Raw genomic sequence first — 140,583 nt, forward strand, 5'->3', positions numbered from 1 at the left:
TACGTACATGCCCTATTAAGTAGCAAAAGTTTACGCAAATACCCTTCAGGTATATTACAATAACTCCCCTTCAAGGGGTACGTTGATTGTATATTTTGGACCTAAACTATATCAAGAGACGTCAATACAATTTACCCAATGAAATATCCATTATGTTTCAGTTGACGAGATTAATTTATTTATAAGTAAAATTAGAATTCAAAAAATAAAATAAAATAAAATTGCATTACTAAAATAAGGAATGAGTGGGAACATGAAGACTGCTAGCTTGGAAATTATTCTGCTATATATATATATATATATATAAATTAAATATTCTTGAAGTAATTAAATTAAAATCCAACTAACTACAAATCCTCCACATGGAAATTTGTGCTATTTAATTGTTATTTTGCAACATACTTCAACATATATTATCCATTATCTGAAACTCAGTCGTTTTATCTTGACTTTCATGTCCTCTTCTTCCCAATCCAACTAATAAATAATTATTCTTGCCTAATGTGTGTACAAATATTTATAAAAAATAGTCCTCCAAATCTACATTAATTCCTTTTCTATACCATAATACCAATTACTTGACATGTGTTGATTCAAAAAAGGTAAATATCTATTTTTATATTTTGCTTAAATGAAGATTATATATGGAAAATGTGGGAAGGAGACTTCAAACTATTAATAGGTGCATTTAATTCCTATAAAAAAAAAAGGTGCTTTTAATTTAGATCAAGTTGATCATGGGAAATTTCAAAACCAAAAGTTTGTTTGGGGGGGTTGAAAAATAATTCGAATAATATTTTAATTGTACTTTTATTTATTAACTAAATAACTAAATATAGTAATTCGATACCAAAATCAATTACACGTACAAGAAAAATTATAATTTTGATTTTGGATAAATTGATTTTCATAGTTTAGTCCTGTAATTTTAAAAAAATTAGCAATTTTTTGTCCTTTTTGGCCGGATGATGCATGTTTTTGGGCACATGATCCTTACAATTGGGGCTATCTGGCCACATTGGTACAAAATTGTCAATTTTTTAAAATTAAAAGACTAAATTATGAAAATCAGTCAGTGCAAGACCAAAATTGTTACCTCCTTAAATTACAAGATGAAAGTTATAATTTTACCTTTTAAAAACTCTTTTTTTTTGTGCTGAAAATTTTACTATTTTTTACTCCCCAGAGAGAAAATAAATTAATAAGATTTATAATTAAAAAATTAGAGCCTTAAAAACATATTATTCAAGATTCGCAAATCAAAATGCCCCTCGCATGAGATTCGACAAGGGTTGTGCAGGAAAAGTTGACTATAAATTTTTTTTTTTAACTAAAATCCCATATATTTTTTTACTCTTCATAGAGAAAATAAATAAGTAAAATCCATACTTTAAAAAAATTAGTCATAGAAATATAATTTTCAAGCATAATAGACAAAAAATAAATGAATAAAGTTCATAATTCAAAATATTAGAACTATAAAAAATATATTTTCAACAGGGTGAACATATGGACTTAAAAAGTGGAAAGGTTACAATTTTTCATCTTATAATTTAGGGGTGGCAATTTGGATGCATGAATTGATTTTCACAATTCATTTCTATAACTTTGAAAAATTGGCATAATTTGCACGAACAACGACTAATGATCGTTGCAGAGCTGTGATTAATTCGTAAGATTTTTTTTTTTTATCATAGTACTTGCTAATATTGAAAAATCATATTTCTTTTAGTGTACCATACATACCGATACAGTTAAAGCACCTACAACATATAGCTAAAAGTTGGTTAATTACTATTTAATATTTATTTCATTACTCTTAATTATAGTGATGAACTGATCAAATATTGATGTATATCTCAATTTATTACGAAAAGAATATAATTATATAATTATAGTGTAAAGTATATATATATATATATATATTACCTTGCTGCATTAATAACAATTACTTGATCATATAATAACTCCGAATGCACCAAACTAATCGAAACACACCTATGAACGCTCATTCTGATAAGCGTTACATCAAACTGATCAGTACATCGGTTCGATCAATACACTAACATAACAAAAAATAATTAAACGAACCATAATAAATTCACATAAAGCAAAATAAATACCAAAAAAATCGATGAAATTATGGGTCATAATTTCGAAATTGTTTATCATAGTTGATTTTGAGTGTTAGTACAAAAAATGTGGTGTCCATTAGTCAAAGCGTTTTCTTAAAGTGATTGGAAGTGGTCATATAGTTTGAAATATTTGAGGCTGCAATGAAATTAGTTTCCGCTTTCCCATTGCCATAACACCAAACTATTTCAGTCATCTTCTTTAGATCAATGCAACATGTAATTGATGGGTCCAATCTTACATTTTTTGTACTTTTGTTAGGAGTTGGCTGCTTATAATATGATACATATGTATGTCACTATGTTTTTGTATTATTATTATTATTATTATTATTATTATTATTATTATAATATATTAAATATTTAATTTAAATATATATTAATAGTTTTAATATAATATTTTATAAAAGTTTTAATTATTTTTATATTTATTTATTAAAATATATTTAAATTAAATAATAATTTAATTTAATTAGTAATATGTAATATTGCAAGTGTTCTTTATTTATATTCAAATGAAACTATTTAATTTAATAAAATTTAAAAATAATAAAAATATTAAATATTTAATTTAAATATATATTAATAATTTTAATATAACATTTTATATAAGTTAAAAAAAATTGATGTAATTTTTAAGTATTGTTATATTGATTAGTATATTTTATAAATAAATATTAAAATATATTTAAATTAAATAATAATTTAATTTCAAACAAAAAGGACAAATTGGATATTTGCCCACTTAAAACCCTATTTTTGTGTAGTATATTTGTAGGATGATGTTAATTGTATATGTAGTGGAGGAGAAGGGAATTTTAGACCATTGCACTACCAAAAAAGCTGGCATAGGATAAAAAAAAAAGGCCCCTACTCTCATTTCCACCGTGTGTACAACACCTTCCGTCAGTTTTGGATGGAGAGGGTCATTTTTGCAGGGTTTCAAAATTTACAGGATTTTTTGTAGCTATTTATTTAACACATGTAAGTTTTGTTCAATTTTAGCATAACATAGGGGGTATTATGCAATTTTTCATATTCTTATCACCAGTTAACTTACAGTCTTGAATGACTTAGTAAACTCATCAAGATTTTCTTCAATGTTTTTACTAGGAAGAGAAGTTTCAATGTAAAGTTATTCAAATTTATTCCAAAGTTCTTTACCAGAATTTTGTTTTCCAACTTTTCTAATTACAGAATCAAACAAATTAAAAATAATAGAGGAGTAGGCATATTCATCATTTTCAAGCTTTTTATCATCATAAACGTTATCAATGTATTTTTCATCAATAACTTCAAAAAATATTGTTGTATTAAAATGCATTTCTTTTTTTGTTGCCATGTTGAAAAATTATTCTTACCATCAAAATGTTGTAAATTATAGACAGCCATATTAACAGAAAAAATAATCACAGAGCACAGGCTAATAAGGAGAAAAAATTGATAGAATATCATATTATATAGTGCAGAATAATAGCATAAAGATCAATAATTTAATAACAGAGAAATGAGGGAGCCTCACTACCCCTCAAACCAGATACCCATCGGCTTCAGGGTGCCCGACCAAGCGAGGAAAATAGCAAGGATTGATCTTGCTTAGAGAATAATAAGAAGTATTAACATATTAAGAAATAGATATCACAATTAATATAGAGTTATAAATTAGTAACAGTTTTACCGTTTGAGTGCGATAGAGCCAGAGACTTAACCTACGCTCTGATACCACTGTTGGGTATATAGTGAATACCAGGCTCCAGCAAAATATTACAAATTCTCGAACTAAATTATAGATATCACTGGATTTACAGATCTATAAATTACAACAATAAAGAATCAAAATAATATAGATTAAACATAAAATTAGATATCTGAGACAATATCAGAATATAGAACAGGAACAAAGTTAGTATTAAAGCGCGCACGCGAGAGAGAGAGAGAGAGAGAGAGAGAGAGAGAGAGAGAGAGAAAACAACAATTATGGATTAGGGTTCGGGTTATGAGAGAAAGTGAGAAAGAGTTAGTTTTTAAAGCAGTCGAACCGGGTCAAACCTACTGGAGTATACCAAGTGGGTCACCTAAAGTGGAGTTGGCCTAGTAGTCTAAACCATCCAGTGAGATGTGCCTAGACCATTTCGGTTTGGGCCACACTTTTATTTACAATTTTCACCTTGGACCAAATCCAAGATGACGGATTTTAAAATGGGCTTTCATCAGAACCTGAATATTCAGGAGTCCTGAGAGATACCTGCAAAAATGACAAGAGATAAGACAAAATATGCAGAGAATAATAGTTTATAACAAATTGAGTATGTCAAGACAATTTTTTCATTTTTCAATGGGGAGTCACTTAGTGCCCATATCAGCTAGGTTATCTTCAGAACTGATTTTTTCAAGATTGATAATTTCTTTTATGACAAATGTCTCTAATGAAATAAAAAGATTGGATTTTTTTTACACAATTGGATCCCTGATAATTGGCAATCAGTGAAAACTATAAGTGTTTTTATTTACAAAATTGATTTCTTTTAATAACTCTTCAAGCAAAATAGCTTTTTTAAAAGCTTCAGTTGCAGCAATATATTTAGCTTCAGTATTAGAAAGTGGAAAAATGTGTTGAAGTTGTGATTTCCAGGTAATGCATGCTCCACACAAAGTAAACACATAATAGGTAGTTGATTTTCTTACTGTCCCTATCATTTGCATAATTGGAATCCACATGACCAACCAATTTTGCACCTTCAAATTATTTTGAGAATTAATACCAGAACTGATAGAGCCATTTAAGAGCTTCCTAATGAGGAAGACCTGGATTTGACATATATCTACTCAAGCAATTAACAGCAGATGCCATATCAGGTTTAGTACTAACTAGAAGATACATGACAGAACCAATTGCATTTGAATAAGGAATATTTTTCATGTGTTCTTTCTCATAATCTGTTTTTTGGAATTTGATCTTTACATAGTTGAAAACGAGCAGCCAAAGGAATAGAGAAGGTTTTGAGTTTGACATAGAAAAATTTTCAAGCACATATTTTATATAAAAAAATTTGTTTAGGAAAATCGTAGAATTTTTTCTATCCCTTTCCATACTCATTCCCAAAATTTTTCTTGAATTACCTAGATTTTTCATTTCAAAGTTTTTGCATAAATTCTTTTTTGAAAACATTTAATCATGCTTATGCTAGGACTGACATTCATCATGTCACCCACATAAAGTAAAAGAAATAGAGGGACGTGATTATCGTATTTAAAGTACAGACAAGGATCATAGGCGCTATTTTGGAATTTTTGAAAAATGAATGAAATGATCAAATTTCTTATTCCATTGTCTAGGAGACTGTTTTAATCCATAAAGTGATTTTTCCAATAAGCACACATAATCTGAATTTTTTGTTATTAACAACACCAAAAGGTTGACTCATGTATATTTGTTCATCCAAATTTCGATGCAAGAAAGCAGTTTTTAACACCCATTTGTTTGAGGCCAAGATGTGACGTATATCTACTGTACCAAGTTTGGAGGAAGATGATTGAAATATATACTTTCTTCTGTTTTGGTATAGAAACCGAAAAGAAGATCACAAACGTGAGAATAGATGTTCTGATCAGAATCAAACTCATATGCTCTAAAAAGAGGGAAAGCACAGAATTCTTTAGGTATTTCTCACTTATTCTACAGCATGTGGACTTTGTTACACGAACTCACTCCTTGTAGCTCTCAGTATTTCATATATTTTTGGAAATGAGAAGTTCATGTATATGTGTGGTTTCAAAGGGGAGGACGTTGCCAGTGTGGTACAGTGACGAAAAGAAGGTGGAAAGAATAGAGAAAATTAAGAGGAAATAGACGAAAATTATGCGAAAATAAAATTTCATCTCAACCATCAACGTGGGACTGCATTTTCTTGGAGAAACCTTCCTTTTACATCTTTCTGACTATGACTTCAAAATTCTAAGGCGCCTAACTTTTAATATCAGAAAAGCTAAAATTCTAACAGAATATTCTAATTTACAGTAGGCAAGACTCCTCATTTGTCCTCGAGAGCCTCGTATTCAGAATCACTTGAACTCATCAGGTGGATAGTGGTGCGTACAATTAGGAAAAGCTCTTGTGTTGAGAACTTGAGATCGTCTTCAATAGTGTTAGGTGTTGTACGGAAAGCCATTTCCCTCAAGTATGTCGACTTCCAATTGCAATCTTTCGATCTAATGTCAGCCTGTAAAAATCAAAAGGAAAAGAATGAGAAAAACATGCAATCTCTCTACATACTCGTCCATGAAGGCTGAGGTGTTTAGAGTCTTTATTTGGTTTGCAATATGTGCTTACTTGAATAACCTCATGTTCCTAAGAGTTGTGTGGACGTTCAAAAGATTATTGTAAGAAACTTAAATACTAAACTAAACACACATTGGCTAGCTCAAAGGATGCACCTTGACAACATTTAAAACCAAATGATAACCTATGTAACTACACATTTCTCTCTCACTTTTCTTACTGAATAAGAAGTCCATGTTCCTATTTGTTTCCTCTATGTCAATTTTTTTCTCATATCTGAAAATCAAGTAAAGTTTAACGCCATTGCATTTTCCCTTTGTAAACTTCAAAAACCAAAAGTCCCCCGATTTCTATTATTAAAGCTCTACGTTCTCGCTATTATAATCTAGAAAGAGTGGGAATACAATCTTTTGAGGCCTTAGAGAATACTGCGGACGCAAGTTGGAGAGTTGAAGCCTAAATTGGAGAACAATTCTCCACTGATGTTGCAAATTTATTCTCAATTATTCTTGTGTTAAGTTATGTTCCAAGATTTGCCTTTTTAGAAATTTTTCGTTGTCATAAATTTAAAATTTTGTACAAATTTTACACAACACCATATTTATTCATGTTATTGACAGATGAAGTTTGCAAGTGACCCACAACAAAGTTTGCTAGAAAATCATTATTGTACAAACCACAACTTATTTTACTTGTAAACATCAATAATAAAACATCATATACAAAAATATTGAACGGTTGTCTACATGCCAATTTAATTCATTTATTTTTCAAATAGGTGTATATTTATACTGGCAAATGTTAATATAGTTAATAATGTCTCTTGTTAATTAGTGTCTTCAAAAACTTATAAAACATTTAATACAAATGTGACATTTCATCCATTCAATCAAATGAATGATTTTGAAGTACTTTTTACAATTATAAAAGCTATTCATATTTAGTATCATTACAACAAAAATAATATATAGTTTTTCTTGGAGGTCTAAATATGCGACCATATCATGCACTTAAGGAAAAAGAATTATTACATAGATTTTATACTTAATTATTTATATATTTATAGATACAGATATATAGAGATTTTTTAAAAAAAATTAAATAAATTGTGCAATCTAATCTCTTGCTGATTTGAAAACAAAAGAGTTGATGGTGGAAGAACATTTTTTCATACTAGCAATTGGACAAAATTCATGCATATGCAAGTAGAAAGCTTGTAGTAAATTCACTATTTTAAAAAACAAAAGCATTTGATAAGACAAAACAAAAGAGTTGATGGGGGAAGAACATTTTTTCATACTAGTAATTGGACAAAATTTATGCATATGCAAGTAGAAATCTTGTAGTAAATTCACTATTTTAAAAAACAAAAGCATTTGATAAGACAAAACAAATTTGTGAAATATAGACTATAGTTAATTCCTCAAATGCAAATCATATGATTTCTCATGTATTCGACTATTATAGTTACCAAAATTCAATGTTCTTTAAAATCGTTTCACAATTTTGCAAATTAGATAATATTGACAAAGACGTACTTGGCATGTAGACAACCATCCTATATTTTGATATAGTGTTTCATTATCAAAGTTCACAAATAAGACAGTACATGATTGAATAATAAAGATTTTCCAACAAAATTTTATGTGATACACCTGCAAAGTCGAAGATGTCAACAACATGAATAAACATGATGCTTGTGCATAATTATACAAAATGATAAAAAAATGACATCAAAAAACTCCAACGCAAGCCCATGAACAAAACCCAACACAACGAATAAACCAAGATAAATTTACAAAACAAATGGAGGTTCGTTCTTCAATTTAACACTCAACTCTACAGTTGCATTCTCGTATTCTAATATGCCCCAAAAATTGAAATTCCTATCTCTTCCAAATTACAACGATGATAACGTTGAGCTTTTCATAGAAACCAGACAGAGCTTTAGGTTTTGACGTTTACAAAGTATAAAAGCAATGGTTTCACCTTTATCTCGACTTTCAAATATGGCAAAGAAATTGACAGAGAAGAATGAATAGAAAACATGACTTACCTTTCAGTTAGAAAAATAGAAAGAGAAACATATAGCCACACCGGCCACCATTAAGCTCTAAATATTGTCAAAATACATACTTTTTATAGCCCATGTGTGTTTCAGTTTAGTATTTAAATTTCCTACTCAATCCTTTTGATTCCCACACAATTCTTAAGAATATGAGATTACTTCAGTTCGCACAAAATTGACAAACCAAGTTTAGACTCCAACCCCCAGCATTCTAATAAACGAGCGTAGATCACCTATACTCACTCACATGCTTCACTTATACAATCGAATGAATGCATGTTACACATAGTACCGAAAAACAATTTCTCATGTAAGTTTATAGCCTTCTGTAATTCCATGCTATATGTGTCATGACTCGCCGAAAAAAAAAAAAAAAGAACAAATATTGCCTTCATATCATATAATATGCATTAAGACAGAAATGTAAAGAAACTGAGATATGAAAGTCATTGGGTGCCACAGTGTCCGCCTGTGACTGAAATCATTACTCATAGCATTCTCCAGTCGAAAGGCATAAACATGGCAAAAGTACTTCACGATCAAGAAACGTGTCTAGATGCACTTAAAAGAGTATGCTTTGTTGGCCCGTCAATTCGGCCAGATTTTTAAAGTCAAACTGAAAGACAGCATATAGATGGCCCTCACAATCCAATATATATACACACACATATAAAGTTAGGAGATGGGCTGAAACTGATGGTAACAAGGATAATAGTAGGAAATAAAAACTTACTTATGGCTCAGAAAGTGACACATAAGTTGATTAAAGTCAAGCTGTCACTACATGAGTTCTCATTACCTTCGAGTAGTTGTAAGACCATCACCATGGTATAATTGACAAACTCACATATATAGACAATGGTTGTTTGATTTTTGCTTTAAGTAGTTCAAGATAAAACTCCCCGAACTTGGATTTGCAGTTTGCTGTGAGTTTTCGAACTTTAGAAAAGAAACATTAAAAGTAAACATCTTGCAACAAAGAGTCGGAAATTATCGAATTTCAAGAAGTGCAGATTTTTTTCTATGAAAAATCAACATCTAATATTCGATAGACAGACGAGAGCTTTTCCGTTATTTTTTTACCACAGTACGTGCCCAGTGAAAACAGAGAACGAAATAATATTACTTAGGTTCAATGTTAGGCGAACAGATTTTCTATCTATATTACCAATCAAACAAATTAAGCACATTCATAAGGTAATTTCCAATACTACCAATAAAAATTGTTCTTCAAGATTATAAGAAGAAAAACAAAAGAAGAAACTACAGAATCATTATTTGTGGCAGTTGTGCAGCTACTAGTTGTTATCAGATTAGGTGATGCAAAGTGATGTTTCTCTTACCTTTAATGTTTTAGATGGCCATAAGTGGATAATGGTGCTAATCGGCTTCCCAGCAATGTCCCATGAGGAGAAAGTTTCTGCATCCTGTGAACATTATCAGGCGCTCTAATGCAGCAAATCCGAAGAGAAATCATGATTGTCCATCGTTCTCCAAAACAAGGGAATCCTCAACTAATTCAAACTCAAACAGTCTGCTGAGCCATTCTGTAAAATTAGCCTTGGACATAGAAAGAAATTGTTGTACCATTTACAATCGCAAAGATAAACATGGAACCATTAAAGACCAGCAGTTATATTTTGTTAAAACTTCTATTCTTTCCCATCCCAATCGTGGGAAGATCAACCAAACACCAAGATTACAAACCAATACACGGCCTTGCCACCAGTTTAAAAAAAGAACACAATCACCAAATATTCATATAAGAGCTAGAAGCATTAGGTCATCAATAACAGAGAAGGCTAGCAAACATTTCAATGTAATCAAGTACATAGAGAACAAGAACTCGATGACCATGAAAATCACAGGTGGAGGACTGAAATTCTTCAAGCATAAAATCATTTCGAGAGCTATATATAATCTAACAAATTTGCCTAGAGCCAACTTCATCCACAATCAATGGCAATCAGCCCATAGAACATGGTTTTAGTGCTAGCCTAACCATTGATTAGCATTAAGAATAAGTGAACTTGGCAAAACGTCACATACATGACTGCAAGAACAAGTGCAAAATGTACAATTCAATTGTAAATTGACTTTCAGATTCCACACATTATGAATCAGATACATGTAGTGGGTGATTTAGCATGTCAATAAGTTCATTATGTTGTTAACAAATGAAGTCTGCAAAAATTTGAACAGTGAATGCCTTCTGTTGAGCTAAACAAACTTTATCTTCCTTAAGGAGTAAAACAACCTAAAAGGCAGTCCTACGCCAAAAAAAAATGTTGCTTCTTACGTGACAAATTTAACTTTAGATAAATAAAAATAAACAATAAAGAAACCAATTCAAAACCGACCAAGACTGGGCTGTAACGATAAGGTAAAATAACCTTTATACGTGCTGACATCAATCTAGACTGAAATAAACCAAAAAAACAAAAAGGAAAAGCTAGAAAACACCATAACATACCTATACATGAGCCTTTCAATAGAATCTTCTTCTTTCATCCTTAGAAGAGAGTGTCGAGTCTCCTCCCCAAGCGCAGACCAGAAGTCCACCAAAGTCTCCACAGACAATCTGGCAGTATGAAGAGCACATGTTTCTCTTGTTCCATGACCTCTACCATATCCTGCAATTCCTTGGCTTATCCATCCTCGTCCACCTCCTCCACATGCATCTGGATAAAGCAATTCACGTTCCCTTTCCCTTGCACAAGCACTGTCAAACACGTGATTCAGAAGAAGCATGTAAACTAAACGTGCTCATGAAGAAATTATAAGCACAGAGAATCAGTAGCACAAAAAAGAGATTTACAGTTTGAAGCCCCTTTAAAGACTTTGAGTAAAGATAGCAATCCAAGAGCGTGAGTGTCCCATCCCTGGCCGCAGTCAATCCACCCCATGGATGGACAGATGGATCTTGAGCATCATCTTGGTGTTCATTTGCCATACACAGGTCTCCATCACTTTGATTGTCTGTTGCTCTCGCACTGTAGCGGCCACCGGCTGCATCCTGCTGTAGAGACTTCCCATACATGACAATCTGCAAAAAACCTTCAAGCAACAAACCATTGCACCTAGAAAAATACATGTTCTTCCGAGCGTGCTCAAAGAGTGTCTGCTTATCTATCCTAAGAAGATTCCTTCGAGCTTGTGGTGTCAGCTCACACCAAAACTGCGGGAAAATCAAAAACACCTTCCATTACTAATCAAGTTTAACTTAACTTGCAAACTAAGAAACAGGCTTGCCATTAATCAATACTTAAAAAATCCTTTTTGATTTCTGGTTCAATAGCTAATAAAAATAATGTCGTATTCTGAACATACTAGAGGAAGCAGGTCAAGGATATGAGAATGTAATTAGTGATAAATGTTAATATACGCAGAGCTGCCTACTACTGAAAACTTAGTATGTACTTGTGTAAGTGGTGCCTGTGTATTAGCGGGAGAGCTATTCAATGATCAGGCAGACTACCAGAGTAGCAAAGTTCCAGATATGCACACTACTGCAGAGAACATGCTAATTTAATCCGCTTGTGTAAATTAATACACTCTAGCTACAAAATTTGTCTACCTTCCAAATTCCACAGCACCAGATTAATAGAATCACACATGGTTTGGACGGGCATTCCCTCTAGAACTGATTTCCCACGAGATCAACAAAACACAGAACAAAATAAAACTACTTGTATTTAAATTCCGCAAGATGAACTAAATTGGATCTGTCCAAATGTTATAGGAATGACTTCCAGTGCAGTTACAATCTTAAGATTTCAACTCTATAACATTTTTTACGCGCAAGATCCAAATTAAACTCTTAACAATCCAATTGAAAATACCACGAACAACCATTATTTTTGTTGTACGAACAATTTTAATCAAAGTAAAGAATACATGTACACACTTATACTTTCTGCAGCTGATTGTACCTCACATCATTGCGATGCTTTGACCAGAACCCATTACTAGAAACGGATGAACCATTGAAGGAATGGAACGGCAGCGTGCCATTCCCCAACAATGGATTCTAGTAGCCAGTATTAGTATCATTGTTATCAGCTCTGGAATAGTGGGTGATTTAGCATGTCAATAAATCATTATGTTGTTAACAATGATGAATGAAAAATATAAGTTAAGGTAATTAGTCACCTGGGGATACAATGAAAGTGCCATCTTCTTCATTTTTCCCAGAAGTTCTAGAGGCACCGGAGCCTGACAATAGAAAACACTAGAATATTTCCTTCATTTTTGTAATAGAACCACACGAGGCGCCAGCAATATCATATTTAATTCACTACAACCAAAAAGAGAAAAAAGAACCATATCTAATTCACAACAATTTGTCGACCGCAAAGTTTTCTTTAACCAAAGATGAAAATAATAGAAAAACACATCCATGAAAACAGGGAAATGAAAAGCAGAAACGACAGTGAACATCCTTTCAAAGGAAATTAGAGATAATGGCGTAAACTCTTGTAAACAACACCAATTCGTTTGTGGATATTTCCATGATTTAACGTCTCCTAAAGAAAACATGGGGAAAAAAAAACTAAACAAAAAAAGGGAACCGGTTATTTCATCAGACCAAGAAACCATGCGGCACAATGTACTCGCAATTGCAAACCCACATAACAGAACTAAAAACAGGAAAGTGGGTTCGTATTCGAGAACTCCCTGAAAAGCAAGACGCGAATATTATAAGGAATTAAAAGCCAAAGAGTGGAATCTCCACGCAAAACTTCAAGAAAAAATTCAAAACCACACGCAGCGGTTAACGGAACATTTTCAAGAAACCCCAAAAACACCAGCCACGTATATACCTGAATCTTGATCTTTCGATTTCCAATTGAATTCGTCCTCTGGGACTCATTGAATTCTTGCATTGAACAATTCTTGGTAAAAGAAAAAGTGTCAAGAAGAAGAAGAACAGGAAAGAAGTTGTAACTCCAAAGAAATCGATTTCCCCCAGTATCTCACCAAAGTCTGATACATACAGGGAAGAAGGACAAGGAGTTTCACAACTACACTCTCAACGGCTAGAAGACTAAAAGTTGCTATTTCACTAACTAAGGCGTACAAATTCTAATAACAACTTTAATTATTTTAATTATTATTTTGTTAATATATATATATATAATGTGATCAAAAAATTTAATCAACAATTACGATATTTTAAAATTTTAGTACGCGATTCATACCAAATTTAAATATATATAAGATTATGTACATTAGATCATATCAGACGGTTTGATTTAAAATCACATAGCCTGATTCTACGATAATGATTATTCTTATGTTCCAAGTACGATATATTGACATCCGTATATTCAATATGTCTAAAATTTTACAAAATGTATTTTTCTGTAAGTTTGATCATATCTAACGGTATGATCTGAATTTTGATGATCCGATTAACCCATGTTTTTCAACAATGTAAGATGATAGTTAGATCAATGTAATGCTAATATTTATAAATATATGAATTTACTGCAGTTGTGAACATATATTAATCTCAACTATAAAATAGTTTAAATTCATTTCTGCCGTGAAGTTTCTTGTCGTTGATACGCCACCATATGGACAAATCACGGCCTGAGACTACCACCGTTCGACTCCTCTCATCGAGACGATTCCAACGAGGCCAAGCTTTTCCATTTTCATCACCGTCTGCGACGAAGAAGACAACGGAAAGAAGAGAGTTAAACAAAAATTAAGTAAAACAATAAAATGTATAAAATATTTAATTAAATATATATTCATACATTTAAAGATAATATTTTATAGAAGTTAAAAAAAATGATATAATTTTGAATAATTTTCATATTTATTAGTATATTTTATAAATAAATATTAAAATATATTTAAGTTAAATAATAATTTAGTTAAAGAATTTAATTCAATAAAATTCAAAAAAAATAATAATATATTACATATTTAATTTAAATATATATTAATAGTTTTAATACAATATTTTATATAAGTTTTAATTATTTTTATATTTATTTATTAAAATATATTTAAATTAAATAATAATTTAATTTAATTAGTAATATGTAATATTGCAAGTGTTTTTAATTTATATTCAAATGAAACTATTTAATTTAACAAAATTTAAAAATAATAAAAATATTTATATTTAATTTAAATATATATTAATAATTTTAATATAACATTTTATATAAGTTAAAAAAAAATTGATGTAATTTTTAAGTATTGTTATATTGATTAGTATATTTTATAAATAAATATTAAAATATATTTAAATTAAATAATAATTTAATTTCAAACAAAAGGGACAAATTGGATATTTGCCTACTTAAAACTCTATTTTTGTGTAGTATGTTTGTAGGATGATGTTAATTGTATATGTAGTGGAGGAGAAGGGTATTTTGGACCATTGCACTACCAAAAAAGCTGGCATAGGGTAAAAAAAAAGGCCCCTACTCTCATTTCCACCGTCACCTTCCGTCAATTTTGGACAGAGAGGGTCTTTTTTGCAGGGTTTCAAAATTTACAGGGTTTTTTGTGGCTATTTATTTAACACATGTAAGTTTTGTTCAATTTTAGCATAACATAGGGGGTATTATGCAATTTTCCATATTTTTATCACCAGTTAACTTACAGTCTTGAATTGACTTAGTAAACTCATCAAGATTTTCTTCAATGTTTTTACTAGGAAGAGAAGTTTCAATGTAAAGTTATTCAAATTTATTCCAAAGTTCTTTACCAGAATTTTGTTTTCCAACTTTTCTAATTACAGAATCAAACAAATTAAAAATAATAGAGGAGTAGGCATATTCATCATTTTCAAGCTTTTTATCATCATAAACGTTATCAATGTATTTTTCATCAATAACTTCAAAAAATATTGTTGTATTAAAATGCATTTCTTTTTTTGTTGCCATGTTGAAAAATTATTCTTACCATCAAAATGTTGTAAATTATAGACAGCCATATTAACAGAAAAAATAATCACAGAGCACAGGCTAATAAGGAGAAAAAATTGATAGAATATCATATTATATAGTGCAGAATAATAGCATAAAGATCAATAATTTAATAACAGAGAAATGAGGGAGCCTCACTACCCCTCAAACCAGATACCCATCGGCTTCAGAATGCCCGACCAAGCGAGGAAAATAGCAAGGATTGATCTTGCTTAGATAATAATAAGAAGTATTAACATATTAAGAAATAGATATCACAATTAATATAGAGTTATAAATTAGTAACAGTTTTACCGTTTGAGTGCGATAGAGCCAGAAACTTAACCTAGGCTCTGATACCACTGTTGGGTATATAGTGAATACCAGGCTCCAGCAAAATATTACAAACTCTCGAACTAAATTATAGATATCACTGGATTTACAGATCTATAAATTACAACAATAAAGAATCAAAATAATATAGATTAAACATAAAATTAGAGATCTGAAACAATATCAAAATATAGAACAAGAACAGAGTTAGTATTAAAGCGCGCACCCGAGAGAGAGAGAGAGAAAACAACAGTCAGGGATTAGGGTTCGGGTTATGAGAGAAAGTGAGAAAGAGTTAGTATTTAAAGCAGTCGAACCGGGTCAAACCTACTGGAGTATACCGAGTGGGTCACCTAAAGTGGACTTGGCCTAGTAATTTAAACCATCCAGTGTGATGGGCCTAGACCATTTCGATTTGGGCCACACTTTTATTTACAATTTTCACCTTGGACCAAATCCAAGATGACGGATTTTAAAATAGGCTTTCATCAGAACCTGAATATTCAAGAGTCCTGAGAGATACCTGCAAAAATGACAAGAGATAAGACAAAATATGCAGAGAATAATAGTTTATAACAAATTGAGTATGTCAAGACAATTTTTTCATTTTTCAATGGGGAGTCACTTAGTGCCCATATCAGCTAGGTTATCTTCAGAACTGATTTTTTCTAGATTGATAATTTCTTTTATGACAAATGTCTCTAATGAAATAAAAAGATTGGATTTTTTTTACACAATTGGATCCCTGATAATTGGCAATCAGTGAAAACTGTAAATGTTTTTATTTAGAAAACTGATTTCTTTTAATAACTCTTCAAGCAAAATAGCTTTTTTAAAAGTTTCAGCTGCAGCAATATATTTAGCTTCAGTATTAGAAAGTGGAAAAATGTGTTGAAGTTGTGATTTTCAGGTAATGCATGCTCCACACAAAGTAAACACATAATAGGTAGTTGATTTTCTTACTGTCCCTATCATTTGCATAATTGGAATCCACATGGCCAACCAATTTTGCACCTTCAAAGTATTTTGATAATTAATACCAGAACTGATAGAGCCATTCAAATATCTCAAAAGTCATTTAAGAGCTCCCTAATGAGGAAGACCTGGATTTGACATATATCTACTCAAGCAATTAACAACATATGCCATATCAGGTTTAGTACTAACTAGAAGATACATGACAGAACCAATTGCATTTGAATAAGGAATATTTTTCATGTGTTCTTTCTCATAATCTGTTTTTTGAAATTTGATCTTTACATAGTTGAAAACGAGCAGCCAAAGGAATAGAGAAGGTTTTGAGTTTGACATAGAAAAATTTTCAAGCAAATATTTTACATAAAAAAATTTGTTTAGGAAAATCGTAGAATTTTTTCTATCCCTTTCCATACTCATTCCCAAAATTTTTCTTGAATTACCTACATTTTTCATTTCAAAGTTTTTGCATAAATTCTTTTTTGAAAACATTTAATCATGCTTATGCTAGGACTGACATTCATCATGTCATCCACATAAAGTACAAGAAATAGAGGGACGTGATTATCGTATTTAAAGTACAGACAAGGATCATAGGCGCTATTTTGGAATTTTTGAAAAATGAATGAAATGATCAAATTTCTTCTTCCATTGTCTAGGAGATTGTTTTAATCCATAAAGTGATTTTTCCAATACGCACACATAATCTGGATTTTTTGTTATTAACAACACCAAAAGGTTGACTCATGTATATTTGTTCATCCAAATTTCGATGCAAGAAAGCAGTTTTTAACACCCATTTGTTTGAGGCCAAGATGTGACGTATATCTACTGTACCAAGTTTGGAGGAAGATGATTGAAATATATACTTTCTTCTGTTTTGGTATAGAAACCGAAAAGAAGATCACAAACGTGAGAATAGATGTTCTGATCAGAATCAAACTCATATGCTCTAAAAAGAGGGAAAGTACAGAATTCTTTAGGTATTTCTCACTTATTCTACAGCATGTGGACTTTGTTACACAAACTCACTCCTTGTAACTCTCAGTATTTCATATATTTTTGGAGATGAGAAGTTCATGTATATGTGTGGTTTCAAAGGGGAGGACGAAAATAAAAGTGGAAAAAATAGAGAAAATTAAGAGGAAATAGACGAAAATTATGCGAAATTAAAATTTCATCTCAACCAGCAACGTGGGATTGCATTTTCTTGGAGAAACCTTCCTTTTACATCTTTCTGACTATGACTTCAAAATTCTAAGGCGCCTAACTTTTAATATCAGAAAAGCTAAAATACTAACAGAATATTCTAATTTACAGTAGGCAAGACTCCTCATTTGTCCTCGAGAGCCTCGTATTCGGAATCACTTGAACTCATCAGGTGGATACTGGTGCGTACAATTAGGAAAAGCTCTTGTGTTGAGAACTTGAGATCGTCTTCAATAGTGTTAGGTGTTGTACGGAAAGCCATTTCCCTCAAGTATGTCGACTTCCAATTGCAATCTTTCGATCTAATGTCAGCCTGTAAAAATCAAAAGGAAAAGAATGAGAAAAACATGCAATCTCTCTACATACTCGTCCATGAAGGCTGAGGTGTTTAGAGTCTTTATTTGGTTTGCAATATGTGCTTACTTGAATAACCTCATGTTCCTAAGAGTTGTGTGGACGTTCAAAAGATTATTGTAAGAAACTTAAATACTAAACTAAACACACATTGGCTAGCTCAAAGGATGCACCTTGACAACATTTAAAACCAAATGATAACCTATGTAACTACACATTTCTCTCTCACTTTTCTTACTGAATAAGAAGTCCATGTTCCTATTTGTTTCCTCTATGTCAATTTTTTTCTCATATCTGAAAATCAAGTAAAGTTTAACGCCATTGCATTTTCTCTTTGTAAACTTCAAAAACCAAAAGTCCCCCGATTTCTATTATTAAAGCTCTACGTTCTCGCTATTATAATCTAGAAAGAGTGGGAATACAATCTTTTGAGGCCTTAGAGAATACTGCGGACGCAAGTTGGAGAGTTGAAGCCTAAATTGGAGAACAATTCTCCACTGATGTTGCAAATTTATTCTCAATTATTCTTGTGTTAAGTTATGTTCCAAGATTTGCCTTTTTAGAAATTTTTCGTTGTCATAAATTTAAAATTTTGTACAAATTTTACACAACACCATATTTATTCATGTTATTGACAGATGAAGTTTGCAAGTGCCTCACAACAAAGTTTGCTAGAAAATCATTATTGTACAAACCACAACTTATTTTACTTGTAAACATCAATAATAAAACATCATATACAAAAATATTGAACGGTTGTCTACATGCCAATTTAATTCATTTATTTTTCAAATAGGTGTATATTTATACTGGCAAATGTTAATATAGTTAATAATGTCTCTTGTTAATTAGTGTCTTCAAAAACTTATAAAACATTTAATACAAATGTGACATTTCATCCATTCAATCAAATGAATGATTTTGAAGTACTTTTTACAATTATAAAAGCTATTCATATTTAGTATCATTACAACAAAAATAATATATAGTTTTTCTTGGAGGTCTAAATATGCGACCATATCATGCACTTAAGGAAAAAGAATTATTACATAGATTTTATACTTAATTATTTATATATTTATAGATACAGATATATAGAGATTTTTTAAAAAAAATTAAATAAATTGTGCAATCTAATCTCTTGCTGATTTGAAAACAAAAGAGTTGATGGTGGAAGAACATTTTTTCATACTAGCAATTGGACAAAATTCATGCATATGCAAGTAGAAAGCTTGTAGTAAATTCACTATTTTAAAAAACAAAAGCATTTGATAAGACAAAACAAAAGAGTTGATGGGGGAAGAACATTTTTTCATACTAGTAATTGGACAAAATTTATGCATATGCAAGTAGAAATCTTGTAGTAAATTCACTATTTTAAAAAACAAAAGCATTTGATAAGACAAAACAAATTTGTGAAATATAGACTATAGTTAATTCCTCAAATGCAAATCATATGATTTCTCATGTATTCGACTATTATAGTTACCAAAATTCAATGTTCTTTAAAATCGTTTCACAATTTTGCAAATTAGATAATATTGACAAAGACGTACTTGGCATGTAGACAACCATCCTATATTTTGATATAGTGTTTCATTATCAAAGTTCACAAATAAGACAGTACATGATTGAATAATAAAGATTTTCCAACAAAATTTTATGTGATACACCTGCAAAGTCGAAGATGTCAACAACATGAATAAACATGATGCTTGTGCATAATTATACAAAATGATAAAAAAATGACATCAAAAAACTCCAACGCAAGCCCATGAACAAAACCCAACACAACGAATAAACCAAGATAAATTTACAAAACAAATGGAGGTTCGTTCTTCAATTTAACACTCAACTCTACAGTTGCATTCTCGTATTCTAATATGCCCCAAAAATTGAAATTCCTATCTCTTCCAAATTACAACGATGATAACGTTGAGCTTTTCATAGAAACCAGACAGAGCTTTAGGTTTTGACGTTTACAAAGTATAAAAGCAATGGTTTCACCTTTATCTCGACTTTCAAATATGGCAAAGAAATTGACAGAGAAGAATGAATAGAAAACATGACTTACCTTTCAGTTAGAAAAATAGAAAGAGAAACATATAGCCACACCGGCCACCATTAAGCTCTAAATATTGTCAAAATACATACTTTTTATAGCCCATGTGTGTTTCAGTTTAGTATTTAAATTTCCTACTCAATCCTTTTGATTCCCACACAATTCTTAAGAATATGAGATTACTTCAGTTCGCACAAAATTGACAAACCAAGTTTAGACTCCAACCCCCAGCATTCTAATAAACGAGCGTAGATCACCTATACTCACTCACATGCTTCACTTATACAATCGAATGAATGCATGTTACACATAGTACCGAAAAACAATTTCTCATGTAAGTTGATAGCCTTATGTAATTGCATGCTATATGTGTCATGACTCGTCGAAAAAAAAAAAAAAAAAAAAAAGAAGAGATATTGACTTCATATCATATAGTATGCATTAAGATAGAATTGTAAAGAAACTGAGATATGAAAGTCATTGGGTGCCATATTGTCCGCCTGTGACTGAAATCATTACTCATAGCATTCTCCAGTCGAAAGGCATAAACATGGCAAAAGTACTTCACGATCAAGAAACGTGTCTAGATGCACTTAAAAGAGTATGCTTTGTTGGCCCGTCAATTCGGCCAGATTTTTAAACTCAAACTGAAAGACAGCATACAGATGGCCCTCACAGTCCATTATATATACACACACATATAAAGTTAGGAGATGTGCTGAAACTGATGGTAACAAGGATAATAGTAGGAAATAAAAACTTACTTATGGCTCAGAAAGTGACACATATGTTGATTAAAGTCAAGCTGTCACTACATGAGTTCTCATTACCTTCGAGTAGTTGTAAGACCATCAACATGGTATAATTGACAAACTCAACATATATAGACAATGGTTGTTTGATTTTTGCTTTAAGTAGTTTGAGATAAAACTCCCCGAACTTGGGTTTGCAGTTTGCTGTGAGTTTTCGAACTTTAGAAAAGAAACAATAAAAGTAAACTTCTTGCAACAAAGAGTCGGAAGTTATCGAATTTCAAGAAGTGCAGATTTCTTTCTATGAAAAATCAACATCTAATATTCGATAGACAGACGAGAGCTTTTCCGTTATTTTTTTACCACAGTACGTGCCCAGTGAAAACAGAGAACGAAATAATATTACTTAGGTTCAATGTTAGGCGAACAGATTTTCTATCTATATTACCAATCAAACAAATTAAGCACATTCATAAGGTAATTTCCAATACTACCAATAAAAATTGTTCTTCAAGATTATAAGAAGAAAAACAAAAGAAGAAACTACAGAATCATTATTTGTGGCAGTTGTGCAGCTACTAGTTGTTATCAGATTAGGTGATGCAAAGTGATGTTTCTCTTACCTTTAATGTTTTAGATGGCCATAAGTGGATAATGGTGCTAATCGGCTTCCCAGCAATGTCCCATGAGGAGAAAGTTTCTGAATCCTGTGAACATTATCAGGCGCTCTAATGCAGCAAATCCGAAGAGAAATCATGATTGTCCATCGTTCTCCAAAACAAGGGAATCCTCAACTAATTCAAACTCAAACAGTCTGCTGAGCCATTCTGTAAAATTAGCCTTGGACATAGAAAGAAATTGTTGTACCATTTACAATCGCAAAGATAAACATGGAACCATTAAAGACCACAGTTATATTTTGTTAAAACTTCTATTCTTTCCCATCCCAATCGTGGGAAGATCAACCAAACACCAAGATTACAAACCAATACACGGCCTTGCCACCAGTTTAAAAAAAGAACACAATCACCAAATATTCATATAAGAGCTAGAAGCATTAGGTCATCAATAAGAGAGAAGGCTAGCAAACATGTCAATGTAATCAAGTACATAGAGAACAAGAACTCGATGACCATGAAAATCACAGGTGGAGGACTGAAATTCTTCAAGCATAAAATCATTTCGAGAGCTATATATAATCTAACAAATTTGCCTAGAGCCAACTTCATCCACAATCAATGGCAGTCGGCCCATAGAACATGGTTTTAGTGCTAGCCTAACCATTGATTAGCATTAAGAAAAAGTGAACTTGGCGAAACGTCACATACATGACTGCAAGAACAAGTGCAAAATGTACAATTCAATTGTAAATTGGCTTTCAGATTTCACACATTATGAATCAGATACATGTAGTGGGTGATTTAGCAAGTCAATAAATCATTATGTTGTTAACAAATGAAGTCTGCAAAAATTTGAACAGTGAATGCCTTTTGTTGAGCTAAACAAACTTTATCTTCCTTAAGGAGTAAAACAACCTAAAAGGCAGTCCTACGCCAAAAAAAAATGTTGCTTCTTACGTGACAAACTTAACTTTAGATAAATAAAAATAGACAATAAAGAAACCAATTCAAAACCAACCAAGATTGGGCTGTAACGATAAGGTAAAATAACCTTTATACGTGCTGACATCAATCTAGACTGAAATAAACCAAAAAAACAAAAAGGAAAAGCCAGAAAACACCATAACATACCTATACATGAGCCTTTCAATAGAATCTTCTTCTTTCATCCTTAGAAGAGAGTGTCGAGTCTCCTCCCCAAGCGCAGACCAGAAGTCCACCAAAGTCTCCACAGACAATCTGGCAGTATGAAGAGCACATGTTTCTCTTGTTCCATGACCTCTACCATATCCTGCAATTCCTTGGTTTATCCATCCTCGTCCACCTCCCCCACATGCATCTGGATAAAGCAATTCACGTTCCCTTTCCCTTGCACAAGCACTGTCAAACACGTGATTCAGAAGAAGCATGTAAACTAAATGTGCTCATGAAGAAATTATAAGCACAGAGAATCAGTAGCACAAAAAAGAGATTTACAGTTTGAAGCCCCTTTAAAGACTTTGAGTAAAGATTGCAATCCAAGAGCGTGAGTGTCCCATCCCTGGCCGCAGTCAATCCACCCCATGGATGGACAGATGGATCTTGAGCATCATCTTGGCGTTCATTTGCCATACACAGGTCTCCATCACTTTGATTGTCTGTTGCTCTAGCACTGTAGCGGCCACCGGCTGCATCCTGCTGTAGAGACTTCCCATACATGACAATCTGCAAAAAACCTTCAAGCAACAAACCATTGCACCTAGAAAAATACATGTTCTTCCGAGCGTGCTCAAAGAGTGTCTGCTTATCTATCCTAAGAAGATTCCTTCGAGCTTGTGGTGTCAGCTCACACCAAAACTGCAGGAAAATCAAAAACACCTTCCATAACTAATCAAGTTTAACTTAACTTGCAAACTAAGAAACAGGCTTGCCATTAATCAATACTTAACAAATCCTTTTTGATTTCTGGTTCAATAGCTAATAAAAATAATGTCGTATTCTGAACATACTAGAGGAAGCAGGTCAAGGATATGAGAATGTAATAAGTGATAAATGTTAATATAACGCAGAGCTGCCTACTACTGAAAACTTAGTATGTACTTGTGTAAGTGGTGCCTGTGTATTAGCGGGAGAGCTATTCAATGATCAGGCAGACTACCAGAATAGCAAAGTTCCAGATATGCACATTGCTGCAGAGAACATGCTAATTTAATCTGCTCGTGTAAATTAATACACTCGAGCTACAAATTTGTCTACCTTCCAAATTCCACAGCACCAGATTAATAGAATCACACAGGGTTTGGACGGGCATTCCTTGTAGAACTGATTTCCCACGAGATCAACAAAACATAGAACAAAATAAAACTACTTCTATTTAAATTCCGCATGATGAACTAAATTGGATCTGTCCAAATGTTATAGGAATGACTTCCAGGGCAGTTACAATCTTAAGATTTCAACTCTATAACACTTTTTACGCGCAAGATCCAAATTAAACTCTTAACAATCCAATTGAAAATACCACGAACAACCATTATTTTTGTTGTACGAACAATTTTAATCAAAGTAAAGAATACATTTACACACTTATACCTTCTGCAGCTGATTGTAGCTCACATCATTGCGATGCTTCGACCAGAACCCATTACTAGAAACGGATGAACCATTGAAGGAATGGAACGGCAAAGTTTGTCGACCGCAAAGTTTTCTTTAACCAAAGATGAAAATAATAGAAAAACACATCCATGAAAACAGGGAAATGAAAAGCAGAAACGACAGTGAACATCGTTTCTAAGTAAATTAGAGATAATGGCGTAAACTCTTAAACAACACCAATTCGTTTGTGGATATTTCCATGATTTAACGTCTCCTAAAGAAAACATGGGGAAAAAAAAACTAAACAAAAAAAGGGAACCGGTTATTTCATCAGACCAAGAAACCATGCGGCACAATGTACTCGCAATTGCAAACCCCACATAACAGAACTAAAAACAGGAAAGTGGGTTCATATTCGAGACCTCCCTGAGAAGCAAGACGCGAATATTATAAGGAATTAAAAGCCAAAGAGTGGAATCTCCACGCAAAACTTCAAGAAAAAATTCAAAACCACACGCAGCGGTTAACGGAACATTTTCAAGAAACCCCAAAAACACCAGCCACGTATATACCTGAATCTTGATCTTTCGATTTCCAGTTGAATTCGTCCTCTGGGACTCATTGAATTCTTGCATTGAACAATTCTTGGTAAAAAAAAAAGTGTCAAGAAGAAGAAGAACAGGAATGAAGTTGTAACTCCAAAGAAATCGATTTCCCCCAGTATCTCACCAAAGTCTGATACATACAGGGAAGAAGGACAAGGAGTTTCACAACTACACTCTCAACGGCTAGAAGACTAAAAGTTGCTATTTCACTAACTAAGGCGTACAAATTCTAATAACAACTTTAATTATTTTAATTATTATTTTGTTAATATATATATATAATGTGATCAAAAAATTTAATCAACAATTATGATATTTTAAAATTTTAGTAAGCGATTCACACCAAATTTAAATATATATAAGACTATGTAGATTAGATCATATCGGACGATTTGATTTAAAATCACATGGCCTGATTTACGATACATCGACTTGAATGATTATTCTTATGTTCCAAGTACGATATATTGACATCCGTATATTCAATATGTCTAAAACTTTACCAAGTGTATTTTTTTGTAAGTTTGATCATATCTAACGGTCTGATATGAATTTTGATGGTTCGATTAACCTATGTTGTTCAACAATATAAGATGATAGTTAGATCAATGTAATGTTAACATTTATAAATATATGAATTTACTGCAGATTGTGAACATATATTAATCTCAACAATAAAATAGTTTAAATTCATTTCTGCCGTGAAGTTTCTTGCCGTTGATACGCCACCATATGGACAAATCACGGCCTGAGACTACCACCGTTCGACTCCTCTCATCGAGACGATTCCAACGAGGCCAAGCTTTTCCATTTTCATCACCGTCTGCGACGAAGAAGACGACAGAAAGAAGAGAGATAAACAAAAATTAAGTAAAATAATAAAATATATAAAATATTTAATTAAATATATATTCATACATTTAAAGATAATATTTTATATAAGTTAAAAAAATGATATAATTTTGAAGAATACCTAAACTTTATATCAATTTTTTTAACTTATATAAAATATTATATTAAAACTATTAATATATATTTAAATTAATTATTTACTATTCTTTTATTATTCTAGAATTTATTAAATTAAATACTTTACTAAATTATTATTTAAATTATTATTATTATTATTATTATTATTATTATTATTATTATTATTATTATTATTATTATTATTATGGGTCCAATCTTACATTATATAAGCAACTTTTCAACAAAATTTCTGCACCGTGTTATATTTGATTAATTGGCCTCCATTTATGTAATTTTTGACTTGCAAGAACTTTCCCTCTAATTCTGCAATATTTGTATGTTTACTCGTTTTTGCATGATTTTGGACATAAAATAATGACATCAGTACACAAACCCCCCTACTTTTTGAAAATTTATATATATACCTCTTAAGACATCGACACCACTTGAGGGACAAAAATTGGAAGTTATGTAAATCTTTTGTTGATATAAGCATTTCTGTCCAAATCCTAAAAGAAAGAGTATAGTTGTGAATGAAGAATTTTCAGAGTGCAAGCGTAATTTCAAAAGTTTTTTGGGAAAAAATATAATTTCATATTTTTGAAGGAGGTTAAGTGTAGATAACTTCTCGATCCCACAACACTTGTGCAAATTAAGATCATCAATAACCTTAAACAATCACATGCAAAACTATCATATTATTTGATATTATTCGACAAATGCATTATCTCAACATGCATTTTTCCATCAGGAACTAACAGTCTCATGTTGCCTTAACTTTCATCTGTCCTGTCCTCAAAAGTCCCAGGCTATAGAACTAGTAAACATGAGTAATGAATTCATGTCGAAGAACTCGAATCCCATCACAGGGAACTCGACGAAACATACTCAAATAAAAAGGAAATTTCGACGAATTGACTGAGCATGAAATGCTATAATACAAGCAAGAATCACCTGGGAAACTATTTCGGCACGACTGCCTCACTATTTTCGTCGGTCCTGTCCATGGCTTTCCTTATAAGCTCATAACCGGCAAAGTTCATGGCACCAAGTGGAGCGACCCAGAAGAAACGGGGAACGGCTCCTTTAAAGAATCCAAACGGCCCTTCATACTGCAAAATAGACAGTGCTACGACTGATAGTGCCACCGGCTGCCCCTGGGAAGCGGTCATCATCCGTGTCTTTATTACATCGAATGGAGTTGTCAAGACAGCAGTTAGCCCACCAGTTATAGCACCAACAGCAATTGTTTCCCACTGTTTTAGCTCCCGTCCTACCAGCTGCTGGACGGCCTGAAATAGTGCGGGCGGGAATCGGACAAGATTTAATCAATTGGCAAATGGAGAAAATATGTTAAGAAAACCAGTTCACGTGCAAGTTTCAGCTAAAGCTGAAGTGTAACGTTGTGTCAAACTCTACTCTCTGACAACTAATTAACTCAGCCTATTATGATTCACAAATAATCTAGTTAATGAGAGTGCATGAAAAGATGCACAGAATGACACAAATGAACAATTATAAATATACGATGACCAAGAAAAGTGAAAGAAACGATATATCCGTGCCACCAAGTATATAGTTAGGAAGAAATCAAACATGAAAACAAGATAATTTATACCTTCTTGGATTCAGTATAAAGGCCCGTTCCAGCAACATAGAACGGAATCTCTCGGCAGAGAGTCATACCAGTTCCACGGAAAAAACCCCTGAGACCATCTTGACGCCAAGTTTCCACGAGAGCTTCACCCACATTGTCATATAGACCAGCCTGCAATCTTTGCTTCAACACCTCACATGGAATCCGCATTGCTGTTCCCAGGAAAGTGCTAACGAATGACAAAACAGATTGAACCTAAAACCATGCTCACAACAAGCAACCGTTGCCAAAGCTTTACTCAATAATGAACATCAAAGAAAATTAAAATTATTTATAGCAGTTCCGTAGATAAGTTTACTTGTCAACGTGTGGAAAAGAGGTTCAACATAAGAAGAAAAATAAGCCTAGGACTAAAGTAAAATTCGGGTTGCTGGAAACAGACACACAGGCATATAGCTATATGCTGCAAGCAAGAAATACTGCTGATTTTCCAGACTACTGAGGCAAGAACATTTGATCAAAAGTATCCAAAGAAAATGTATATAAAAAATATTGAGAGAAATGAGGAAACTCGAGCATGTGAGCATTGCTAAGTTACAATTATGTACAATCGGAAAAGGCAGAATTATGGCAACATGAGGTTTAGTTTAACCACAGAAAGCCTCATTAGGTTTGAGAAATTACATTTGCCACCCCGGCACTAATAGCCGTTAGAAAAACATAAGTACCTAACATCTTTGAAATAATAATTTTTTTTACCTTTATTAAATAGTACATAATTAGTCGAGCCCAGCCTACTCATCCTCGAGCTCTTTGGGGAGCTGAGCTTGAGCCCTAGTGTTTTTGCTCGCATGAGCTATTTCTACTTTTTTATAGACGATAAGAATCACCAGGGATGCTAGATCCTCGATGTAATTTTCCATATGTAAGAGTAAACTTAGGAAAGAGTGTTATAACGATCCCCAAAAGAATGAGCTAACCAGAAATACAATATCATGGCCATTACCTGTACTTCTGGAAGTGTTGGTGCAACGTTTATCAATACAAACTTGCTTGCTTCGAAAATTCCAGTTCGCAAACCGTGGCTGCATTATTCCTTAATTCAACATCCAGAAGAGGAAGGAATCTTCAAAGGAATCATGGGAAAGGTTACTGAAATTATACCTTGAAAATTGCCCTAATATGGCTGGAATGGATCCCAAGTACAATCCCCGGACACCCAGTTGAGGAAGCTTTGCTAAAATTTCTGGAAAGGAAAGGGTTGAAGCTTGCACCCGTGTCTGACAAACCAACCAGAATAGTGAAATCAGATGACCTGCAATGGCAAAGACTACACCTATTTGCCTCATTCAATTATTTCATTTTCAGTTTTCTTGCATAGGATGTGTTATGTAAGATGTTATACTAAGACCAATCTCTATGAACTCACAACTAACCACCAAATGATGCCAAGGTTGACATTCACCTTCATGAGAAGAAAAATCTCCGTTCGATGCAATTGAACCTACTAACCACATAGGAGGCATAATACCTCAAAAAAATGTAAGGAAGAAGAGTCTTCTTCGAACGACCTAAAATCATGTTGAGACATCCAGCACTGCTATCAGATAAATTTGTCAGCTTAAAGTGCATTCAGTGTGGGCTGTTTGGTTGCTAACCTATAAATATTATTCATTAAAACTCAACCGAAATACTGAATTTCCTGTGACGTGATTCCTTCAACCTAACTTAAGCCTAACCCTAAGGTCCATAACTCTTGGAAAGGCATCCAATATCAATTGATTTTCAAGAAATCAATCATCCCACAATCAATTTTGAACTATCTATTCATCATAATCTATTTCCTGAAATTTAGCCAAACTCGTGAATGGAAATCAAGTTTAATTAGCAGTTCCCAAGATCACCTGTAAGGTTGTTGTCAGATATTACTATACGGTCCATGCCCCTCAGCTAGATTGTGTCTTTCAATCATACTGATCAATGCTTCTTCAAGTGATACTGAGGTTGATATAGAAGACTTCCCGAACATGCTGCTTTATTATTTTTTTTCATTTAAATGTCGGTTATGTGAATAACCTTTTATTACTGATGCTAAGTTGCATAGAATATTGGATTCCCGATTCCTCAAGTTGTCAAGTAATAAAGAGTTTGGAATAGGTACATAGATGTATCCATCCATCTATGTAATAAGATACACTTATAACTGTGTAGAGCAACTAAAACAGCTAAGTTGATCGTGTATCTAATTAAGTGTTTAAAGAACTAATGACTTGATACAAAAATAAATAAATAAACAAATACAGGACTACTATGTCTGGAAGCAGTGGACATGTTAATCTCCCAAGCATACCATCACCAGACATTCACAAAACCATATTTCAAAGCGATACCACAAAGACATCAAATAAAGAACAAAAGACCAATACAGACGGGATTGTGCATGCAATTTCTCAATATTTTACCTTAACTGTGTCAAGAGGATGCATTAAAGCTGCAGATAATGAACAGGAAATCCCTCCAGCCAATGCTGATTTTAGTACACTTACAGCAGGTGTATCCACAGGAGAAGCAGAACCAGCAGTAGCAGATTTGGATGGGATGCTTCTGTACACCATCGTAAAAGGAAAAATCTGTTTTAGTTTCTATTAGAAGCTGGTACATGGAGAGCTGTTCAAAATTTCAAACCATCCACATGTATCTAAAAAACTCAGGTTAGTCTGTATCAGAATATGCATTACATCAGTAGCTACCAGAAGAGGATTATATTCCATGGCTATCAGCCCCACTAGCAGTACACTACAATTGGCCCATATTGCTAAAACTCCTTACAGAAAGAAAGAAAGAATTAAAAAGCAATTAGAATTATACATGTGAGGCATCAAAAGTAAGCTCTCCTATTAATTCCAAGTTCTAATTTTATGACATGATTCTAAAAATAAAAAGGAAAAAAGCTCCAAAGAGAGAAAGTTGTAGTTTTCATTATCAAATGCAGTAGACTAACTCTTGAAATTGGCCGCAAGTAGAAATCGACATCAAAACTTCATGTTCTATAAAAGTTATGTCTAATAACCCCTAGTAGATATACTATTCATGCACTTCCCAAAGGACTCTCCATCTACAGCACGTAACTGTCACCTCCATTCATACCAAAAATGGAATGAGACAAGGAAAAGTCAAGCAGGAACGTAATAAGATGTCAATTTTTGTGATAAAATAATTCTACACAAGACAGAACAAAAAGTAAACCTTAATTTACCGGGAGTTTACTTGGAGTCTGTCTGATGGGAGCAAAAGCATAAAATTCCGAAAATGCCCGTAAGATACAGATTTATCAGTGTTAGCATTCAGAAAATGCATCATGGCAACAGCATTATCTTCATTAGCTGGCAGTCCAGCATTCTCCAGTGATGCCAAAATTTCACTTTTCTGGAGTGTCCTGGACTTGCTCAAACGGAGACTGGTATAAGCCCGGAGAATGGTTGGTTCTTTCTGTTCCATCAAGGACAAGAACTGTTTCCAGCCAAAAGATTTAGAGAACAAGTGATTTCGAGTACGCTGCATGAATTGGTGAGCATATTTGTTAGGCAGTTTTCTGTTTCTCATAGCAATCTCAAGATCTTCCAAAGTAACTTGCCCATCACCATCTCTGTCCAATTCCTGAAAAAACCTTTTCCCTGCAGAAAGAGAGATTTAGATTGGGATCTGCTGTGAAACTGATTGAAAAACATATTATAGCAAGCAGAAACCATCTGAGAACTAAGTTCCGACATCAAGAGTGAATACTTAACAACCGTGAATGGCATTATACGGCACACAAGCTCGTTTTTCTTTGACCCTGCTTTGTAACCAAGAGAACCCTGCATGCTAACTTGACTGACCAACATGTTGAAAGCTTAAATGGAAGTATATGAATCAGGAAGTTCCCCAATAAATTGGCTAAAATTAATCCACCTGTAAGAAAGACTTGCCTAACTGAATTATACATGTTGGTTCAACAGGCCAAAAGTCTTTGGCTGGTTGATCTTCTGCTGCTAGACAACCCTATTTCTAGTGAATAAAATTACAAGGCTTAGTGAGACCCAAAGTTCCTGCTACACAAAAGACCAACTAAGTGATAAATTCACTCTAGTCAAAGTTACAGCTATTCCACTTTCTTATCTGGTAACAAAGAATTTCTGCACAAGCTTTCACCAACTATAATTTACGACAGTGCATATTCATTTCTTCAATCACTGGATTAATTATTTTTAACTTGTCAACAATTTTTATGTTATACAAACAACGGCGGAATCATTAATGCAGTGAACAACCAAATTTTGTGTCCATTCATATAAGCTGAGCCCATGATCAGAGCAAATGAACTTAAATCTTCAGGAAAACAAGGTTAAGTAACCAAATTATTAGGCCACTGGAAATCAAAATGGAAAAGGTGAAAGCTGGGCAATTTCCATAGTCTTGACAGTTATTATGAAAAAAGGTCCAAGATGCCAAAAGTAAAGAGAAAACTGTAAAGGAAGAATCATATTACACACAGGTACCCTAGATAAACAAAACTCGTTTCTGCAAATAAGAACAGATATATCTGTCCTAAAAAAGTGCTTTCTAGTGCTCTATGTTCTTACAATATACTGAAGACAAAGTGCACTGCACATAAAAACAAGTTCATCCAACTATCCAAGGCGAACTCTTACATGCCAATCGCAATATTATCTTCAGTCAAATAAAAGACATTTCAAAATAAAAAACGTGCCTTCAGCTTCTGTGTATCTGAAGAAATCCTGAACCGAGAACTGTTTCTTCTTGTCAGGATGGTCTTCTTTCGAAGATCTCCCTATCTGAGGCAGAAGCTCGATTAATTCTGTCAATGACACAGTGGAAAGTGTCGATCTCAACTGCTCAACATTGGATAATGGAATAGATAGCACCCCATTTGTCAATTTTGGTGGTGAAAGGCCTCCAATATCCTCCTGATTGACACCCTCCTCCCTCACGTCCTCTGTAGAAGGCACTCCAACTATACTTGATGGCATACCTCCCACTTTAGCAAACTTCAAATTCCCGAAGAATCCATTCACATCTGCTCTTTTACCTTGATAAATACTAGTAAGTGCCTTAAAACAGCCAAATTGATTAAAATGTGGGCCTGAGGATTCACGATCTGTATTCCTAGACTTATGATCTAGAATATCTGCACCAAACTTTGGGAAATGACTTAACTTATTGAATACAAACCCTATTAAGTACTCAAATTGCAAATTCTTTTCTTCTATAACCTTCAACTCCTTTAGCTTAGTTTCACCAACAACCCTCTGTTTCACATCCACTTTCACATTTGAGAATGCCTGTAAAAAACCATTAATAAGGGACAGCAATGCCATCTCAAAATGCAAGAAATTCCCATTTCCATCCTCCTTCCCACTACCATACCTCTGCTTCAACCCTTTCTTCCACATATTTTCATTCAATTTCTCACCCCAATCATGGCTAACATTAGTATCACAGTGATCATTACTTCCACATTCTTCTTTAAATATCCCAAGAAGTATCTTCATTGGAAATTTCCCTTTTCTCGGATCATCACCATCACCATTGAAAACCAGACGTTGACCACTCTTGTTCTTCACATTCAGCCGGGCTGCCACCAGCTCACCATCAGCATCATCCACAGCTCTGCTTAACTTCCCTTTTTGTGAAACCCCATTAAAGCAATGCTGAAAACTCCTGGCCACCTTCCGAAAATTTGATTCCAGTGGCGAAAATGCAGTCTTAACAACCTGAACAGAGTTCAAAAATGACTCTAACGGATCATTCCCTGACACCACCATCACTCAAAAATCTAGCTCAATCACCATTCATATGAAAATCTCACAGTTCCAAACACAAATCACTTCATGACCCACAAATCATATGAACCAAAAATAAAAGTCATCGCTTAATTCCCAACCAAAAATATATCAATATATATCCAAGACCCATCAATGAAAAACGACATCTTTTCAACTGAAAAGGGCTGGTGGCATTCTTTGATAAGACCTGTTAGGTGTAGTCAACTCTTGATTTCTCTGTATTACTATTTATACTGCGCGTGACTATAGTTTATTTCTATTTTACAGAGGCAAGTGTATGATTGAGTATGTAAGCATTTTTCCAGTAGAAAGAAAAATATACATAAAATAGATAAGTTTCTGGGGTTCTTGTCAACTAAAAAATGAAATTAACAGCTAAGCTCTTCAATGTATATGGCTAAAACAAAAGGGTTTTCGTAATCTTGAAGTTTTTTCAAGAAAAAATCTGAGGAAATCCCGTAGATCGATCTGGTGATAGTGAAGAAGACAAGTAGAAGAACAAGAGAGAAAAAAAATAACAAGAAGAAGGAATATAGACCTATATATTAATTAACTAATATAAGGTTGGTATCAATATTATTTAGATGAATAAATGCGCTTAATGACAAGAATGCCCTTAACCTTTACCCATATGCAGTTGCACCTTAACTAGTTTGCTTGATGTGAGGGGGGTGTTTTTTGACAATTTGAATGCGTAGATATGGATTGGCTTGTTTCCCATTATATTATGTTTTGAATTTTTAAGTTTTTATTAATTGTATCATATATCTATATCGTATTGAATCCGTATTATTGTACCCGTGTCTATGCATCATAATTTATAAAAGATTGATGCAACTTCATTTCGATATCCATTCTTATGATTTTTGTTTACAATGCTTTAAACTACATGAGCAAGTGGCTAACTCATCAACAAGTTAATAATCTTATTAGGTAGGAAGTTGGCCGAAAAACAGACAAACTAATACACGTTGAATTGAAATCGATCAATAAAATCTCGATTTTGAATTTGATTGTTAAATTTAATAAATTAAATTTGAACAAATGTTTTTGTTCGATAGACTTGTGAGCTCGACTTGAACTCAATTTGGTTAGTAAATTTATAATAAAATATACTTTAAAATATCAAAGTATTCGAGTTTGACTCATTTTTTATCTAATTAAAGTCCGTTTGAGATCGTTGCAACAAGCAAACCAAATCCAAACGCAATTTTTCAAGCTCGATTTTAATTCAAACAAATTTGAAGAATGATGTATTCGATTGAATTCAAATCCCTAGGACTTAAGATGAATTTCAACCAGAAATCATAGGAGGAGACAAATCCCTACCTTTTCTGTGAACATATTCAAGAAACGCATAAGCCAATACTTGTCATAAGAAGACACAAGCTCGGAACGAACTAGCTCATTCAGGAAAGTTAACAAACAGCATAAGATACAACATCTTAGGAAACCAACTGCATATATAGCCATTCTTAGCATTCATAACATTGTTCGGCATTTCTGCATTACAAAATTCTTAGGTTTTGAGACTTTCAGACGACGTTCTTTTACAATTCTGAACATTGAAGGATTCTTTTCTTGGATCTTTGATTCCAAGAATGCAGGAGACCTCAACAGACTCGAACTTCATCCTCAACCAATCAACATGACTCAACATTAATTCATTGATGACCCGTGTTTCTTCTGGTTTTGAATCTTTGGTGCAGCATCAGGGACAAGTGAGACTAAACTCTCAACATAAGCATCAGCTTCAAGAAAAGTATGAAAGTTCGTTATCTTGGGACGATGAAACGCATTGTCCTTCGGATCATACACTATGAAACTCGATCCATAGACCAGCAAGATTTCACCTTTTGCTCCTCTGCACAAGGGAGTCGAGTACGGCCCCTTCCAGGGATCACCAAGATCATAAGGAACAGTCACCAATTTATCCCAAGAATCTCTCTTTCCATACTCCCTCAAAATCCAAACATCCACACTAGTTTTGGGAATATCACACAGCACACACAGGCATCCACCAAGAACTCCCAATGACGGTGAGAAACCACCCTCAATGTACCTCGGCTGCTCTACCGTTCTGCACACCTCACTTCCTAAATCGAACGAGACAATCTCCCACCTAGCATTGAATCCAACCCTCCTTCCCCAATGAAGCTTTCCACTCACAAACTTCCCTTTGTCATCAAATGGAAGGCCATCCTCAAAGACATCAATTCTTTTCCAAGAATTTGCCCTCAAGCTGTAAACTTGCACCATAGTCTCATATCTACCAGCAGTGCAAAACCCGGAAAAGATCCCCAAAACCTTGTAATCATCATTACACTCATCAAAACCAAACCCGTACTTGGTAATGAACAAACCCCTCTTAATCCTTTCATCCGCATCAGGCAATTTCTTGTGCTTTCTCGTAGATGGGTTCCACAGGAAAAAATGTCTCCCGTTAATGGCTATGCAAACAAGCCCATTACAGCAGCCTACAATCCTAACTGAATTGTTGGGATTTTTCATCGGATAATCGAAGTCAACTGCATTAGCCACAGGCCCGGACAGCAGTGAGTTCAAAGAACATTGCTTTAGGCTGTAACAGGGCAGCAAAACAGTTGAAATGATCCTGTGGCGGCCGAAATTCGTGTCTTTTCTTGAAACTGCGAGATGGGCTCTGATGAAATGGTTGCTGGAGATCAACGAGCGCCATGATTTTGAAACGCACCTCAATTTCAAGAGGCACCTGACGGGGAGTCTTGACAGGATCTCTACGATGATTTCTTCGGGGAAAATGGGGATGCTTCCAGCTTCCGGGGTCTGGATACGGCCACGGGTTTTGGTAGTTCTTGGCGGATGATTATGATCGTAGATTGATAATTGTGAGTTTTCTCTGGTTTCCATTTCCGGGTGCGGCGTTGACTGATTGGTTTTGATGAGATTTTGCTATTCCGAGGTGTAATACAATTGGTGGGTTCTTGAAATTGGTGATTGGCATGTTCTGATAACTTAAAAAAAGAGGAGAAGATGGGCAAAATTTTAGATGGGGTCACTCTGCTGTCTATCTGAATAGGAAGAAATTTCGATGATGCTTAGGATAAGAGTCAAGCAATTGGATGTGGATCTTATGTTGTCATGAAATGAAATAAAATGTCGACATTGTTATATGTAATTAATAATTTACAATTCCAGTGCTGAATCTCATCATTATTGATGAATTTTGAAAACTAAGCAGTGGAAGATCCTCCTCTCTGTTATTAATGGGATCCAAACATAGACAAAAGCAATCATTTCAAAATTTAAAGTCTTGAGAAGTTTGACGAAAGAATTATGATATAATGTGGATCGAGATTATAATAGTATTGAGTGCATATGGTCAAGAGGACCTCAATCTAAAAATATTTAAGTTGCTTGAAAACAAAAATCATTTCGCTTGTTTGAAAACTTTCAGTTATAATCTTTCGAAACGTAAATTATTATAACCCATAAATAAATGATCCGAAGAGCTAAATTTATATTCATAAACCAACTCTTGCAATGAATATTCACTAGTATTTATAGCAAGTACCATATATCAAAAAATATATGGATTTACATGGGAAAATCACAAGGGAGTAAATAACAAGGTGATCAATGGTTAAGGGTTCCTGGATTGTCGTGACACGTCGAATCGGGTATGAACCAACCTGCTAAAACGGCCGAATCCTTATCCTGTTTCGCTGTTTTATAAATTCTGAGGGGTATATTCATCTTTTGTGGTGTTTTTACTGCTCAACCCCCATCAAAGAGTTAAGAGGTTACAAGAGCTTTGCATTATGCAAGAAACCTACGGCATGAGAACGGAGTGGCATTTCTTACAGTAAGTCGGACTGAAAAATCTCAGAACAACAAACAGGTTAGAGAAATAAAAAGTTACAATATGCACACAAGAGAAAGGCAACATAAACACAGCACCAGTGTCACAAACGTTTCACCACAATGCCGACCTCTAACTTATTCACAAACATTTCGAACCCACACTCATTTGACGAAGAAGAAAACTCGAGTTGAAAATAAATAAGCCAGAAAACACTTCCCTCAATTGGCAGATGATGTTCATCTCTTGATTCTTTGCGTTCATCTTCAGCATATCTCTTTCGATGTGTTACTCTCCATACATGTCTAGTTTGTTACGAGCGTCCGTTATTAGGACAAGGACCGATCTTTGCGGGAAGGGAATGCCTCCTAGGGCCCGCAACAGGGGAACTCGAGAAAGAGAGCCGTTTCTTTGCAGAACCACCTGACGACTTTTCGGGTGTGCCGACTTTATCTAGTCCTAACCGCGATTTAGCTCTTGCTGATTCTGTGGATGCCATGTAGCTTGGGACGGTAGATGAGCTTGCGAGGCTCTCGTCATCTCTCAGGGATGAACCGGCAGTGCTGTGCCTTCGACATCGTTCTGATTGAGTGCTGTTAATGCTCTTTGAATCCTCATCTGTGCCAATGGTTCCTCTTGGGCTCTGTGGCCTTATTCTACCAGCACCTTTCGACTTGGGAGTCGAAGGGGATTGCCTGCTTGGGGGCCGGCTTTGTTTCTTGGCAGTTGGAGAGTGAATCTTGGCATCTCCAAGAACAGAAAAGGAACGGTTTATGGTGCTGCTTGGAGAAACAAGGTCATTGTTCAGTTCTTTGTCTGCTGCACTTATGTTTTCCCATGGCCGGGCGGCCATCCATCGCTCCAACCAACTCCAACCCCAACGGGGATTATTCGGATCCATGAACGTTTGGTTTGCAGAACTTGAAGAGTTCCTCCATGTTTGCTGATATGAAACATTACATCCAGGTCATTGCTGAAAACTAGTTTTGTAACTACAAGATCAATTGTGAGATTTGATCATAGAAACAGCACAACCAAGAATTCCAGAGAGGAAAAGACTTGGATTCTTGACTATTTCATTTTCATTTTCATTTTCAATACCATGAAACAACTAATGCATGAGATTGAAATGATAATGAAACAGAAAAACGTATTAAAAGCTGAGGTTTAACGTTTCCATAAGTACGTAATCTGACTAGAGATTCTTTTGAAATTCTTGATTATCGTTCTTGATCCTACTTTAAGTACTGCCATAAAAACTTTCATGGTAGCCAAAAGAAATCGGGATAGTTATGTAACCTGATGTGAATATGCATAAGCCAATGCCCTCTCCCTTCTCTTAGCAGCTTCTTGCCTACTATGAAGATTTGCTTCAATCTGCTCTTTAGACCGCAAGCTGTCGTCCCAATTCTCTCCAATCTATATACACAAAATTGTTAAGCCTTAGCCCAAAGCTACTCAAGAACCACACGGACCCAGCAAGCACCAGACTTGCTACCACATGTGCTGTTCAAGTTGAAGGGGAACGAATCAGCTCACATCACTTACCGATACTCCCAGCTTCTCAAGTTCCTTTTCGTGTTTCTGCTGGATTTGTAGCTGAATAGCTGAGTTCTTATCTGACATTCTGAGTCTTCTTGCACGAATCTCGGATTGCACACGTGCCAGCGTCTGCATGCACTTCAAGGTGGCGGCTGATTGACGTTTGGCGGATTTCCCTCCAATCAATGATTTTAGCCTCACAAGACCCCTCAAAGCCCTCAATGCTCTCCTTGCCTAAATTTGAATGTGAAACAATGAGTTAGGAAATTGATGAACAGATTGTGAGTGCAAAGACAAGCAGTCAAGCACACAAAAGTGTTGGATCAATGATTGATAGGCCAATATATAACAACACTGCATTAGGCTCCACACCCGACATAACCGTCGATGTAGATGCAAAATTACTAAAGCTATCACAGGACTTCTCAAAATGCATCATAACTGCTCAAAAGAAAAGGGATAACCGGACCAGGCAAGAACTAGACAACTTCAGTAAAAATGAAATTATTAGTCTGTCTGTGACATTATAAGTATCATCATACCAAGTAACCTCGGAAAGCTGTTTGAATCTTGATAGCAGCTATCTCTTCCTTTGTTTTACCCGAATTACGGGCTGCAGCTCTCAACCGGACAACCTCAGCAGCAGCATGTGCGGCAGCAACTGCAGCCTCAGCAGCCATGGCTGTTACAAGAGCAACCGAATAAGCATGCCTATTCTGTTCACTCTCAGCTTCTTTTAACTTCACATCCTCCGTCGGAGAATGGGCTGGGGGAACAACCACTGTGTCTTCCGCTTTGGAAGAACCCAAGTCTATGCTCCTCTCCTTTCCAAGCCATCTCACCGACTTTCGGCTTTTCTGATCATTATAAAAGAAATAAACATAAGAAAAGAAAAAGTAAGTTGTTCTGCTTTCATCTTCAAACAACACACAAAAAGAGAATTCCAAGAATGATGAGATCAAATCTCCACCTTTTCTCTCTTTTCTTTGGGCTCACAACTGATCGCTTTCTTCACTGCAGAAAACCAGCCCCCTCTTCTCCCCATTTCTGATCAAAACATCTTGGGAGAAACAGAAAAAAGTCAATCATAAGGAAAGGAAACATCCGCAAGTTTCTATTAAAAATCTTGATTATCAATAACTCTGAACTTATAAAAATGATCACTTTCACACAATGCTGAACAGATCCACCTGAACCCACCTCTCTCTATATATGTTCCTTGGCATGAAAAACAAAAAAAACAGATGACGGCATATACAAATATACATGTCTGTATGTGTGGTACGCATTTGCAAAGTACCAAGAGGAAGCTTACAGTAAGAATGTCTCCCACCCCCCACACACACGTATGACATCAAAACTCAGTGGGGAACTAAGAAGACAAAGAGAAATACAACAATGAAGGATATAAAAGGTTAAATATTTTTGTCAAATCCATCATTTGACAACCAAATGCTTCCCCCCCCCCCCCCAACCCACCCCCAGCCCACAGTGCAAGAAAATCAGAAACTGCAGAGAGCCCACCTCATTATACTCCATAATGAAGCTTCTACAAGTCTCCCGAGACAAAATAAACAAGAAAAGCAATCCAAAAAAGCAGGAAAAGACACCAAGAAACACACATACCTGAAACTGAAAACTGGGCACACACTCAATCCTCAATGCAAATTCTTTGTTCTACAAACAAGAAACTGATCTCTTCTCTTTTCTTAACAACCCTCACCAAAAGCAGAGCATGCACGATTTTTCTGTGAAGAAAAAGTAGAATGAAAAAACTCACAACGCGATTCTTGCTTCAGGAAACCTTACAGTTACAGACGTAATTGCATCAGACAAGAATAACGAACGAGGGCATTCTTGGTATTTAGCCCACACAAAACGGCCTGCACAGTGATTGTAATGGATGGGTGGGGGGGCTGTTCGGTGGTGGGGGCCCACCAAATGATGATTCTGACCTGCGGGATAGGGAATTTTGCAAAAGTTAAAACAACAGACAGCTAACGACCTACTTATTGAGGTTTATAGTTAAGAATCTTTCAGTCCCAGTAAAATTATGGTTAATTTAGTTAAGGAAACATCATATTTGTTCGAGGCAAACGAAATCAAGTAGTTAAATTTATGTAATTTGTAATTTGATTAACGTCTGGTTGCACAAAATATTGTCTATTCTAATTTCGTAAAAATTTTATGAATTTATCCTGAAAATATATTTTACTAAATTTTGTGCAAGTGAACAAGAAGAATTAAGAACAGATAGATTTCATGGGATTTCATATCGTGGCATACCGAAAATGAACTTCAAATCAATATTCATCAGGTCTAGTGATTTCGTAAATAAATTTGAGATTATATATTCAAATTCTGTTGAACCTATAAATATTTATTATTTTATATAAAATAATTATAATTTATTTAAAAATAAAATAGACATAATCACGTAAACTACCGCTTCCATAAAAAGAAAAAGAAGACTTCATCCATCACAATTCTCAAATTGGGAAAAACAAGGGACAAAAATACTTGTCAATGCGAATCTTGTCCCACTGCCCCCCCCCCCCCCCGGGCCCCCCAAAAAAAAAGAAAAAAAACAAAGATCATTCTGATTTATGTTGTATAGATATTAGGTAGGAATATTATTAATTTTCTTTTTTCAATTTTACCTTTCTTATTTTTTTTAGTTAGATAGTTACATTTACGCCCTTTGTTTTATAAATTATTTACATAAATCTATATTATTTACGTAAATATAGAAACTATATCTAATAATCAATAAATAGGGATAATTTATGTAATAATGTCGATGTTTTGGGGGATATATGTAAATTTTTTTAAAAAGTATGGTTGGTTTGCCAAAATGATGTTAACATTTCTGGTAAATATACGTATAATTTTTCAAAGTCATGGGTAGTTTTTATGAATAGACCATAGACCCTCTTTTATTTTCTTGAAACTCATAAGAGTACCTACATTTCACGTGATGCTTTTTCCTCCAAAATCTCTCCAACCAGCCAATTTTTCCCGTCTAACATTTAAGATATGACACAAAAAACAATGATTATTTCGAGAAATCTGAGAATATTTCTATAAAAAGTCCTAAAATATAGGATAAAATATTTAAATAAAATGTAATACCATAATAAATAATCTAAAAAAAATATCATATGAGTAGAATTTAATATGGGTAAGGCAGATTGAATTTACAGTTGACATATTTATTTGCATTTGCAATAATAATATGTGGCTTTTGTGACAATGAAAGCAGCAGGAGGGATGTAAGGCAGCGGCATGTTTGGGTGGCAATATTAATTTCTTCACATGTTGGATGTTAACACCTTTGTCCTTTTCTCTTTTCATCACAGCTTTGTCCTTTCCTATAATTAACCAATATTAATTACTACTTATTACCAACTTTTTCACCTAATCTCTGTTAATTCAATCTTTATTTCTTTGACTATTTTTTTTAATTATTAAAAGATTAAGATTAGTTTAAAATCTATTGTAAGTGTTGCAACCAAGGAAATTTAATTGCCCCACTGTTTCTTTTTTTTTATTTTGGTATTTTAATGAGAGCTCGTTCAGATATATACATATATATATATTATTGAATTTGATTGTCGCAACCTTACAAACATAGTGGGAACTGAGTTCAATCTCTATTAAAAGGGCGATTGGCTAAGTTCATAAACCCCTCAAAACATCTAATAAAATTAAATACAAAATTTGTCAAGAAAATAGTTGTCAACTTGATCTTAATGGTAACATATCATTTTTTGTCACCTAATTGATAAAAAGAGCTTATTACGCTAAATACCTTAATATTTTATAAACTTTAATATTTTACTGTGTTCAAACTCTTTAAAAAATTATTTTTAAAATAAGATCCAACGTGTTAAAAGTAAATTTGAAATAATATTCTTCTTCAATTATGTGTAGGCTAACTACCCATCTTTTTTCCTTGATCTAAACAACAAACTAAGGATGTATTAATTAAGGTACACTACTTAGGAAATGGGAAAATTTGGATATGGAATCATGGGTTTGAGTTTGTGTCACTTTCATGTCCAAAAGGGTAGAATGGTCATTTTGGTCAGTTTATGAGTTGGAGAGAGGACTTGGACCATTCCCAAGTATTAAATACCATTTAATGGGGTGCAACCTCTTCACATTTTACTTGGTGACCACTACCTATATATGTTCATGCTTAGAACAAAGGGAAAATAATAATAATTAAAAACAACAAGTAGTTGTTGAAATAAATATAAATAATCTTATGATTCTCTTTGTTTCACTCGAAGGGTGTTTGCCTGAATTTATTTCTAAGATTTTATAAGTTGGTATATTTTTGTAAGATGTTCTTTTTAATTTATAAATATCGGATCTTACTTTAAAAAAAGAGATCATTTTAAGTGTTTCGATAAAATAATATTATGGAGCTTATAATATATTACTAATTGTAACTACATTGACAATCCTAAGGTACGGTACAAATGCATAAATATCCCCCGTCCTTATGCAACATTACAATTACGCTCTAGAGGTTTTAATTGTAATTATAAGTACGTCCCTTATTTAATAGCAAACATTTAAACAAACGTCCCCTAAGATACATTACAGTTACGCTAACGCTCCTTTAGGGGCATATTTATATATTTGCAAAAGATACGGAATATTTGGGTATTTAAACTCAACCTCAAGAATGTCAATAAAATTTATCATTTTTTTTTTCTAAATGAGCTGTAAGTTCCTTACGTTTTATTTTTCAATCTTATAAATTCTTTTCCTAAAAAATTTACCAAACAGGTTGCAATATCTTATGAACTCTGAAAAATCATAAATGTTTTAAAAAGCTTACAACCTCGTACAAAAGGTTTTCCTGAACTACTATCCCCACATACATTTGACATTCTGTCCGGGAATCCTTTTCAATAGCCAATTTCTGAATGAACGATCGTTCAAACATCAACCGGAGAGTGCGAATACAACGAAAAACAGAGAAGGGTTCGATATTTTACATATACAAATGGCAATAGATTCCGCTTCTAGACAAGAAAATATTCCGTCCATCACAATATCTGAAAATGTCATGTTACAAGAGTTGTCGAAGAGCTCCCTGTTTCGTCGGCCCTGGCTCGTTTGGACGGTGGACTGGATTCACTATCGTCCAACTCATGCTCCTCAAGGGCTGTCGTTTCACACGACATTTCTTCCTTGTTTGGAATTTCGTGAGTGCTGGCGTGATCATGCTCTGACGACTCTGCTTTAACGTTACTGACAGAAGGCTGCTTTTCGATGGTTGGCGGTTGAGAAGGCTCGTCTACGTTGGCCGATGAGGCTTTTAGCTTTTCTTCCTCCATCTTCCTCTGCTGCTCAAACATTATCTGGAGGTGCTTCCCTTGTTCTTCGATCCGCAACTGCAGGTTTCTTTGAATCTGAAGGAACAAGCTTTCCATAATAAGTTTAAACCAAGAACATAGTTCTCGATGCACAAGCACTACAAAGGAAATGAAACAGTCACAAAAATTATAAATGACTACGACTTAGAAACCCGGATATCTATCATGTTCAAACAAAACCAATACAAAAATGTAAGTTTTGATCACAGGTAATCAACATTTTGCTATGGTTTTAGTTATGACCGAAATATTTGCCATAATTTTTAGCTACGGCTAATGTTTTGGCATCGCCTACAAGAATAACAACCAGTAGTCATTGTGCAGTCTTGGCTGATTAATCCCTACCACGAATTTTACTTTTGATCGTAATAATTAATCATGACAAAAGTCATTTATTCTAGTGATGTCAACCTATGTTAACGGAAAAAGAACAAAGTATATATGAACAGGCCACATAGAAATTGCACAGACTAAAATTCGTTTATATAAACAGAATCAAACTCCAGGCGAGTATGAATGTTATCAACAAAACTCCTGTAATACACTCTAACTGCTTTACAGGACATCAAGCACCATTTACATACCTCAAGTTGTTCATGGAGCTGCTTTTGGACTTCCATCTGCAATCTGAGTGCTTCGGTTATATCCATCTTCCTGTCGTCAAAAAGTCTAAATTGAGATGTTCAGATTTCAATGACGCAGAAAATTGAGACTTTCAAAGACGAAATCTAGGACATGAAACGCAGGAGAGAAGGTGAATATGATGCTGTGAACATGTTGGCAAAAGATAGAGATAGACTTACGTCTTCAAGTCCAGGGATGTAATCTCAGACACAGTTTTAGACTTCTTCTCTGAGGTTCCTAAAGTCAGAATGGAACAATTAAAAATTCTACACACTATCCAATACTTCAAATGCAAAAGACAACTTGGGAAGCAATCTCTACCTTCTGACGACTCCGGCTTGTACCTCGCAGTTCTATATTTCTGAAATTTTAGAACATAGTGATTAGAAATCTTCACATTTTCACAGGAGGAAAACCGAATTCTCGAGAAAAACGTGCGTTCATACCTGCAAATGGCTCTTTACATGATAGATAGTCAAGCCTTCAACATTCATGAGCTTCAAGACACCTTTTGGTGTAGCACCTGCACAGTTAATATATTGAAGTCGGTAGTACAGAAAAATCAAGTCTTCAGTTTCTCTTGAAATTATGAAACTAAGTATTGACGGACCGAGACACTTACGCTCACTACCACCAAGCTTATTCACAGCATCCACAAAAGCTTCATGAAGTTCTGGTGTCCAACGCATACGTGTTTTGATTGTGGGTGAAGCACAGGGAGAGCTAACTAGAGGACAGCTTTGTGCACTTGACACAGGAGTATGCTGATGCTGATGAATTTGTGGCTGGGACGATGAGACTTCAGGTGGCAACTCCAGCAGCTGTAAACCATTAACAGTTTGAAAAGTTAAAAGACTAACAAGAAGAATGGATTATGAGAAACTAAAGAATAGAGACCCATCAAATTTTTAGCTTGCTCGAGAAAGTTGTGCAAGCCCTGAAGCAGTCTGATTGTCTCAATGAAGTTAATTTAGGAAATAATGTCAGAAACATTATACAAACAATTCAACTATCTGCACGACTACAATTTCTGTGAAAATCAAATAAGAGGTACAAAAAATAACACAGCTGACACGATTCAGAATCAAACCTTGGCATCCAGCTCCGGAACATTGACATCGACAAGGAGATCACTCAAATTTGAATCAAGAGCATCATCAACTGTGATTAACTGATCTGCCCAGTCCTGCCAATCAGTTCTCTTAAAATGATCTTCTGATGCCGTCAGACCTGTACAGGTATCTTCACTATTCTGGGAATGGATATTCAAGGGAATATCAGGAAAATTCTCAGTTCCATCTGTATTCCAGGAGACATCGTTATCCTCTGCAGCATAGCCATCCAATTTTCTAGCTGGAGTAACTGAAGGAGATAGCTGGCTTGATGAGAAAGAAACTCCATCATTGAGTGGCTTAGGAATGAAAGGCAATTTTCTTGGTCGATTTATATCAGGCGACATCAAAGAACCACGAAGATTTCCAGGGTGATCAGAAGCAGAAGAGAACAAATGCCCAATGGTTTTGTTGTTAGATGATAGTGTACTAGGACAAGAGGAAATTACATTAGTAGTCAGTTCCTGAGCTAAAGTAACCTGAGGTGAATCGGGCAGCTTTGGGAACTTTTCTTCTGAAGGAGAGGGCAAGGTACGCAACGATCTAGGCAAAGCTCCAGAGGTTTCCATGTCATTGGGACGTGCTTCACTAGATTTTTTCTTAAATAATGCAGGGGCCATGTTCAATTGTTTATAAACAGATGAGAAACTATAAAAGATCAGCGGAGAAACAGTTCCGAGCTCATTGGAGTAACAACGATTGTTCCCAGAATCCCATGATTGCTACCTCTTAAGCACTACAGCAGTTTAAGGTTATCACTTTTAGATCTGGAAAAGAAAATATCAAGTAAATGTAAATAGAATTTGAACAGAGTATAGATTTTAAAATATCCTATTTTCACACAGCAAAATATGCCTGGTTTATGTGAAAATGGGTTTCAAAATATTGCTGAAACTAGACAAACCAGATAGAATATGTCATGCGAACTGATAAAATCGCGGGTATAGGATTTTCAACATTCAGAACAAAGTACCTGAGATTTTGTTGTGAAGATAGGGTCACAATGAACTAAAACTAAGTTCAATTAAGACAATGCAACTCAAGAAAACAGCTATATTTATTAGCATTAGCCGTGGATGTCGTGTTTAATCACATCAACATATTTTCCAAGCAGTTTCGCTATTCCACATTGTAACAGGTGGAATAAAGTTTTTGAAAACCATGCCACATTATCGAAGTTCAATTAAGAACTTCAAACCTTAAGTTAACCTTAAAATTACATCTAGCCACCATTAGTAACCTCATGTATTGTCCAATATGACCCCCAAAATTCAACGAGACGGCCTAGCAGATATTATTCCTATTGAATGACCACCTCATTGAAAAGTTTAAGCTGTTAAAGAGGAGAGACATTTGATATCGAGTACCTTTAACAATTCCATTTGCAAAGTTCTCAATCCTTGAGCTTCTAACACTAACGGATAGCTGGAGGGGAAACAGAAAAAATTTACGAAGGTGATACCAAACAAGAAGAGCTGTTTCCTTCCATGTATTTGAGAATCTAATCATTCTTTGATCTTCTATCTCGTTCTTTTTCTTTCTTTTTTCTTCTCCTCTTTTTCCCACAGAATTTCACAATTCGTTTTGCAATTGCCCAAGAAAAGTCAGCTAAACAAGTACCCATCAATTAATGGTATTTCATCAAATAGTCAGTCTATTCCGTAATTCACAAACCCAAAGGGGTCCCCCCATCTATCATCCTCATTGTCCAAGCTTCTGCAGAAACTCCATCACCACAGAAAAAGCTTTAGCTTTATCTTTCCCTAGAGAAAGCCACCTCCTTTTACTATAATCCCACAAGTATCAGTTCTTCGGAGAAATTCTAGTCAAACCCATTTCAATTCATGCAATTCACACCACAACACCCCAGTTGATAAACCAAAGACACAAGTTGTTGAAGTACCACACACACGCACACACAAAAGAAAGAAAGAACAAAACTTTCTGCGGACTAGCGGCAACCCAGTTCATCTCAAGGTAAACCAACCACGTAAAACAAGATTAACTACATTGAGTACACGAATGGCAGGAAAACTGAAGAAATCGAAGTGGGCTAGCCAAGAAACAGCAAGAAATCCAAGAAAGACGAGAAACAAACCGGAATATGTATGTCTGGCGGCTGAGCGAGTACATTTTGCACACAAAAACATGAAGACGAGAAACTGTAAGATGAACAGTAACCATTAACAGACAATCTGGTATCAGGAGTTCAGGACTCTGGGAGAGCGGTGAACTACAGAAACATTCTCCCACCCAATGCTGACTTTCCAAATCAAGCAGAAATGAATGATGATGTGAATGGATATGTGGGCTGTGTTTGCTTTCTTGAAATTGTATGATTGTTGGGCGTTTGCGTGTGGGTAAATTTCAGCTTGTCTTGTCTGGGTGTGATCTGGGCCGTGGATGCTGAATCTAAGATTAATAAGAGAGGATTCCATTGCCATGTTGGTTAATTTTCTTTGTTTTTTAAGGATCAATTATGGATAAACACATCATTGGAATTGGGTTTCGTTGGAAAATTTGTGATGTTGGTTGGTCCCATGTAATAGCATTAAAGCTAGCAGCCATTTTTTAAAGAAGAAAACAAGAACTGACCACTTGAGTTCCTTTGAAAGTGAAGTAGTTGATGATGCTTGCTAATTACCTTAAATTATTGGGAGAACTACATTTACATTTCTTTTATATCATCTGTTTATACAAATTATTTCTATTGTTTACATAATATTATATAAATTACTTTTACAATCAAAAAAATAAAAGTAATTTTATGTAATAATAATGACACTTTTACAAGAGGTACGTATAATTTTGGATAAATTACAACAACTTTTCATAAGATTTAATATAACAAGGGTAAAATACACTTTGCCCCCTAACTATTTGTCATGTAATAATTACTCACATAAACTAACAAATGCAACACTTACTCATATAATTAAATTTTTAAATAATAGGGGTAGCTTCTTTCCCGACTCCTAGCCAGCTACCCGTAAGCCCAAAAAGCGTGAGGGGAGCTGGCATAGCTGAAGGGAAGGAGAAGCCCCCAAAGAATGTAGCTAAATGGAGTGAGGCATCCGAACGGCAGACTCAAGTAGCTGCGGAAAGAAATTCTTTTTTAGTAATTTTGTATTTTAAGTTTAAATTAAATTTGATTCTTAATATAATCAAGATTGAAGGAGTTTTAATTAGATCAAACATGAATTGAACTCGACTAATTTGATCTTTTTTTAAGTATATTTTATTATTTTTACACTAATCAAAACGAGCTCAAACAAAGCTTGAAAACTTGTATAACAAAAACTTTTGTTCAAGATTGATTTATTAAGTTTAACAAATCGAACTTAAATGAGTTTCAGTGATCGATTCCAATCAAATATCGAATAGTTTAATTTATTTTTCACCTGCAAGAATAAATACTTAAGTATGGAGACATGATTTAGAGCTAAGTAATCTTTCATTATCATATATATAGTTGAGTTAATCAAATGCTATGCCTCCAACCAAATTTTGATGATTGCTTAATTGTGGGGTCAATTTTATGATGTTGTAATTAGTCAATATTTATATTGGGGGTTGGGGGGTGGGGGGGAATAGAGAAGGCAAGAGTGCAAGTGGCACAATAAAAGTTTTTGTTTAATTATTATTAATATGACTATAGGTAAATGCATTTTTAAATAAAAAAATCATAATTAAGTTTAAAGGTAATAATTATGAAAAGGGCAATTAATCAAAAATAGCAAATGTGTAATTCTTGAAATGTCCCAATTAATATATGCAGTCCATATAAGCCTTCTCATGAAATAACGAGCAAAAAGGAAAATTTTTATTCTTACCAAAAATTAATAAAAACTCCCTAAATTCCTCATATCTTTCCGTGCATTTCTTGGTTTTTTTATCTTTTCTTAAATTAAGAGATGTACTTTTAAATTCTTGAAGGATTATCAACAATAAAATTTTCAACATTTTTTACATGTTGATCCAAAATCAAAATTATGGACGATGTGTATATGTTTGGTAATTTGTTTTCTGTAAACTAATCAATAAAGAGGGTTAGGGTCCAATATGTTCACGATCTAAAATGATAGATCTGCGATACAATTCGTTAGACATAAGGTGACCCTTAACTAAAACCTTCAACTCAATTACGAGTTCTCTTGTAGTGCATTCCGCTTATTGGATTCAAATTTGTAATTTGTCCCTGAATTGATCAAAGTGCCTACTTAATTATTTCCAACTTGATTAAATTTAAGGACTAATTATGGATAAACTTGTCATTATTGAATTGTATTAGCTGGAAAGTTGGAATAATGATTGGTCCCATTTGATAGCGTTGCGGCTACTTGCAAATTCAAAAGTCATCGACATATTTACTTGTCACTAATTCTTTGAACCTTTGGTTTATATTTTGATTAGTGTAATATGATGATATTGAGGGATATTTCGAGTTTACGTATGGGTATTTATCTCATTTTATATGAGATTATTTATAATCTATTTTATTATTATATTTTTTTTATTATTATTGAATATTTATGCACGTCTAGAGATAATTATATGATTGAGTCAATCTTAGCATCAGTTTACGAGATGGATATTAATTGAGTGCATGTTATCATTAGTTGATAGGATGATAGAATCAGAGAGGGTTTGATAAAATACAGAGAATCCTACACTTCAAAATACCATTAGTACTATTAGTAGTCGAGTGGAGAACCACTAAATAGCTCCGGGGATTTAGATTGTGGACGTAGAAGAAGATGATGGACAAAAATTACCAAACCAGACAGATGTTAGATTCATTCGCAGATGCTAGGTTCGTTCGTGATACACGGCATCTCCGATAGGAAGTCTTTGGGAGCACTCAAACTACTTATTTGCAATCAAAGGCGCTTGCCTACATCATACCAATAAAAAGCCATGAATACACGCACGAGGCACACCACATTCAAGTCCGATCCGATCTAAACCTAAGTATATACTCACTATCACAATTTGATCAGTATTACATCAATAATTTACGTAAAATCATATAACTCGATCATGCTTATTAGTACCCATCCTCCGTGCATAAGGTATAATATCTGATGTCTTATAATTTACTCCCACAATTTATACTCTTAATGACCTTATTAATTTAAATATCGAAAATTTATAACAGGGGTCTTTTCAATATCTTCATTATTCATTTAATGACACTATATATATATATATATCGGAACTTTTTTCTTTTATAATATGTAACCATTGTAAAATATTTAATTATAAGAATTAAATTACATCAAACAGTAGAATTTATATCATGGTTTTATACGACAACAATTAATATGCAGAACTGTTTGATACTTTTACATTTTATTCATATAAAAAATCCTATTTTTGAACTCAATTTTTCATAATTGTCAATGCTTCGAGATGTTAAATGTGCTCGGCCACAGTTGTATTATTGATTATAAAATAATTAATCATGAGAGAATTGTTTTTTTTTTTAAAAAAATGATTACAATATTTGGATTCACAATTTTATATTAATTATATGAATATAAATGGATGATAAACTATAAAAATTAACCCTATTCTTAAAGTTAATGAGAGAATGAAAAAAATATATTTAATGGGTATCATGGTAGTAAGATAAAAAATAATTACGTATGAAGAAAAATTGCATTTTTGATCCCATATAATAGGCTCATTTTCAATTTAGTCCCATATATTTTAAAAGATTTTCAACATCAGTTCCAAATAACTTTTTTCATCAAATTCACGGCATTTTTTCGTTCAAATTGGATTAGAAAGTGACTTAGGACTAATATTTTGAAAATTTTTTAAAATAAATAAAACTAAATGTGAAAAAAATCTAACGGATAAAATCCAATTAAAAATGAATTTCATATATGAGACGAAAAATGCAATTTTCTCTTGAAAATACAAACTATAAATTATAGCTTTTGTTAAAAGGCATTATGAAGTTTTGGGGTTATAATCATTTATAGATGTATGGTGTTTTGGTTCTCTCTGAGAAATGAAATATGCCTTTTGATTCATTATTTCTGTAAATTTTTGAGAATATATTTTACAAAAAAATTAAAAGATATTGGCACCCCACATGCTAGCCGTGTGTCCTTAAATTTAATCGGCACATAACCTGCATATGTTATTTTCGATAGATTTAGAAGTTTTTGCAAAATGTATCATCAAATTGTATCTATAAAAATAATGGACAAAATTACAAGTTTTATTTTTTAAAGAATCAAAACGACAAACACCTATATTAATTATAATACCAAAATTGCAATAAAACCTTATGAAAATGTGGTTTTGATATAATTTAATTCAAAAGGTTATTATTAAAAAAGGGGTCAAACGACGCAAAAAAGAATTATGTTTGTACTAACAGGGCAAACGAGCACTTATCAATAAGTATTTAATATTTTAATTAAAATTTGAATGTGCGTACTTTGAAAATAAAAGTCAATATTGTAGAACGTAAGTTAATCAGGAAATAAGTGTATACATCTCTATTTTTCCGGGACAAATATGTGTACATCATAAAAATAAGGAAGGAGTAATTTCCGCAACAAGAGATTGCTAAATGGAGGCCAATCAATTATGGAAAATAATCAAGATTGAGAAGCAATGGTCTAGAAACATCATCAACAACAAAAACTTACCCCCTCTCCATAACTTGCAACCATGCATCATCATCAACAAAACAACTGCGCTCTTTCTTTCTCTCGGCGCCCCATCTCTCGACTTCATTTTGTGGTAATCCCATCGGTGTCACGGACGGGGGATGGATCAACCGATCCCAAACCCGACGCCCTCCTCCACCGTGACCGAATCCTGCGTCTCCTCCCACACTCAGTCGTCGTCGTCGGCGGCCTCTTTCTATCTCCTTGAGATTAGTCTGATATCTGCTCAGGACCTGGCTCCAATTTCTAAATCAATGCAGACATACGCAATGGCATGGATAAACCCCAACAAGAAGCACACCACCCGAACCGACCAACAGGGCAACAAGAACCCCATGTGGAACGACAAGTTCGTCTTCCGTCTCACCAACGAGCTGCTCCACTCCGAAACCGCCACCGTGACCGTCGAAATCTACACGGTCTCCTGGTTCCGGGACGTCCTGGTGGGTATGGTACGCGTGCTCATCAGCGATCTCATCACGCCATTGATCCGAACCCTGCAAACCAACACTAAGAACACGCGGTTTGTCGCCCTCCAGGTGCGTCGCCCGTCAGGCACCCCCCAGGGGATACTCAACATGGGGATTTCGCTCCTGGACAGCACGATGAGAAGCATGCCGCTGAAGAACTACGCTGCCAGGAAGCATGCCAAGAACAATGTCCAGGATTCAGATGAGAAGAACACAAACCCTGATGATGATACCCTCCAGAAAGACGAGCAACTGTCAGATGAGAAAAGGGAACTGAACGCGAAAATCCAGCTCTGGCGATCACTGAGCGCTGGCTCAGAGGTAAACGAGGACTTCCCTGTAAAAGCTGGATCTATATACAATGGCTCAATGGTGAATGGATCATTGTGCAATGGCTCCATCGAGTACGGCTCGGAATTATGCTCCGACATCGGGCCGTCAGCTTCCATCGTGGCGGCGGAGGTGGCCAAGAAACTTCAGCCGCCCCCGGATCTGACTTACCCGGCAGCTTCAAACCCGAAAGAAGCTAAATTACAGGGTGATCATCAGGAAACAGGCAGCTCAATCCTGGAGGAGCTGACAATTGAAGAAGCGAAAGCTAAAGGGTACAGAGTTGCCAGCAAAGAGAGATCTCGACGAGACCGTGACGGCAACGAATCAGAGATGTCCATCGTCACTAGTGGCCGTTCCAGGAGGAATCCGGCTGACGCGGGCCTGTTTTCTTGTTTCGGAAACGCTTACGGGATTGAGTTTACAATAGTTTGCGGGGCGAGCAAGAACGCGAACAGTAACAAAAGCAGTAGCAACAAAAGGAAGAAGCCGCCTAGTAAGGCCAATTCAGCTTAAACATTAAGCCCGAATTTGCAGCTTTCCTGATGGTGTTTTGGCTGCCGGCCCATTTTCTTGTTTGGATAACCAGAAAAAACTTGTTGTAAAGGTAGACTGGATCATCAATTCTAAGTTGATTTTTTTTGTCTTTTTTTCTTTTTTCGTTGTTCTTTTTCTAACATGAAGAACAAGTCGTACGCTGTTTATCATGTTGTGCTCAGGAAATTGGGTTAGTAACTGTTGGTTTTTTTTTTTGTTTTCTTTGTAAATCACAGGATTGATTCAAATGGTTAGCGGGATGTTCAGCCTTCGCCTCTCTAAAAGTCTTATTTTTTTTTTTTTTCCTACTTTTCAGCTATTAAATTTCATAGAATTAAAAGTTTCAAAATTCATATAATAATAAATTAATTTTACTGGTTTTGAATTTTACATAATATTTTTGAGTTATTTGATCGATCGGTCGATCCTTAGCAAAGTACGTTTTGAATTTCTATCCTTATTCAGAATATTTAAACTTAGATCTATATGAAAAAGAAATGGTGATGATGTATCCATAGTTCAAGAAAATGGAGCTAATTTGTACATTTTAATAAACCCTTATTTTTATATTGTTTTTCTTCCCTATCTCCTCTCATTTTTGGTGGCGCAGTTAAATTATTATCGATTTTATTTGTTTTCTTCTTAATTTATTAACTTATCATAAATCAATATACACAAATAATAATTATTTGATATAACAAAATTAGTAAATGATTATAATGTATATTATTTAAATTTAACCTCACCAATTTAGTGTGCCAACATTATAAGTATATTTAATCGTAAACGTTGACCCTTAAGTTATTTTTTGCTTCTTTTTGGGGGTCATTAAAAAGAAAAGATAGCGTATACATCTTTTAATTTTGTCGTGAATTGGTGATATTTAGGTGTTATCAAAATCAAGGAAATTTTTTAACACTACATGAAATATAGTATTGAATTATGATTAATTATCATAATTAATAATATATAATTATAGCAAAAAATCGATAATTATTGCCATGCAATGATTGTTATACGTAAGTTTTGTGAGAACGGCTAAAACTTATCTTAATTTCATGATTGTTAGTTATGGCATATCATATGAGTTGTGGAATGTGATTAACATGTCCACAGAGCTTGAAATGGATGTGACATATATAGCAGCATTACAAAAGAGTTGGGGAATTAATTACATAATTTGAATTCCAACACGGCGGCTTGTAAGACTACACATTCATTGGTTCCTCTCCAAAGATTATATTTTATTAAATAATATATTATTGAATTATATTTTATTATAATTTATAAAAGGGTGAATTACATCGGACTCTTTCAAAATTTGTCATAATTATAAATATCTTTTTATTGTTTGAAAATTATGAATAGCCTATTGAGATTAACAATCGTCTAACGAATACCCCTTACAATTTGCTGTCACGAGGGGTATTTGTTAGACAACAATTAATTTTGTTGAGTCATTTGTGATTTTTCAAATAAGAAGAAAATATATTAAATTTTAAGAGAGCTCGTTGTAATTTATTAAATATAACATATAGCCAAAAAAAAGTAGTATGTGGCCTCGTTTTGGTGGATAGTGTTGTGGTATATGTCTACAGCCAGAAGAGAATATGCTTCAACATTGTCGTTTTCAAGGCACATGATATGTAATTATCTATATAGATAATTATAAAATTCATATACATATATATATATATACATTTATATTATAATTTATATTTTATTGCTCGTGACTACCTACCCCTCCCATGTTCCAGTTCACAGTTCTCATTGTTCTTTAACATTCTAAATTAAAATCTTATTTTGTAAAATATTTTTAAAAATTATTCTCTCAATTAAATAAATACTAATTCTCATAAAATTTTATATATATCTATTCAATATAGCTTGTAATTTGATCAGTGTCTCATTGTATAAGGTATTGTTATATAATAGTATAAGCCTCGTGATTTTGTTCTATAAGTTCTTACGGCTCGTGAGATGAGTCTTTAAAGCTTATGAGTCATTCAAACTCATCGTTTGCAATCGATGTGAGACGTATACCTACATCATTGTCAAATTATATCCTAAAATTATTTTTGTAACGATTTTTTATGTTCTACAATAAATTCTAAAAATAAAAATATTTTTTCTCAAAATTATCTTTTGATCGCAATTTACCGCAATAAAATTTCACAAAATTTATATTTGTTTCAAATTTTATTCTAAAACTCTAGTTGTATCAAGTCAAATAAATCAGATATTTTGGAACGAAGGGAGAATGTAATCGTTTTTGTTATGTCATGTTATAAATAAATCGTCACCAACTGTATAAATAAATAGTGGTTGTGTTTTATTTGTTAAACCTATACTCAATTAGGTTTATTAAAATAAGGGCTACGTTCTTATCCATTGGGCAGAATTACGTGTCGACGTAATTATTAAATCTCAAAATATAGACTAGATTAGGTAATTGGTTGGTTTATTTATTATTGGTGTTATTTTGGAAGGAACTCAAAATTCCTGGACTGAAGTGCAATTATAAAAAAATTAGTGTGATTCTGGTATTTGTGGATTTTTGTGTGCTTCATTGAAAATTACCGAAAAAGTTGGGCACTAAAAGGTAATTAAGTTATCCAAAATCAACTAAAGCTCAGGTCTTGAAAACTGTGAAGTATCAGTTTCATCAAAACAAACGTCAACATCGAAAACTCTCTCTCTCTCTCTCACAGACGCACACACAAACTCTCTCTCTCTCTCTAACTTGTTGCTGTCTTCTCACTCAACCTTCAAGAAAAGTAAAAGCCTCCAACTTTTTCTCTCTCACTCATCAAACAGTTGCAGAAAATGGTTTTCTGAGTCAGTTGGGCACAACGGGCAGCTCTCTTGCTTGAGGAATAATAAGGGAATCTCCTTTTCTCTTACTCTATTTATAACCACTTTGTGGAGCCTCCAATGCAAATTGCTGCCCAGCTGAGACCCTCATCTTGAGAGAAACTTTTCTTGGTGGGTTTTTGGATTCTCTTTCTCCTATTGGAATGTTTTGAGGGATAAAATTTTGGTGGGGAAAAAGAATGTTTGGGTTGTTGGATTGTTGCCTCTCATGCTGTGATAGTGTTTATGAAGAGTTTGCAGAGGAGCCAAAGCCTTTTTCTTTGCCTTCTCCCCTCCCACAATGGCCTAAAGGTGTGTTCTTGAATGTATTTCTGGTGAAATTCAGTGTTTTTTTTTTCCTTGTTGAAGAGTTGAGTTCTTGGTTTGTATTGCTGTTGGGCTCTGTTTCTGCTGTTCTGTGTTCAAATTCTGTTTCTATTGCACTCCTTTTTCTGGTTTTAGAACAGCCCTTTGCTGTTATCTTTAGTTCTTCAGTTACAGGATGACTTAATTGGACTTGTCTTTAATATTAGAGATCAATCAATTCTGTGCATAGAGATAGACTTTTAGTTTGCATTGATTCATTCCATTGTGGAGTTTGTAGAAACTTTTTGTGTGCATAGTCCTTTTTTTGGTGGCGGTTGTTGTTTGATAATTATACCATTCTTTTCTTTACTTGGCCGCTTCCAAGAAATATTAACTAGCAGTAGTGTATGAAGATGCTCTCTGTACTCACATATTGCTATTACCTTCTTCCCACCATGAAAATTGGAGATGTATCGGCGAATTCTTGGATGGAACAGTGCATCCAAGATCGTTGGATTGAAGGGAAGTGGTTGGTGAAACCACCAACCCTCTTGTTATCCAACGGCCATTAGTAGTTTGGTGTTTTGCTATTGGTACACTGAAGAAAAGCTCGACGAATTGGCTGTTGGACTTGGACATGTAGAAATTAGAATTGTTATTATGCTGGTGTTCTTGTGGACTCATTGTATTCTTGAAAGTTTTTGTGGAACTTTGAATTTGGTCCACGTTTAGAGATATTAGGAAGATAACTAGCTTGGAATATAGAATATACAATCTGCAAGCAATCTAGAAGTGGTTTTTAAATATTAAAAGCTAAGTCTTTACGATGCTTCATGGCTCATGCCCCTGTACTGTATCATCCTTTCCTAAAGAATGAAAATACATAATTTTTCTGAATTCTACTGTTTTAAATTCATATATTCATCCTTCCTTCCTTAAGCGTCAGAAACCCAAAGATTTTTCTTCTTCTTTTATGCTAATATCAACCAGAACCTGGCTAAGACTTGATTTTTGTAAAGTGTATAAGCTTACGGCTATAGTCCGAAACTTTATGTAATTTTAATTATAATTTCGTCAAAGTTATATGATGTAAGTAGTGTTAATTGAGTTTTATCTTTTACAGGTAAAGGTTTTGCTACCGGAAAGATATGCCTAGGAGAAATAGAAGTCGTTAAAATCACAAAGTTCGATAAGATATGGAGTTGCACCCCTTCGCGTGGAAAGGCTGAGGGAGTGACTTTTTATAAACCTGTTGGGATTCCAGATGGATTTTTCAGCCTTGGTCACTACTGTCAGCTGAGCAACAAGCAATTGAGAGGCTACATCCTTGTAGCCAAAGGCGTACCAAAAGATACCACTTCAGCTGATCATAGCCAGGATTCAGAATTGGACTCTCCGGCTCTTGAAAAGCCTCTTAACTACAGTTTAGTTTGGAGTAAAGATTCTCGTAACGATGAATGCGGTTATATTTGGCTACCGAATCCTCCAAAAGGCTATAAACCGATGGGCTTTGTGGTTACGACTGAGCCTGATGAACCTGATCCTGAGGAAGTAAGGTGCGTTCGAGCTGATCTCACTGAAAGTTGTGAAGCGGACGAGATTATATTTGATTCAAATTCATTTTCCTCGAGGGACGAATTTTACATTTGGAATACGAGGCCCTGCAGTCGAGGAATGCTCTGTAAAGGTGTCCCCATTGGTACATTCTTCTGCAGTCGAGACAAGAGTTCCGAAGATGAACTAAGTGATATGGCTTGTTTGAAAAACCTTGATTCTTCTCTACTTGCGATGCCGAATCTAGACCAGATTCATGCTCTGATTAAGCACTATGGGCCGACACTTTACTTCCATCCTGACGAAGCTTACTTGCCCTCATCAGTTTCTTGGTTCTTTAAAAACGGAGCTCTTCTTTACGAACAGGGAAGGGATACAGGTTTAGCCGTTGATTCTAAAGGCTCCAATTTGCCCGGTGGTGGATGGAATGATGGAGAATTCTGGCTTGATTTGCCTGATGATGATGATGGTCGGGACTATGTCAGGAGCGGTAACATCGAGAGCGCTGAGCTTTACGTTCATGTAAAACCAGCTTCCGGAGGGACTTTTACCGACATTGCCATGTGGATCTTTTGCCCCTTCAATGGTCCAGCCACCATAAAAGCTGGACTGTGGAGTTATACATTCAACAGAATAGGTCAACATGTTGGCGACTGGGAACATTTTACTCTCCGTTTGAGCAACTTCAACGGCGAGCTTTGGAGCGTGTACTTTTCAGAACACAGCGGTGGTGAATGGTTGGACGCCTCTGAGTTGGAGTTCATTGAAGGCAATAAACCAATCGTATACGCATCAAAACATGGCCACGCCAGCTTCCCTCACGAGGGTTGCTACATTCAGGGCTCGACCAAACTTGGAGTGGGAGCAAGAAACGACTGTGCTAAAAGCAAATACTCAGTCGACTCTAGTTCCAAGTATCAAATCATTGCTGCTGAGTATCTTGGAGATGGAGTTGTTACAGAGCCACATTGGTTGCAGTACATGAGGGAATGGGGACCGACAGTCGTTTATGATTCACGTTCAGAGCTGGAGAAATTACTCAAACACCTACCATTTTTCGTCAGGTTTTCAGTGGAAAATCTGATAGAATTATTTCCCACTGAACTTTACGGTGAGGAAGGACCGACGGGGCCAAAGGAGAAGGACAACTGGTTTGGTGATGAAAGATGTTAGCCAACTTATACTCTAAATTCGTCAGTTTCTACTCCAGGTATCTGTAATTTTTTCTCTGAATTCACCCACAGATTGCATCAGATCCAACTCTGAGAGCTTGTGAGAACTCAGATCACAGTACAAAATGGCATTCTTGGGCACTATTCTGCCACTAGATTGTGCATTGTTTACATGCAGAATCAGGGATGAAGTTCATTACGGATGTGGGCTAGTTCCTGCAGGTGTGAAAATATATGATATAATGTGTTGTTATCAAACATTGTAATACCAATATAGCAAATCATATGTTAAGCATTTTGGACAGTGTTTAGGCTTCTGATGAAAATTTTGTGCTGTGATTGTGTTGGTGATGTAGGACAACTATGCTGAATTATGTGAAACCAAATAACTATTACTATTTAACATTAAGAATGCTGGAGAAAAATTTTAGTACTTAATTTAATGTTAAATAGTGTTAGAATAAAGAGTTTAGCAAAGATACAATTTAAGGAAAGCTATTAATGAAATAAGAACTATTTGATGTAAAATCTTAATTAGTATATGATCCGTAATTTCGTAATAAATATGTTTCTATCATATTCTCTCTTGACTCCTTCCACTTTGTGATAAATATAATAGTGCTGACCTCACAAAATTCCATCAAGTTAACCATGAAAAGAGGTAATGATTAGTTGGAGATAAGTAATAGAATAAATTACATCAACATTTTTTAAAATTATAATTGTAATTTACATCGAGAACCACTCCGTAGAAAAGCTTTATACAAATGCTCTCTAAGACAGACACTTCTAGAAAGAGTAATTGTAATTTTGCATCGACAACCACTCTGCACAAAAACTTATACAAATGCCCTCTTAAGACAGGCTTCCTCATGACGTATTAATGATTGTATATAAAAGGCAAAAGGTGTTTGTAAAATACGTAACCTCTAAATAATAAGAGGATACCTAACAAAAATAAAAATAATAAGAGGATACTGTAGTTTCTAAACCAAGAGACAAAATTTTGGGTAATTTAAGTTAATATTACTACCACCAAAGATCACAAATGCTCAGAGCCCCATCAAATAAATAAAAAAGAAACACAATAGTTATAGGACATAAAAACTTTTATAACTACACTTGCCTTTAAAGGCTCAAAATATGTTTGTTTGCCTTCAAAATATGGCATGCCCATCAAGATACAGATCAAACGGGCTTCAATTTTTCTATAGGAGAGATAATTCAGCCAGATCTGATAAGAGCAAGTCTTTGAGAGTATTGATAACTTAAGCTGAACAAGAAACTTAGCTCAAAAAAAAAAAAAAACACCCAACAAGATTCTTGGAGCAAAAAGAGAATTAGCAGATTTGCTACTTTATCAACAGTATTACTTTACCAGCTTGCCATTGTCTTCCCACCTTATTTCTTGAGCACACTCCCCACAAATAGTGCTGCAGCCCATCTTTGTCCCTTGACTCCTAAGGGTTAGTAGATGTGAAAGATTTGTGCACTTTCGCTGCACAAAATGGTTCTGATGATGGTGGCTGGCTCGTGCAAGTGCATCACTCTCAGGAACAGGAGGCACAGGCTTTTGATTGACCGCAGTTGTAGCAACAAGTCTATGCTGCTGCCTCGATGCAGATGCATCAACAGAAATTTTCGGCTGGTCAAGAATGGTTTCATCTGGATGGACTCGTTTCAACTCTTCCCACTTGAGGGTTCTCAGATATAGTTCCCAAGCCAAGTCCTGCTCTTCTTTTGACAGTTTTTCATCTTCGTTTTCTTGCAAGAGTGTGTCGTGTTCATGATAATTTGAAATCCAACTGAAACAAAGGAAAAGAGGAAGAGGAAAAAGGAATTTCCTGATAAGACAAAGTTATCGATCCATCTGGAAACTTGTTATCTATAAGCTCGACAAATTTCAAGTAAACGAAATATAAGAGAAGCATGAGATGGACCAAAGTTTTGTGTGGTAGCTCAAAATCCACAAAGAAAACAAAAAATATCCACCTGAGATGATGTCTGCTAATCAACATTTCAAATAAGTTGTCGGAAGAAGTTCCTTGAGGATGCGGCAGTTCTGGCTTCAACAAATTTCCAGTGTTTGGTTTTGCCACGACTTCTTGCTCTTGTCCCAGTTCATCCATTACATCAGCCTTTTCATCATCACCAAATTCAAACAAATGCAGTATTTCTTCTTTAGACATTGTTCTGTGCACCTGCTGCCTATCAACTACCCTTGCTGCAAGTCCTTCCTTAGTCACCTGTGAATTTTGGCTCACTAAGTTTCATTCCAAAGTAGCATCTTACCAACATCTTGAGCTGTCACCAATAAGATAGAGATAGAGAGAGAGCATGCACAGACACATATCTACAATACCTGACGCTTATAAATTTTTTCTTCCATTGTGCCATGTGCAAGTAATCGATATGCAAAGACAGGCTTTGTTTGGCCATACCTACAAAAGCATAAGTAGCTCTGTCTTACATATAACTGAAACATTACTGTGTCTTGCTGAGCCTCAAAACATGGTACACACACCTCCAAACCCTAAATATAGCTTGAAGATCATATGTTGGATTCCAAGAGCCATCAACTATGATTACTCGGTTCGCGGCATGAAGATTGATGCCCAGAGATCCAGCCCTTGTAGATATCAAAGTGCATTTGACCCTTCTATTTAAAGGATCATTGAACCTCTCCACCAGTTTTTGCCTCTCAGAGCTTTCTGTTCTTCCATCTAATCTGTTATAAAATTCAGCAAGAAAGCATATTGTTTCAACATTTTTAGATGTAGAAAGCAATAAACAGTATTCGAGAGTGAAATTCAAGCATAGTTTAATATCCCAGTGAAAAATTTAAACATATACAAGGAAGACTACATGAAATGTAAATTCACTTGCAGCCATTTCATCTTTTGAGATTTGTCTAAAGTATGTCGAGGCCACAATGTCAAGTTAGTACTGACTTTTGTTTTCTTGACAAACAAAGAGGATTTGAAGTTCGCTGGTCAAACTCCCATAACTGTAGGTTGGTATTTACTCTACTCCATGAACAATGTCGTTGAATTTTTTACAAAATCTCGAGTCATCATCATATATAGGCTTTAAATAGAGGACTGCCGATGAATAACTTAAAGAGGCATATAAATAATAATGTACCATGACTGTATAACTAACTCCTTTAATCATTGTGGCAACTAACTAAACCTATGACTTTATTTGGAAACTATCAACCTATAAATCCATTCTGCAAAGGAGAGGGAGGGAGACCGCATTATCAGTGTGTGAACAGGAGGCTGAAAAAAATGGCATTATAGATGTCAAACAACACCCAACAACAGGCTCCTTTTTCTTTCACAATTCACTATAGATTAATGAAGTTTGCGATTTCCATGACAATCCATATAAGAAAAACAAATAACATAGTAAGCTTTTTTCTTTTTCTTCTTTTAATTTTTTCTTTTTCAGTTGTAACATAGTGATTAGCTAATGCATGTAGATCAAATCTCAGTGAGGGATTGAAGACAGATGACAAGATCATTATTGGTCAGTCCAGATTTCTATATCCGTATAGTGTTAAGCAAGTTAAAAGTATCCATATGCACCTGTACCAATCCTTCCTTTTCTTCCAACATTTTCCATTCTTTGCTGGACGAGGCAATTTTGAAAGATAAAATTCAATCAGGTCCAAAGTTAATAAGCTCTGGCTAAAGACCAGTGCCTTATCACCCATGTATGAGCACATTGTCAGGATATCAAGTAGCAAAACCATTTTGCCACTGTAATTGACCTCCTTGTAAGTATTGTCCTGAAGAAACTCTCTCCACCAGTCCTGCTAGCAATTGAAACAATTAGGTGAAGAAACATAACAGAAGGCATTGAAATTGATTAAACTTCTGAAAGCAGAGTTTAAACCAAGCCAAACTAATTAAGAAGATGATTTTGCAGGCAAAGCGAAATAAGAAGAGTGTTATATGACAGTATCATAATTGAATCAAAGACGATATAACTCACCATGTATATAAATGCGTTACCAAATTTTCTGTGAGGATTGCCCCGCTTCTCTGCAAGCAACATTTGGCAGAACAATAAAGCCTGAACCATAGTCCATTAGAGATACATGCAAGCACATAAGCAAAGTCTTTTAATATAATGTTGCCCTTGTCATTAGGACAGCATTCCCAAATACACTGAGCTGGCTGAAACACTACCAGAAGCAGGCTGAGTTGAACTTTGCATTGACGGTAAATGAGACTCATGTTTTCTAGGTAATAAAATGTTCCAAAGATATGAACAAACTAGTTAACCAACAAAATGTACTCCAGCTTAATAATGGAAGAAAGTGCCTAAGATGCACATTTAGAAGTACCTCCAGAAATCAAATTGTAGTCCAAGTTCTCATCACTTGAGCTATCATCTGGAAGACAATTTTCTACATCTTCAAATTTGCCACAGTCTTTGTTTTCTTTCATCAGTTGCAAAATTCCAGGATGGTTCCATATCTAAAGAGAAACATGCAACTCATTGAAACTGACATACATTCCAGAAGAAGATGATGGGCATTGCAACTCTTTGTATCCATAAGAGTTTCTATAACTTCAATAAATATGCAACAAAAATAAGGGTATTAACGAGGAACGGATGAACTCTGTTTGAACAATAATAAATATTAAGTTAAGATGTTCAAAAACGAATGAGTATGAGCCCCAAAAAGTGGTCAAAGTTGACAAAATTTAGAAAGTGCAAAGACATGAATTGTATTACACTATTACTCAAAAGAAGGAAGTTAGCCCTTTTTCCCCTGTTGGCATCACTATGATACTAGATTCAAGTTAATGAATATATTAATAACTCTTCATATGGATTGAAACATCATTTGTTGATATATCAAAATACAGAACAAGACCAACAGAGCACCTTATATCCATATGAGACAAAGCTTTGGTAGGTTGAATCAAGTCATATTGATGCCTGTAGATCTCGAATTTGAAACATATACTCAACAATACAGTTCAGCAACTGTATGTGTGTTGTGAGTGTGTGTCAGGATATACAATAATACTTTCAATTAAGCTACTCCAATAAATGATTCGCAAAGAAAATTCTACAAGACTATGGTAATGGCTTTAACTTTTAAAAAAGAAAGCTGCATGAATACAAAAGTAATTATTGCATCACAAAGCGAATGATTAAGCAACACAAGTGTATACCTGAGCTAAAGCCTGGTACCCAGCAAAAAAAGATCTCTTAAATATCTTTTCACCAGAGGCCTTGTCCTTCGTAAAACCGTGAACATCAAGAAACCTTTTGTAGAGTTCCCTTTGTAAAGGAGATAACTTCACTGCTATAACAAATACAGTTTTGGGGGGTAAATCTTTTTTAACCACGCTGGTGTCCGTCCTCTGAACAAATCCTTTCAACTGTTCATACAGAATATGAGATCTTTGATTCATTATCTTTACATCTTCCACAGTAGAACTGGTGTGCTGGCCATTTTCTATTGGATTTTGGAAACTGTAAAAGATTAAAAAGGATGATAAGGAGGCACGAAGACAACACACTCAATAGAATGTAACATTAGTAGGGTACAAGTTAAGAGTCTTGCCGATTCCTAAACTCATGGCTGCTACCAAGAAATCCTTCTCTAACAAAATCAACCATCTGTTCCAGAAAAAATTAAGATGATCAAGGCACATAATATCCAAACCCCAAAATCATAAGTTCGAAACTCGTACACAATAGTACTCCATCAAATTGTTCTGAAGAGGTGATCCAGTTAATGCAATCCTCCTCTGGCACTTCACTTGTTTCAATGCCTGGGTTGTGTCAGCCTTTGTGTTCTTTATGATATGAGCCTCATCACAGACAAGAATATCAGGCCCAACCTGGAAATAAATACAAATTTTCCTTCTAAGCTAAGTAACAGATAAGAATTAATAAGACTAATCAAAAAATCCAGAGGTCATGCTGCACAAAGCAAAAGACAAAGAAAATGTATCAAAAGTAAACATCTCAAAACATACCTTCCCTAGTTTGAAGCTTTAGTTAGTGAGTCATAGAAAAGGATATATGAGTGCAGAAGTATTTAGACTGTTAATGCCCAAGAATGAAACTGCTTAAACGTGGTAATAGTGAGTCTTTAGTTCCTTTATTATTTTGACAGTATTTCAAATGACAAAATAGAACAATGAAAAGCTTTTAATTTCCAATATCTTGCTCAAATGACAAAATGCAAATATAAATTTATAATTACTGAATAAGAATTGTACTACAGCCAGGATAAAATAGGATAAGACATCTTCATATTAGTATAAAAAGAGAAGATTGAGATGGCATCGTGGTTAACACAATTCTCAAACTTATCAGTTCTATTATTAATCAAATTCCAAGCATCTAATATCCTTTTCCATATGTAACATCAACTATCTGCTAAAGTAAGCAAGACCATCAAGAAAAAATGTCGACAGGATAGAACAGCTGCACACATCCGAATATAAAGTCTTGATATTTCTGGCATAATATAGTTAAAAAAACACAATTCAGCCAGACCACAACAAAAAGCAAATGCCAATCAAGTTAATGAGAGGAAAAGAGACAAGGAATAAATGGCAAATCTAAAGTAGGAAAGATAAATAAATTGATTCCCTTATGGCCCCTTGCCAGGTTCAGACATACATATCTCAGATTACCTTAAGTGCATGACTAATCTCCTTAGCCATGTTTTGATCCTTAACATACTTTCCAAGGGACAAATTGCGGAATGCAGCATAGCCAATTAAGAAGACACCACCTTTTGTTCTCCACTTCGATAGCAACTCAACCCTTTTATCCCTGATAAACAAAGCAAGGAAAATTTATATCCAGGATTTTTTTCAAAGAGCTTCATATTTACTTTTCATGCTTTCGGGATTTTATATCACCTAAGAAGTACAAAACTTAGCTTAAGTTTATAGAGGTCGAATATAACAGGACAGGTATGCTATAACAGACAGGACAACTTAAGTTGAGAACACAACTGGTTATCAAAAATTCCTGGTGGCAATATGTGAAAGGACCTGTAGCACCAGTGCCGCAAAATACATTAACAAGGAAAATAGATGTCCATGAACATGACCAATCCAAAGAATCCGGTTCAGTTGGAAAATTGTATCTAAAAATAAATCATTTTATGTGCACAGAATCTCATCTTATGTGTGAATCAAACAATTAAGTGAAATGCAACCTCGGAACGTCTTCAAGCATGAAGATGCGAAGGGGTTTTAGCTCTGACGGTCTCCATTTCATAAACTCAAGCCGCCAATTATGCAGAACACTTACAGGCATCACAATGAGTGCAGTTTTTAGTCCTAGGTCCACACATCTCATAGCAGTGTATAAAAAAGCAATGACCTGCACAAGTGATATATTTATTAAACTTTTAGGCATCACAATGAGTGCAGTTTTTAGTCCTAGGTCTACACATCTCAAAGTAGTGTATAAAAAAGCAATGAACTGCACAAGTGATATATTTATTAAACTTTTAGGTGAAATTATAATTCTTTTTTAACTGCTTCAATGTATGTATTCAATTTATAATGAACAAATGAAAAAATAACTTAGAAATAGAATAATATCAAATAAGATAGGAAAAGACTAAAAATCTTAAACAAGAGAAATGAGAGAAGAAAAGTTGGATAAGATGAGAAGAGAGGAAGGAAGAAAATATTTTACATTAATTTAGTCATGACTTTTAAAAACAAACCAAAGTTAGTTACTATAGCCCACACTATGTCAAATAGTATGGATATTTAACCTATTTGAATAGTTATTCACCACATACTAACAATATCGTAACATCTAAACTGTTAATACGAAATAAGAAAGAACTGCTGCATATCATAGAACATTCATGTGTTAACCAAACAGAAAAATCAATAGGCAACGGATGTAAGGAAATAAACAGATAAAAGACTAAGGAGAAACATAACCTTGTCTAGCTTAAAAAAGCTACCTGAAAAGTTTTACCTAACCCCATCGTGTGAGCCAGAATGCAACCAAGACCTTTGTCTCCAGATCTCACTTTCCGCACCGACTGAATAATATTTTCCCACATAAAACGAATCCCTGCAATCTGAAGTTGGGGGGAAAAACTAGGTTTGTCAAATCAGTTAGTAATTAGAATCTGAACATACAAGTATTAGAAAATAATGATAATAAAGTAAGCAAACGAGCTTACTCAAGAAATATAGTCCAGTAATGAAACTAAGCAGGCATACAGATAGATGCATGATTATCTTAGCAAATATCTTACATCCTGTCAATAATTCAAACTAGGAAGGTATTACACTTAACCATAACATGCAGATAAGAAATGCCGGGGTAAGTAAAGGTAATCTAGCAGATGATCAAATATGCATAAATAGGTGTTAATTCAAACACTTCAGAGATATCAAGGCATTTATGCTCAGTCAAAACTGCAGCAAGATTCTGATTTTCTGCTCTCAGTCAGAACCACTGCACGAAACAATCAGAATAAATTCATGCACGGAGTATAAGATTCATCTACAGTGTCTTTTCATGTGAAATATATAAGAATTTCTACTTATAATCAATAGGTATGGAGAAAACCTAGATGACCGAGAATATTTCCATTAGTTCCTAGCATCGTCACCAAATCCATAGAAATCTAAATACCAAAGTCAAACACTTATAGAAGAATTAGTGGTAGAGAGGAGCAACAAATTCATATAAGAGAAACCTGGTGGAGTTTTAATTTTGTTGAGATACTGGGAGGAATCCTCACAGCATCTTCACCGTCCTCTCTCACCAAGTTTATTATGTAACCTGAAGAGGTATCACCCAGCACTTCATGCCCAGCGCCATCAAGTGAAATCCTGTTATTGGCCATGGAATTCATCATAACAGATTTGGTAGAACACTGAGCCTCCAGAGATTTAAGCCGCTCTTGACGTTCCTGTAAAAGTGATATACAGATGACATGATGAATAAGATTCACTTCATACACCAATATACAATGCATGAGCTATATTTACCTGTTCAATTGCAATTTTCTTCTTGGTCTCTTCCCTCAGTTCAGAGTCATCAAGGATTCTTCGGATTTTCTTTTTCCGTCCTCTCATATTGCTAGTCAAAAATGAAAAGGTCAATGAAATTGATGTAGAAGGACAATCCTGATGCTCTGAGAGAAACCAAATACCAGAGAAGTAGAGTGCGAAGGAAGCTCCTGAGAGAGGGATGGATGAATGACAATGAAGAATGATAGGTTTTTCTGAGTGCATGGCTTAATTTTGCAAAAGGAATACAGCATTGAGGCCAAAACAAATTCTCAAGCAACTAAAAGGACATCACATGTGAAAATGATAGTAACAGAAGTGGACAACGTTCAAGCAAAGTAAAGAATATACAACAATTCAATGATCATAAGATTCCAATCACAAACTTGCCAACCTGCAATCACTATGCTCTATAGGAATACATATTAATCATGAAAAGAAAATACAGAGAGCTGGCTAAACATGCCTCATCCAAAGTATTATTCTTTTAAGAAATTGAACATTAGCTTTGTGATATGTATAAACTTGTCATATAATTTTACCATGTGTGAGCTTGCTATCCATGCCTCATTCAAGTATTATTCTTTTAAGAAATTGAACATTAGCTTTTTTGCAATATGTATAAACTTTTCATATAGTTTTACAACATGTTTTCAACTGGCAAGTTTGCATCTTTCAGGTTTTCAATATGTAGGCACCACCCTCTATGAGAATATTCATTAATCCCTTGCAAAAGGAGTTTAAAATCTTTATCAGATGACTGGGGTGTATGCCATCATTTGTGTGCATTAAGCTAATGATAGTCACTGTGTATCCTATGTTCTCGAACCAAAAAACAACCACCCATTTGCAATCCGTTGTACCTGGAATTGACACTGTCGTCAGCGTCTGAATCATCTGAACCAGAATCTGAACTAGAGGCTATATCACCTTCAAATGTGGATACTACCTCAGTATGTAAAGATCCATTTCCAGCTAGCAGAGCTTCATTATCATTTCCTATATTAACTGTACAGCATTTCTTGCCTTCAGGGTACAGTTGATTAGATTCACTTAAATGCTTGGACCCTCTTGCCTCAATTAATGCCGAGAAAGCAGAGTCCTCATTATTACTCTTAGCTTTCTCTTTATTCGCTACACTAGACAACTCATAAACATTATTATTTAGTTGCCGATGTCCATTATTGTCTTCAGGAAAGCCATCTTCACGAGTCATGGAAAAATCTGGCTGGCTAGCCTTGAGCCCATCTGTTGAAGAAGGATCTTCCTGAAGAGAGTCCTAATAAAGAACATGACGAAAGTGGTATATCAAAAATGACATTATGACAATTTAAATTCATGGCTTATATCTGGGTCTAACATAGATGGAATTGCTTGATGAAATGCATGTGCAGAGTCTTGTACAACTTGATGCTCATGCCTAAAGCAGATGACTAGAAGCATATAAAGTAAATTTTGCCCATACACAAAGACAAATGGTCCAGATCTTCATTTCAGGGTCATGCAATTCTGGTTAAACAGCTTGGTCATATAAAATAAGTTGAAACTTAAGAATAAATCTGTGCGATGCTATACTTGATAATATGAGATTATACGTGTGCAGATATAGTAGGAAGTATTTACACATCAAGTTTAAAGAGTTCTGATCCTTATTAGTTAATTCATTCACAAGAGAAAGAGAAATTTTTGCAGGACCAGAACCCGCAGCCATACCACGTCAAAATTAAAAGAGGTGAAAGAGAAGAAGAAAAGACGCAATTACGAGGTTCGGCCTACATCCATCAGACGAATGCTCAAGGGCTAAAATATATTATTCTCAGTCGTAACAATTACAGTATCACACATGTATATAGGTGTAATAGACATGTGAGAAATACAAAGTTTAAAGAAATCTTCCATATCAATTTAAATAAAATAAAATATCTATTATCCCGAGAATGGAGCAAACCCAATCCATTCTGATATGGTTTTGATTCTCAACACCATCAAATGCTCTGTCACTTTCTCCGCCTAAAGACCCAAGATGCAAAGCTAAATTGTTTCATAAAATTTTAATTCTTCTTTTTATTTATATCTACATAATATCCTAATCAGTAAAACTATATATTTGCCAAGTTTGGTCAAGAACTGACAATAATGAGATATCCCAGTTATTAGCAGTTAGGCCTGAGGGACTGAACACTGAGGATCAGCCAGGGTCAACTTTTTTTAAGCATGTAGCTAGGATATTAACAGAACCAAGGTCAGAATAATATGGCCAAAGTGGTCAGATCTGCAGAAGCTCCTCAAGCTATTTCAACATACCAAGTGCTGACACATTTCTATTCTGACATTCAGTGACTTACCTTGCAGGAATTCAATCAAATGCATTCTACTCAAGGAGCTTGGGTTCGAAGGAGGAGATGGCGAAGCATAGTCATTAGCCATTTAAGCTTAGAAGAAGCTCAAACCTCATCATAAACTCAACCTGGAATTTGGCAATCTTAATAGGTGATTGTCGACCTTTTCAATTTTATCTGGTAGGCTAGGCTCTTTTAAACTAGGCTCAGCTGCATCACTAGTAGTATGACTTATGCAGATAGCAGTTTTTTATAAACCATAAAGAATAACACACATAATGATTAAGTATATTTCAGCAAATATATAACAAATCTGGAAGTGGGATTTCTGAAATGATGTTAAAGCAAATGAGGAAACCTAAACAACTTAAAGCTTGAAGCCTTACCTCTTTGCATCTCTTCCTGCGTCTCCATGGTTTCATGCAGATATGAAGCTTGAGATCATCAGTTGCATCATCCTCCTCTTTAACCTAACAAACAGTGTAACAGAATTATAGAAATCAAGAACAATACAATCTAATTAGTCTTAAATGAAAAACAATTTCAATTTCTAACTCCATGTTCAGATATGGACCATAGACCACGGCGACAAAACATACCATATTGACTGGTATTCTGGTTTCATAACAATTATGCTGTGCAAATGAAGCATTTATGTAAGAATGATGAAATTAATTTCTGAGATGGGTGGAAGAGATGCACTTATCATTCAGTGTTTCCCCACAATCAGAAATTCATTATTGAGATGGCCAAAACTTCTTTTAGCCAATTGTCATCAATTCAAATAACCTGGTGGCAGAATACTTGTGTTGGGCAATACCCTGTCTGACCTTTCTAAAGTTCCTCTTTTGCTCTTCAGTAAGACTGAGATCCCTTTCATTTGCTATAGCATCTGCAACGAATGGATTACTTGAAGTACCATCAACATCATCAATCTCCTCCACCTGGCCAGTAATAACATGAGTCAACTACTCTGAAAGTCTCAATATAAAGTACATAAAAAGGAAGGGTCACAGTTTCATGCTCTTGTTGAAACAAACTATCTAGTTCAATCACTATACAGCTGACCAGGTTTTTAGCATCAGAGAAAAATGATCAATTATGTCTTTTGTAGCTTTCAAAACTTCAAACAACCTACAATTATGAAAATTTACATGTTCACTAAACTGTTTCTCTACACTTGGAATTGCTTCAAACTATGATATCAGAAGGCATCAGATGAGTCGTACTCATGCTAAGCTGGGAGAATATGTTAGTATACATAAGAGGCAATTACTATACAAGAGGACAGTTCTCATACAATCAGGTATATGTTCTGTTAGCAAATGAAAAGTAATGATATGAGCAGGCAACCTTTAAAGCAAAATTCAGTTGTCACCTCATTGACTCCTGGAAATTTTAGACCCAGTTCAGCAGCCTGTTGTGGAGTGCTGGCCAGGTAAACTGAAGCCCAGTGCTTGCTGCCAAATGTGACATCTCCTGAAGGTAGCTTTTCTGAGCACATTCTGCTGAACCAATCCCAATCTGCATCCACAATTTCTTTTATAGCTAAGTTGCTCCCATGCATCGCATTTTTCTTCCCCAGGAAACCGCTGGCACCTGTCTCGAAGATTTTACCATGTCGTCTGCCCCAAAATCAATATGTCAAAATCAGAAACAAAAATTTAACCCATGAGCATATTAACTCAATTACAATATAAACATGAACCTTGTTACAGGCCTCTGAATCTGGAGATACTCTTCAGCCCGTGCAACCGATTCTGTAGCATCCAGCGACATCTGAATTCCAACCCAGTGAGTCCTCTTTTTCCATGCTTCAGTGCAGCAACCATTAGGAACTTGTCTTTCAATCCACTTATAGAGACTGGAAAGCTCAATGCCAGCACCGTCAAGCTGTTCCTGCTCAGATAATGAAAAGAAGAAATATATATATCATTGCTAAAAGCAAAGATAACACGAAAGCACCTGAAAAACTTTTCACTATTCAGTATAAGCTGGTTGAATGCAATGTTTGGTAACATTCAGGTTAAATTACATCTATAGTCCTTGCGGTTTGTCATAACCCTTCTCATGAGATCAAAAAGTACATTGACACCCCTTGTGGTTTGTAAAACCTTATACGCTCAACCGAAAATTTGTAAAGAGACATAAATGCCCTGACAAAGCTCTAACAAAAAACTAAAACAGAACATCATATCTGAATGACAAAAATACATTTTGGAAATGGGAGCCTAATTTATAAGGGAGTACTTGTAATGAATAAAAAACAAAAAGGCGTTTTTGTAATATTTTTGCAATCCATATTTTGATTAATAAAATTCAACTGCTTATTTTTTATTTGATCTAAATCATTGTCCAAATTTGACATTTAAATACACATATATTTACATACTATAGTATAAAAAAGATAAATATAACTCACACATATTTATATGTTCTAATATATAAAATATATTTAATAGTTACATATAAATATGCTGTTATATCTATATATACCATATAAAAAATATTTAACATATATGTCGATGTATGTTTCTACTTATAGTATACTTATTATATTGTATTGCATACCCAGATTTTCCTTGTATACATTTGTTCATATTTTTTATAGATTACTTAAAGTTTATACATGTATCAGTAATTATATATTCTATAGTTTTATATTATGGATAAAAATATGCTTCATTTAATGCTTTTTATATGATTATACTTTTATATATATCCATACACATATACTTTATATTTATATCTCTGTATATTTTATAAAATTTTACATACTCTTATATATGAATAAAGAAATACACTTTACTTTTTATTTTGTATAGATATTTGTACATTTTTATACAAACTAGATATGGTTTTCTTTTATTGTACAATTTAATACATAAATATGTGTATTTACAAAATGTCAGATTTGAAGGGTTTGATTTAATTCGAATTAGTAAGAAAAGCATTGATTTATATCAATAGAAATTTGGATTAAGAAGAATATTACAAAAACATCCCTAATATTATTTATTAATTATAAATATCCTCTTCTACATGTAAAAGAAACTTACAACTAAGTCCAAAGGGTATTTTTGTCATAAAAATTGATCAAAATTAGGGTCAATAGAAATTTTCACCAATGAAAGGAAAATTAGAAGTACACATGAATTTTTTGTCATAACCCTCACGAAATAGGATAAATGTAAGATATAGCAAATCGCAAGGAGTGTAAATATGACTTTTAATCTAAGGAGGTTTCTATAATTATGAGAAACCTAAAAAGGGATGTTAATTTACCTATTATTTAACTGAAAAGAGCAAGACAAAAAAAGTCAAGTAAAGCCCTTCAACATATATTTGAAAATATTACATATGAACGGATATTATAGTGTCTATCCCTTCCTCACTTATTAGGAAATTGGAAAAAGCAACCAAACAAGCCCATCGATTTAGTCTGATTCAACAAGTGATAGAGAACATTTTTGTCAATTTAGTAGAAGAACCAACAATTGTAGCATTACTATTTTTGACATGTAGTCAGAAAATGCTGAAAGTATATACCAGTAAATAAGCACTCTCGGTCTCAAGCTCATCAAGCTCCACTTCCCACTCTTCCTTGAATGTAAACATCTCTTCTACAACAGCCTTCTCCAACTATTCATACAAAAAGTTTCGAAGTACAAAGACTATACAAGTGGGGAGAAATAATTCATATAAAGCATTAGAACAGTTGAACTATTTACTTCATTGTCAGAGAGAGATAGAGCCAACTCTTTCCTAACATCTGCTTCTACTTTCATCAGTGATTCCTCTTCCAGTGCCTCTTGCGCCTCTGCTGCCTAAAAGAAAGCAACTGATTCAAGCAACAACAACTATTCGATTCCAACTAAGAGCAAGAAATACGAAAAAAATTACTTTGCTCTCAACTTCTAACAGCTCAGAAATGAGCACTTCTATCTCCTCCTCGGTCAATGGTTCCTGAGACCATATGAAAAAGCAAATTCTCATGTAAGAAAAGGAAAATGAAAAAAGGAAAGGGATAGAAGCCCATCAAATTTTTTAAGAAATAACTAAAAGAATATAAGGCCTGTACCCTGGTAAAGTTACTTAAGAAATGGCTGAAGTCAAATAGAAAATAAATCAAACAAACACTCAAGGTAAGAATGAGTTAATCAACAAAAGCATCTCCAAACCAGTCGCCTGAGTCTATTTCCGTTTCTTAAGATTCAAACATGAAAACAAAAACACATGTAAGAACATTAAAAGGAAAACAGCTCTCGAAACATGAAAAACAACCCTCCAATGCACAGTAACATAAATAACCAAACTGGCAATCTTTAACAGACAGTTAGGTGATTCAGATCAGATGATACAAAAAGATCTTCTTCTGGGCTTCCAATCACAGGATTGTCAGTCCCAGAGCTTCGTCCTTTCTTAAATTACAAAAGCAGGGACGAAAAGAAAGTACCGACATAATGAACAGTAAGAAACCCAACAAAACAAACAAGCACGCAGACGCCTAAAGGAATTTGATCACAGTAATGGTAAGAAAACACTTGATCACCGATTACGGATCCAACAAAACTAAGATTTCAAAATCAGTTCAAGATGAATTTGCACATGAGTATAGTAAAATTGCACTGTTTGATGCAAAAGGCACAACACAACAATTTCAGAACCAAATAACTAAACTAACAAAAACCCACAAAAAGTAAGACAGACATTGATCATGCGAAGCTCAAAACACAAAATCGAAAGCGAGATACACCTCAGAACACAACTTCTCGTTTTCTTCCTCTTCGTCTTCTCCTCCTTCTTCTTCCAGCGAATCATCGGAACAAGCATTGTCAGCATGCGCAATTTCTTCCTCATCTTCCGCTCTTTCTTCTGCTGCATCCATTTCTTCAGCTGCTTTCTTCTCTTTCCTTGGATCAAATCTCAGTGCTTACACCTTTTTACTTTCTCTAATGGGAAGTGCAGTGCTCACACATTGTACTCTACAAATGCTTCATCTTTGCGTATACGAGGAAAGCGTAGGAGGGAAGGTGAGATTGAGGAACCCAAACGACGTCGCGCAGTTGGAAATTTTGAGATATCATATGTGGCGGCAAATACTCATCAAAATACGGAAAATTATATTATAAATTCAGTGAGATAATTATATTTTTTATTTTAATAATATTATACTAACTTGTCTATAATTCCATTTGATTTTTTATTTTCCATTTGTTAAATTATAGGGAATTTAAAAAATATATATTATATTTATTTTAAGGATAATTACACTCTTTCTCTTATGAGTATGGTGAAATTACAGTTAAATTCCCTGTGGTTTGAAAAATTATATTTTACACTTCTGAAGTTTGCTTTCCTCTAACAAATAAATTCCTGCATTAGTCAAAATTCATCGAATTTACTGATATTAACAAAAAAAAATTAATGATAATTTATATTTACCCTCAACTGATTTATTACTAACTTATTGCAGGTCAAATAATTTTTTTCAACTAAGTTACCTTTATAACGGTGGAGATATACCTCCTCACATGTATTAATGTGTGAAGATATACGAGGGTATTTTAATCATAAAATATTTATCTGACCTGCAATGAATCAGTAATAAGTCAATCTGGGGTAAATATTTTTTTTTTTTGTTAATATCAGCAAGTTTAATGTATTTGACCAATGAAGAGACTTATTTGTTTCATGAAAGCAAACTTCAAGAGTGTTACGTGTAATTTTTCAAACCACAAAAAATTTACATGTAATTGCACCAAATCTCGAGGATAATGAGCATAACCATCCCTTTATTTTATGTTTTGTTATTGTTTACATCACTTCATCTTTCCAGTGTTAACAATAATAATTTTTCCATTTGTTGGTGTATTGAAAAAATAAGGTGAAAATAAATCTGCAGTATTCACAGTTGATCATGAATTTAGACTAAAAATTATATTAATTTTTAATAGTGTCTTGTCTCATGTGTACGATCTAAAAAAAATACTAAAAATCAATTTTTAGTCATATTGTTAAAACTCTCGAATATTTATAGGAATATAAAAGAGTGTCTCGAAAACTCATATGAAAAATCGTAACAGAGCGAAAGACGACTTCACAATGTATTATTATTAATTGGAAAAATGGTTTCTCATTACACTTTATATTAGTTTTGAGAATATTTATTTATTAATTTAATTCAGGTAAGTAGGTAAAATATTTTTTTTCTAAAAATTAAGAGACGTGTATGAAATGTGAAACGAGTTGGAGACATATATCACCACGTACACAATAATTCAAAAATATTTTTTTCTAAAATTTTAAACTTTTAGTCTCTAATTAACAAGAAGGGTAAATTAGAAGGGATTGTCATGAGATTTACTATAATTATAAATATTTTAATTATTTAAAATATTACAAATACCCAACTAAAATTAACGATCATCTAACAAAAATCTCTATATAAGTTGTTATGATTTCATTGTGCAAGCAAGATTGGTTGGATTAGCCCATTTTTTTCTGTAGGTTTACTTATGCGGTTTTCTTGATTGGCTCTACATCAGGAAACTTTGGCTAATTTTTGAATGTGTTATATGCGCGATAATCTCATTTATTTCGATGGGGTGTTTGTTATATTCGTTAATTCTAAAAGTAATTTATAATTTTTTAAATAATAATAAAATATTTATAATTATAACGAGCCTTTTTGAAATTTGTTGTAATATACCCTAAAAAGAATTTCTAGTGTAATTCCATAATTTTTTTTATATTATTTAAGTGTTTATATTTGAAGTTAAAATAGGAGTTGGGGCAGCAAAATGTGATATAATATTAATTGAGGGAGCAAAGTGTAATTTCCCGCTAAAAATATCCCCTCCTTTTCCCTCTCCCTCTCTTTCTCACACACAGAAAAAGTCATGGGGCCCCCACCTCCTCGAACTATTCTCAAAAGTCATCAAATCCCTGAAATCTCAGCTCTCCATCGTTCTCATCCAACGGTCCACATTTCTCTTGGCCTAGTACTAGCAGCAGTTATTAGTCACCCTCTTCTTTCGCGCTCTCATAAACCCTAGAACCTGCAACCCACCCCCCCGCAGCCACCATTTTAACGTGAACGCCGTTAAATCCAAGGGGAAAAAAAGGGATAATATAGAAAAGAAAAGAGAAGGCCAGTTTGAAAGATCGGAGGTGTTGTTTGCTGACGGGAAAAGGGATGATTTTAATCGGTTTTGTCAGGTAAATATTTGTTTCTTGTAATTTGGTGCGTAACTTTGATGGGTTTTTGTGGTTGAGGGAGGAAAAGATGGGATTTTTGCGACATCCGTTGGGATTTATTCGATGGGTTCTCCTTTTTTGATGAAATCTTGTGCTGTAGTTTTTCTTTTCTCTGTTGTGGGAAAAAAAATGAGTTGAAAAAAATATCTGGGTGTATGGTGGGTCCGAGTCGACTGAGTTGTGACCGTTTCCTGGTCTAGAAGCGTCTTTTGCTTGAATTCTTGGAAGCAACCACCGGATTTTGGGTCGGTTTTGGTTGAGTTGGACTGGAGCGGGACTGAGTTGGGATCGGGTTATTTTCCGAGTTTGGCTCTCGTGTTTTTGTTGCTAGGAGTGTGGATTAGGCGGAGGTTTAAGCAAGAAGGGTGTTTTGTGTTCTGCCGACTAGCGTGGTGAGTTCACAACTTGATTGGCTTTGTGAGTCGGTTTGGCTTCTGGTTCTTGGAGACTGGTTGAGCTGGGCTGCTGAGTTCGTCCTTCATTGTAAAGGACTGAGCCGATTAGTGTGACAGGCGGTTGGTAGTTTCATTTCCGGAAGGCTCGCCTGAATTTGTTTTGAAAGAGGAAGGAAGATAAGAATTTTGGTGTTCGTCATTATCAGAGCTTTCTGCAGCCTGCGTTAAACCAAGTTTTGGTCTTTGAAGGTGTTTAAATTACAAAAGTAAAGAAAAAATTAGCTCTGTGTGTTTGCCACATAGGAATCAACACAAGCCGATGCCTTCAGTGGGAATGAGAAGGACTACAAGGGTCTTTGGGGCGCGAGTTTTACGTTCAGGGAGGAGGCTGTGGACAGAACCGCATGAAGGGAGCAAATATGTGAGAGCAGCTCATGGGGAAAATAAGTGGACTGAGCTTATAGACAATTCTGCAGATGGAGGAGGGGATGCTGGTGATCACCGCAAGGACATGTGGCAAGACAACGAAAATGGTGCTTTTGTGGACATGACTGCGGAAGCTAGAGCAGAAGAACGTGTATCGGAAGGTATGGTGGAAGCAAAAGATGTGGACAGGATGTGTGGTATTGTGTATAGGAGAAAGAGAATGAGGATGGAGTTGGGCCTTACAGAAGATAAAAGGTACGGGAAGAAGTTTGTAAGGAAACAATGGAGGAAAAAATCCCGAGCTACTGAATCGTTTGAAATTTGTGGAGACTTCTGGGATTCTGTTAGCAGGTCTCAAGAACTTGCTATAGTTGTTAATGGGTCTTCTTATGATTACGGCTATTGGGTTGCTTGCTTCTTGAGTTCACTGCTGAGCTACATGACTAGGGTTAGAATTGGAATGAGGCGGTTGCGTGCATTTGTGCTCTCGAAGCCAATTTTTGACGCATTTTCCTCATGTGGAGTGCTTTTTCTCCAGGTAAATGATTATTCTTGTAATGTTACTTCTAAATTATGAGTGTACTTGCTCAATAATGGTAAATTTTGTAAATCATGTGTTATATAGTTATTTTTCTCTTTTGGGAGCATTTTCCAGGCATTGTAAAGATTGACTCAATCTTGAATTCATGGGTGAACCTTAGCTACAGTTTAGAAAAATGCATTAGTTGATTTGAGGTCTGAGTTGCCACTGAGAATACTAAGGTTTTCAATAACTTGCCTTAATTTATTTTGACTATATATAATTTCTGATCTTTTTGTTGCAGGATTCTATTACTGCCAAGAACCCTGGTATTTGCCTAATTTCAGGATCCCGGTCTTTGATACCATTGATTTCTGTCGATTTTACTTCAATCCCATCTTTTTTTATACGTATGCAAACAAGTATGCACCTTAGATCTGCGCATTTGGCTTGCTTGCTTGTGGCACATTCGACAGATATTTATGAGAATGATGAGAAAGTGACAGATCTGGTTGATGATGCTGGAGAAACCTCATTTCAAATTCCTTCGAGAGACCACAGAGATTGTATTTCAGTAGCTTATCAAATTTCCCCTGAAAGAGACATATCATACACTGATGCAGTAGTATCTGGTAATGATACCTCAGAGAGTCGGGCGTTGTCACACTCAGCCGTTGGATTACCTAAATCTGCTCTTCGAAATTTGCAGTTAAGAAACAGTCGTAATATCCAGAAACGGAGGAGTTCTTTGAGGCGTAAGAGAGGTAGACCACCATCAGCTTTTCGAGCACAGAAAGCTAGTTGTGCTTTATCTTCAGATTTTTTCAGAGCTAGAAACGACAGCGTCCAATTATCTGCTGCAGCACCTAGTCGTTTACTTAGGAGCTCAGGTAAGAGGAGTTCTACTGCAAACATTAAAGAGCTAAAATCTGGCACAGTGGTGTTGACACAGGATCTATGTGCCAGTAGATGTTCTGCTAACCTGTTAATTACAGAAACAGACAAGTGTTATCGGGAAGAAGGAGCTATTATCACGTTAGAATTATCCTCTTCCAAGCAATGGTTTCTTGCTGTTATGAAGGGTGGAATAAAGCGATACTGTCTGACTGCACAAAAGGTCATGAGGCCATCTTGTTCTAACCGCTTCACTCATGCTGTAATATGGACAGCAGACGGTGGTTGGAAGCTTGAGTTTCCTAATAAACAAGATTGGTCAATTTTCAAGGAACTTTATAAGGAATGCTCTGAACGGAACATGCAGTCCCCTGCAGCTAGTTTTATTCCTGTACCGGAGGTGCAAGAAGTGTCTAACCCTGTTGATACCAGTTACATGCCATATGTGAGGCCTGATTCGTACATTACTGTGAAAGATGATGAGCTAATCAGGGCTTTGGTGAAGAAGAACGCCATCTATGACATGGACTCCGATGATGAGGAATGGCTGACCAAATTGAATGACGAGTTATATGCAGGAAAGGAGCTGCGAGAACGTGTCAAACCTGAGAGTTTTGAGTTGATCATTGATGCTCTTGAGAAAGGGCTTCACTGCAATCCAGATGAGCAATTTGATGAGCAAGCAGCCTATGAGTTTTGTATGCATCTTGAGAGAAGGGAAGTTATAGAGGCTATCCGTAATTATTGGATTAAAAAGCGGAAACAGAAGCGCTCTGCTTTAGTAAGGATTTTCCAGGTAAATAGATTTGCTTCTTTAAAGATATACTAGTGTGATTGTTGATTTGTTATGGGTAGATTTACCAGGAAATGTTCTGACTAAAGAAAAGAATGCCCCTATTATATGGTTGCTTTTGTATGTTAACAATTGATTAAGGAATGGATTTCCTACTATTATCCATTTAAAACTTGTTACCTATTTCCAAATTTATGTGAGGATTCAACAATTGGTATCTTTGCTGCTGCCATAGTTTTTTCAGTTTTTCTAGTGGAATTACTTAATACCTTGAACTTCTTCTGTTATACCTTATGTCTCAGCCTACTTTTATTCTTTTTCGTTTACGTACTTTCTCTGTGAAGATTATTGAGGCATCTCATGTTTCCTAATGCATGTAGGGACGTTCTTATATTTATCCCAAGTTAATTTTTTTCGTAAGCATCATTTAACCAAGTTTTGCGGAACTGGATTTGACTAGTCAAATTTTGGCTAGAGCCTAGAACCGTATTTGAACCGACTACTCGTTTCTGACCTTTTCCCATGCATTTCTATGTTATTTTCAATTGTTCTCTGGGGTTTTTGAACCTTTACCGTCTGTCGTAAAAAAAGAAGTAAGCAACATTTTCCTGATTATCTGAGTTGTTTAGTTTCAGAATATCCTAATGATTGGCTTTTTGCTGTGCTGCTACATCGTTTTTGGAGTTAACAAACAATTCTTTTGTTGGCAGCTATACCAGCCTAGAAGAACTCAAGTGCTACCAAAGTCCGTTTTGCGGAAGAAAAGATCATTCAAACGGCAAGCAAGTCAGGGTGGGAGAGGCAAACAACTCCCTTTGCTGCAAGGTGCTTGTCTCAAAACACACTTGTATATTGTCAGAATGAGATTAATCCATGCATGTGATATTGAGATCTTATGTTGAATGGGAAATCACAGTAGTTTACTGAATCACCAGTATATTCTGATGTTAATACCCAATATTATGATATACATATTGGCTCTTTGAAATTTGCTGATGATTGGGGTTGACTAGGATGATTTCTGGAAGGTTTCATGCAGTTGGCTGAGAAGTATTTGTTGAAATTACCATTGTTGTTGATGACGCCATTTTGGGGATCAATAAGTTTATTCCTTGCTTAAATTTGTTAAGTGTTGTATTCAGTGGTTCATTTTTTGCTAATATTGATTATGAATTTTGTCTTACAGCAATAGCAGCCGAACGAGATGCTTTGGAACAACAAAACAACACACACAAAGTGCAAGAAGCTAAAGCTGCTGCAGACAGATTTGAGGGATTGGCTATTCAAAAGCGTCAACGAGCCCAAATGCTCATGGAAAATGCGGACTTAGCTACTTACAAAGCCATGATGGCTCTTAGAATTGCAGAAGCAGCTCAAATTTCAGAGGCTCCGGGTACAGTTGCATCCCTTTTTCTTGGTTAACCGACGGAGTAGTAACAATCATATTTCATTAAGATGGCCAATTTTTTCGAGCTACAAGAGGGGGATTACTGTTTTTCCATCAAAACCTTGGTAGGTTGACCACCTTGTGAAAGAATTAATGTAATTTTGTATAGATTCTGATTCGATGTACATTTGTATGATAACCTGAAACCTCGATCTGTACAAGGGGGTTCTATCGGTTTCTTTGAACGAGATAGGGAAGTGGAAAAATATAGGAAAATATGATTATGAAAGCCCGGTTTCTGTCAGTGTGGCGGGCGTCGTCTATGGCACAGTCGTTGGTTGGCTATCTGTACTAAGTTGTGCATAGTTTGGATGTCTGGTATTCTAGAACTACATCCTTACAGGTTTAGCCCATAATTCTTGCATCTTATTTCGCAACAATTGTTCTGGTTCTTGGCAAGTTCATCTCCAAGGTTTGGTGGTTTTCTTGTACACCCCTTGTCCCAGTGCTAAGTTACCGACTTTCAAGACTCGCACTGTGTTTGTGAGCACGTGCATTTTCATCCTTCTCGATCCAAGATGGGGGAAATTTCATCCCTCTCATTTGAATATCCGGTTTTGTGAGCAATGTCGATCCTGAGTTGCTGGATATGTATGTGATGCAGTGATGATATTCTCCTTGGTTGATGATTGATGTGTCTAAGGTGAAGTATTTACATTACTGCTGGGTGGGATGGGGTGTGCCGGCGTGGATTGAGGAATCAGGACTAGAACGAAAATGGGATTGTGAGCCGTTTGATAGGAATATGTTGACAACATAAAAGTGAAATGACGATGTTTCATGTGTGTGTTGTCCGCATCGGTGCAATGCAACTTTGGTTGCACCCTGTTTGAAACCATAAACTGGTCGTCTTGAACTTCCCTGAAAACAATTTTCACATATTTCTAAGATTTATTTATTACTTTATCTTATGCATCAGAGGTATGTTTTCACCTTTTAGTTAGAAAAGATTTATTTGAGTTGTAAAAGGTTAGTAATAAGTGAATGAGAGTAAATATTTTCAATTTACTAATGGTGATTATTATATCTTATAAGGAATTCATCACTCTAATTTTGTCGTGTATTTCTTGATGACAAGTAATCAAAAGAAAATTCACATCAGGTCATCTACTTTAATCTGTAAGATTCTTGGTTCAAATATTGAATTATCTGTGGCTCTGTACTAATTTATTGTGTAAGGTGGGACGATGGGCTATAATTGGGATTATTTACTAAATTAGAAAACAAACTTTTGGAAGCTTAAAATTGACAATGATTCATCACCCCTATCCTAAACCTAATTAGTGAATAATAAATGATTATTTTCTCATTGTGGTTACTAAGGACAAGTGAACCCCATCACATTCGTTTGCTATAACTCAAAAATTCATTAAAAAGGTCAAACCACCAAATACAATTAAATTATACTAACTTGTGGAATGACGTTAATATTATTATATTTTTCCCATTATAATTATAAAATTATTATGTATAAATATTAACTGAGGGGGTGAAATTGAAATTTATGTAATTTTTTTCAGTGCAAATCAGGATTTGTTTCCAAGCTATAGTCATCTAAGTTCCACACCAATTTCCTTAGCTGATTCACAAGGAAATGTGGTGAAGCATGCATCAGTATGGTTAACAGAGAGAGATTGTATTGCACCAGCACTGGAAAGCAAGATGCTTTCCATACTCGGTTCATACTGTTCAGTATACTGCTTGGAAAGTTGTTCCCACATGCTTCTCAGCCCAGCTGATGAGAGTTGAGCAAGCTGATTTCCTGATTGATTCTGATCCAATTTTGATGCTGAATAATTGCTATCTCTGCCAAGACTGCAGATGAATCTACAACTGTGCATGCAAATCATAATCTGAAAATAACATGAGACAATGTGCTCCTGGATTGTGCTCTTTAGTCAGAGGAACAACAGTTTTCTGAACAAGTGGGCTGGGCTAGGAAGAAGTCTATTTCAAGATTCTTAGCTTGATCATACAGCTTTTCGATTATATTAAGCTCTTCTCCTCTTAAAGAAACACTTAACTGGGAAGAAATGCCCACAACTCCGATGAACATAGACACATAGGACGTGACTAGGAATCACAAATATGAACAAGCATTACCAATCTGTATAGAAGCGGAAGGTTCTGAGAATAAATTCAGCGGCGCTGGCCGCCGGGTTTTAAGGAAATGCATCAGTTTCTGCATCAAAATTAAACAAAGTAATTTCCTTCTAGTTGAGCTCTCCCATTTGGTACACACAAAAACCAAAAACAACACTCTATTCTCTCAATTCTTATTCTCGGGTTTTCCATCTCAATTCTAAGCTTTTGAGCTTAAGTTTCAGTATATAGGTTTCTGAGTGTTTGAAGAAGTGCAACTGTTTTATTTTGGAAGAAATTACATTCTATCCGGTGCACTGACATGTGGCGTATATTTTCTTAAACACAAGTAGTTAATTCAACAATTAGGTTAAATTTATGATTTTTATTAGATTGAAAATTGTTAAGATAAATTTACTATTTAATTTTCTTATCATAAATAATATAATATTTTGTTCCAATGTAGCTTATTGCTTTTAATTTATAAATCAAATTTTTATATTTTAAAATGTTGTTTCATTACGCGAAACTAAAATTTTCCCAACAATTGAATACTCAAGAACTCGATCATTTTTGCTGGCAGCAGAGGGAAGGAGGTGGCTGCGAAGGTGGCGGAGTGGTGGTGGAGAGAGGAGAGTAATGGGGGCTGATGAACCTGGCAAAGGAGTAATGGGCTGGCCTTCTTCGGTCCATGTCATAATTTGGTTCAGATATTCAAAGCCCAAGAAATTTTATCCATTTCAACCCGACCCGATCCTGCCAGCTCCCACCATAATAAACTTACATTTAGGAAAAGAAACTAGGACAAACCAAGAAACCTCAGCATAAGCCTCCGCATGAGAGGAAAAGGTAAAAGATGAATCCTTTCTTTAAGTTCATTATCACCTCTATGTGGGTTTCACTCTCTATGTATTTATAGAGTTACGTATTTGTTATTTGGTTAGAGACTAGTTTTAAAGCATATATTTGATCCTCTTAAGGAATTCAGAGTGTAGTCTTGCTTCTTGTTAATCTGAGTTCTGTAGTTTAATTTTGTCTGCACTTCCAAAGTTCTGTTCAGCCCTTTCACAACGTAGTGCCTGTTTATTTACATTCATTTTTCCCTTTATGATGAGTTTTTGCTGTTTCTGCTGTGGTCTTGGGGTTTCCATACTGTTTGTTGTCTGTTTTTTCTTTTTCAATTAAAATTATGAAGGGCCTTATTCTATTTGAGTGTTTCTGTTGAATTTTATGACATGGGATTTTTGTCTAATTCTCTGGTTTTAAATATTTTTGGAGAAAGGTATCTGAACTTGAGTCCATGCTTGTGTTATTTTGCAGCTCAAAACTTACATGATTCTTTGTTTGATATTCTGCACTAAAGCCATTCATACTGACATGAGTTCCTGGGAGCAGATGTCTTTACAGAAGCATACAGGAGAGGAATATGCAAAGAGAAAAGGTACTTACATTGGTCATTTTTCCTCTAAGAAATAAACAGAGAGAATATGAAAAGCCCTGTTGGAATTATTACCATAAGTTCTTCATACTTCATTTCTTGATTTTACAGAGGGAGGAGTTTGCAACAGATCGATTATGTCGAGAGCTTGTGGAATCATTTTAAGGGCGGCATAACAATGATGAGAGGTGAGTCAATGATTAGTGTTTGACAATATAGTGAGGGCACTTTCCCTCCACATCTGCCTCAATTTCCACATCTTACTTACCATATTTAGTACAAGAGCCTGCAAACTTTCTGGTTATGTTTTCAAGGGTATCATACTTTACCAGTGATGCTGGAGAACTTAGGCAGTGCTTTGTCTTTATTCAACAGAAGAAAATAGCAACCCTCTTGTGCCTTATATTTTGTTTTCTTTGCTAAAGGAAAGTTTTAGCAAGCAACTATGAATTTTTGTAGCTCATTGTTGGGATCCTTCATTGCATCCTTGTAATCATATGATGACTGTGTTTTTGCAAAATGAGGTGCTAGCTATCATATTATCTGCTACTTAATCTAGAAAACCTGTATAAGGTAGCTTGAATTTTTTCTTGAGTGTATCTTGTTTGTGTAGTAATTGGTGGACGCTTCCTTTATTGCAAAGTCATTGCATCCTTGTTTCTTGTGTTAAGATGGGAAAATCTGTGGGCAGTTTATTGTTTCTGGTCTTAAATTGATCTGTCCTTGATGCCCATCTGCAGATCAATTTAGCCACATGAACAATTTACAGGCTGTGAATTCGCGGAATAGAGTCATGGTGGTTGTAAAGCGATTCTACTGCACAAATAGGTATGTGATGATTGTTATTACTGTTCTTCCTCATCTTGATATTTTTCTTTGATGTAAACTGAGTATGAAAAATGCAGCAAGTATGGCATGAAGTTGGTAGACACCCGTGCCATTAAAACAGGGTTTGACTTGGAGACTAGTCGCTACAATTTCCAGCTGAAGAATTTTCTTAGGAGGTCCGAGATCTCTGAGGCACGCCAACTGTTTGACCAAATGCCCCGAAAAAATACATGCTCCTTGAACATGATGATTTCCTGCTACCTCAAGTCAGGAGATCTTTCTTATGCTAGGGAGTTATTTGATAAGATGGGTGACCGAACAGCGGTGTCTTGGACGATCCTGATTGGAGGTTACGCACAGAATAAACAACCTATGGAAGCTTTTAATCTTTATGTTGAGATGCTTAGGACAGGGTTGAAACCAGATCATGTCACCTTTGCGACTCTGTTATCGGGCTGTGATGAAACAATTACAAGAAAGGATGTTCATCAGGTCCATGCTCAAATCACTAGATTAGGATTTGACTCCGATCTGGCAGTCTGTAACAGCTTAGTGGATTCTTACTGCAAATCCCAAGGTCTTGAGTTAGCTTTTCAGCTCTTTAAGGGCATGATTACGAGAGATACCATTACTTTCAACACAATGATAACAGGGTGTTCAAGAGAAGGGTTGAATGAACAAGCAATAGAGCTCTTTTCAGAAATGCAGCATTATGGTTTTAGGCCTTCGGATTTCACTTTTGCTGCACTTTTACGTGCCTGTGTTGGGTTGGATGTTACTACCGTCGGACAACAGGTCCATGCACTAGCGATTAAGGCTAACTTTGTCTGGGATGTATTTGTTGGCAATGCGCTTCTTGATTTTTACTCCAAGCATGATTACATGGACAATATGAGAAAATTCTTTGATGAAATGCCAGAGTTGGATGGTGTTTCTTACAATATTATCATAACAAGTTATGTCTGGAATGGGCAACTAGAAGAATCTCTCAGTCTCTTCAGAGAGTTACGATTAAGCAAGTTCGACAGAAGAAACTTTCCGTTTGCAACTATGTTGAGTATAGCGTCAAATAGACAAGATTTGGAGATGGGAAGGCAAATCCACACGCAGGCATTTGTGACAACAGCTGATTTAGAAATTCAAGTGGGAAATGCCCTCGTAGACATGTATGCTAAATGCGGAAGATTTGATGAAGCCAATATTATATTTGAAAATTTGGCTGACAGAAGCTCTGTTGCTTGGACTGCCATGATTTCAGCCTGTGTTCAACAAGGCCTCAATGATGAAGCCTTTAAGCTGTTCAATGAAATGCGTAGCAATAGTGTTTGTGGGGACCAAGCAACTTTTGCAAGTACTGTGAGAGCCTCAGCAAACTTGGCTTTGCTTTCACTCGGTAAGCAATTGCACTCGTGCATAATCAGAGCTGGATTCATGTCAAATGTTTTCTGCGGCAGTTCACTCCTAGACATGTATGCTAAATGCGGATCTTTGAAGGATTCAATCGTAATTTTCAAAGATATGCCTGAGAGGAACACAATCTCGTGGAATGCAATGATCTCAGCATATGCTCAGAATGGAGATAGCAAAGCCACTCTGAGGTCCTTCAAAGAGATGGTAGAATCGGGTGTTCATCCTGATCATGTTAGCTTCCTTGGTGTTTTAACTGCCTGCAGCCACTCTGGGTGTGTCGACGAAGCACGGCAGTATTTCAATATCATGACTCAGACTTACAAACTCACCCCACAGAAAGAACACTATGCATCTTTGGTTGATGTGCTCTGCAGAAGGGGACGATTCAAGGAAGCAGAGGCATGGATGGCTCAAATGCCAGTTGAGCCAGATGAAATCATGTGGTCATCAATTCTAAACTCATGCAGGATCCATAAGAATCAAGAGTTTGCTAAGAGAGCTGCTGATGCACTTTTTAACCTCGACATGCTTAGAGATGGTGCTGCCTATGTTACTATGTCTAATATTTATGCAGAGGCAGGGGACTGGGAACATATGGCAAAGGTAAAGAAGGCGATGAGAGAACGCGGAGTTCGTAAAGTGCCTGCTTATAGTTGGGTAGAAGTTGGACGTAAAGTTCATGTCTTCACTGCCAATGACAGGACACATCCACTGAATGATGAGATAAGAAAAAAGATTGACACTTTGGGGAAGCGAATGGAAGAGGAAGGCTACAAGCCTCACTTAAGTTGTGCCCTTCAAAATGTGAATGATGAGATGAAAGCAGAATCACTTAAATATCACAGTGAAAGGTTGGCAATTGCATTTGCGCTCATCAGTATGCCGGAGGGAACGCCTATACTTGTGATGAAAAATTTAAGAGCTTGTGTAGATTGCCATGCTGCAATAAAGGTGATATCAAAAGTTGTTCAACGGGAAATTACAGTCAGGGATTTTAGTAGGTTCCATCATTTTAAAGATGGGGCTTGTTCATGTGGGGATTACTGGTGACATGCATCAAGAAGCATTACAGGTGCACTTTGTTTAAACTTGATTATCTCATTCAACTTTATCCTATCAAGCATGAAAACCAACTACAAGCTATTGAATGGTTGATTTGCTATATGGATGGTCTTGTTGCATCTATTGCAGTTTGAAGTGACTTCATTTATTGATAAGGAGGACCATTGAGCCATCTACATGACCTTCCAACTGAAAGTTTGTAGCCCCATTTCATCTTCCTGGCCAGTACAAAAGAGAAGTGCTAAACCTGAGTTGCCACTCAAATGGATAGAAATGGTACGATGGGACCGGACATATAATCTCTGCTGATGGTACGATTCAAGTTATATGCATGCATTTGCTTGACTTTACAGTCACTCTGATGGCCCCGTCATCTCTTTAACAAACAAGCCTCGTTTCATCGCTTGGTTTCCCTGATTCATAAAGACGGCACCATTAGTTCGCGTAAATTATGGTACTAAATCTGGCAAAAGTTCCTTTTTAGTTTTTAGATTATCCATCCTCTATTGTTCATATCCATCTCTCTTTTTATCCTCCTGGAGAACCTCTTGTACATGATCAACTCCTGACCTCACAATTCCATTTTTTGTCCGCATGCTGCTTGCCGACATTCAATATTCTTAATGTTGCTCTCTTTCCATTTTGTAATTTCTGTTCCATTTATATTCTATTGAATTTCGCATCCCTCTTTTTCTATCTCTAGAGATAGTCTGCAGTTTCTCTAAATGTGTATGTATGTGTATGAGAGCATAGAGATTGTTCCAAACTCTTCTTCAGTTCCCACCAATTGCTGCGCTCTTTATTTCTCTGCGAGATAAAACTCCATAACATGTGAAGGTTTTATTTTTGTCATAACATAAAAGAAGATACATTCTTATGCTACACAACATAAGTCTGCTCAAGATGATATCTTAAACTTAACTCCTAGGATGTCTTTTTGCAAAAACATACAAAATTGGTTGCTGTTGGGAATTACTTTATGCATTTTGTATCTGTTCTCCTGTTTTCTAATTTTCTAAAACGACGGGTCTTTCTGACTTTGATGGATATTTGATGATTACAATCTAGCTCTGGTGATTGGTGTGTTGTACAGGACATGGATGAATTTCCGAAGATGCTGGTCAGATACAGAATACCGTGCTTCACGGATGCATTCACTGGTGGAAGGCCACTATTAATATAACTTCAGCATATTCTGATAGACGGTCTATCTCAGCATTTGAATCATTTGCTCCATAACACTCTGCAAGGAAAATCTACTGCTGCCGGACTGTATAGCTGCCTTTCACACACAGGGTAAGTTCTCTGAACAATCCCTCATCAACAACCAATACAAATCAAATAGAACATTTTATGTGATGCCTAAAGAACATATTCATGTTAATCAAACATATTCCTGGAAAGTAAAAAGAAAATCTTTGCCCATCACTTCATGCAAGCCTGAACTTCTAGGACTTGGTGCAATTGGTAAAAAACTACAAATCTTGTTTGGATTGACATTGCTTGTGCAGTCAGCAAAAGTAAATTGGTTCTTTTTTATCCTTCTCACACTTGATTTGCATATTGGCCCTTAAGCTCTTTGGAAGTGCATAGCTTTGGGATTTTGGCTCTTCCATCACCTTATTTGTTCTCAAGTTCTCCTGATTATGTGAAAGCATTGCAAAAGCCGAGTTTGCAAATCTTGGAATGACAATTGCAAACTGATGGAGATCAAACAGGATTTCTAAAGCTATAATGCAGTGGATGAAAGATCAAAATCATGTCATATACCATTTATGAGAATTACACTGCACTCGAGCCGTGATGTTTTATATTGTAGATTCCGAATTGGGGGTAGAATTGTTTGGGACTAACGAGAGAATTTGTCCTGTAAAAACATGATTGCAGAAAGGATCTTTTTGCAATATGGCCAAACCGTATGGATGTCTATGTAATTATAGTTTAAACTTTTTCTGCTATTTTGAATCCTCTAACTTACTCAAAAGTCATCACAAATGTATGAATCTTTCATCTTCTCATATACATATATATATACATACATGTTTACGTATTTGTAACTGTATGGTTTACAGGCGATACAGTTGAAAAAGTTTAAGTCTGCACCGTTCATCAGAAATGAACCGAAATAGTTACTCCTGGATGCCCTTAGCACTGGGAAGTAGCCTTTCATAGTAGCTCATTTTATCTTAACCTCTCCACCGAGCTCCATCTGCCAAGACAACCATGGCCACTTATGCTACACTTGCACTTAAGGCCTCTTGAGACGAAACGCTCTTCAAGAACTGGTTGAAGGTCTAAGAGAGCTCTTCACCATAATACTTCTTTGCACATTTACTGCCATCACTTTGCAAATTGCAAGAGTATGTACTGCTCATTTTCCATATATAAGCCTCAGTTTGTGTTGAACATATTACCAGGCATGCTGAAGACGTGTTGTGTTTGATACGATGTTTGATAAGTGCTCGATATAGCACTTATGATGTTTTAATATGTCGGTAAACTATAAACCAAACGACTTTATGGGATCTTCTCCTATATTACTAATTACATACGAATAAGTAAAATGAATAACAATATATTTGAAATCGTCAAACATCCACGAAATTCTTCATTCATAGTTGCTATTTTTTCCCAAATCAAGTCTGATCAAATTCATTTACTACGAAACCCTTTTCTCAACGATGCATTGCAATAATGCAACACCCCTCTTAAAATATAAAACATCAACTCGACAGAAATGCACAATATCTTGTTCTTGATCTCAAAGAACCTAAGGCCGACTTTGGTTGCTGCCAAAGTCCAAAACTTACATTATTCACCAACAGACAAAATCGCAAAGCAATGGCTCACACACAGTCTACTCAACATAGAAAGGGATGGCAAGGAACCAAACAAGGTCTCAACTAGTTGCCATATCCACAAATTTGACGGGAAAAGGCAAGTGTGCTGCTTGTGGACGAGAAGTTGATAGACAAATGGTTGGAAGTTGAGATTTGAGAATATATTACTAAAAATGGCTTATCTTGTCCACTGAATTTGGAGCCTACTTTTGAAAATATTATGATAAGAATATGGAAAATAAAAAACAAAAAAAGAGCTTGTTTGATAAAAAGTTAATGAAAAAGCAACGGTTCACACTCTGTTTCCATAGTGACTTTTGTTCGACTTTCAAGAGCTGATTACAAAATTTTAGGGTTTTCTTTTTATAAAAAATGTAAATTCCAAAATATTTATCATGATTGTTACTTGTTTTGAATGGTACACCAATTACATGACATGCGTATTACATTTTTCGTATAATTGTTTCAACTTTGGTCATAACCGACTGGTTATAATCGATATGAGCTATAGTTTTTTCATAGAAAAATGCGTCCCGTAACTTATGATTTCAATTCCATTATTATCAATTTCACCAAATTGCATTCTGTAACTCCAAAAATTTATAATTTTGTCCCACAATTTATTTTCATTAACTTTCTAACAAAAATGTGACGTGCAACTCACGAGCTTCCTTGGATCCTGATGATGATTTGAGAGGGCAAAATTAACCAACAAGTGGAGGAAAAGTGTAGTGAACATATTTTGGAGGGAAAATTGCCCCTTCTTTCTCCACCCGTTGTTACCTATTAAATAACAAAGATGATCATCATTTTCCCAAATGTTGAACATGAAAAAAACAAGATTTCAAGCAACAATCAATGATGATGAAGTTGTGTTGTGCTACTGGGCCAGGAGGACTTAATTGAGGACTTTTTGACCAATGAGAGCTAGAGTCACGTGATGATTGAATCTGGATCTACAAAACTCATTTGTAAATAGATGATCAAATTAATTACATAGGTACCAAGTATAATATATATTAGTCACGTGATTCGTTCTTTCTAAATTATACACAAAATATATTTATCACTTTGATAGATTCAAGTACGAAAAAAACTAGAATTTTCCACATACAACAAATCTAATTTGTTGGTGCAAACTATAAGCACCCGATTAGTCAACAATAGAAGCATGGTATTATTTGGAATTAACGTCCTTTGACAAGGAGGAAGGGAAATCAATTAAGCTCCCAACACCGTAGGTTGTCTGAAAAACAAAGTAACTATATATTTAAGACAAGGTAACCACATGTTAGCAACTAAAGTACACTTAATTTAGAGTTTGTAGCTAGCTAGAGCGACCAACACACGAAGTAAAACATCATGTTCTTTTGGCCAAGAGTCTGGATTTTCGATATGTGCAACTCGTTCCTTCATTTAATTGTATTAGATTATCATGAATATTTAAACACTCACTGTACGTATCACACACTACGAGGTTGTGAGAAAGGTTGGGGTGTGGGTGTATCCCTGGGTTCAATCCTATTCATCCTAAATTGCGGCAAATTGGAATGGTCGTCTTGGTCGTGGTAGATATAGGCCATCCCTCCATGCCTAGTCATGTCCATTCCCGCCATTTCATCCTCGCTCGAAACCCTTAGTAGCTTCAACTTGTGGAGTGCCAAGAAAAGTGCTGCCATTGTGGCCGTGACCCACCCGACGATCACCAGAATTTGGATGATTTGGGCAGCCAAGAGCTTCCCACCACCGCCCATGAACAACCCGTATGGCCTATTTGGTCGACCGGGATACACCTCGTTCACGTACGCCTTCTTGGCAAATAATCCCGTGAACAACACACCCCATGCACCACATCCACCATGCAGTTGGGCTGCCTCCAGTGGATCATCGTACTTTAACTTCTCTGCCAGCTTGTTGAACCCGATCAGCACCCAAGACGCCACAAAACCGCATATGATAGCTGCCCAGGGCTCCACCACCGCGCACCCTGAGGTGATTGCTGCGAACCCCCCCAACAACCCATTGCACACATCAATCACATTCCAATGCCCAACCAGGAACCTTTTTCCAAATAGGGTAGTCAGCGCAGCCGTGCTCCCAGCCAATGTCGTCGTCACAGCTGTCCGCCCGACCGCGCTCCACTGACCGTAGTAGGGCCCCCTCGTCCCATATGACTTCAATATGGTCAAAAAGGAACCGGGATTGAAACCGTACCATCCGAACCACAACAAAAAGCTCCCCAACACCACTAGCGAGGCACTATGGCCACGCAAGGCAACGGACCGGCCGGACCTGTCGAACCGCCCAATTCTTGGACCTTCAATCAGGGCTCCCCATAGACCGGCTATGCCACCGACCATGTGAACCACCCCTGAACCGGCAAAGTCAATGACTCCCGAACCAAAAAGAAGGTCTCCGCGGGATTTGGCAGCCCCGGCCCAACCATCGCCCGACCAAAACCAATGCGACACAATGGGGTAGACGAAACCGGTCAAGAATGAGGAGTAAATTAAGTAGGCCACAAATTGCGTCCTTTCTGCAATTGACCCGCTAGTAATACCTAACCAAAACATATACACAAACCATCCATGAATAAGGAAATAAAACTAACTGAAAATAACAAAGTACATTTTATTTTATTTTTTTATTTTTTATATTATGTAAACAAAGTGCATACAGTAACCTTATTTTTTTGTCTCTTAATCTGTGTTTACTTTTCTTTGGTATGGACCGGTTCTCAGTTTATGAGTGTCTTTCTTGTGTATAGTTGCAATTTTATAGGATTATGCTTTCATGATTGAGGTCTCTACATCACGTTTTCTCCTTCAAAATTCCTCAATTATTTCTTGTCACTTGGTATAGATTTCCCATGACGTATTTCACATGAGTGTGTCATTTAATTTTTGGACAACAAAACTTTGAGTTAGTCCTAACTAATCTGCTCATGTTCGATAGTGATTTTTAGATCAATTTTGAGTATAAAAATTTGACCCAAAATTTACTTTTGCTATAAATTAATATATATTCTGAATCTATATGTTTTAAAATTATAATCTACATAAAATAATAGGTTAAATTATACAGACACTTTTTGAATTAGATCTAATAATTACACAAATATCTTATATGTTTTACAAAATTATAAATACGTTCTTTAATGTTGTAATTATAGTTACAAGTAAATTATATGTCCAGTAGTAAAATTTTACACAAACACCGTTCGAAGTACATATGTTGCAGTAAAATCTCTTTAGGGGATGTATGTACCTATAGTTTTACAAATAGCATAAGTCAGTGTAATTAGGTCTGATAGCAGAGAATGTCAATATAATTTATCTAAAAATAATTATACAGTTGAGTCATATTGAATGAATTTGAAATAACTTTATATATATACCTGCTGCAGCAATGGCGAAAGCCCACTGGTAGAGGAAAAAGCTGTAATCGGCAGAGAGCGAAGGGAACTCCTTGAGGCCGAAGAAGTGTTTTCCGATGAACCCATTGGACGGCCCCCCGAATGCGAAGGCGTAGCCGAAGAGGTAGTAGCTCAGCCCGCCGGCGGCGGCGTCGAGGACGTTGGTGAGCATGATGTTCATGGTGTTCTTGGCCCGTACAGAGCCGGCGCAGAGCATGGCGAAGCCCAACTGCATGGCGAAGACCAAGTACGCCGAGAAGAGAAGGTAGGTGTTGTCGATGGCGTACGTGGCGTCCGAGAGCTTCGCTGATACGGCCTCGAAGCGGCTACATATGAAAGTGGCGACTGCGGTGGCGTTGGCGGCGCCGCCGAGGATAGGGAGGAGGTCTGAGGCTGTGCAATTGAGCGGGTCAGCCATGGGAGTGGTTGGTTTGAAAGTTTGGAAGTGGAAATGAGTTCTTGGGATTGGTTTTTATGGAGTTGGGGTTGAAACAACTGATCCAAATGTTTTTTATCCCACTTTGATATTTTATATTTTATATTTAATATCTAATATCTAATATTATATTCATTTATATATTGAATGTCGACTTATTTATAAATTATTTATGAACTTAATTGTAATTAATTTTTAGTTTAAAAAATATGTATTAATTATGTATTGATGATAACGAAAATGCGATAAAGACTTTCGTCCATACGATTTTATGGGACATACACAATTACGATGCGTTTGCAAGGGCTTAAAATAATTTTTTATCAAGTTATTACTGAAAAAAAAAATTGAGAAGAAGCATAATTGCTTAAATTAAATTGATTTAGCTCGTTTATGAGATATTCTACTTTTAGAAAAGTGATTTTTTTCGTAAAAAGAAAAATACAAGTTATAGTAGAATAAAAAATGGATAGTATGTATAAAAAATAAAAAGCAAAGTATTTCAAAAATAAAATTAACTGATTAAAGATCGTTTTGTCCGCATGTGTTAAGAAAATATTATTTATCTTAATATTTACACTTATTTTTTATAATAAAAAATTATTTTTTCTCAAAAAATTTTATTTGAATTAGTATATCTCATATTTAATTGATTGGGCAGTGTGGAGTCAACGCTTTGCAAATTGTATGGGTGAAAATGGCAGACTGACACATGTGTGTGAATGGTATAATAAATCTTTTCTTTTTTATGATAGGGAACAATTATTGCCCCGTCTTGGAATATTCAATGAACCTTCTCTAAGAATATTATATGAATATAATCTAAATTTTATCCATAATTCAATCCAATTATTACTTTTAATGTTTTTTCACAATCAACAAATGTAAGAATTTGTCTTTGTTTTTTCAATATTTGATTTAAGTTTCGAATTCCACGAAATATATAGATATTAATTTATTTTTAATTGTAATTTCTTCAAAATAAATATATATTTTTATATCCAACGTGACATTGATGTTTTGGCATAACCACGATATCTTATTGTATAAAGAAAAAAAGACAAAGAAAAAATGTGATGGAGTAGCAAACATAGCACGGATAATAGGTACGTTTGTGGCAAATCTCGACAACAACGTTGTGAGTTCGAATGGTTGTAAGTGATTCTCGCAAGACATTCACACAATTTATTTTTGTCCTGATTTGTTCATAATTTGAGACCAAACATAGATTTATTAAAAATATGTCCAACAAATTTGAATAAAATATTTTTTCATCATAAAGATCGTTGGTCGTAATCATTTTATTGTTAAAAGATAAAAAAGAAAAAAGAAAAATGAGTGGTGAGAATGTTTTTGTAAATAAAGAAAATTAACATCCACAATTCTAAAGTTGAATGTCTCAACATAAATAAATAAGACACTGAGTTTATTTAGAATATTTGTACTACAAAAATTAAATTATGTATAGGCAAAATTATATTTTTTGGTAATATAATTATATATCGGTAGCACCTTTTGATTATGTAATTTTCTTTATTTATATATTTTTAATTATTTTTTAAAAAATTTAGTCCTGAACATATGATATTTAATATTTTTGTAGCAAATTTAGTCACGCGCTGACAATTTTGTAATTATAATTATCATTACAAATAATATATTTATTATAATAATGTAATGGCATTTTTCTGTTTAATTCAAAATAAGTATTAAATATAAAATGCACCAGAGATTAATGTAGCAAAAATAAAATTAACTAACATAAAATATTAATTTTAAAAAGTTAAATATTGTAAAAGTTTAATTTACAGAAAAAATAAACTAATTCTAATTTAGTTTAATTGCCTCCTGATTGTGTGTAGGAGGTTCATGTGAACCTATGATAGGATTTGCTGAGATTGTGATCAGAGTCGATCGATGCAGATATTTCCTATATATTTGTTTATATATATGTGTGTGTGTGTGTGTTAAAATGTAGCCATTGAGTGAAATGCGAATTGCGACGGAATTGTGACGGAAATTGCAATTAAATGATGATATATAAAATATAGTTGTTAAAGAAATTAAATAAAATTTTATATTTGTCCCAATTGACTTATTGTGATAAATATTATGGTAAATACATTTTAATATTTAATTTCTCAATCTTCCTTTTTGTTTGATTGAGTGATTAAAAATATTATTCCCATCATAATTCCAATCAATAATAATAATAATTTGACTTTATTAATACACCATAAGTAATCTAATCAACAGGTCTCTTTCGTTAGTCAAAATTAACTGAATTTTTCAGATTATTAACAAAAAAACTGAATGAAAATTGATATTTACCCTCGATTGACTTAATCCTATTTTATTATAGGTCAAATACAATTTTGTGACTAAACTACGTACCCTTATAACGGTGAAAATATACTTCCCCACATACATTAACGTCTGAATATGTATAGAGGTAATTCGCTCATGAAAAGATTTATTTGATTTGCAATAAATCAGTAATAAGTCAATCGAAAGTAAATATAGTTTTTTTATTCCTTTTTTGTTAATATTAATAAATTCGGTGAATTTTAACTAATAAAAAAATTATTTATTTTTGTTTGAAAAACGAATTCGCCACACGACTGAAAAATGTCCATACATTTTTTAAAATAAAATTCGATTCAGTACATCATTTAATAGAAAATTGTACCATGTATCCAACTCCACGACACACACATGGGAACGTGAGCATCAATGATGAGCCAATCTAGAAAATAATTTATTATTATATTTTAGGATGAATTATATAAATATTATTTAATTTAAATCTAATTACACAAACACCCTCTAATATTTGTAGAATTATAGGTACAACGTTTGAGGGGTGTTAGTGTAATATAACTCAAATATTTGTAAAAATTATAGACACACCTCTTGAGAGAGTGTTAGTGTAAAGTGGATGAAAACATGACTGAGGCTAACATAATTAAATTTTGCAGTTGAATAGAAAATATAATTGTAATTATAATTATAACCTAAAGTAGCGTGCTTTTGTAATTAGAACTAACCTTATGGAGTGTGTGTTAATATAATTTTGGATAAATTAAAGCTATTTATTCTGAACTTTGACATAATTATGAATATTTATTGTTGTTTGAAAAATTATAAATACCCCCTCAAATAAAAAATAATTATGTAGCTTCTAGACGGAGAAGTAGAAATTACTAATGTACCCTTGCTGATTTTTTTTTTTAAAGAACATTTGGAAAAAAATTAAAAAAAAAATCTGAAGGTGGGTAAAGTAAAATAATCAATATGACATATTAGTCCGTAAAAGTATTTTTAAAAAATATATAAAATTATAATTTATAATTTAAAATAACATTTTAGTCAGTTCATCACAAACATGAATAAAAACATAACTGAAGTTAACATAATCAGCTCATTATTAGACGAACATTAAAATTAAGAGAGTGTTTGTAATTTTTTTAAATAATAATAATAAAATATTTATAACTACGATAAATTTTAAATAGTTATAATTTATCAAATAATTTATTCTAGTTTTAAAATATAAATAGTTGAGACCTAAGTGTATGTATAGCTTATAGTGATGATGATAGGTGCAGTATGTGTGCAGCAATAAGTGCAATCCCAAAGTGTAATAAAGAGGCAACAATTAATTCAAAGCCTATACTTTGAACTTGACCTCTCAAGAGAATTAACGGTCACTTCCACAAAAAGGTCAACTAGTGATCAATTCAATTTATATATATATATATATATATATATATTTCCTCTTATCAATTGATAAATAGTAATTTCTTGAGAAGTAGTAGACTAAATATCTAATTTAATTTTAGCATGTTTTTTATGTTTTTATTTTGGGTTTTAGTGGAATAATTGTTTTCAATTTCATATAAGTTTTCGTACGTGTGAAATGAAAATATATTTAAATTAATTAATAATATTATATTTTATATTAAATTTTAATTTCGAATTAATATATTTTCAATAAAATTACATATAAATAAATATTTTTTCACTTTAATTACTGTTTCAAGATCTGAAAATAAAAACATAAAATTATTTTTGGTGGATTCCCCCCCCCCCCCCAAAAAGTTATCTAATAGTCTCAATTTAAAATATTCAATTTGACTCAATATAGAGTTTTCAATTAAAAGTTTAGGAAATATATATATTTTTTTAATATTTATATTAGTTTTTCAGAAGTATTTTTTGAAAAATATCGTCTTATTTTGGTATGTGAAGAGGGAAAATAATTAGGTAAAATAACACAAAATTTGATTCAAATATTCTTTGCTATAATCATAAATCAGCATAGTGTAACATGTTTCATTAGTTTATTTCCTTTCAAATTATTGGATATATTAATATTTTACTAATGAGATCGAACGCAAATGATAAAAAATTTAAAATTTAAAATTTAAATTTAAATGACTATATATGAGATTTCATCTTATAATTGTTGGAACATGCACAAGAATATATAAACCAATATTCGGAACTATAATATACATCAAATATCAGGATATTTGCGATCACGAGTAATATATCTCATAAATAATTATTTTTCTAATTGAAACTATCTGCTTCCTCGACTCCAGCCAAAACAAAAAAAAGAATTAAAAAATTGAAAATAAACTTGCACAATAACATACTTGCAAATAGCATCAACTCTACACTATTAAAACTAAAAAAAAAACTAAAAAATAAAAACAAGAGCGAGGAAGAATTTTTGATTAGGTTTAATTAATTTGTGTATGATCATGGACAAAGTGGATTTTTCCCAGGCCCACCATAGTAAAAATGGGTGCCCCATTCATTGTTGTAGGAGCCCATGATGTTGTAACAATTTGTGTTCTCAGCCAAGGTTGTGATGTCTTGGGCCGAGCCCAAGCTGTTGTCGGCGTCCACAATCTCTAGGTTCCGAAAATAGCTTGCCCGCCCGAACCCGTCTTCCGCAAAACGGCCGGACCCCATCTGAGTCGATGTGTGGTCGTTGTTGGGACGGGAGTTTACGATCTCACCGCCCCACTCGACCATGGTGGCGTGGTCGGCTAAGTGGGTGAAGAGCTCATTGGGCCAGTAGCCCACTAGTGTGTTGTCGCCGAAGCCCATCCACCAGTTGCCCAACTTGGGATCCTATATTTATTTCTTTAATATAAGGTATATTATATCACATAATTTTGAAATTTAGAATAAGAGTGAGAAATTGATTGACCTTCCATAAGAGGATGGTGATGTCGTACTGATTTCCACCCTGGGATGACACTGGAGAAATAGCCGCTCCGATGGCTATTCGGCTGTTGGTCTGTACGAATCCCGAGCACAAAAGATTGTAGCACCCTGTTGATTCATATGCATCGCTCTGCATTCACAAAAAATTATATTTGAAGCCCAAGTCCATTGGTGAATTGAAATTAAGTGGAGAAATAGCCGCTCCGACGGCTATTCACTAACCGTCCAATACGTGAATAGTCTTGGTCTACTGTCGCCATACATCTCCGGACTAACCTGACTAGTACAACCATCATTGCTTCAGAATTTCAATTTATAGGAAATTTGAATTTGAATTTTAGATATTTTATAGTGGTGGTAGAGTGAGAAGGAATACCTGCCAGCCAGCTTCGATGCTGTTGAGGTCAGTGCCATCAAAGGAACCAGACAGAACCCAAATCTGGGAGAGGCTGAACTCATTCGCCACTTCCACTGTTGGGTCCCACACGTTAATAGTTGCTTTTGCACCGTACACGTCTCCTGATGATGTTGTGTATGCTATCGCGTGCTATACATTCCAAACACCACCACTTCTTAATTAAACCAACTTGGTGTATGTATGTGCATCAATAATGGCATTCTGTATCTAATATCATCATCTCAATATTGCATGCTATTAATTCATTCATCTATCTATATATATATATATACTTTATCTGATCTTTTCAATTCTCCGTACACTGATAACATGACAAATATATTTATATTTATCGTGTAATTGATTTAGATCTTGACGGACCCTATTCGAACTAAAATTTCTCCCACATTAATTGCTCAAGTTGTATACCTAAAATTTGGAAAAATTGTAATATAAGTGCTGTAAGTATGATAGTTGACAAATTTGGTCCCGTATGAATTTATTAATTTTAATTTGTAATTTAAAAATTGCAAAATATAAAGGACAAACTGGCCAAAATTTGCTAAAACAGCTAAAAAAAGTGCACTTGACCACTTCATGTGCACTTTTCCAACCACATTTGACTAAGTGTACGATATTTTTAGAACTACAGGAAAAATTGTCTAAAACTAAAATTGCCATGCCCGTAACTAAAAAATTTAAAATCTTAATATTCCCCAAAAACTTGCAAGAAAAAGGACAAATAATGAAGATATCCCATACTTCAACACACATACACAAACGTTTGTGTGTGTGTGTGTGTTTCACTCATGATCATCAATGCATGTAGAATTACAAGTACGTACGTGGTACCTGAAGAAGAAACCAAACTAATTGACATACCTCATGGCCATTGCCACTGACAAAATCAGGCGCATCGGCCCGTCGACGGCCAGCAAGAGGCACCGATCTGCTCCGTTTCTTGCCAAAATCATACAGAGATTTAGCCCTCAGCACATCATCCACTGTGCTGCGCCTGATGGGCACTGTCCCCTTCGGGCACACCTCCCCCTTTTCGTGCCACATTTGCCAAACCCCTTTGAACCCGTTGACGCTTCTCGTGGTGTTTGTGTTCTTTGGCATTTTTGGTGGAACTCTCTGTGTCATTAATTGTTAATAGCGCATTATCAATGTTGGTTTTTACGTCATGACCACAGTGAAAAATGATTATTAATGGAAATGACGACAAATCGTGGCGAATTAATACGATTAATCTTATTAAACAAACCAATGTGATAACTCAAAATTTTGATCATGATTAATATCAAAATAATTGAACTACGACGAATGTTCTGACCTCGCTTGACGAAATAATGGGTTATCTTGTGGTCAATTATTGTATGCCACGATTTTTCATTTTTTATGATGGTAATTAAGTAATTATGGTAAAAGAGTCGCATCTCTTGTGTAGTGTGAAGTGAAAAATTAAGGGTGGTCTGGATATTCTATTTTGATTTTATATTGCATCTAGTATTTCAATTTATAATATATGTGCATTCGTATTTATAATTAATCCTAAGTGTATATATATTTACGGAAAAAAATGTTTCTATAATTCAAATAAATATATTTTATATATGAATCCATGCGTATATATAAAATAAAATATAGGTTACATTACAAATATCAATTTATTATTTGAAAAATTATAAAAAATTCCCTGATTTTACCATTCGTCTAGCAATACGAACCAAATAGTCATCATTAGGTTTTCATCTAATCTTTATGGTAACTAATCAAAATGCCCTTTTGAATTATGAATTATATATTATATATATTTTAAAAAAAATTTAAAATAATTTACCTTAAAATAGATAACGAGAGACATTCGTAACTATGCCAACCATATGTAGTTGTAATTTACCTTAAAATATATATATATATATATATATATATATATAATGAACAATCAAATAAGATGAAATAACATCCAAATTGGGTAGTTGGAAGTTGGAAAAGCATATAATTATAAGAAGCAGCATTTAATTAAAGGTGCAACATTCCAGCCACTCAGTGTGTGTGTGTGTGTGTGAAATGGTGGTGTACGTACCTGGATCTTGTGATTCTTCAAAAGAGGATGATCCATAGCTGGCTGTTTCCTTTTATGTACACAATCTATGATATCTCCATCTGGGCTCTGTAAAAGTATTGTATTCATGACCACAACAAAACTGATTACTCATCAAGAAAACCATCAACACAGTATACATATATATATGCGTATACCTGAATGGTGAAGACAGGAGGTTTGTTGATGTTGTCCAAATGCCTCTGGATCCTGTCCAGTCTGAGGCTGCTAACTTGTCTGTATTTTGTGTAGTTTGAAGGAGTGGAAATGGGCAAAGACAAAGTTGTTTCACACAAAAAGACAATTAGGAAGAAGAGTTGCATAATTAGAAGAGGAAACACAAGACCTGAAAACCCTCTACCCATAACAACACTACTTCACACCCCCAAGAAATACACACACACTACTTCACCATTACTGCCACCACTTAGAAACCCCCCCAAAACACACAAAACACTAACACGACAACCCAATCTTGGAAAATGATCTCTATTCAATTCTTGAAACAGCAGTGATCATACCCCCCACCCCCCCTTCTCTCTCTCTCTCTCACACACACACGGGTGTGGGGTTACACACACTCTCTCTCTCACGCACTCACACACATTCAGCATCGATCAACTTCATATATATGATTGTCTGCAGATAGGTAGCTGCAGCATTTGTCTGCATGGGATTAATATATATATATAAAATTAACTACGACGACTGAAATGCTTTGTTTTACACACACAACACAGAGTAGCAGAATGAATAAATGAAGATGGAAGATAGAAGAGGGAAAAGGAAGCAGAAAAAGAAAGAGGGATAATCAAAGCATTATATATCATTGAAACCTACCCTCCTTTATTGCAGTACCCCAATTCAATATAAGCATCTGCCCTCTGCCACCACACAATCTTCCCCATTAATTCTCCTCCAACACCCACTCTCACCCCACCCCTTTCTTTTCTTCTCAGTCACTCCTTAATTGCTACACCTTTTCTTTCATTTTTTCCAATTAATTAATTACATAAAACGTGATAGAGTTATAATTAAATTTTCAGAAATAAGTATTGAAGCTGACAAGGTATATGTTGTAAAGAGAAATGAAAATGAGTGGAATTTTATTGCTGACACTTTTTTGGGGAAATTGCAGTAATTTTAGTTCGGTAGGGACATAATAATTTTAATCATATTTAAATTTAATTTGAGAATTAAATTATATAGTTTTAAAGAATAAAATCAATTGAAAATTGCAATTTTGCAGAATTATTCCCTACACTTTAAATTACTATGTATCGCTTAACAATAATGATAAATGAATATTGATGCAAAGAAAAAGTTGCTCTTTATAGGTTTAGGTTCCAACTTGATGTTCTCCAACCTAATTTTCTATAAATTTTAAAGGGAACATGTAAAAAATATATTAGCAATCCAACGCTCAAATTCGATGAAGAGGGCTTTTATAGCCTCAGTCCTCTGTTGATTATCAAATTGTAGTCCACGCTAATAGTTACTATGGATAAAACTCCAGCAAATTTGGGAGGAATCTTGATGATTGAGCCCATTAGGAACTCTTGATCGAATGAGCTTTCTCGGGGGATAGATTCCACATTCCAGGGAGTGGTTGGAGTGAATGTAGTGATTTGCCTAGATCCTTGGGCCGTGTCACAGATTACGTGGTTGTCCTATTTTTAGGTGGCCGAATGACCTTTTGCCAATTGTGCATGCAGACACGAGGGCCGCCAAGTCACCCTCTCCTACGGGTTTAGGGTGTATTTTATATCCTTTATATTGGGGACTAACATTTTAAGTGTTGTCGTTACAAAAGGCTAGCAATTTCAGGTCCCCCCTCATGTCATCAGCTTATGCGTATTAGTACATTGTTTTGACTTGTAAATGATCGCTTATAAGTATAATGTTATTTGACTGATTTGTAACAATATAAGCTAATAACACCGAGTGTAGAAAATAAGTGTCAAAATAAACTAATATGGTAAAAATATATGATAACAATGTTTGAAATACAAATAATAATATACAAAAAACTGGCATCAGTTTGAACTGCAGTCCTTAAAATACCATCTTCAAACATACATGGCATAAATTGCAATTTACACATCGCTTACACGACGAGAGGGCTGATTGGATGCTCCATCAACAAAAAAACTCAATTTGAAACCCTAATTTCGTCCACATCGTCAATTTTCGATGATTGAAATCTTTCAATTGCTAAAAATGATTGAATTATAGGTTATAATTTGTCACCCTTGTAACTAAAATCTATAAATTGCCATCACTTAATTACATATAGAATAGTAAATACAATTTAATTAGTATGTAGTTGTTAGTACATAATTTCTAGTGATGATAAGAGATAGTGGCATTTTGAGAGTATTTTGATTGACATAAAACAAAATGAATTAAATGTATATTGAAATGAGGTATTTAAGTTTTTCCAGAAAAATGCAAATTTACTTTTCTTGACCTCGAAATCACGTCTAGTCTATGTATGCAAATTGTGGATAGACGTGACACTATCTTCACGTTACAATTAACTATATGTTATAACTCACGAAAATGAAGTCTGAGCTACTTTTAATTTTTGGGTTAATTGTAAATTACTTGTAATTTGTGCTATTCGAAATATTTAAAAAATAATTATTCATGAATATTGTAATATATATATATATATATATATTATTTATGTGATTTTAAAAATAACTGGACAAAATATATATGATTAATTTGGAAATTATTCTTTGAAATATTCAACAAAGACCACACAACAAAAAAAGAAAGAAAAAAAAAATCTCGCACCAGTAAATACTATGTTGATTTTAAGAAATTTAACATTTAATTATGGTTAATTGTCATGTTTAAAAAATATAAAGTCGTAGTTAATATTTATTGACCATAGCCACACAACGGTTGCTGACCATAATTCTTGTGAGTTTGACTAAAATATTTGTTATGATTAAAAATTAAGGCAAAAATATTTACTATGGCTCAAAATAGTGGGAAAAATAGTTTACAAGATGGATAATTAATTTAAGTTTATGCATTAGTTTCTATTTATCTACTGTGATTATTAATAATTATTTACCATGATTTTAGTTATAATCAATAGTGTTTTTTTTTAGTGTTGATATGGGTTAATATTTATTTATACTTCCATTATAAAAATAGTTACTTATGTAATAATGTTATTATTTCTTGAATAAAAGAATATAAATTAAAACAAAAAGTCGATCGTTATGTTAGTTGAATCTTTGGGTCCCAAAAACATCGATGTGATTGCTGCGCTTCTCAATCAAGAAAAAGAAGAGGGCATGTCGTTGTTGCTCAAACGCATAATGGGATTATTTTATTTTAATATACTAATTAATAAACATGATTGCACGAATATTATTCTAAAAAAATGAAAAAGTCAAGGATGCTAAAATAAGCTTAATAATTGTATTCTTGGCCAGTTTGATTTGATCATAATAACGTGATTATTGATGCGTGGGACTCGATAAATATTTTGTTATTACGACACAAGATTATATTATTGAAAATTTATCCCCTTAATGAACCTAATAAATAAAACTCTAAATTATCTATTACAAAAAATCGAGGTTTACAGAAAATCTATAACATTACAATCTCGATTTACAGAAACACTAACAGATAAATTATAAAATATCAAAAAAAATATTGAAATAATAAAAAAAAAAAGAATAATGGCTCAAGGAGTCGAATCGTAAAGGAAGAGCTCATGGCCACCAAGGCCGGCAACCCAAACACTCCGGTTGCTCACACCAACATACCACAAAGGCCAGCCACAAAGGCTATGTCACTCATCCACCGCAGACCAACTACTCATGTTTCTCCTTATTTGCTACCGATTTTTCTCTCTTGTGTCTAAAAGCCAGAAGCCACCAGAAAATTTATAGTGGTAGAACATTAAAGACGAAGGAGATAGAGAATTCTGAGGTCATATATATATATATATATAGAGAGAGAGAGAAAGAGAGAGAGAGAGAGAGAGAGAGAGAAGAGGTAAATAAGACGAACGAAAACAGGAACGAAAAGATGTGGAGTATTTAAGTGATGGATCGGGTCGTCGGGTCAAAATTGGAGTGGGTGGAGTGGTGGATTGGATAGAGCCATCCAGGTGTGTTAGGTTGGGTGGATATGGGCTAAGCCTCCCAATTAGGTCATGGGCCAAAATATCTATTGGTTAAATGTGAAAAAATATTGTTATACAATGTATTAATTAATATCTGTTGCAAAATTTGCTGCAGGTTGTTTTGTAACATCTGTAGCGAATGTCAAAGTTGGCAGGAATGTGCTATGATCATTTGCAACGGTCAGCCATTAAACTGTTGCATCTATTCACTACAGAAAATTGCAATAATTAATTATAGCTAATTGTCATTATTAAAAAATAAAATAATTATAACAAATACTCGTTGACTACGATCATGCAAAGGTATCAATCGTGATATTTGTGAAGGTGGCAAAAAATTTGCCATAGCTAAAAACCATGGCAAATATTGTTACCATGGCTCTTAGCGATGACAAATAACTTTTTCTTGCTGAAAAATCTATATTTTTGCATTGATTTTCTTTAACTGTGGTCATTAATTAAAACTATTTGTCATGATTTTTAGTCCGTAACCATTAAAATTATAGCTAATAATCATTTTTCCGCTGGTGATTACGCCAGTTTTTACCTCAAGGTCGCGCATCCATTGCAAAAATCCAGGGCATACCAAATTTGTGATGGAATTTTTGTAAAATTCGTTTGCTAAATTAATTCCATGACAATTAAATACCTTTTAACCATAGCAATTAACTATGATTAAATATTAAATTTCTTCTCAACCTAAATCTATAAAAAAAAATCTAAATTAATCGATGGATCTCTTTAATCATTTATTACATAAGCAAAGGCTAAAAAAAAGTAAAAAAGAAGAAGAAATAATTATAAGCAATTGGAGACACAAGAAGTCATGTTCCATTATTTATTGAATGAAATTGATGAAATTAGGTCCTTACAATGACACAAACACACCATCAACACCAAACTACAAATATGAAAATACAAGTAATTAAAATTGAGTATAATTAAGATGGTAAATGGGGTTGAGCTGGGCTTTGAGTTTCAATCAAAATGGGGGTCAAGCCTTGGAATCCATAGCCAACATGGTACGAAGATTCATGGGATGCATGTACTTGTTGTCTCCATTCAAGATTTGTTGTACTATGATTCTGTTGGCCTTTTCAGATGGATGGAATGGGTCCCAGAACACATATAAGTCCCTGTTTGGGCACAGATTTGAAAAAGGTGTGCATAGCCCTATCCCATTGTATGGCCCTTGCCCACAACAAGCTATTTTTGAGGTTATAAATCCTGCCCCACAAACATGCCCTAGTGTTAGGGTTTAACTGTAAACTGAAAACTGAAAGAACACACTTACACTTACACTTACCGAAACGTTGGGGTTCGGAAATGAAGTCCATGTGCATCTGATTAGTATTGGCGGCGATGAAAACCTTGCGACCGATCTCGTCGTTGAGATCTTTGAGCATATCCTGGAGTTGAGGGTTGTAGAGCTGTGCAGCCTCCATCAGTTCCTCCGCGCATTCACCGTTCCTACTATGCAGCGCCAGTTCTGCCGGCACGCACCCTAACGGCCCTGTTCCCGTCACTATAACTCGAAGCACTCCGAGTGTGTATAGTCTCTGAAATTGTTGTCAACCAATGAGGTATTAAACGAGCATCCAGAGAGAGAGAGAGAGAGAGAGAGAAAGTAGGTATGATTGATGTACCCGGAGAACTTTCTTGTACTCAGATATGACGAAGGGGACGTAGTCTGGGAGGGAATACTGTCGAGAACGTGCAGAGTAAGGGACCAAATAGTAATTATTGACAAAGTCATTGCCCCCCAAAGTGATGAGAACAAGTGATTCATTCACAACTTTGCGAGCTTCGTCTACTCCGATCTCTGCTCTCAACCTTTGCTGGTATTCCTCAAAATAGTTCAGCTGTTGGTATATCCTAATTATGTTCACCTGCACAATTACCCCCCAAAACATATATATAAATAAATAAATTACATTTTTACGTTTTTCTGTAATTTCTCCTAATCAACTTAGGAATTATTAAAATATTAGCGAATTAAACGACGCCATTTCCTCGTTTTATGTGATTCTTGAATGAAAAATTGTATTTTTTTCGTCTCATAGTTTAAGCCCAATATATATTTTCAATCCCAATATTTGCGGGAATTCTAGAAAATAGTTGCATCATATGCCAAAAAAAATCATTTTCAATCCCCTGTCAATTTCCATTTGAAATTTAAAGAAAAAATCACGTGCAAATTATGTGGCTGTTATTTCTCATAAAGGAGGGACACTAGCCTAGTGACCTGGATGTGGTTCTTTCCGTCACTTTTTTAATAAAAGTTGGTAAGAGAACTGAATGGTGACGTTTTTAAACTTATGAGACTATTTTTTAGAATAATGTAAGCAGCAGGACTAAAAAATGTACAAAATCCAAATTATGGGACGAACGATATAATTTTTCCACCCGTTTACAATTGCAAGGATTGTTCACAGTTAGGCCACAAATATAATGGATCGAGCAGTAATTAATTAAATAAAAAAGGAAAATTAATTGTAAATTATGATACTAAAAATAATTCTTGAATTAATTTAAATGCGCTTCTAATTAACTTACAAATTGAATTCCAGTGTCATTAAGTACTCCAACACCCGCAGAGGCGAAGTTGGCGCCAACCAGTAGTTTGGAGCCTCTAAGCTCAGGGCTCAAGTATGGCAGTGTGGGTTCCCAACCCATTTCTTCACCTAATCAAAGTAAAATTATATATTTACTAATTGCAAAATAATTATTGCACAAAATGTAGAGAATATTTTTTGTATGTTGTTATTAAAATAACATATTATACAGTATAATTTTAAGAAATTAGGTATATGGTACAGAAGATGATGATCGATGGAGAACGAGAACTGTCAGAATGTTTGACTGAAATTTTAAAACTAAATTTGCATATAGATGTGAGTCGATAATAGTAGTAAATAAATAATATAGATACTTACTAATTATATCAGGGATGTTAAGCCCATTGGAAAACCGGCCGGTGGGGCGATGGGTCGGGTAGTCGATGCCGTAGGGCGGAGCGTCGGCCCTAGCAGTAGTGACGAGATAGTTGTTGTTGCCATTATCCACCAGCGAGTCTCCGAACACAAAAAAAGCCCTGGCTTCCACACGAACAGCCAAATCTCCGAACGCCAAAATGAACAAAAAGACAGAAAAACAACTTAAAATATTCACGAATGAAATCATTTTAACTCGGCCTAAATTCTTTTAAAAAATTATGGTAATCCCTTTTCTATCACCAACCAAAAATTGTAGTTTATGTTAGAAATTTGGGTTGGGATAGTAAGAGGTATATGGGTCTATATATATATATGTGTGTGTGTGTGCATGATGATGTTTCCAAATAATTGATGAAGAGTGGTACAATTAGTTTAAAGAAGTAGAATTGTCACACAAAAACCCTAGAAAATTAAATCAACTACCACTACTAGTACTAGGGGCCTCCAAATTGGATTCAATCATTTGGTGCATTATTCAGGTCAAAATTGAGGGTTGCGTTTATTGATTGTGTTGGCAATTATTTTGATCGGTTTTAATTGTTCACTGTTTATCATATTATTATTATTATTATTATTATTATTATTATTATTATTATTATTATTATTATTATTATATACATACATGGATATAGAGTGATCAAGACCATTGCATAGACGCAATTCTTGGTGACAGAATTGTGTAGGGTCGTTTTTATTTTTTATTATTATAATTTAAAAAAAAAGAACGGCAATTATCTTATTTGTATTTCATTCAGACATCACAAAAGCAAAGAATATTAGTGATAAAAAATTAAATAAAAATATTAAAATTATCATTAGTTACATGTATGAATGATTAATCAGATAAAATATTATAAGAGTTGAGACATACATATTTACGCATAATTCGACGGGATTTGAGGTCTCGGTTTTATCATTTAAGATAGGTTTCATCGATCGGTTCTTATTTAACATTATTACTAGAAAAAAATTTAGGTAATTATAATGGCATATATATAATATTTATATTAAGCAATTGAAGAGTCATAATTCATAAGAGATAGGTGCAGGAGTTTATAAGTACAACAACCTCAAGCAGGTCTCACACAGTGCTCTAAGCTTATGAATTGGGCATGTAATAATTTTGCATGATTGAACTAATTAGGAAACCACTTAATTGAAGGCCTATAAGTTAGAAGTTGATCTATTGCTCTATTATTTGTTTTCATAAGTTAGAAAACAATAATAATCTTAATATATATAAGTAGGAAAATTCAATTAAAAATGGGAAAGGATTCTTTTTTATCATTTTTTTTTGGAAAAAGTGCATTTTTGTCTGGTAACTTATGAGACAATATTATTTGTTCTGTACGGATCGATATTCGTATTTTCCTCTTAACTTTTTTGGAAATTTTAGTCATTTTTTGACCAATTTATTAGGAAAATTACTTGTGACTTGGCATGACCCAATTGAGTCAAAATTTTGGTCCTGAAACTTAAGGGAATGATATTTTTTCCTATACAGATTGAATTATAGAACTAAAATTGTGATTTGATTGGATTATGTACAAGTCACATGCAATTTCCGTCCATATTGCAAGAAAAAGAGCTAAAATTATCAAAATTTTAAAGTTACATTACTAAATTGTGAAAATTAATTCGTGGATAACCAAAAATAGTACCCTAAGTTCCAGGGTTAAAATTATTTTTTCTCTCTTTTTTTTTAATTATTATAGAAAAATGGTTATATATTAGCTTGGACAAAATGCTTTTTTGGTACCATAAAATATAAAAACACGCCTTTTTGGTTCAAAATTAATTGCAGAGGCCATGTGCGAAGCACATGGCAGTTAACAGCCGTTAATTCCTATTGGCTCACATGACTTTAACTGATTTTGACTTCAAATGTCCTGTATAATGGTACCAAAATCCCATTTTTTTGGTACCATTGAGAGAAATATATATATATATATATATATATATATATTATGACCAACTTGGCCACAAACTATAAGAATTTTTTTTATAAAATAAAATAACTCAAAAATATAATTATTTTTATTTTAAATAATTTCTAAGATCTTCTTTACTATTTTTGAAATAAATTATTATTCAGTCTAAAAATATATTAATATTTGAGCAAAAATTATAAAAAGTAAAATTTTTCTTTTGAATAAAAATATTAGATAATTTTATTTTTATTAAATAATAAATTAATTTTTAAATATAACTGTTTACATTCGAGATAAATTATAGTATCTATTAATTTTTTTAAAATTGAATTTTATTTTATTTGAAATATTTTAATAAACTTTGATCATAAACTATAAGAAATAAAATTTAATTTTTAAAAATTAAAAAAATAAAGAAATTCTATTTTAATATTAATAATAAAATATTTATAATTTATAATTTTATTTATTTTAGATAATTTCTATCATATTTTAATTATTTTTAAAAAATTGAATTATTATTTATTTTAGAAATATTTTAATAAACTTTGACTGCAAAAAATAATAAAAATAAATATTAATTTTGAAAAATAAAAAATATTCAGTATTGGTACTTGGAACAGACTCAGGATCATCTCAGTCCCAACGGTCTTGGGCCAGATTAAGCCATCTTTTTATTAAGCATGTAGTATATGCTCATTTATCATAGTCTAGTAGTCACAATTTTTATACAAATGCTATCATTCTTAAAACTATGTAATAATCAAAATGAAAAAAAATAAAAATATTAATCATTTGATATTTATATTTAATCACCATTTTAATGTAAATTGTTATTAGTAGTTATTTTTGGGACCGCATGTGTTAGCAGCAAAGCAGAGACGAGCGCACCAGAGTCGACAAGCGGCTTGGCCGCCTACCCGCGCGCAATCCGCCACCTAAGATTATTTTATATGTGCAAATATTCATTTTGACCCCCTTTTTGACATATTAATATATTTTAATAAAAATACCTGTACTTTTTAAAGATTAAAATTTTAATTTGAAAAATCACCGAACAAAAATGAATATACTAAAATTCGTATTTTAAATGTAATATTGATATAAATAGAAGTATTAATCAATTCATAAAAACATTATATCAATTTTTTAAAATTATATTTTTATTTAATATAAATAATTATTTAGAATATTCATTACAAGTATTTAAATAAATTTTTAAAAATTAGAAAAATTATCACTTTTTACTTATTTTAAGAAAATTAAAACATCACCTCAGCCTCGGCCTCACCCCCACCATCTCCTCGTCGCAGCCGCCCACCGCCTATCGACTTGGATCCGGGAGATGATGATGGCCCAGTGAAGTAGGCGACTAGGGCGACACTACCCTAAATCTGAGCGATGGCCACCCCCTTCTGCAACGACAATGTCGCCGTCGCAAGAGCATATGGTGACGCTTCAAATATATATATATATATATATATTGTATTTTATATATATAACATATATAATTGCATACATAATTATGTATATACAATTGTGTGCATATATAAACAAAGATAATATCTTTTAAGTTAATTTAAATATAAATCGTTGATTTTTAAGTATTAAAAATCAAGGACTTGCATAACAAGGGTATAACGGACAATTTATTAAAAAATTTAGCACCTAAACTTAACTAATATATAAAAACACAAGGAATTTTCTGTTTATATTTTTAACACAAATGGGGTTTTTAACTAATTTTTAAAATCAAAGTCCAAATCTGATTTCTTGGCTGCACTCTCAATTTGTCTTCAGATCATATACACATAATATACTACTTGACTTGATTTAATGTTTAATCCACCATAAAAAATAAATAAAAGACTTAACAAATTAGGCTAATTGTTAGATAATCATCAAAATCAAGGAGATATTGATACTTTTTCAAACAACGAGAGGTGTTTATAATTATGTGATCAAACCTCACAAGAAATCATCGTAATTTACCATAATTGAAAACTGTACAATAAATACTAGCGCCACAGGACCGACCTGAAAGTAATATACCAGCAACCAAGCTTGCCACCTTCGTGTTAGTTTAATTAGCTCATTAATTATTTTATTTTCTTTTATATGTGCATAGTGAAATACATAAAATACTTTCTGAAATATGAAACATATGTTCATTTTTATTTTAAATAATGTATAGTATGATATAAAATACAAAATTAAATCGACAGCACCGACATACCCAGCTCGAGCTTATTGCAATGGGTGTTGACATTTTTTTAATTAATAAAGAATAATTTTCTTCATTAAAATTAAACACACGTACGGGACACAACAATATATACGCGCACGTGTACAAAATCCAACATCGGCATATTTTCAAAAGGTTTTTCACATGTGTTAATTGCATTAATATTAGTTCTAAGAATATTAGTATTTCAATAAATACTGTCGATGAATAAACTAATAATAAAAAATTATGTTATTATAAATAATTAGTGACAGACACATACAAAATTATAAGACAATAACAATAAATATACTTGTCATTAAATTGTCATTTAATGATATAAATATGTGGACATACATATTATTAATACTTATATTGTAATAAAATTAAAATTATTATCACTTAATATATATATATATATACAAAACCTTCTTTGCTACTTTGAGGCATATATTACATTTGATTACACTATCGAGCTGAACCAAATCTATCTGAATTAAAGTTTCAGAAAAAGTAAAAAAAAAGATGAAAAAAAAAAAAATAACCCTCACCAACAGCGTACAAGAACTATATGAAAATTCCAATTCGAATCAAATTTAATCGAATTTGAACTAATTTTTTAACAAGTGTGATACATTTATCATACGATTGACTTATTATTAAAAATATATAATTAATTATATAATTACAGATGTTATATAATTAATTTAATTTGACCTAATTTAATTCGAGGAAGAATTTTTCGATTGCTTCCGTCCCAAAAAATGAGAACGGTGAGGGCAGAACCAACTTGCAGAAAATAAAATATTTATTTAATAGAAAAAGGAAGCACTACATACTACAAATATTGGAGCTACAACGCCCATCGGACTTGAAAATCATCCCAGCCGCTAATTGTTCTGTTCATGAAATCATACTGGCTGAAATTCTCCGGCCAGTTCGGGCTCCGCTTCTCATCCAGCAGCGTCGGCGTCTCCCACATGCAGTTCGCTTCGTCGAACACCGACTTCTCTTCCCTGTAATAATTATCCGGCACCACAAACTCGCCGCCGCCTGAGGGATAGTTATCTGAAGGGACCTGTGAAAAATCGTCCCCGCCGTCACCGGACGAGAGATTGAGCTTGGCGGAGGACCCGTAGAGACGGCGGGCAGCGTCGTCGTAAGCCTGAGCGGCCTCTAGGGAGGTGTTGAAGGTGCCGAGCCAGACCCTGGCGCCCCGGTTGGGCTCGCGGATCTCTGCCACCCACTTCCCCCAGGTCCGCTGGCGGACGCCGCGGTAGGTGCAGAGGGCGTTCTCCGGGCCTCCTTTGCCCCGCATGCAGCCCTTTCTGGAGCGGCCCACGGCGGGCTTCTTCCCCGAAGCCGGCGGCGGCTTACTGGGGCCGTCGGGGGCGAGTATTGGTTCTTTTGCGATGGGTAGCACGCCTACGGAGATTCTGTTGCTTCTCTCCATTGGTGAGTTGTGTTTGGAGGCCTGCGTTTCAGGTAGTAGAGAATTTATAGGCGGGGGGTGGGGGGTGGCGGAGGACGTGTAAGAATGGGAAGAAGGTGAAACGTGGCAAGGGGAAGAAGTAGGAGCGCACTGTCAAAGTGTCAATCTTCTCTACCTGTCACTTCCATGCCTTGCTCTCTTCTATTTTTAGTAATTGGTATTACCATATTGGAAAAAAACCAAAAGACAAATACCAAACGCTCCTAAAACATTAAATTAAATTTTAATTATATAATAAATAAAATATACTGATTATTATCATACATAATTAAGAAAAATATTCAATCATACTATAAATATATCATATATATTTTGAAATTAATTTGATTCTATCAAATTTAATTTCAGTTTGTGTTTAAGAAAATTTTGAAATATTGAAACTGTCGTTTGTTTCATTTTCTCTTCTTATCTCATATGCTGTCACATAGGACATATTTTTCTAGAAATTTAAAAGATGGTTGGAAAATCATACATGTAAGATACGTGCGTTTTCAAGTTTAAGTTGATTGATAGTTTATACGTGTTAATTTTTAATAAATTTAGAATATTTTAATTAGATTTATTTTGAAATTACGTAAATATACAAAAATAATAGATTAAATCGTGAGTTTCATTTCTTAAAGAATCGAAACGCACCCAACGCCTATGAATGTAGGACCAAAATTGCAACGAGGCCTTTTGGATTTGAATGAATAGAAAAGAATACTTGAATAAGTACGTACTTTAGACGTAATACGAAAGTATACATGACGATGGTATTCATATCATATGGTGAAGATATTAATATATTGTATGGCTAAATTTATTTATTCATTTTATGTGTTTATACATTTCATAAAAAATCATTGAAGTAATTTATAAAATTATTGAACTTTGTTTTAAAAATATTATTCATTTTATTTTATAAAATCATATCATACTTTTTAAAATATGATAAACACATTGTAACATCTTATAAAATTTCAAATATTTCGTAAAATATTTTTTAAAACAATTATAAGTTCATCCAAACAGCCTTTAAGTGATGCGGGTAAAATTGCTTAGTTGGACTTTACGTCATTCCCATCCAGCTGAAAATAGTCTGAACATCTATACTATATATAAAATGAGAGCACTCTTTTGACGCTCCGTTTAATTTTGGTATGTCGATTTTTATTTTTTAATATTTAATTAATTTTCTTTATTCTCTTCTTAACTTCCCATTTAATTTTATTTTTCTCAACTTTCACATCTCTTTTTCTTCTCTCATTTTTCTTTTTAATTATGTTCATGTTTTGTACTTTTTAATATTTTATTAATCTAATTAATATATTTTAAAAAATTTAAATTAATTGTCCACACACATGCATTTACTGTGAAGGACTAAAATTGAATTGTTTAATGGTTTTACCGATTTGCCCACAAGTGAAAAGAAGGCAAGATCCAACGTCAGACACGCATTAATGTAGCCCTAGTGCCACTGAAATTTGGCCCAACTTCAGGGGCATTACAGACATTAACCAGGGGATAAATTGGATATAATTATAATGGACAAAAAAAATTTAATTAGGTGGGCACTGTCCGACATTGGACTGACCATTTTGTAAGTGAACAAGTGTCTAGATCCGACTAGATGAACAAGAACTTACGATAATAAGTGTGTAATCTCATTTTTACCCCTTATTTAATTTCTATTTTTATGGTTGACATTCTTCATCGAGAGGGCAAACTAGTAATTTTCTAGGGTTTGTGATATGGTCGTGCACCAACTCAGAAGTTTCTTTTATGTCCTTGGCCTTATTTTCATCCCATTGTAAATATATTGAAAAAGAAAAAAAAAAAATAATGATCACAATTGATATGCGCATGCATATTCAATCATGATATTGTCACTAATTATATATATCGACTAGAAATTATTATTTTATTATAATAATGAGTTTTATACCCTCTGAAAATTTAAAATTATATACTTTTTTAAAAAAATTAAAACTGTACGTACACCCACTTCGAAAATTTTTCATTTGCGTTGAACCTCCTGCCGTTAATTTGAATAAAAATTATTAACGTTGCTGGAAAAATTTGCATAAATTTTTAATTAATTAATTTACACACGCATCGAATGTGTTTTTTTGAATTTTTATATTAATTAATATGTGGTACAGTGATGGTGCACATCTCCTGAAAATGAGAAAGGCGCTACCCGCTTGGCATGTGGTGGGTTGTGGATAGGCCAACAGGGCGGGAAGATAGTGGTGTGGCTGAAGAGTTGGCACGTTGGTGGTGCGGGGGTTGAGGTGTCGAGGCAGCAGCAACCCCACTTGTTCGCCAACAAACTGGGGGGGTGGGAGGGAGGTTCTGGGCGGGCAGGCAGGCAAGCATGTCACTCCCAATTCAGACATCACAGCTGTGTCAATGCCACTTGTCGTGTACCCCATGCAACCAAGTTCTGCTGTTCTATGTGTACTCGGGATTTTGTTTGTTCTTCACGTCTAAGTAATTATTTGTTTTTTAATAAGTGGAATCCAAGGTTAGGGAGAAATTTAATTATTACCACAATGAAAAGGAAAATTACATCGTATTTCTTACTTGGGGGTGAAGTCCAACTGAAATTTACCGCAAGCGTCGGAGGTGCAGTGCATGGTTGCTCCCAGCGACGATTAGCAATGCTTTAGAGCACAGCCGGCCCCAGACGGATAAGTAAGTAGTTCGTTGTGCAAAACTTGTGCGAATGTTTAATTTAGGAAAAAATTTTGTACGGATCAAGTCTGATCGAATAAACTCATTTTTTTATAATTATACATTAATTATAAAATAAGCGTATCATATTTACCATTAACTGAGAATATACGGGCAGGGATTTTGAGCCTAACGCCCATTTTGATTTTTATTTGATGAGAAAGTACCAGCAAAGAAATCGAAGATGAGGGAGGCAACAACTTTATGTATATAAAAACAAAAACTAAATCAAAACTTATATTTTTTATTGTGAAAAACAATTTCTTCCATATTCTGTTTTTAGATATTCTCTTCTCATAGCAATTTATCAATTAATGTAAATTTTAAAAAGTTGAATAAGTTAGTTATTTTATCATAAATGAGCATTCGTTACCTCACAAAAAATTGATACGACAACATCTTTAGCCGTCATTTATGAGTGTAAAGAAATTTTTCTTTTTATATTAATATAAATGACGTTACAGTTTATTTATTTATTTATATTTAAAAAGAAAAAGTAAACGATAAACAATTCCCGAAAAAAATATCAAACAAATGTATAACATGTCTACATTTTCAATTTTGATCTCATGCTTATGATGATTGGGATGATGAAGAATCCCAATCAAGACATTCTTGATCGACGTTTCTTGTGATGAGTCAAAGTTAGCACATTTCCTTCTCCTTACACACGAATTTCGTATCCCTTTTTGACATGGGGCGTAGACAATGGATTAGAACAAGGGGATAAGAGCGATAACAATAAAAGTCGTCGTACGTAGGTAGCCGCCAACGTTGTCTCTTCCAAGAAAATCGCTCATCAAAGTTGTCTCCTCGTCAGAGCCCAGACTGTCTCGTGAATTTCAGTATTTGATATAATTATAAATATATTTTTATTATTTAAAAAATTATATAAATAAGGGTGAAACGTAGTGTCTACTTCACCGTCTAACGGCTGCATGTTTATTTTTTTGTTCGAGGGAGATATTTATAAATACAAATTTAAAAATGGACCCTTCACCTAAATTATATAAATACTTAGAAAAAGTGACAATTAAACTATAAGGGTTCAAATTATGGAATAAAAAAAATATTTCATAATTAAAAGATCAATAAAAATAGCATGTAGTGCATGTTGCACACCACATGCTCTAAGATGTTTTTCTTTTCCCCCTTTTCTTGCATCATTTAGAAAAAGAGTAAAAATTATTTTATTACATGAGTTTTTTGTATTATTTTTAAATTGATACACGAGTTTATACAAATGACATAATTGATGCCTAAATTTCTCCATAAATATTAAATTAATACATGAATTTTTATAAATATCTTAATGGTACTTGAGTTTTTACATAAAAGTCAAATAGATGCATATCTTTATTCGAATACTTTATAATAACAAAATTACTCTTTTAATATAACTTAATTTATATATATATATATATATATCCATTTATTTATAGATAGTCCTATGATTAAATAAATTATCAAGAATCATAAATTCAAACTAAGATGTCCAAAAAGAGGATGTATGAACCATTTTTTCTTACATACAAAGAGACAAATATCCTCTACCTTTGTAGGACTAACATCATTAGGTTGGAAAAAGAAAGCCCGGGTGACGCAACATTGTTTACCAAACATGTCAAATTTTGGGACAAATGACTAAGCAATTTTGTCATCACTAATCTTTTCATTTGTTTGTATCATTAAAATTATCGAGAAAAAGACGACCAGCATAATAATAATTTTTCGATGCAACTACAGAAAATTCTTCCCATTAAATCATATTTAATGTAAATTTTACAAAACATGTATATACCTCAACGACAACTATTATAGGAGACAAATCTGTTTTTAAACGACAACACTTATTAAAAAAAATAAGTAAAATTATATTAAAACTCTCTGAGATTAGATTTAAATAATTTATAGGGCAGCGACCATTTTTTTTTTTTTTTAAATTAGTAGTTTCAGATGTCGGCAAATGTAATTATATTAGTCATTTTCAATAAATCAAGTGAGGCCAACGTGAGAATATAATAGCCAATCACAAAGATAAAGAATTAATTTATGTCAAAATTGCAATTATGATATAGCTACCATGCACTAATTAATACCTCCACTGGTTATATATGTTCAAAAATTATAAAAAGAAATACAATCATGAAATTTAATTATATAATGTTAAATAAAAAAATAATTCTCAAGATTTATAAGTTTAGTCTGAAAATATAAGGTTATATTTGGATAGATGAAATTAAATTTGAGTATACTAAAAAAATTTTGAAATTCATCGTTATTTAAGAAAATATAATTCAGAAATAGATTCGAAGGATTTCGAAATTAAAATTATCTACATAATTTATTATTAAAAATTTAAAATTCATAATTTTAAATCCGTCCATCTACAAATGCACGGTTGAAGAGTGTAAGTTGAATAAGATAGAGTAAGTACTAAATTCAATTATAATAAAAAAAGATATGAGCTGAATATATTGTTAAGTTTTATTTATTTTAATAAATAAATATATAAGAATTAAGGCCAAAAGTAAGCAACTATATACTTTGCAGTTTGCAGCCCCCTGAAAAAGAAAAAGCAAGAAAAGTATGATTGTGACTATGAGAGCCTCACCACTCTTCATTCCCCTCTTTAATCTCACAATACTTGTCTTTAAATGAACAAACACAACCCCCCCACCCACTAGAAAAGAAGTGAAAAATGGCCAAAAGGGCAGAAGAAAATGCAGTTTCAGAGCTGAAAAAAGAGCTGCAAAGAGTGGTGGAGGCCCTTGTGGAAGAGGATGATGACTGTGATTTGACAGCTGCTGCTGATAATGCCATTCAAACGTTGGGTGCCCTTAAAGAATTGAAGCTGAAGCAGAGTACTGATCAAGAGTTTGTGGAAATCAAGAATCTTGTCGGTTTTCAAGAGCCACCTCCGGAGTTCAGGTGCCCCATTTCTGGGCTTCTCATGAAAGACCCTGTTGTCCTAGCCTCTGGTCAGGTTGGGTTGATTTCTTCCTTTTTCTTTTTGAAAGTTTTTTCAAATTTGTGTTTGTCTTTGATTTGGGTTTTCCCAGGAATAAATGCTGAGTGCCCTTGTGGAAAAATGGCATCTTTAGGACTTTGGATGATGCAATACTCGTGGTGTTGTCTGATTGAGAAGTTTTGTTCTGTTTGATTTTATTTGTTCAAGTGTTGGTTTTGAGATGTGAAACTAAAGGGTCTTGGCAAGAGATCAGACAGTCATTGTTCTGTCTGATTTTGCAGCTGCAGCCCTTCTTGTTCTCTGTGTAGGAATGTTTCCCTGTTTTTGTGTTTATCAGTGGAGAATGTGATTGAGAAATGCAGATGATACATAAATAGATGTTGCATTTGATCAGCATTTCATGGACTGAATGCCTAATTTGTTACAAAGAGGTTAAATGAGTGAATGAGCTTTAATTAGTGTACTATATATAATTTCTCAAATCACGTCTATCTACTTATAATTACACCAGACTTATCAGACTACTGTCTAATTATTCCTTCTCATTTTCATGAAATTCGGAATAGGATTTATTTCGTGTTTCGGTTGTTATAACTGTTCGAACACTTGACGAAACGGTACATCTTACAACATTTTTAGCGTATTTGATTCCCCGACTTCTTTTTGATAGTTTTACAGTGTTCACAGATTGACTGTAGTTGTAATTATATGAATATTTTGTGTCAGCAAGAAACTTGAGCTAATGTAATGCTGGAACACTTCATTCCTTGTAGGAGTTGCGTTTTTTTTTTCCTTGTATTTGATTTTGTGGTCTTGTTTCTTCTACAGATGTTTCAGTTCTGTCTTGGAATTTCCTGACTGTAAGCGTGAAATTTGCAGACATACGAGGAACAATATATTACAGAATGGCTGAAAGATGGGCATCAGAAATGTCCAAAGACGGATCAACCACTGCCTCATACTCTCCTCATCCCAAATCATTCAATCAAGAAAATGGTCATGAATTGGTGCAAGTTGCACAACTTTGACATGCCAAGAACCAGTCATCCTCCTGCTGATGAAGAATACGCTGCAACAGCAAACAGCAAACATCTGGTCCAACTGCTCAACCGCCTTTCCTCCTCATCTGCTTCCGATGCTGCAAAAGAGCTCCGGTTGCTCACCAGCAGATCGCCCTCGTTCCGAGCTCTCTTTGGAGAAATTACGGGTGCCGTTCCTAAACTCTTTAGCCCACTCCTGCTCGAAAAGGCCTATTCTGATGCTCGTCTTCACGATGATTTGGTCGCAACGGTTTTGAATGTCTCGGCCCATGAGAGCAACAAGGCGAAGATTTTAGCATCCAGGAACCCATTAGTTGTGTCTTTTCTGATTGACTCGTTGAGGAGCAAAAACATCGAGACGAGAAGCCATGCTGCTGCTGTCATTTCTGCACTATCAGCTTTTGACACGAACAAATATTTAATAGGAGAATCCGGTGCTATTAAGCCTCTGGTTGATCTTATCACAGAAGGGCAACCATTGGCCTTAAACGAGGCTACCTGCGCAATTCTCAACTTATGCACTGTGACCGAAAACCGGGAACGAGCCATCTCTGAGGGGGCGGTCATTGCAGTCATGGACAAGATTGTAGGTCGTGTACTCATCGACGAAATGCTCGCGATCCTTGCAACTCTGTCAAGCCATCATCGGGCCATCGAGGAAATGGACGAGCATGGGATGATCTTCTGCCTGTTTGAGATGTTAAGAGAGAACAACATTAGTGAACAGAGCGAGGAACACTGTGTTGCTATTATTTACGTTATGTGTTTCAGTGATCGAACGAAGCTGAGAAAGATCCATGAAGTCGAGGATGCATGTGAAACGCTGCATCGTGTGGCGAGAACCGGAACGTCGAGGGCTAAGAGGAAAGCAAGTAGCATTCTTGAAAGGCTTAATAGGTTTGCTTTTCTTTCACACACCACTTGAGAGTAGAAGAATGTTAGAAACATACTGTAAATACTCATTTTACTACATTGTTGACAATGTGTCCATAGTAATGCCAATGTTCTTGCAGACAAGATTGAGGGTTTCTGATCTTTATGGTCTGATGATACAACTGAACTTCGACTATGAATCTACTATCACTATAAAAAGCAGAATACATTCTCAACTAACTATATTTTTTCAATTAAAAATATATATATATTAATAATATGGATTTTAAACAGAACTTATGTATTAAATGATTGGTTAAATTACCTCTTTGGTCCCATAAAAATAGACTTTTTCTTTTTAGTCGTATGGTTTACGCAATTAACTCTTCATTTGACAGAAAATGGGGTTTGAGACTAAGTTGAAAACTCTTTGATAAAAATGGGATGAAAATGAAAATCACGTAAACCTTGGGACTAAGAAAGAAAAATTCCTTCTTTATTGGACCAAAAAAATAATTTAGTCTAAATGATTGCACCGTTATTATTTAACAAAATTTCAGTTAACAGTTACCAGATTTTCAAACTGGACTCAGTAGTAGCTGTAATGGCGTATGTACCCCCGCATAAGAGGCACCTGAAGGGCGGCGAAGCCTCATCTCTGCCGTCCCCGGCTCCGCCGCCGGAGTCGGTGATACCCCGCTTCCAGAGGAGACTGAACTTCAAGTCAAAAGACTATCCTAAGAAATTCGTGTATGCAGAAAATGCTATATCTAGATGGTTCGTAGTTGGCTTGGCCGACGAGTCTAGGGTTTCCGATTTGACACGCCTTGAGCCGGTGGCGGTGGAGTCTTTTGAGCGGAAATCCGGTGAAAAGCCTCTTGCTCTGGTGCTCAAAGGTTCGTTGATTTGGCATTAAAATGAATGTTGATAGTACAAGCTGAAGCACAAGGTACGTTTGAATGGTAACTTTTGGAGTATTATTTTCTGAATCTTTGAGTGTTAACTTTTGTAGAAAACGATGAGGAGGCTGCTGAGTTTTCAGCAAATCCATGGATTTTCGTGACCGAAATAGTGCAGCAGGATCTGATTTCATCTTTCCAACAAGTGAAAGATGAAATGAGGGGCTATGAATTTGGAGAAGTAAAACCAACTCTGGTTATCCGCTTTGGACGAATTCTCTTTCATGGGTAAGTGTATCTTGATTTTGAAATTAGTCTGTTTCTGTTTCATCAGGTGATTATTGTTTATGACTTTAATGTGTGCGTGTGTCTTGATGTTGTTGATTAGTTGAAAAGGTTGAAGGCATGATTTCAACAATGCTTCTGTCCAGCTAATTTAGAATTCCTTGTTAGAGAATCGGGCATTCCTCAGGTCATTAATTGAAATGATCTTTTGGATATGCCACATTGAGGAAAATTATTCTACAAATTTCTGCTATTTTTATTTGTCTAACATAGAGCATACACAGCAAGGGATTACATTTTCCAATTGAGGACAATTAGGGTACCACATGGCTTTTTCCTATTATGCAATTTCAACAATCACAGAAAATTGCTCCACCACATCATCTGTTGCTGTCGCTGTGATAGTTGTCCTCAAACTGGAAGAAGTTTCTAGGAACTAAGTTCAACTTGCCTTTGATAATTATTCCAAACTGGGAGAAGCTTCATAAGAATCAAGTACTTCGGTTATGGTTTTGATTGGTACAGCAATTGTAAGCTATGCATAGATGTATATACCTGCTGTGCTCAAACAGGCATTTGAAGCTTTATCCATACCTGTGATTTAGGAACCGTTCATTTACAGTAGAATCCATCGAAGGAAACTCTCTTCCAGTAGGCACTTTGAGACAATTATATAAATCCTTTTACACTAATATTCCACCTTCATATATGGAATACGTTACAACCAATGTAGTCCCAGAAACTGATTTCGAGTTTGAGGAGGAAAAGGAGTTGTATCATGTAAAGGTACTTTTCAGGAACTTCACTTGTGTTTTCATTGTGCTTCCCTCTTCAGACCTATGCTTATGTCCTGGCTCATGTTAGTTGTCTGACAAAATGCAACCTGATTCAACCATCTCATGCAAGTGTACTGTAGCAAGAGACACAAACCAGCTTGAATTCTCCAAGGCAAGTCTTTTGCTTCTAGTTTCAGAGTCCAGGCACATATTTGCTGCTGCAGACTTCTATTATATATGGTTGAAAGAACATGCATTAGTTTGTAAAAAGTACTAGATTTTGTTGGCTTTATCAATTGTTTACTTAGTTGTTGGCAGGAGAAATGTGGTGGCCTCTTTCGTCTGCCTGATATTCCGTATATATAGGCCGCTTTCTTTGTTTTGATTGCTTATAATAGATCACAAACCACTTCCCTTTTTTTTTTTTTGCTTCACACTTTATAGGCTTTTTGGAAAATCTTTAGCCTTTATGCCATCAACCGTTTTTTGTTTAACCACAACTCATATGTGCATTTGTGATTAGTATATCATTTTCAGCCCATATTATAATTATATATTATCAACTTACCCCTGATATATAAGAGGTAAAGAAACCCTTGAAGAATTTTAAGACATTTTACCATTTCTGGTAACTTATAATCTAAACAAACAAACATCAGTATTTTGAATCTTCAGGATATGTACATTCCAAGTATACAATTAAATAAGTTTTGCAATGTAGTTCTTCAATTATCAATCCCTATAAAAATTTATCTGTTTAAAGCAAAGAGAGCTCTATGTTTCCTGCTTAACTCAATGTGATACTTTTGTGCTCTTGGACAAGGGCATGATCTTTTGTCATTTTCTTTTACCCCTCCTTTCTATAGATTCTTCAATTATCAATCCCTATAAAGATTTATCTGTTTAAAGCAAAGAGAGCCTCTATGTTTCCTGCTTAACTCAATGTGATACTTTTGTGCTATTGCTCTTGGACAAGGGCATGATCTTTTGTCATTTTCTTTTACCCCTTGGACAAGGGCATGATCTTTTGTCATTTTCTTTTACCCCTCTTTTCTATAGATCGAGTTGAACCAAGTGCGCCACCTGGTTGCAGATATGTCCTGTCTTGATAAGAACCTAGATCTAAGGCTGATGCTTTGCACAAAAAGAATTTTGGCAGCTGTAATGGTGAGTTGTTTGTATTTAATCCAAGTTTTGTTAATCTATGATGGACATGAGGCATTTGTGTTTTATTAAATTAAAGTTTGTTACTTTACCTGCAGAAGTAATCTAGCTTTCCATGGTCTCGAATTAATTGCCTCTTGATTGCATGTTCCAGATAGTTACCTGTCCAAGGAATTTCTGGTCTGGCTTGACATTTGAGCTAGATCAGTAATCCAGTTTACTTTGTCATATTCAGGATGACGAGCTCGAGAACATGAAAATCCTGATTAGCTCCGCCAGGTTAGATTCAGATGTTAAGGGTGGACTGAGATGGTCCTTGGGGAAGCAGTCTTTAGGGGATCGATACACTGTTCTTGGAGTTTGGCATACAAATGCTAAAACATTTGGAAATTCATCAATGAGGCTTAAAGTTCGACATGCTGATAGATTTGATTTCAGATCAAGCAACGGTGAGGTTGCAAACGAGGTCAGTCTGAAAATGCCTGGAGTTGTATCACTACTGCGGGTAAGTGTCTTTATGCTATGGACGGCATTTGACATGCTAATATTTGTCTGTCTATCCACCCTCCCCCACCCTGCCGCCCAGGGGAAAAAAAAGGTAAAAAGGAAAGCATTCTTGTTAATCAACTCTTGATGATGGCTGCTTTTTTCACTTTGTCTCGACATTTTGGCATGTTAAATCAAGGTGACTTAGATACTCTAATAACACGTGAAGAGTTCTGAAGTCTAGCATTACATCTTGCAGTAATAGGCTAATAGCCAGACAAAAGTAACCCGTGCAGTGACATCCAGTAATTGTAAATAGGCCTGGTATAATAATTCTTTGCATTTGACCCTGAGATTTTCTGTCATTACTGCTTTGCATGAACTATGATAATTTTTTTGGCGAGAAACTTATAACTCAAGGCAATTGCTTAATAATTGATATTGTATTGGTCAAATTTCTGAAATTTATCTCTTATATTGGTTTTATGGTTGCTTCTCTACTGAAGTTACTAATATCACTCCCAATTCCATATCTATCAAATGCAGGAACAGACAGTCAATACTGACCTCGCACTAGAAATGCTTGAGGAGAACCTAAAGTTGATATGGAAGCACTTCATATGTTATAGCTCTTCTACCTGAAAGAAGCAATTGACCCTATAATTTTCTCGTGTAAATAGCTTTCCTTGCTAAACTACGTATATGTGTTTTCTACACGGGTGACTACTTGTAATAAAAAACAAGCTGTGGAACTCTTGCACATCAATTACTCTTTGGGATAATAGTATATGCCTTTGCTGGGAGTTGAGAACATTGATGAAATGGTATCCCTCTTCTTCTTGAGCAGCTCTTTGTTTCAAAATCATACTCCAACTGTGGACATTGCATTGCATTTAAGAACTTGTTGAGATCACCGCAGATGCTTTCAGAAGACTTTTCCAGCTGTGAGCTGCAATGCTGTTTGGCAGAACTGTGCTTCCGGTATATATGCATCACTAATCACTGCTCCACCATTAGCCGTCCCAGGTGTTGTTCCGGGCCTTCATAGCATACAATAATAGAAGTAAGTTTAGTTTGAGTTTGATCTTTTGAGTTGGATTTGATTAATAATAGAATCAAGTGACTCCAAGTCTCGTATGAGTTTGACTTGTCGAAAAATAATTTTTCTCCTGGTACGAGCTGGGCTGGAAGGTGAAAGTGTGAATCGATGTTTGAAAAGATCAAATTACTCATGTTCAATTCGTTGATTTAATTACAGATCATTTGAGTTTGAATTAATTAATATCATATGAAATCATTGTTTTTCATTTGTACAAGAATACATCATCCAAACGTGGGAACCTGCTAATATTGGAACAAGGGTGGCAGTCCCACGTTCTCCCAGTTCAATCTCTTTCCCTTTAATTATGTCAACCAACTATCCAAATCTTCATCATTTGCTGCTATCCAACATACATCTTTCCTAGAGCCCAAAAAGAAAAAAACACACATCTTTCCTAAATTAGTATCTTCAACAAAATTCAAATGTGGATCGTGGATTCGAACTTCATGATTTTAAAGTCAGGTTCAAATGTTATTAATATGTGGAATTTTTTGTTCTATTTTAATAATAAATGTGAGATATAAATTGATGATTGTAATTGATTTATTCATCTTTATTAAATTTTTATATTTTTTTGTCCTGTTTAATCCATGTGATATTGATTAATCCTTTTATTATTTTAGTATATGCAGAAAATCCATCAAACTTGTGCGGTGCCACTAGACACCGACATGCATCACATCTAATAAAAATGATAATTAGCTCAATATGATGGGATTAAAAATTAGAAATTATAATTTATAATAATGGAATTTAATCCCAAATATAATAATTGAAAAAGTGGACGAAACGACAGAATTAGAGTTGTATTTATAGTGTAGTCGCAGATGCTTTTTCTACTGAATTTGAAAAAGAAAAAAAAAAGATAATTTAGGAAAATAGAAAAAGGATTGCATTTGCATGGAATAGAAATAGAAAGGGTTCGATTTCCACCTTTTTCTCCGGAAGGAAAAGTGTTTTCCACCCAACCAAATACTCCTCACTCTTCTCCTCCATAAACAATCCCCTTTTCTCTTTCTTCTCCAAATGATTCTCTTTGCTAAGGTCTTCGCCTTCCAACATTCCTTCCCATCTTCTTCACCATCATCGGGGTGCCTTCATTCTACCGGAGGAGACACCCCCCCGCCCCCCACCCCCCCACCCACCACCCCACCTTTCCATGCATTTTCCTAACCATCATCCACAACCCCTTTAATCATTCTCTTTCAACCCTTTTGCTCTCATGCCTCTTAAGGATTCCAATTCCTTTGCAAGATTTTTGTGGGCTCCTTGATTTCATTTCATGCTCCTCTTTTCATGATTCTTTCTCTCAAGGAGCCGTGCATTTTTTTGATTGTCTGTTTGTGAGTTTTGGTTTTTGGGGTGCGTGAAGACCATGAGTTGCCTCCCCTGTTTTCAGAGCAACGACGAAAGCGCCGATGACAACAAGAACGACGACTTGCCCGTAGCTCAGCCTAAAGATTTACCTCCATCTGCTGCTCCTGGTGTGCATTTTTCGCCTCTCTTTTTTCTGCATCAAATACTTTTTTTTTTTTGTTCATATGGAATCTCTCTCCTCTCTCTCTCTCTCTCTCTATATATATATATATATATATATGTATATGTGCGTGCATGTGTGTGTGTTTGAGAACATTGTTATAGCATGACTTTATAATGCAATCCTTGTTTTATTTCAATTGTGGAGATTAGAGTTGTGTTATATTTTTCTTGTTGATTGAGAGATTTTATTGAAACTCCTTTTGGTGGTTGATGTTGTAGTGCTCAATGACTAGAATACGGTGACAGGAAGTGTTTCATTTGTTTGAGGCATTCTGCATTTTTTCTTAACATGCAATTGGTGCTAAATCTTATAGCGTTTGGAAAATGAGGAGAGCAAGAGTGGAAATGAATGATAAGAGTAGGACACAATGAAGTAGGCAAATCGAGTCGAGTAAATTACTCGTCGAGCTTATTTAGATTTTTATCAAGCTTCAAACATAGCGCTTGAACTTGGACTGACTATTAACATAATTGAGTTTGAACGAGTTTTAATTGAGTTGAGCACATCGGGCTCAAGCAGTGTGATCTTTTTTCAAAAATTTTATCATTTTTCACTACTCAAGTCAAATGTTTTTACCCTACAACATGACTTGGTTCAAATTCTTTGAGAGTGTCCATCACATGTAGCAATACAAGTAATCTGCGTGCAAAGTTTAGAAATTTATCATACTGAGAAAGAAAATACTAATGCATTATTGATTATCTAAGGTCCGATGTGAGAGATTAAAGGAGAAAGGTTTCTTGATTTGACTGCAAAAGTACATAGATATATCATAACCAGAACTTTTCAACGTTTATTTTGATTGCATTTTCATTTGTTATTCAAAACAAGTGGTACATTTGATCTACCACCTTATGAGTGAGGCACTTGGAAATATTCGCACGAGAGACTGTTAGCATGCATAGAACTTTCTGCAGATTTTATAGATATAATTTAAAAGGATAGCATGCTTTTGAATGACATATAGATGGTAATAATATTCAGTTGATTTGATAGTTTCTCTGTTATCTATTCTCAGATCAAGTTTGAGCATATAATTCGACCTTTTTCATGGAAATATCTACCACTTGACCCACAGAAGTATATGAGAAAATTTTCAAGAACTTTAAGAGTTGGTTATCAATATTGTGTTTTTTCCTTACAGTAAATAATAATAGCTCGCAAGATACATCAGCCAACACCAGTAATGCAGCAGAAAATGAAAGTGCGGTCAAAACGTTCACTTTCCGTGAACTTGCCATGGCAACAAAGAATTTTCGTCAAGAATGTCTTATTGGTGAAGGTGGAATTGGAAGGATATTTAAAGGGACACTTGGATCAAGTGGACAGGTACATTCGTGCATAGTCTAAACACAATTGTTCCACTGAGAATATTATGTTATTTGTTAATTTCTTGCTCTGCGGAAGCAAACAGAAGCATAATCTCTATTTGACAGTTTCTTTTGGTTTTTTCAATAGATTGTTGCTGTTAGGCAACTGGACAGAAATGGAGTACAAGGGAGCAAGGAGTTTGGCGCTGAAGTTTCGAGGTTGAGTCTCCTTCAGCACCCGAATCTTGTCAAGATAATCGGATATTGTGCTGATGGAGAACAGAGGATATTGGTGTACGAATACATGCAATCTGGTCCATTAATGAACCATCTTTTTGGTAGTTTTCATCTCCATGGCTCTCCTTCTAATTACACCTTTAGATAGTTCATTTACTGTAGCTTGAGTATATTTCTTCGCATCATCTACCTTGGATTTTTATCCATTTTGCTTACTTGAAATGGCATTTTTTTGCATCTACAGACCTTCCAGCAGAGAAAAAACCATTAGATTGGACTACAAGAATGAAAATTGCTGTAGGTGTTGCAGAAGGACTCGAGTACTTACACGAGAAAGTTGACCCACCTATCATATATTGCGACTTAAAATCCTCAAATATCCTTTTGGATGAAGCTAAGAATCCAAGACTCTCACAATACGGGCTCAGCAAACTCGTCCAAAGTGGCAATAAGATGCATGTAGCACCAACAGGTAATGGATATTATGCACCAGAATATGAAAGAACTGGTGAACTATCACCAAAGTCAGACGTTTATAGCTTTGGTGTCATCCTACTAGAGCTTATCTCAGGCCGTAAAGCCTTGGACACTTCACGGCCAGCAGATGAGCAAAGTTTAGTTAACTGGGTGAGTACGAATAATCATACCTGTTCTCTTATTTATTCAATTAATAACATCAACATGTCGATCTTCTTGATACTGGAGGTTTATGTCACACCAAGGATGAGAACCAGGGGGTTCTCCCAGCAATACTTTTATATTGCAAATGCTCATAAAAGGTCTGGAATTCACACCATTATCTGACTTGTTAAGAATTCTACAAATGATTGAATAGGCACAACCGATTTTCAAGGACCAGTCGAAGTTTCCACAGATGGCTGATCCACTTCTCAAAGAGGCATTTCCAGTAACAAGCTTAAATCAAGCGGTGGGAGTCGCAGCAATGTGTCTGCAGGAAGAACCAGCAGCACGCCCGTTGATCAATGATGTTTCAGCTGCCCTTAGTTTCCTCGCAATGGCTCGCCCGGAAGCTCCTATTCCTGCTCATCTCGTTCCTATACTATCATCAAGAGTGAAAACAGGAAAATATCCGTCTACTAAGGAGGGCCTAAATTCTGTTTCTGAACAAGACAATACTTCGGATATTGAGGATGAAGACAGAGGGCGTTGTAGTCATGACGACAAATCAAGTTCCGACTATGAGTATGGGGATAGTTCAGAAGAAGGTTCAGATGACGACAATCCAAAACAATCCCGACTCAAATCTCGCAAATCGAAAAAGTCGGGCGAGGACAAAAAGTAAAAGTAAGATGGATCGGGATTGTAGTGATGGTAGCACTCTCCCGGAAAGAAGTGGGCAAGATCTACACAATCTTAGTATTATGATTATAATCTGAGCAGTGATGAAGAACCGAATGATGGTAAAAATTCAAGAAGCAACAACAAAGCTGCATGAGCCTTAAATCCAAATCAAATCCAAGTCACAACTTCAGTGTCATATGGACCTAGCATGAGATATAATGACGGATTTTAGTACATTCAAGAACCTTGCAGCACTTTCAGTACGACACTGACCTGGATATGATGGCGCGGGACTATCACGAGATCCATATCTTAAGAAACAAAAACTCAGTTTATGGAGTAGATGATCATGGAGGTGACTTCAAGTTGGTTTGACAAATACTTTTGTTTTCACCTTTGGCGGATCAAGATTTCTTTTAGCTGACCGTTCCATGTTGGATCTGAATACTTATGTATAGGGAATTTGAGGTATATATAGTGATGAACAGGAAACATCTTTTCTTAGCTTTTAGCTTTTCTTTCTCCTTGTATGCTCATTCTACACAACTTTTGCTAGGCATTTTGAAAGTAACATTTGAACAACTTTCCATTTAAGTACATTATGACTACTAGCATTATGTGATTATAGCTAGTTGTGTTATGAACTTTGCATTCATTGGTTCCTTATAGTGGCATACAATCTTGCATTCTTCAGTCTCATGTTACTTAGTAACATAAGAATGCATGTATTGATGCTTTGTGAGTTATATTAGAAAGAGCCCAAACTCACTCTTTGAGGTTTAGAGCGAGTCGTGGAATTTCTCAGAACTCCATTTTTGTACCTCCACTCTGAGTTGCAGTATGTTTGATCACGTTTGGGTGATTCAAATGCAGTAACCAGAATTTTGTAGAGGCAACAATGTTGCCCTTATGGTTAAGTGTAAGGTTGTGGAATCAGTGTTTCCAAAAGTCGAATTTTACTAGAATATAAATTGCAAGAATCATTTTTGTTTTTCTCAAATGTGTTGTTCAAATTTACTGATATGAGCACAACGCCGTTCTTGAGGTAGGTTGATATCACGCCTAACCGGGTTTTTTTCTGAAAAGTTGGTTGAGTTCTTGTTCACTTAATCGTTATAGTTGGGCAGTGTGTGGCCTATGTTGTAGACATGGAAGGGCCAAGATGTAGTCTTGATAGGTTAGGAAGTCGGGATCAATTGAAAAATATTAAGTTTATGAGATGAGCAATGCCAGTATCTACGAGTCGTGTGAGCACAAATCTGCATAGGGAAAATTTTGATGATGGCTATGTATGTCTGTATTCATATAGACCGTGAGTTGTTGAATCAACACATGATGTTATTATGACACGTATGGGTGCAAATCTACATGGACAACACTGTTGGGCCACCTGTTAAGTTGTGAAGGTTGTTTTGAAGAAGAAAAGGATAACCTGATTCAACTTAGAAATCCCAAGTTGAGTTGGAGAAGGATAACCCGATTCAAAGTTGAGTTGGAGAAGGATAACCCGATTCAACTTAGAAATCCCAAGTTGAGTTGGAAAAAGGATAAGTCATGGCTATATATACTACTCTTATTAGCATTGTTTTACAGAGCAAAAAGTAGAATAGAGTAGAGAGAAAAGAAAGAGTTGAGACGAGGGTGAGTGTTGTCTTTCACGTGTGGTGAAGACTTGCATACAAGTGTGTGTGTGTTGTACTCCTCAATTTTCCTCCTCTTTGAGTGTTTTCTCCTGGCTTGGTATCGCCCCCAGACGTAGGATTTATATCCAAACTGGGTTAACAAATTCGTGTGTCTTTTATCGCCTTCATATTCCACCTGTTATCCATCTTAACCCGATCCATTTCCTAACAACTGGTATCAAGAGCCTGGTTCAAGGAGTTAAGATGGAGGGAAAGTTTCCAGTCGAACGGTTCAATGGTTCCGACTTTGGGTTTTGGCGTATGCAGATGGAGGCCTACCTGTACGGGAAGGACCTGTACGAACCACTTGCAGAGAAGTCCGAGAAGACGAGTGATGAAGAATGGAAGGTGCTCGATCGAAAGGCGATGAGCGCAATAATCCTGTCGCTCTCTCGGAATGTCGCCTATCATGTGAAGGGAGCAAAGAGCACGAAGGAAGTTCTACAGACTCTTGCCGATATGTACGAGAAACCCTCAGCAATGAACAAGGTTATGCTGATGAAAAAACTATTCAGGTTGCAGATGGAGGAGAGGAAGTCGGTGGCCGATCACCTCAATGACTTCAACCAACTCACGACACAGCTGGCGTCTGTGGATATCGTGTTTGACGATGAGGTAAAAGCGTTAATTTTGCTTTCATCTTTACCTGACAGTTGGGATGTGGTTGTTACTTCAGTGAGCACTTCGTCTGGGAAGGAGAAGATGAAGTTCGACAACATCAGAGACATGATGTTGAACGAGGAAACCCGTAGAAAGCAAACGGGTGGATCATCTGGCTCTGCACTACATACGGAGTCCAGAGGGAGACCTGACACACGGGGTAAATACCGTGGAAGGTCAAGGTCAAGGTCCAGGGGGAAGAACAAGGGCAAGAAGGAGATGGTGTGCTGGAACTGCGAGAAGCCCGGACACATGAAAAGCGAATGTCGGGCGCCAAAGAAGGAAAAGGAGGGCCGGACAGCGAATGCCGCGACGGAGGAGATCACGGATGCACTCTTGTTGAGTGTGAGCAGTTCTTCCGATGATTGGGTTGTGGATTCAGGGGCCTCATTCCACTCATGCAGCAACAAAGACATCATGGAGCCATACACCTCAGGTGATTTTGGCTTAGTTTATCTTGCAGATAACAAACCCCTCAAGATTGTAGGAAAGGGAGATGTGCGGATCAAATCAACGAATGGGTCATGCTGGACCCTACATGATGTGAGACACATACCAGGACTGAGAAGGAACTTGATCTCAATCGGACAGCTGGATAGTGATGGATTCCACACGACGTTTGGAGACGCGAAGTGGAAGATCAGTCGGGGAGCAATGACTTTGGCTCGAGGACTAAAGTCGGGAACGCTCTACATGGCGGGAGGATCCAGTTCAAACATCCCCTTTGCAGGAACTGTATCGCAGGCTAACCTGTGGCACAATCGCTTGGGCCACATGAGCGAGAAAGGAATGAACGTGCTGAAGTCGAAAGGACGGTTGCCCGAGTTAAAATCGGTGGAGGTGGGTCATTGTGAACACTGCGTGTTCGGAAAGCAGAAGCGGGTGAGCTTCTTGACCACAGGAAGAACTCCGAGGAAAGAAAAGTTGGAGCTTGTTCACACTGATTTGTGGGGACCAGCACCAGTGTCATCTCTTGGTGGATCAACGTACTACATGACATTCGTCGATGACTCCACTAGAAAGGTATGGGTGTATTTCTTAAAAAGAAAATCTGATGCCTTTGATACATTCAGGAGATGGAGGGCACTAGTGGAAAATGAGACAGGTCTACAAGTGAAATGTCTCAGATCGGATAACGGTGGCGAGTACAGCAGTGAAGGTATCAAGAATTACTGCGCCGACCATGGAATCCGAATGCAGAAAACAATCCCGGGGACACCTCAGCAAAATGGCGTTGCTGAGAGGATGAACAGAACACTGAATGAGCGTGCGAGATGCATGCGATTGAAGAGCGGACTACCAAAGATGTTTTGGGCAGATGCAGTCAACACGGCTGCTTTCTTGATCAATCGAGGGCCTTCTGTCCCGTTGAACAACAGGATACCAGAAGAGGTATGGAGTGGTAAGAAAGTGGATCTTTCTTTCTTACGTACGTTTGGTTGTTCAGCCTATATTTTGAACGATGATCGGACTAAGCTGGATGCTAAGTCGATTAAATGTACATTCATTGGGTATGGGACTGACGAATTTGGGTATAGATTCTGGGATGATCAAAACCGGAAAATAATTCGTAGCAGGAATGTTATATTCAATGAGGATGTAATGTACAACGACAGGAAGGTAAGCCCGGATGATGACAAGAAGGAAAGGGAATTTGTTGATCTCGATATTTCAAATTCCGGGATCATGAGACCAGCAGATACGGATTCAGTGGGAGTTCAGACGGACGAAACTGAACAAACGGAGATAGAGCCAGAACCAGTATCGGAGGAACCGATTACTGAAAGCAGCACACCCTTAGCACTAGGTCGAGAACCGAGGCTGAGAAGGGCCCCAGATAGGTACTCCCCCTCTCTTTATTACTTGTTTTTGTCTGATTGTGGAGAACCCGAATGTTACGCAGAGGCAGTCAATGATGTCCACAAGAGCAAGTGGGAGCTTGCGATGAACGACGAGATGAACTCGTTGAAGAAAAACAACACATGGGAATTGTGTCAGCTCCCAAAAGGAAAGAAGGCCCTACAGAACAGATGGGTCTATCGGGTTAAGGAAGAATCAGACGGGAAGAAGCGGTACAAGGCAAGACTCGTAGTAAAGGGATTCCAACAAAGATACGGTATTGACTTTACTGATGTTTTTACACCTGTTGTCAAGTTAACTACTATTCGTCTTGTGTTGAGCATGGTAGCGGCAGAGAACTTGGAGTTACAACAGATGGATGTAAAGACAGCCTTCCTACACGGGGATCTTGAGGAGGAGATATACATGGTACAACCAGAGGGGTATAATGGAGATGATCAGCAGGTGTGTCGCCTGAAGAAAAGCCTGTATGGATTGAAACAGGCTCCGCGGCAGTGGTATAGGAAGTTTGACAACTTTATGCTAGAGATAGGTTTCTCTAGATGCAATGCTGATCATTGCTGCTACGTGAAGAGGTTCGATGAGTTTTTTATCATTCTACTCCTATATGTTGATGACATGTTGATAGCAGGATCAAATGTCAAGGAGATCAATAGGCTCAAGGATCAGTTATCGAGGAAGTTTGACATGAAAGATCTTGGCGAAGCAAGGCAAATATTGGGCATGAAAATCACAAGGGACAAAGGTATTGGTAAATTATGGTTATCTCAATCTGATTATATTGAGAAGGTATTATGCAGATTCAAGATGGAAAATGCAAAACCGGTTGGAACGCCATTGGGAAATCAATTCAAACTATCCAACAGTGATTCGCCCCAGACTGACTCCGAACGTGCAAAGATGAGAGTCACACCGTATGCCTCAGCAATTGGGAGCCTGATGTATGCTATGATCTGTACTCGACCGGATATAGCACATGCAGTGGGAGTAGTTAGCCGTTTTATGAGCAATCCAGGAGTGATGCACTGGGAAGCTGTGAAATGGATTCTTAGGTACCTAAGGGGTACTAAGGACCGAGCATTGGTGTTTGGTAAGGGCAAGCTTACCTTGTTTGGGTTTGTTGACGCTGATTTTGCAGGGAGTGACTATGACAAAAGGAGGAGCACTACAGGGTACGTGTTCACATATGGCGGTACAGCCGTATCCTGGGTCTCAAAGTTGCAGAAGGTTGTCACACTGTCCACGACGGAAGCTGAGTACGTGGCAGTTACTGAGGCAGCTAAGGAGCTCATTTGGCTGCAACACTTGTTGGGTGAATTAGGGAAACCTCAGGCAGATGTGATTCTTCATAGCGATAGCCAGAGTGCGATCCATCTGGCAAAGAATCCCGCGTTCCATTCGCGGACAAAGCACATCGAGATCAAGTACCATTTCATCCGACAACTTCTGGAGAAGAAGGCACTGCAGCTGGAGAAGATCCAAGGAGAAAAGAATCCTGCGGACATGCTGACCAAGGCGGTTGCGATGGAGAAGTTGAAGCTGTGTACGGCTTCGACTGGCCTTGATGACTAGAGTGGACAAACCCGGCGGTACCAAGAAAGAAGTGGAGAAAAGCTAATCAATCTTCAAGTGGGAGATTGTTAAGTTGTGAAGGTTGATTTGAAGAAGAAAAGGATAACCTGATTCAACTTAGAAATCCCAAGTTGAGTTGGAGAAGGATAACCCGATTCAAAGTTGAGTTGGAGAAGGATAACCCGATTCAACTTAGAAATCCCAAGTTGAGTTGGAAAAAGGATAAGTCATGGCTATATATACTACTCTTATTAGCATTGTTTTACAGAGCAAAAAGTAGAATAGAGTAGAGAGAAAAGAAAGAGTTGAGACGAGGGTGAGTGTTGTCTTTCACGTGTGGTGAAGACTTGCATACAAGTGTGTGTGTGTTGTACTCCTCAATTTTCCTCCTCTTTGAGTGTTTTCTCCTGGCTTGGTATCGCCCCCAGACGTAGGATTTATATCCAAACTGGGTTAACAAATTCGTGTGTCTTTTATCGCCTTCATATTCCACCTGTTATCCATCTTAACCCGATCCATTTTCTAACACCACCTAAATAAGCGCCCAATTTTGAAGATGCCTTTTGCAAGAGGGAAGAAGCTGATTTTCATGTCTTCTTAAGTAAAGAAGCAGAGAAAGATTATGAAATTAAATCTTCTGAGATATAAATACAAAATTCCAACCTTAAACATAGATATGGTTCTTCATTATTTGGCAAAAAAAAAAAAAATTGATTTGATGTTATTTCTACAACGAAAAAATCTATTTTGTAATTTATGAATAAAAGGGTTCTGTTGTCCGTAATGTTGGTTCGTAGGAATATGTTGGGAGCAAAGTATTTTATTAGAAAGACAATAAACCTTTGGTGTTTGAAAATCTCATCGCGGATGTTTTTTTTTTTTTTCTGTTTTTGTTATGATTCGATATTCTTAGAAATAATAAAAATGTATTAGTTGCTTATTATATGATCAACCCCAATTATATGCTTAAGAAAAATAATTACGCGTAACATATGAAACATAAGATGTTACAAAATTTAATTAGAAAGTCCCAATTAAAAACATTATGGAAGAAAACATTTAAATGTCCGAACAAATTTAAAGTAAATAATATGGGAGGATTGTTTGAGGTATATATATGTAATATGCCACACACAATAGCACTACATTACATAAAAGTATTGTAGGAATCGAAGCTCTATTAATCTAAATGCATGTCTGAAAAATTATCCT

General features: G+C 34.9%; 17 protein-coding genes across 51 annotated transcripts; 6 read left to right on the plus strand and 11 right to left on the minus strand.

Moving 5' to 3' along the window:
* Positions 1-5,989: 5,989 nt before the first annotated feature.
* On the minus strand, positions 5,990-13,501 carry LOC105180359 (uncharacterized). 11 transcript variants are annotated; one of them, XR_016066508.1, is made up of 6 exons: positions 13,303-13,501; positions 12,632-12,694; positions 12,412-12,543; positions 11,298-11,657; positions 9,823-11,201; positions 5,990-6,352 (listed from the first exon to the last, which is right to left on the minus strand). XR_016066508.1 is itself a non-coding variant. In XM_088882910.1 (6 exons), exons 1-4 carry the CDS (start codon positions 13,350-13,352, stop codon positions 11,175-11,177), a joined length of 516 nt encoding a protein of 171 aa, XP_088739036.1. In that variant the 5' UTR covers positions 13,353-13,501; the 3' UTR covers positions 5,990-6,352; positions 9,823-10,013; positions 10,953-11,174. The 11 variants fall into 11 exon arrangements, 7 of the variants coding, with proteins under 7 accessions (XP_088739036.1, XP_088739037.1, XP_088739035.1 ...); XR_016066505.1 differs by having other exon boundaries at positions 12,393-12,543; XR_016066507.1 differs by having other exon boundaries at positions 12,393-12,543; positions 12,632-12,710.
* Positions 13,502-17,875: 4,374 nt separating this feature from the next.
* LOC105180158 (uncharacterized) lies at positions 17,876-25,067 on the minus strand. Of its 6 annotated transcripts, none has more exons than XM_088882990.1 (6): positions 24,860-25,067; positions 24,285-24,399; positions 23,190-23,549; positions 22,845-23,093; positions 21,717-21,793; positions 17,876-18,238 (listed from the first exon to the last, which is right to left on the minus strand). In XM_088882990.1, the coding sequence occupies exons 1-4, from the start codon at positions 24,907-24,909 to the stop codon at positions 23,067-23,069; spliced, it is 552 nt and encodes a 183-aa protein (XP_088739116.1). In that variant the 5' UTR covers positions 24,910-25,067; the 3' UTR covers positions 17,876-18,238; positions 21,717-21,793; positions 22,845-23,066. The 6 variants fall into 6 exon arrangements, with proteins under 6 accessions (XP_088739116.1, XP_088739113.1, XP_088739115.1 ...); XM_088882987.1 differs by having other exon boundaries at positions 21,717-21,907; XM_088882989.1 differs by having other exon boundaries at positions 21,717-21,920.
* Positions 25,068-26,544: 1,477 nt separating this feature from the next.
* Positions 26,545-33,819, minus strand: LOC105180253 (uncharacterized). Its single transcript, XM_088882854.1, has 7 exons — positions 32,209-33,819; positions 30,715-31,132; positions 29,921-30,062; positions 28,623-28,738; positions 28,465-28,543; positions 27,480-27,713; positions 26,545-27,153 (listed from the first exon to the last, which is right to left on the minus strand). The coding sequence occupies exons 1-7, from the start codon at positions 33,281-33,283 to the stop codon at positions 26,824-26,826; spliced, it is 2,394 nt and encodes a 797-aa protein (XP_088738980.1). The 5' UTR covers positions 33,284-33,819; the 3' UTR covers positions 26,545-26,823.
* An 860-nt stretch (positions 33,820-34,679) lies between these two features.
* Positions 34,680-36,365, minus strand: LOC105180255 (F-box/kelch-repeat protein At3g23880). The gene has a single exon (XM_011103930.3). The coding sequence runs from the start codon at positions 36,191-36,193 to the stop codon at positions 34,964-34,966; it is 1,230 nt and encodes a 409-aa protein (XP_011102232.2). The 5' UTR covers positions 36,194-36,365; the 3' UTR covers positions 34,680-34,963.
* Positions 36,366-37,116: 751 nt separating this feature from the next.
* Positions 37,117-40,503, minus strand: LOC105180156 (protein IQ-DOMAIN 3-like). Of its 5 annotated transcripts, none has more exons than XM_088882418.1 (6): positions 40,314-40,503; positions 39,658-39,747; positions 39,230-39,544; positions 38,694-38,921; positions 38,445-38,564; positions 37,117-38,088 (listed from the first exon to the last, which is right to left on the minus strand). In XM_088882418.1, exons 2-6 carry the CDS (start codon positions 39,730-39,732, stop codon positions 37,459-37,461), a joined length of 1,368 nt encoding a protein of 455 aa, XP_088738544.1. In that variant the 5' UTR covers positions 39,733-39,747; positions 40,314-40,503; the 3' UTR covers positions 37,117-37,458. The 5 variants fall into 5 exon arrangements, with proteins under 5 accessions (XP_088738544.1, XP_088738547.1, XP_088738546.1 ...); XM_088882421.1 differs by lacking the exon at positions 40,314-40,503 and adding an exon at positions 40,003-40,127; XM_088882420.1 differs by lacking the exon at positions 40,314-40,503 and adding an exon at positions 39,888-40,042.
* A 2,993-nt stretch (positions 40,504-43,496) lies between these two features.
* LOC105180218 (protein PHR1-LIKE 1) lies at positions 43,497-48,303 on the minus strand. Of its 3 annotated transcripts, none has more exons than XM_011103883.3 (8): positions 47,915-48,303; positions 45,795-46,552; positions 45,327-45,525; positions 45,151-45,227; positions 45,026-45,065; positions 44,884-44,941; positions 44,665-44,749; positions 43,497-44,116 (listed from the first exon to the last, which is right to left on the minus strand). In XM_011103883.3, the coding sequence occupies exons 2-8, from the start codon at positions 46,434-46,436 to the stop codon at positions 43,769-43,771; spliced, it is 1,449 nt and encodes a 482-aa protein (XP_011102185.1). In that variant the 5' UTR covers positions 46,437-46,552; positions 47,915-48,303; the 3' UTR covers positions 43,497-43,768. The 3 variants fall into 3 exon arrangements, with proteins under 3 accessions (XP_011102185.1, XP_011102183.1, XP_011102186.1); XM_011103881.3 differs by having other exon boundaries at positions 45,795-46,583; positions 47,915-48,302; XM_011103884.3 differs by having other exon boundaries at positions 44,665-44,734; positions 45,795-46,583; positions 47,915-48,296.
* A 3,980-nt stretch (positions 48,304-52,283) lies between these two features.
* On the plus strand, positions 52,284-54,367 carry LOC105155266 (uncharacterized). Its single transcript, XM_011071138.3, has 2 exons — positions 52,284-53,912; positions 54,079-54,367. Exon 1 carries the CDS (start codon positions 52,607-52,609, stop codon positions 53,819-53,821), a length of 1,215 nt encoding a protein of 404 aa, XP_011069440.1. The 5' UTR covers positions 52,284-52,606; the 3' UTR covers positions 53,822-53,912; positions 54,079-54,367.
* A 2,136-nt stretch (positions 54,368-56,503) lies between these two features.
* On the plus strand, positions 56,504-60,031 carry LOC105180219 (hypothetical protein At1g04090-like). The gene is made up of 2 exons (XM_020691609.2): positions 56,504-57,007; positions 58,125-60,031. Exons 1-2 carry the CDS (start codon positions 56,896-56,898, stop codon positions 59,726-59,728), a joined length of 1,716 nt encoding a protein of 571 aa, XP_020547268.2. The 5' UTR covers positions 56,504-56,895; the 3' UTR covers positions 59,729-60,031.
* Positions 60,032-60,818: 787 nt separating this feature from the next.
* LOC105180329 (protein CHROMATIN REMODELING 20) lies at positions 60,819-76,165 on the minus strand. Of its 2 annotated transcripts, none has more exons than XM_088882513.1 (24): positions 75,861-76,165; positions 75,008-75,070; positions 74,836-74,931; positions 74,654-74,746; positions 72,813-73,003; positions 72,483-72,729; positions 71,935-72,048; positions 71,491-71,574; positions 69,629-70,044; positions 68,745-68,835; positions 68,450-68,665; positions 67,703-67,822; positions 66,935-67,101; positions 66,402-66,543; positions 65,448-65,597; positions 65,318-65,373; positions 64,923-65,226; positions 64,082-64,214; positions 63,727-63,776; positions 63,318-63,544; positions 62,252-62,455; positions 62,090-62,168; positions 61,720-61,973; positions 60,819-61,532 (listed from the first exon to the last, which is right to left on the minus strand). In XM_088882513.1, the coding sequence occupies exons 1-24, from the start codon at positions 75,990-75,992 to the stop codon at positions 61,097-61,099; spliced, it is 4,065 nt and encodes a 1,354-aa protein (XP_088738639.1). In that variant the 5' UTR covers positions 75,993-76,165; the 3' UTR covers positions 60,819-61,096. The 2 variants fall into 2 exon arrangements, with proteins under 2 accessions (XP_088738639.1, XP_088738638.1); XM_088882512.1 differs by having other exon boundaries at positions 63,318-63,547.
* A 1,962-nt stretch (positions 76,166-78,127) lies between these two features.
* LOC105180214 (Enhancer of polycomb-like transcription factor protein) lies at positions 78,128-83,238 on the plus strand. Its single transcript, XM_011103887.3, has 4 exons — positions 78,128-79,723; positions 80,010-81,395; positions 82,103-82,217; positions 82,579-83,238. The coding sequence occupies exons 1-4, from the start codon at positions 79,079-79,081 to the stop codon at positions 82,812-82,814; spliced, it is 2,382 nt and encodes a 793-aa protein (XP_011102189.2). The 5' UTR covers positions 78,128-79,078; the 3' UTR covers positions 82,815-83,238.
* Positions 83,239-85,510: 2,272 nt separating this feature from the next.
* LOC105180221 (Pentatricopeptide repeat (PPR) superfamily protein) lies at positions 85,511-91,617 on the plus strand. The gene is made up of 7 exons (XM_088882851.1): positions 85,511-85,770; positions 86,317-86,362; positions 86,471-86,547; positions 87,100-87,187; positions 87,265-89,669; positions 89,789-90,113; positions 90,753-91,617. Exons 1-5 carry the CDS (start codon positions 85,758-85,760, stop codon positions 89,645-89,647), a joined length of 2,607 nt encoding a protein of 868 aa, XP_088738977.1. The 5' UTR covers positions 85,511-85,757; the 3' UTR covers positions 89,648-89,669; positions 89,789-90,113; positions 90,753-91,617.
* A 2,124-nt stretch (positions 91,618-93,741) lies between these two features.
* On the minus strand, positions 93,742-96,403 carry LOC105180222 (ammonium transporter 1 member 2). The gene is made up of 2 exons (XM_088882410.1): positions 95,897-96,403; positions 93,742-95,059 (listed from the first exon to the last, which is right to left on the minus strand). Exons 1-2 carry the CDS (start codon positions 96,330-96,332, stop codon positions 93,963-93,965), a joined length of 1,533 nt encoding a protein of 510 aa, XP_088738536.1. The 5' UTR covers positions 96,333-96,403; the 3' UTR covers positions 93,742-93,962.
* A 4,481-nt stretch (positions 96,404-100,884) lies between these two features.
* On the minus strand, positions 100,885-104,906 carry LOC105166904 (protein neprosin). Its single transcript, XM_011086423.3, has 7 exons — positions 104,254-104,906; positions 104,078-104,164; positions 102,871-103,125; positions 101,968-102,138; positions 101,814-101,867; positions 101,575-101,721; positions 100,885-101,495 (listed from the first exon to the last, which is right to left on the minus strand). The coding sequence occupies exons 1-7, from the start codon at positions 104,458-104,460 to the stop codon at positions 101,118-101,120; spliced, it is 1,299 nt and encodes a 432-aa protein (XP_011084725.1). The 5' UTR covers positions 104,461-104,906; the 3' UTR covers positions 100,885-101,117.
* Positions 104,907-109,049: 4,143 nt separating this feature from the next.
* LOC105166903 (GDSL esterase/lipase At5g33370) lies at positions 109,050-111,538 on the minus strand. Its single transcript, XM_011086422.3, has 5 exons — positions 111,188-111,538; positions 110,808-110,935; positions 109,898-110,140; positions 109,558-109,810; positions 109,050-109,478 (listed from the first exon to the last, which is right to left on the minus strand). The coding sequence occupies exons 1-5, from the start codon at positions 111,432-111,434 to the stop codon at positions 109,246-109,248; spliced, it is 1,104 nt and encodes a 367-aa protein (XP_011084724.1). The 5' UTR covers positions 111,435-111,538; the 3' UTR covers positions 109,050-109,245.
* A 4,654-nt stretch (positions 111,539-116,192) lies between these two features.
* Positions 116,193-116,904, minus strand: LOC105166938 (uncharacterized). Its single transcript, XM_011086458.3, has one exon. It carries the CDS (start codon positions 116,853-116,855, stop codon positions 116,256-116,258), a length of 600 nt encoding a protein of 199 aa, XP_011084760.2. The 5' UTR covers positions 116,856-116,904; the 3' UTR covers positions 116,193-116,255.
* A 5,266-nt stretch (positions 116,905-122,170) lies between these two features.
* On the plus strand, positions 122,171-128,952 carry LOC105166900 (U-box domain-containing protein 9). 13 transcript variants are annotated; one of them, XM_020695470.2, is made up of 9 exons: positions 122,171-122,598; positions 123,463-124,520; positions 125,064-125,392; positions 125,509-125,683; positions 126,286-126,466; positions 126,545-126,628; positions 127,516-127,623; positions 127,856-128,125; positions 128,653-128,952. In XM_020695470.2, the coding sequence occupies exons 1-9, from the start codon at positions 122,314-122,316 to the stop codon at positions 128,746-128,748; spliced, it is 2,586 nt and encodes an 861-aa protein (XP_020551129.1). In that variant the 5' UTR covers positions 122,171-122,313; the 3' UTR covers positions 128,749-128,952. The 13 variants fall into 13 exon arrangements, 10 of the variants coding, with proteins under 10 accessions (XP_020551129.1, XP_020551128.1, XP_088738682.1 ...); XM_020695469.2 differs by having other exon boundaries at positions 127,856-128,952; XM_088882556.1 differs by lacking the exon at positions 128,653-128,952 and having other exon boundaries at positions 127,550-127,623; positions 127,856-127,994.
* A 557-nt stretch (positions 128,953-129,509) lies between these two features.
* LOC105166902 (putative serine/threonine-protein kinase PBL25) lies at positions 129,510-134,194 on the plus strand. Its single transcript, XM_011086421.3, has 5 exons — positions 129,510-130,692; positions 131,893-132,077; positions 132,207-132,396; positions 132,540-132,922; positions 133,131-134,194. Exons 1-5 carry the CDS (start codon positions 130,584-130,586, stop codon positions 133,596-133,598), a joined length of 1,335 nt encoding a protein of 444 aa, XP_011084723.1. The 5' UTR covers positions 129,510-130,583; the 3' UTR covers positions 133,599-134,194.
* Positions 134,195-140,583: the final 6,389 nt, after the last annotated feature.

Source organism: Sesamum indicum, linkage group LG7 (genome assembly GCF_026168435.1).
Source record: "Sesamum indicum cultivar Baizhima isolate 11 linkage group LG7, ASM2616843v1, whole genome shotgun sequence".
Taxonomy (NCBI): Eukaryota; Viridiplantae; Streptophyta; class Magnoliopsida; order Lamiales; family Pedaliaceae; genus Sesamum; species Sesamum indicum.

What these genes read in the sequence shown, in the direction of transcription:
- LOC105180329 (XM_088882512.1), bottom strand. Translation starts at nt 75,992, where the DNA reads ATGGATGCAGCAGAAGAAAGAGCGGAAGATGAGGAAGAAATTGCGCAT. An exon ending in AGATTAGTCATGCACTTAAG is followed by an intron (nt 65,598 to 66,401) that starts GTAATCTGAGAT and finishes ATTTATTTCCAG; the next exon opens with GTTGGGCCTGATATTCTTGT. An exon ending in GTAACGCATTTATATACATG is followed by an intron (nt 63,548 to 63,726) that starts GTGAGTTATATC and finishes TTCAATTGCTAG; the next exon opens with CAGGACTGGTGGAGAGAGTT.
- LOC105180359 (XM_088882910.1), bottom strand. Translation starts at nt 13,352, where the DNA reads ATGAGTCCCAGAGGACGAATTCAATTGGAAATCGAAAGATCAAGATTC. An exon ending in ATCGAAAGATCAAGATTCAG is followed by an intron (nt 12,711 to 13,302) that starts GTATATACGTGG and finishes GAAATATTCTAG; the next exon opens with TGTTTTCTATTGTCAGGCTC. An exon ending in CTTTAAAGGGGCTTCAAACT is followed by an intron (nt 11,202 to 11,297) that starts GTAAATCTCTTT and finishes CGTGTTTGACAG; the next exon opens with TGCTTGTGCAAGGGAAAGGG.
- LOC105180222 (XM_088882410.1), bottom strand. Translation starts at nt 96,332, where the DNA reads ATGGCTGACCCGCTCAATTGCACAGCCTCAGACCTCCTCCCTATCCTC. An exon ending in TTTCGCCATTGCTGCAGCAG is followed by an intron (nt 95,060 to 95,896) that starts GTATATATATAA and finishes TGTTTTGGTTAG; the next exon opens with GTATTACTAGCGGGTCAATT.
- LOC105180214 (XM_011103887.3), top strand. Translation starts at nt 79,079, where the DNA reads ATGCCTTCAGTGGGAATGAGAAGGACTACAAGGGTCTTTGGGGCGCGA. An exon ending in CTTTAGTAAGGATTTTCCAG is followed by an intron (nt 81,396 to 82,102) that starts GTAAATAGATTT and finishes TTTTGTTGGCAG; the next exon opens with CTATACCAGCCTAGAAGAAC. An exon ending in ACAACTCCCTTTGCTGCAAG is followed by an intron (nt 82,218 to 82,578) that starts GTGCTTGTCTCA and finishes TTTGTCTTACAG; the next exon opens with CAATAGCAGCCGAACGAGAT.
- LOC105166938 (XM_011086458.3), bottom strand. Translation starts at nt 116,855, where the DNA reads ATGGAGAGAAGCAACAGAATCTCCGTAGGCGTGCTACCCATCGCAAAA.
- LOC105166904 (XM_011086423.3), bottom strand. Translation starts at nt 104,460, where the DNA reads ATGGGTAGAGGGTTTTCAGGTCTTGTGTTTCCTCTTCTAATTATGCAA. An exon ending in CTCCTGTCTTCACCATTCAG is followed by an intron (nt 104,165 to 104,253) that starts GTATACGCATAT and finishes ATACTTTTACAG; the next exon opens with AGCCCAGATGGAGATATCAT. An exon ending in TGAAGAATCACAAGATCCAG is followed by an intron (nt 103,126 to 104,077) that starts GTACGTACACCA and finishes TTAATGACACAG; the next exon opens with AGAGTTCCACCAAAAATGCC.
- LOC105180219 (XM_020691609.2), top strand. Translation starts at nt 56,896, where the DNA reads ATGTTTGGGTTGTTGGATTGTTGCCTCTCATGCTGTGATAGTGTTTAT. An exon ending in CCTCCCACAATGGCCTAAAG is followed by an intron (nt 57,008 to 58,124) that starts GTGTGTTCTTGA and finishes TATCTTTTACAG; the next exon opens with GTAAAGGTTTTGCTACCGGA.
- LOC105180221 (XM_088882851.1), top strand. An exon ending in CGGCATAACAATGATGAGAG is followed by an intron (nt 86,548 to 87,099) that starts GTGAGTCAATGA and finishes GCCCATCTGCAG; the next exon opens with ATCAATTTAGCCACATGAAC. An exon ending in CGATTCTACTGCACAAATAG is followed by an intron (nt 87,188 to 87,264) that starts GTATGTGATGAT and finishes TGAAAAATGCAG; the next exon opens with CAAGTATGGCATGAAGTTGG.
- LOC105180156 (XM_088882418.1), bottom strand. Translation starts at nt 39,732, where the DNA reads ATGGGGAGAAGAGGGGGCTGGTTTTCTGCAGTGAAGAAAGCGATCAGT. An exon ending in CAGCTTTCCGAGGTTACTTG is followed by an intron (nt 38,922 to 39,229) that starts GTATGATGATAC and finishes ATTCAAATTTAG; the next exon opens with GCAAGGAGAGCATTGAGGGC. An exon ending in CTTATGCATATTCACATCAG is followed by an intron (nt 38,089 to 38,444) that starts GTTACATAACTA and finishes GTTTCATATCAG; the next exon opens with CAAACATGGAGGAACTCTTC.
- LOC105180255 (XM_011103930.3), bottom strand. Translation starts at nt 36,193, where the DNA reads ATGGAAACCAGAGAAAACTCACAATTATCAATCTACGATCATAATCAT.
- LOC105180253 (XM_088882854.1), bottom strand. Translation starts at nt 33,283, where the DNA reads ATGGTGGTGTCAGGGAATGATCCGTTAGAGTCATTTTTGAACTCTGTT. An exon ending in ATCCTCTTGACACAGTTAAG is followed by an intron (nt 28,739 to 29,920) that starts GTAAAATATTGA and finishes TTGGTTTGTCAG; the next exon opens with ACACGGGTGCAAGCTTCAAC. An exon ending in CAACACTTCCAGAAGTACAG is followed by an intron (nt 27,714 to 28,464) that starts GTAATGGCCATG and finishes GCATGGTTTTAG; the next exon opens with GTTCAATCTGTTTTGTCATT.
- LOC105155266 (XM_011071138.3), top strand. Translation starts at nt 52,607, where the DNA reads ATGGATCAACCGATCCCAAACCCGACGCCCTCCTCCACCGTGACCGAA.
- LOC105180218 (XM_011103883.3), bottom strand. Translation starts at nt 46,436, where the DNA reads ATGGCCCCTGCATTATTTAAGAAAAAATCTAGTGAAGCACGTCCCAAT. An exon ending in TTCCGGAGCTGGATGCCAAG is followed by an intron (nt 45,526 to 45,794) that starts GTTTGATTCTGA and finishes AATGGTTTACAG; the next exon opens with CTGCTGGAGTTGCCACCTGA. An exon ending in ATGTAAAGAGCCATTTGCAG is followed by an intron (nt 45,066 to 45,150) that starts GTATGAACGCAC and finishes CTAAAATTTCAG; the next exon opens with AAATATAGAACTGCGAGGTA.
- LOC105166903 (XM_011086422.3), bottom strand. Translation starts at nt 111,434, where the DNA reads ATGATTTCATTCGTGAATATTTTAAGTTGTTTTTCTGTCTTTTTGTTC. An exon ending in ATGACACTGGAATTCAATTT is followed by an intron (nt 110,141 to 110,807) that starts GTAAGTTAATTA and finishes GTAATTGTGCAG; the next exon opens with GTGAACATAATTAGGATATA. An exon ending in AGTACAAGAAAGTTCTCCGG is followed by an intron (nt 109,811 to 109,897) that starts GTACATCAATCA and finishes CAACAATTTCAG; the next exon opens with AGACTATACACACTCGGAGT.
- LOC105180158 (XM_088882990.1), bottom strand. Translation starts at nt 24,909, where the DNA reads ATGAGTCCCAGAGGACGAATTCAACTGGAAATCGAAAGATCAAGATTC. An exon ending in ATCGAAAGATCAAGATTCAG is followed by an intron (nt 24,400 to 24,859) that starts GTATATACGTGG and finishes CTTTGGTTAAAG; the next exon opens with AAAACTTTGCGGTCGACAAA. An exon ending in GCTACAATCAGCTGCAGAAG is followed by an intron (nt 23,550 to 24,284) that starts GTATAAGTGTGT and finishes ATTTTCCTGCAG; the next exon opens with TTTTGGTGTGAGCTGACACC.
- LOC105166902 (XM_011086421.3), top strand. Translation starts at nt 130,584, where the DNA reads ATGAGTTGCCTCCCCTGTTTTCAGAGCAACGACGAAAGCGCCGATGAC. An exon ending in CACTTGGATCAAGTGGACAG is followed by an intron (nt 132,078 to 132,206) that starts GTACATTCGTGC and finishes TTTTTTCAATAG; the next exon opens with ATTGTTGCTGTTAGGCAACT. An exon ending in AGCAAAGTTTAGTTAACTGG is followed by an intron (nt 132,923 to 133,130) that starts GTGAGTACGAAT and finishes ATGATTGAATAG; the next exon opens with GCACAACCGATTTTCAAGGA.
- LOC105166900 (XM_020695469.2), top strand. Translation starts at nt 122,314, where the DNA reads ATGGCCAAAAGGGCAGAAGAAAATGCAGTTTCAGAGCTGAAAAAAGAG. An exon ending in TTGTCCTAGCCTCTGGTCAG is followed by an intron (nt 122,599 to 123,462) that starts GTTGGGTTGATT and finishes TGAAATTTGCAG; the next exon opens with ACATACGAGGAACAATATAT. An exon ending in AGGAGTTGTATCATGTAAAG is followed by an intron (nt 126,467 to 126,544) that starts GTACTTTTCAGG and finishes GGCTCATGTTAG; the next exon opens with TTGTCTGACAAAATGCAACC.